General features: G+C 39.9%; 9 protein-coding genes and 1 long non-coding RNA gene across 17 annotated transcripts; 6 read left to right on the forward strand and 4 right to left on the reverse strand.

The window, feature by feature from the left end:
* The first annotated feature begins 3,345 nt into the window (after positions 1 to 3,345).
* On the forward strand, positions 3,346 to 27,976 carry LOC116333783 (vasoactive intestinal polypeptide receptor-like). Its single transcript, XM_031757041.2, has 13 exons — positions 3,346 to 3,553; positions 4,855 to 4,948; positions 5,914 to 6,027; positions 15,074 to 15,180; positions 15,256 to 15,353; positions 18,306 to 18,432; positions 22,472 to 22,625; positions 23,804 to 23,864; positions 24,310 to 24,376; positions 24,458 to 24,549; positions 24,732 to 24,861; positions 25,418 to 25,459; positions 25,576 to 27,976. Exons 1-13 carry the CDS (start codon positions 3,494 to 3,496, stop codon positions 25,765 to 25,767), a joined length of 1,338 nt encoding a protein of 445 aa, XP_031612901.1. The 5' UTR covers positions 3,346 to 3,493; the 3' UTR covers positions 25,768 to 27,976.
* Positions 27,977 to 28,046: 70 nt separating this feature from the next.
* Positions 28,047 to 33,586, reverse strand: LOC116333770 (kelch-like protein 40a). Its single transcript, XM_031757025.2, has 6 exons — positions 32,377 to 33,586; positions 32,071 to 32,231; positions 31,670 to 31,777; positions 30,998 to 31,183; positions 30,601 to 30,750; positions 28,047 to 28,481 (listed from the first exon to the last, which is right to left on the reverse strand). The coding sequence occupies exons 1-6, from the start codon at positions 33,496 to 33,498 to the stop codon at positions 28,370 to 28,372; spliced, it is 1,839 nt and encodes a 612-aa protein (XP_031612885.1). The 5' UTR covers positions 33,499 to 33,586; the 3' UTR covers positions 28,047 to 28,369.
* Positions 33,587 to 36,268: 2,682 nt separating this feature from the next.
* On the reverse strand, positions 36,269 to 45,160 carry hhatla (hedgehog acyltransferase like, a). The gene is made up of 12 exons (XM_031757022.2): positions 44,966 to 45,160; positions 43,821 to 43,948; positions 42,365 to 42,432; positions 42,153 to 42,266; positions 41,271 to 41,465; positions 40,205 to 40,414; positions 39,765 to 39,936; positions 39,329 to 39,473; positions 39,184 to 39,219; positions 38,891 to 39,092; positions 37,861 to 38,002; positions 36,269 to 37,589 (listed from the first exon to the last, which is right to left on the reverse strand). The coding sequence occupies exons 2-12, from the start codon at positions 43,924 to 43,926 to the stop codon at positions 37,447 to 37,449; spliced, it is 1,533 nt and encodes a 510-aa protein (XP_031612882.1). The 5' UTR covers positions 43,927 to 43,948; positions 44,966 to 45,160; the 3' UTR covers positions 36,269 to 37,446.
* A 788-nt stretch (positions 45,161 to 45,948) lies between these two features.
* ctdsplb (CTD (carboxy-terminal domain, RNA polymerase II, polypeptide A) small phosphatase-like b) lies at positions 45,949 to 62,164 on the forward strand. Of its 5 annotated transcripts, none has more exons than XM_039602810.1 (9): positions 45,949 to 46,745; positions 52,662 to 52,819; positions 53,033 to 53,065; positions 54,038 to 54,139; positions 54,827 to 54,883; positions 55,360 to 55,452; positions 55,952 to 56,137; positions 57,931 to 58,052; positions 61,138 to 62,164. In XM_039602810.1, exons 1-9 carry the CDS (start codon positions 46,670 to 46,672, stop codon positions 61,187 to 61,189), a joined length of 879 nt encoding a protein of 292 aa, XP_039458744.1. In that variant the 5' UTR covers positions 45,949 to 46,669; the 3' UTR covers positions 61,190 to 62,164. The 5 variants fall into 5 exon arrangements, with proteins under 5 accessions (XP_039458744.1, XP_039458746.1, XP_039458745.1 ...); XM_039602811.1 differs by lacking the exon at positions 61,138 to 62,164 and adding an exon at positions 58,136 to 61,069 and having other exon boundaries at positions 45,950 to 46,745; XM_039602812.1 differs by lacking the exon at positions 53,033 to 53,065.
* LOC116333763 (1-phosphatidylinositol 4,5-bisphosphate phosphodiesterase delta-1-like) lies at positions 61,971 to 72,049 on the reverse strand. Of its 2 annotated transcripts, none has more exons than XM_031757017.2 (15): positions 71,477 to 72,049; positions 69,535 to 69,693; positions 68,743 to 68,971; positions 67,999 to 68,128; positions 67,506 to 67,734; positions 65,596 to 65,797; positions 64,589 to 64,733; positions 64,328 to 64,480; positions 64,031 to 64,174; positions 63,797 to 63,950; positions 63,600 to 63,716; positions 63,323 to 63,501; positions 63,099 to 63,231; positions 62,869 to 63,018; positions 61,971 to 62,620 (listed from the first exon to the last, which is right to left on the reverse strand). In XM_031757017.2, the coding sequence occupies exons 1-15, from the start codon at positions 71,508 to 71,510 to the stop codon at positions 62,529 to 62,531; spliced, it is 2,250 nt and encodes a 749-aa protein (XP_031612877.1). In that variant the 5' UTR covers positions 71,511 to 72,049; the 3' UTR covers positions 61,971 to 62,528. The 2 variants fall into 2 exon arrangements, with proteins under 2 accessions (XP_031612877.1, XP_031612876.1); XM_031757016.2 differs by lacking the exon at positions 71,477 to 72,049 and adding an exon at positions 69,908 to 70,068.
* A 5,192-nt stretch (positions 72,050 to 77,241) lies between these two features.
* Positions 77,242 to 89,224, forward strand: LOC116333757 (serine/threonine-protein kinase OSR1-like). Its single transcript, XM_031757005.2, has 17 exons — positions 77,242 to 77,451; positions 78,289 to 78,401; positions 79,752 to 79,860; positions 80,771 to 80,912; positions 81,675 to 81,730; positions 81,833 to 81,942; positions 82,070 to 82,171; positions 82,387 to 82,520; positions 82,675 to 82,723; positions 82,828 to 82,893; positions 83,082 to 83,204; positions 84,118 to 84,153; positions 84,313 to 84,462; positions 84,888 to 84,990; positions 85,087 to 85,155; positions 85,815 to 85,879; positions 86,037 to 89,224. The coding sequence occupies exons 1-17, from the start codon at positions 77,382 to 77,384 to the stop codon at positions 86,109 to 86,111; spliced, it is 1,572 nt and encodes a 523-aa protein (XP_031612865.1). The 5' UTR covers positions 77,242 to 77,381; the 3' UTR covers positions 86,112 to 89,224.
* A 2,671-nt stretch (positions 89,225 to 91,895) lies between these two features.
* On the forward strand, positions 91,896 to 98,182 carry slc22a13a (solute carrier family 22 member 13a). 2 transcript variants are annotated; one of them, XM_039602742.1, is made up of 10 exons: positions 91,896 to 92,519; positions 92,602 to 92,705; positions 92,860 to 93,014; positions 94,915 to 95,083; positions 95,168 to 95,288; positions 95,607 to 95,701; positions 95,783 to 96,018; positions 96,876 to 96,984; positions 97,096 to 97,302; positions 97,384 to 98,182. In XM_039602742.1, the coding sequence occupies exons 1-10, from the start codon at positions 92,145 to 92,147 to the stop codon at positions 97,451 to 97,453; spliced, it is 1,641 nt and encodes a 546-aa protein (XP_039458676.1). In that variant the 5' UTR covers positions 91,896 to 92,144; the 3' UTR covers positions 97,454 to 98,182. The 2 variants fall into 2 exon arrangements, with proteins under 2 accessions (XP_039458676.1, XP_039458677.1); XM_039602743.1 differs by having other exon boundaries at positions 95,804 to 96,018.
* A 1,143-nt stretch (positions 98,183 to 99,325) lies between these two features.
* Positions 99,326 to 104,759, reverse strand: LOC120434196. 2 transcript variants are annotated; one of them, XR_005608979.1, is made up of 4 exons: positions 104,710 to 104,759; positions 102,082 to 102,254; positions 101,298 to 101,443; positions 99,326 to 99,692 (listed from the first exon to the last, which is right to left on the reverse strand). It is a non-coding gene; the product is annotated as an uncharacterized LOC120434196 (long non-coding RNA). The 2 variants fall into 2 exon arrangements; XR_005608980.1 differs by having other exon boundaries at positions 102,219 to 102,254; positions 104,710 to 104,743.
* On the forward strand, positions 100,669 to 110,797 carry LOC116333791 (solute carrier family 22 member 13-like). The gene is made up of 10 exons (XM_039601833.1): positions 100,669 to 101,166; positions 101,300 to 101,403; positions 105,374 to 105,528; positions 106,131 to 106,299; positions 106,381 to 106,501; positions 109,346 to 109,440; positions 109,644 to 109,858; positions 109,953 to 110,061; positions 110,181 to 110,387; positions 110,475 to 110,797. Exons 1-10 carry the CDS (start codon positions 100,738 to 100,740, stop codon positions 110,533 to 110,535), a joined length of 1,665 nt encoding a protein of 554 aa, XP_039457767.1. The 5' UTR covers positions 100,669 to 100,737; the 3' UTR covers positions 110,536 to 110,797.
* A 1,819-nt stretch (positions 110,798 to 112,616) lies between these two features.
* On the forward strand, positions 112,617 to 118,560 carry LOC120434376 (solute carrier family 22 member 13-like). The gene is made up of 11 exons (XM_039602400.1): positions 112,617 to 112,640; positions 112,751 to 113,146; positions 113,287 to 113,390; positions 113,885 to 114,039; positions 116,478 to 116,646; positions 116,729 to 116,849; positions 117,131 to 117,225; positions 117,423 to 117,637; positions 117,732 to 117,840; positions 117,957 to 118,163; positions 118,251 to 118,560. The coding sequence occupies exons 1-11, from the start codon at positions 112,617 to 112,619 to the stop codon at positions 118,309 to 118,311; spliced, it is 1,656 nt and encodes a 551-aa protein (XP_039458334.1). The 3' UTR covers positions 118,312 to 118,560.
* The last annotated feature ends 8,244 nt before the right edge of the window (positions 118,561 to 126,804 follow it).

Below are 126,804 nucleotides of genomic sequence, written 5' to 3' on the forward strand. Positions count from 1 at the left end.
CCACTTCTTGGCTTCAGTTTGCTGAATTTTACAGGATTTGATTTCTGCACAGCTCTCCTAAGGTCCAAGCATTTCAGTCAGATTGCGGTCTGGTCTTTGACTATAGCCATTGCAGCACCTAGACTGCTTTCTTTTTCAGCCAGTCTGTTGTAGACTTGCTGCTGTGCTTGAGATCTTTGTCATGTTTAATGATCCAATTTCAGCCAAGCTTTAGCTCTTGTGCAGATGTCCTCACATTTGACTCTAGAATACTTTGGTATAGAGATGAGTTGATGGTCAGCTCAAGAACTGCAAGGTTCCCAAAAGGTCAATCATCAACTTTCCACCACTGTGCTATCTTTTTAGAGAGATGAGACTTGTCCTGGCAACCATCCCAAACAAGCCACACTCTTTCAGTCTTTTTGTAATTGTGCTGTCATGAACTTTAACATTTAAGCTACTAACTGAGGCGTAGAGAGTCTGAGATGGAGCTCTTGGGTTTTTTGACATTTCTCTGACCTTGGTGTGAATTTGCTTTGAGGTTCTTGGGTAGATTAACAGCTGTCTGTTTTCACATGTGAATATTCTGTTCACTGTAGAATTAGGGACTTTAGATTGTTTGGAAGTGGCTTTATAATCCTTCCAAGGTTGATAAGCAGCAACAATTGCTTCTCTGGGATCATTGCTAATGTCTTTCTTCCTTGTCACTGCGTTAACATACACCTGAATGCTCCCGATCAACTAACTGCCAAAACTTCTTTCATAGACGTGCTCACACTTTCTGATGATTCATTAATAAAGTTCATTTGATTCATAGCGCACTCATAAACAGATTTACATTGCTTTTAGTTTCCCTGCTGCCAATCATAATTTCAACCTAATGACTCTGGTGTATCTTTATAATTACCATCACTGACTGGGTTAAATATTCAAGGTGTTAACTGACAGCTTAAGTCTGTATCAGTATTAAATGAACCTCACAGGCTGCTTGTGAGGAGTTATGTTTCAGCTTGTGTGTTAAAGCCAGCAGTTTACATAGCAATTATCTGCAATAAGCAATTCCCACTTTAATTTTGAGCAGTTGTTGCTTTCATGGCAGCAAATGAGGATTCTGATTGTCATCATATTTCACCCTGACATCACGTTTAGGTTTTACACAAGATGCTGTTGGACTGCTTGATAGCACAAACCTGTACGATGTCTCTTATTTTACATTGAGCCAACAAAAAGAAACAGAGAGCTTATGACAAAAGGTGCTTTTAATTTGCAAGACAATAGCAACAAAAGACTGCTGTCAGCATGTTTAGGAAAGTGGCAAAATGACTGCTCTAATGAAACCACTTGTCACTGCGATGACAGAGGTATTAATAATTTATCACATTTCTGACAAATGAGCTATCTGAAAAGGTTTCTGTTTAGCAACATGACTGCACACAGCTTCTGACGTAACCCAAACCTGATAAACACCAAAGGCTCAAAATCGAAAAAGCTTTCTATCGTCCCTAAAATTCCACAGGCTTTACCTATCAGAACTCAAAAGCCCCAAAATGTTGCTTTTCTTCCAGAGGAAGGTTATTCTGGCATCAATCAAAGCTTTCATAAGCCTATGTGAGTCACCTCCTGATAGTAAAACCGGACAAGTAAAGGACACACTAAAAAACACAGTGAAGCATGTGGTGCCACTGGAAGAGTCTGCACATTTAAAGTAAGGCCTTGGTCTTGGTTTTGATATCAGCAGTGAGTATTCTTCATGTTTTCACTCTGCACCGTTCATCTGCAATCCTTTGAGGACATTCAGTACAGCATGCTCTAATCACATTCACATACATATGAGCTCTATTCTTTGACTGTTTACTGAAGCTGGATCTTATCTAGGAACAGTGTGCCGGTTATGACAGGCTTCATTTCCAGGAACTAACAAAATCATTTTTATGTGTGTAAATAAAGAGGTCATCTGAATGTCTTTATGCTCTTCTGTTTGTTTTTTTAAGAAAACATGGTTCTAGTATGACCTATGATAGACCGGTGATAGTGCAGGATTGCCCCTTCCACTCATCCCACAGGACAAGCTTCAGGCCCCTGAATTGGATAAACAGGAGAAGATGGATGGATGGATGGATGGATGGATGGATGGATGGATGGATGGATGGATGGATGGATGGATGGATGGATGGATGGATGGATGGATGGATGAATGGATGGATGGGTTGATGACTCTAGCATGTCCTTAGTTGGGCTACAGATGTGACGTCACAATGCAGTGAAACTAGTGACCCATTCTATGACTGTGTCACAGTGTTGTTAGTCACCTTAATGAGAATAATTTTACTATTCATTTTTGATGGACTATCGGTTATTATCCTTTACTTTCTCAAGACTTCCACAACCAAACTCCATCAAGTTAAAAACAAGTTAATGAAAGATGCTGGTTGTGGTTGGAAACCCGCTTTCAAACATGACAACAAAGTATGGAGGCACTGGTTCTGATATGTTAATTTTTGTATTCATGCTGGGAATAATTAATGGTCATTAAAAATTAATGAAGTTACTGTAACCATGCAACATGGGTAATTGCATGCAGCTCTCTTACTTTACTAAAGTCAGAGGAAAGACTTCATGCAACACAATTTTAACTGCTGTTAAGTTTGGTCAGAGTTAGATTACAGGCTGGTGAGTCTTGTTTATTGGTCCTTACAGATCCTTTTGTGCAGCTCTGTCACTGTGACTTGTGCAGTGTGGAAAATATATACGAGTTTCAAAATGCCTGGATTCACCTGCTACAGTAGTTCTACCAGTTCCTTATCTTTGCCATCCCTCTAGCTGGCGATGTCGTAAAGGTCAGGTTAGTTAGTTTATGCTAAAAAAAAAAAAAAAAAAAAATCACGAGAGCAGAAGGAAAACATTCAGTACTATGCAAGCTGCTGTATTTTAAATTATCCATTGATGCAGTTCCTATGGGATCCCCACCTTTGACAAAATCTTCCTGCTAAATAATGACAGCCCCCGACTGCCCCCAATCTGTATGACGTAGTCTAAAATACAAAACAAAAATATAAATAAAACTAAACTACAAGTCTCTCAAAAGTCTACAGTTCTTACGTGGGATAAAGCTCTTTCTGTAAAATCCCGTTTTTACGGCAGCATTGAGAGTTCAGCCACAGTTTAAAAGTACATTTATTGTTTTCTTCATTTGAATCGACAACTACAGTAAGTTTAATCTTTTTTCTTTGTGGGCGCTAGATGTCAACGCCCTCGTGTACTGACGTTCACAGGTGATCTTTCATTGGTTACTCGTTGGCTGTTCAAGGTAAATCCTGTGTGGGAGGGGGTGGGGGAGCAGGAGGAGGAGGGGGAGGGAGACTTCAGGAGCGGAGCAGTTCACGCCGCTCAGAGCGCAAGACCGCACAAAGTCAGCCGGTGCACTCTCAGTCCTGGGACGGATTATCATTGTACTGTCACCAATTTTTTTTTCTTCCTAAAACTATTTTTTAATGGTTTATATATTTCATTGGATATGTTGGTGGGATTTTCAAATGGCATTTTCCTCCTGTTCTCCTGCGTGTTGCTGGAACCCGTGAGTACACTCCGCTTAAAAACTTGACTTTTCTCATGACCTGAGCTTGGGCTCGCTGTCAAGAGTACCACAGCTGCTTGCCTGATTTAGCAGCGTAAGCTTGACCACGTAGATCACTGCGATAAGCCAGCAAACGGGCTTAGGGCTGATACGCATGCGGTCCTCCAGAGGTGTGGATGCAGGGCGCACCGCTGTGCCCCCGTGGGCAGCTTAATTCCGTTTAGCACGTGTGGATGACGGGACCAATTCGGGTGTTTTTTTTTTCAAGGGTTTATTTTTTCTTTCTTTTTAAACCTGAATTTATGGAACAAATAATAGTTCAAGTTCAGATAGTTCTTCGCTCCAGGTTTCTCTTTTCAGCAGCAAACAAAACGGTGGTCCTTGACTGGGATCGTTATTCAGTGACATTCATGCGTTTTTATGCGCCCTTCATTGTCCTTTTATGACCAAGGTTAAGATGCATTACCAGGCGAAACAATGAACTTCCTTTCAGGACACCATGGTAACGGCCTCCTTTGTCTGCCTCTGCAGCCTCTCTGGTCCTTACCATGCTTCTCTTCAAACTGTCTAATGTAGAGAAGCATGTATGAATCATACTGGAATTTAGATAAAAACCCGTTAGAATAGAACGCCTGCACATCTTCATCTGTGCAAACTCACAGACTGTTGGGCTCTTTAGCAAATGAGCCTGACAATAAGAACGATGATTAGGCTGGTGAAAGTTTCCCTCCTCTCCAACTTGCTTAAGGCTGCACTGATTGGTTAATGACAACCTGTTGTCTGGCCATCACCATGGGTGAAGTGATGCTGCAGAGCCTGCAGGTGCAAGATAAATCATAAACTAAATGAGGAAGTCATCTGCTGTATGGAGAGAAACTGGAGTCCTATGGGTTCATTTCATGGCTAACAATAGCCACAGAATACCGACTGATTAATGCGCATAGAGAGGAGACTCATATATCCAAGTAAGAGCAGTAAATCTTCTGCTCCTGCAGATGGTCTGTATACATCCTAATGGTAAATCCTCATATTTCACACCGAATCACTTCATAATTCCCAGTACATCATGAGGAATGAGAAATATAATGGAAATCTCACGCGTCAAAGTTACAGACTCACTTTTTGAAGTTCATGAAAAAAATCTTTGCAAAAACATTTGCTTTAAACATTAGCGATTTGTCAAATGGTGCCCAAGTTTTTTTGCATGCACCTGCACCCTTTCAGTGCTGCTAACACTTTTTAAAAGGCGACCACTGGCCAAAGAGAAGTACGTAAAATACATGCAAATACTCTCTTCACAGGTGTTTGCAGTGGCCACACAGATGTGCGACATGATGAATGAAATCGATAAGGAGAGGATCATATGCGAGGCTAAGATTAAAAACAGAACAACAGGTATGTCAGATGCTTCGTATGTGTTTACCACGAGCTACTTATTCTGTCTCATCTTAATTCCCTAATGATACAAGTGAGCTCTGATTGAAGTGACACAATGAACTCCAAAGACAACAAAAGCTGTCCAAGCCTCCCGTCTGGCTTTAGATTACACCTTGCATGATTGAACACTGTTTTCCACCTAATGTCAGCCCCTTGTCACATATGCAGATTCAGTTACAGAGAAAACTGATCCTGTTTTGCATTTATAAGAAATGCTACTAACAAATGCTTTTACAGTGCAACAGTGAAGCTCACCTGATCTGTAGTTTTTTATGCTTTTGTTTTTTTGCAGCACATTATACACTATGTACATGAAGATAATTGTGTTTCACAGAGCCTCTGTGAGTGACTGAAACACTGTTGGAGGCATTATGGGACTCTGTTTCCATGCAATGCAAAAGTAATTAAACTCTCATTATGTTTTTAATTTAAATTTGCATTAGGTTTAAATGTTGTCAGATCCTCAGGGTAATGGTGCAAATGCACCCTAGTTAGGAGATTTTTCATTGTGACAAACTGTTGAGCAGGTGCGCTGTGAAAGTGGCATGAGCCGATTGTGCATCCCGGGAGGATACACACTGTGGAAAGACAGGAAGATCTGTTGAATTCAAATAACAGCGTGTAACGAAGGACACAGAGCTTTTTTATTAGTCATCGTGGCAGCATGTTAATTCGGGTCATCTGCTGTTATGGGCCCAGCATGGCTGTAATGCCAGCTGACCTAAACTCACACGTTTTGGCTGCCATGGGAACGCCAGTGCTCCGCCTTCACCTTAAACAGGCTGCTGTTTCCCACTTGAGGGGATTCATGTGTGAAACACTGTGTAAAATGTGAGCAAAATTAAGTTTCTCTCTATCTTTGGGCATGCGAGTTTAGGTAACATACTTGTTTTTGGTCCCTCTCCTTCTTTGTCTCTCTCTAGGTTGCAGTGGGATTTGGGACAAAATCACCTGCTGGCCCAGTGCTGATGTGGGAGAGGTGGTAACCATCGCTTGCCCCAGATTTCTCTTCTTTCACTCCGAGGATGTTCCTGAACGTAAGAATCAAGCTTGCAATATACGTTGCATATAGGTGTGTGTTCTAAAGAGAGTTAGAAGAGAAAAAGCGTTAGTTAGTTAATTTTACTCTCAGAAGGTTACAGTAATAAGTTAGTATTTAGTTATTTGACTAGAAAAAGTGGAAGCACATGGTAGAATCCATACATTTGTGGTGGAAAGTCACTGACACCTATTGGTAAATACATAGAGAAATTATAGAAGGTTAGCAAATGAAGGCACAGATTTATCATCCATTCAGTCCCCAGTAGCAGAATGTAGAAATAGTCTGAGGAAACTTCCCCCAGAATTGCAGGAGACCAAAATCAAGCTCAGAGGACAGAAAACATTGGTTTTACTTTCGTCATGCAAACGGAAACAGAACTCAGTATCTGCAGAATGCAGTGGTTTGCTAACATTCACTAACTTTGTGTATAACGTAGTAATATGTCAATGATCTGTACTGCAGTGGTTGATGTTACAGGGCCACAAACCAGTTGAACAATTTTGAATTTCAAAGCCTTATGTTTTGTATTTCTGGATGTTGTCAGGGTAGCCTCAGGCTAAAGAATAATTTGCCTTCATCTCATCTAGTTTACTCTAAATGTTCTCGATTGTAAACTAGTAATTTAGAATCTCCAACTAAACTACCATGTTTTGGGCTGTGGGAGGAAGCCAGAAAGTATCCTTGCAGGTACACACAGAAAGGCCCCAAGATGCTAATGGCTTTGAACTTTTGACCTCCTTTCTGTGAGAGAACAGTGCTTTCCACCCCACCACCATGGCACTATTGTTGTAACCAAGGTGTGCATATGGCTACGTTCACACTGCAGGTCTTAATGCTCAATTCCGATTTTTTGATCAAATCCGATTTTTTTGTCTGCTTGTTCACACTACACATAAAATGCGACACCAAACGCGCTCTAGTGTGAACGCTCAAAGCGGCCCGCATGCGCAAAAGAAGATGTCACACACAACTCGCTCTGTTTAGACCCAGAGCAAACAATATTGTTTGACTGATTGCCCTTAATATAAAGACTTCGGACTTTATGTTTCCCAATTTTTGCTTTAAGTTATTTTGTTATTTACATAATAATGCAAATAACCTAATAATGATCCTTTTTGCTGTTTTAGAGGAGCGGTGCTTCAAAGGATAGTTGCAGATTTCTGTCAGAATCTGCAGAAAATACAGTAAAAATAAAATGTTCACATTTCTCCAACGTGGTCTTCCCAACAGTTTCACCGGATGGCAAGAAATCGTTCGCGATGTCCTATCGGGCGCTTCTCCGGCGCTGATAATTGGCGTCCGTCTTGTGTCAGTGACGTAAAAGACGGATTTAATGCGACATGACCGTTCACACAGCAGTCGCTTTCTAAAACATCGGATATGTATCGGATTCAGGACCACATACGAAAGTGACCCAGATCGGATTTGAAAATATCGGATTTGTGCCGTTCACACTGTCATACCATGATCGGATATGGGTCGCATAGGGGCGAAAAAATCGGATTTGATGCGCTTTCGCCTGCAGTGTGAACGTAGCCAAAGAGAATCTCAGTACGCACAAATTACAGCTCTGGAAAGCTGATGGGCTAAAGCCCGGTGCCACTTCTGTCAGCTAAGAACAGGAAACTGAGACTACATTTTGCACAGGCTTGAAAAAATTGGACAACAGAAGATTGGAAAAATGTTGCCTGGTCTGATGAAGCTTTGATTTTTGCTGCAGCATTCAGACGGCAGGGTCAGAATTTGGTGTAGACAACATGCAAGTAAACAGTTCAGGCTGGTGATGGTACAGTGGAATGGAGGACATTTTTTTGGCCTGTCACAAACCTCAGATCATCTCAAACTGGTTTCTTGAACATGACAGTGAGTTCACTGTATTAAAATGGCCTCCACAGTTACTACATGTCAATCCAATACAGCTCCTTTGTAATGTAGGTGAACAGAAGATTCATGTCATGCATGAGCAGCTATGGTGTCAATATGGACCAAAATCTCTGAGGAATGTTTCCAGCATCTTGTTCAGCTTGTGCCACTGACAATTAAGGCAGTTCTGAAGGGAAAAGGGGGTCAGGCCTGGTACTAGCAAGGTGTATCTAATAAAGTGGCCTGTGAATAGTCACTTAGTTGCTAAGATGCCTTAAAGTCTCTAAAAAATAATGAATCAATCTGAGAATTTCAATGTAGTTTGGCAAACATGCCATAGTCAGGATAATAAAAACAATTTCAGTCTTAAACAGCCTATAAATGGTACATCACATGATTACTAAGCCTCGTAATGCCATTTTTCTTTTTTATGTCTGTATCCCCGAGTCTGAGATTAACCTGAAATTAAATGCCTATTCATGGAAACATGAGTTAGGCATGGGATATTAAAATGAATCAGAGAGATGCTGGCGTGCTGCTCATCTCGATCCTTTCTTAACTTCCATTTTGTTGTTATTGTTCCAAATATCCCTGCTATTGAGCCTGTGCCAGTATCATCACACTCCATATCTGAGACCAGAAATAGAAATTATGGAGTGTCCTAGTGGCTCATATTCATGATGCTATTTTGGCCCTACAATCTGTTATCTTTTCTACCGCCACATCTTGAATATCATAAATAATACAATAAAATTCAAAACAGTAGCAGGAAACAAGATAACCAACTTCCCATGCAGACACCATACACTCATTAAAGAGCCACACTGGTTATTTGTTCTTTACACGGTGAAAGCCTAACAGGGAAGTAGTGCTAATTATCTGCAAGGGAAAACACTATCCTGGGAATTTTCTGGCTGAATTGCAGCATGTCTGTACAGTAGTTCCTGGGAATATAACCCTTCGAGTTTCCTCAACATCTCCATTTGTCAATAATTACCACGTAGCGTCTCCTCAGTTAATTATGAAGTAAGAGTTGATGGAGATGTTTATTTGTAGTCGACTGGCAAAGGGGCTTTAATTTAAAATTGGAGCCTTGAGAAATGTAACAGGAACAAACAGCTATAGCTGTAAAATCCCAGGTGTGGCTCTTTATAAAGCTATGCTAATCATAAAAAAGAAGAAGTTTGCAGTGGCTAAATTGACCACGCTTTGTGTAATATTTTTTGGCGGTGACAACAAAGCTGCATGATTGAGCTGTTTGTTTTCAAAAATAATATTTTCTTGATTTATTCATGTTTGTAAAGTTGCTATTGGTCCGTTAGCTCAGCTCCTGCTGCTGATGAGACAGTGAAAATATATGAATAAACCTCTCTCTTCTATATTTTGAACATAGTGGTCAAGTTGTAGCACTAAAGGAGTCGCTACACACCGATCAGACATAACATTATGACCACCTGCCTAGTATTGTGTTGGTCCCCCTTCTGCTGCCAAAACAACCCTGAACCATCGACGTTAGCAACAGATCCTTTAAGTCCTGTAAGTTGTGAGGTGGAGCCTCCATGGATCAGACTTGTTTGTCCAGCGCATCCCAAAGATGTTAGTTTGGATTGAGATCTGGCCAAGTCAACACCTCAAACTTGTTGTGCTCCTCAGACCATTGCTGAACCATTTTTGCTGTTAGCCACAGCCATTAGGGGATACCATTTCCATGAAAGGGTGCACATGGTCTCCAACAATGCTTAGGTAGGTAGTACGTGTCAAAGTAACATCCACATGGATGGCAGGACCCAAAGTTTGCCCAAAGCATCATACTGCGTCTGCTGGCTTGCCTTCTTCCCATAGTGCATCCTGGTGCCAGGTGTTCTCCAGGTAAGCGACACACACGTACCAGTCATCCACGTGATGTAAAAGAAAGTTATTCAGTTAAGGTCACCTTGTTCCATCGCTCCATGGTCCAGTTGTGGTGCTCGCGTGGCCATTGTTGGCAGTTTACAGCAGTCAGCTATGCAGACCTACACACAACGAACTGTGATGTCTGTGTATTCTGACACCTTTCTATCATAACCAACATAAACTTTTTTGGCAGTTTGAGCTTCAGTAGGTCATCTGTTGTACCGGGCCCCACGTGCATCACTAACCCTTGGTCATCCATGACCCTGTTGCAGGTTCACCACTGTTTCTTCCTTGGACCACTTGTGAAAGAGACTAACCACTGCAGACCAGGAACACCTCAAAAGAGCTGCACTTTTGCTGCACTTTAGCTGCACCTTTGTCAAACTCACTCAAATCCTTACGATTTGAGGACAAAATGTTCTCTTGCTGCCTAATATATCCCACCTACTAACAGGAGCCATGAAGAATATATGACCAGTGTTATTCACTTTATTTGTCAGTGCTCATAATGTTATGCATGGTCAGTCTACACCAGTATTGGCCATAAACATAATATTTGAAAATCAAAATTTGATATCATGTTAGTAATACCCATAATATCCTGACTCCCCTGCTCCGAGTGCACTTCAGTCGTTAACTAAAGATGAATTTGACTAATAGCACTTTTGAATATTTTGTATAGATAGATGAATAGATGTAATAATAATATCATAAAAGTGAATTGTTTTGGTCAACAGGATCAAATAATGAAAATCAAGAGTGAACAACACATATGAATCCACCCATGTATTACCCACTTTCATAGTGGTACATAGTCAGAGTTCTGTTCTGTGTGTACTGCTTGTCTTTGGGAATGTACAGGACACTTTTCAGTACAGCGTATTTTCTACGCCCACACTTAACCCCAGGGCTCGGTTCTATAACCGGATAATGTGCGATGTCTTGCTACCATCTCCGGGTTGAACTGCAGGTTTCCTCAAGTGTTGTCCAACAGTCTGGAACAGACGTTGAGGTATGTTTGCTAATATTTGATGGGTGTGCCAAAAGTCTTACCCTGTCAGCAGCTGCATATACTGTAAATATATATATAACCCCTGACATTTAAAAAAGGTGGAGCAAAATAAACGAGCTGCCACAGGTGTAGCGCACCTGCACTCGTACTTGTTAATGAAAACGCTGCTTGTATCATATAGTCAACCTGGAAAGGAGGTCCTATAGCTGTAATAGCCAGTACTTCCGGACTATGCAGGGTACATTAGAACATTTTGTGCCATCGAGTCATTATCAGCTACATGAACAGTGAGGGGAAGAAAGGTTGTGTGGGAAGCTGTGATTTGGCCCAGATGGGAGATAGTATGATATGAGAGAGGATAGCACTCCAGGGAAAAGACAGGGGGCAGATGAAGAATCAGCGGATCTGTGGGGTTGAAGTCAGAGGAGGCATATTTCACTGACATGTCAGGAGGTTTACAGGATCAACAGCCCCCTCTGTGCAGTGTTGTGCTGCATTCATGTAGACCATATCAATTATGCAGTAAATCACCTTATCAGCACAGGTCTCTGATAGTTAAACCTGGTCTACATTCAGGTCATGAAAGAAGGACTAAATGAAGTGGTGATGAGCGGTTCAGGTATCTGTGCAAGAAAGCAGGAAAAAAATGTTTGAGTCATTGAACCACTGTGTATTTTTCCTGTTATTTAGTTGTCGAAAGCTCTTTAAGGCCTTGGCAGGTTACAGACACACGATGCATACATTCTTCTTTGTGAGCGTGTTTAACAGAATGTCATAAAGTCTAATTTAACCTCACTCCTGGGAATCGTTGCAAAAGACTGAAGGTATTGACACATCTTGGGTTATTCATTTTATAAGCCTCACACACAAAAACAAGCATTACGAAACATGGCGCCATAGAGATTCGGGGTCATAAATTTAGTTGAGACAGAGTTGCCATTCTCATGAACTCTTTACCTAGCAGATCTAACACAAACATGCAGCCATTCATCTCTTTTAATAGCGCTCACCCTCTCTACAGGCTGAGAATGACAGAGTGCCCAGCTGTCAACAGGTTCACCTACATGCTGCAATGTGAATTTGACATGAAGTTGATTTATAATAATACTATGGATCAAACATTTGGATATACTTAGATAGGATAAGGCTTTGACTATACAATACTGGCGGGAAAAGCCAAGAAGTAAAAGGAAAATAAAAATGATTATGGGGTGATGAACTTGAACACTGAAAATCCTTGCAGTCATGTTTTGGGGAATGATGAAAGCATTCTTCTGGCAATCCCTCAAACAGGCTAAATCCAGTGGTGGCATGGGCTGAAACAGCAGGGGCTTAGCTTCGCCTTTGTGTCTTGTCATGTTGTTTGAGGAAGCTAAGCCTCCATCTTCTCTGCGTTACGCTGCTCAGGTATTTGTGAGCGGACCAAATTTTGGTGCCAAATACATTCTAAGACTTGTTGTTGATTGTTGGTCATTTCCCAACTCAGTGCTGATTTGATAGCAGCTGCCGAGTGATACGATTACGCAATGTGCGGAATGTCCTACATTTGGATTTCCACAGCGGCATTCAGGACGTGGATTCATTTGTCACCAGATCACGGAGCTTCCATTCTTTACTGGTAGGAAGGGAGATGAGGAAAGAAGTATGACACAATAAGAGACTGAACAAAAAGCACAGAGCAGTCAATCCATGCTTCAGGATTAGACGCTCATGAAGGGAGGGACATGGGTTTTCAGGTCTAATTAGTACATGGATCCATTTCTAGCTTTCGTCACGCTGTAAAAATCTAAATCCTCTCTGTATCATATGCCATATATTCTGCCCTTCCATTACATATGCAACAAGTGCAGAGGACATAAATAGGACCTAAAAAGAGGCCTTTTCAATTGTTTTAGCTTTTGTTTTTTTTCACAAAACTTTGGAATAGAAACTTTCTGCTGTAATCTGCCTAGCACTGAGGTCTGACCTGTACTGTACAGAGCTCCACTTCTCTGTGCAGGGTCCTGCACTCAGCTAAGCAGATCTGTCAAAAGTATAGACATTCTGTACTTACGTCGAAGTACAGATACTAGTGTTAAAAATACTCCAGAAATAATATTAGTAGATGTGAATATAAACTTTATTCCAGTCTAAATTTGAATTCTAATAAAGGTACTCAGCTTGAATCAGGTAAGTAGAACATGAGCAGAGAAAAAGAAAGAAAATAAAACAGCTCTATTTTCTGTTGCTAATTGTAGAGGGTGGCTTTGCCTCTAAACCTTCAGCATGTGGGGAACCCTAAAATCAGTTGGCTCAGTGTGGGGAAACAAATCATAAATCACAATAATTTCTATTGGGAGCTCCAGTAGATTTTCTTAGTGTACAGGCTGTGACCAGCTGACCTGCTGCTCTTTGTGGATGTACACAACTTAATTCAACCAGATGTCAGCAGATGTTTTATGAGTTGTCTTGGCTGATTTCCATCCTCTACACTGACAGTAGCTGCTGTCTTTTTTCTAGAAGGTATAAAGCTGGTATGAAGGTGAAATTCGATGAATGACTCTCAGCATCATCAGCTTAACTTCAGATTCATCTCTGCTTTACTTTATGTAACCTAACTCTGACCATGAAACCACAGCCACTGTGCACCAGTCACACACTGTTCTTTACTTTAAACCCCTCACAGCAAACTAACCTGTTTATTCTGCAGAGGATTTTCATGCCACCTTTAAATAACACAGCGAGTCTACCTCAGTTTGTTTTGCAGCAGGTTTCACAATATGAAAAAACATAATGTCATGTGTACAGACCAGATATCTGATTTATAATCATGAGAACTTACATGTAAGCTTTAAATTTCCAGTTTATCAAACACCACCGATCAGTCCTTATCTTTAACCCCTCTTCTTCCTTTCCTGTTGTGTCTTTCTTATCTTTCTCCATCTCTGAGTGAAGTTAGCTCTTTCTTTTCTCTCCCTGTAAAATACAGGACCTTTAGCTAGCAACACACCGTGAGACAAACTGCACACAAACAGTTTATGTGTTTGCTGATGTTTGTTGAGCTGATAGAAGCGTCGGATTTGAAATTACCTGAGAATTAAAAAACATCACTTCTGTAGGGCTAACTAGATGCTGAAGTACCGCAAACATAACTTATGGACACCTGCAGTTGTTCCAGTGTTGTGCCAAAAAAGAAAAATAATAATAATAATAATAAAAAAATCAAAACACAGGCCCACTTTAACCCCTGACTATGGCCCACACGTTTGCCTCTTTCATCTGTTTTATACCACATCTCCTGGTGATTAATACACAAGCAGGACTGCCTTTCATGTGTTTCTGTTTAGGCTCAAATCAGTTTGATGTTTGGAGGCTCGCAGTGACGAAATAGTTCCCTTCAAATACTTCAAACCAAAAGTAATGACCTTGTTTTGAAAATGTCACGAGTAAAAAGTACAGATATTTGTTTAAAAATGTAGGGAGCAAAAGTAAAAAGTCAGAAAACAAGATTACTCAAGTAAACTACAGATGAAAATTCTACTTAAGTACAGTAATGAAGTATTTGCACTTCATTAGCTCCCACCGCTGTAGCTAACCTCCATTCTCCTGTAGAGCAGGGCTCTGCTGAACAGCACTTTACTCAAGATTAAAGATCTACAGATATATCTCATCTTCAGCACTTTCAATAAGAGAAACTCTCTGGCCTCCTGTACGCTACTCCGGACAACTACTGGACTCAGCTTTAACCCAAAAACTTTATCTTGCTGTAATTTCATTTACTTCATTGTTCTCCCAAGTTTGACTCTACACTTAATTTTAAAGAGTTCTATCTTTTGTTACTGCAAATCTGCGACACTATATTTTGGTCATGCAGTCATACAATTTCTTAATTGTCAGTCTAAATGCACCTTTCACCTCTGCCCTCTGTGGGCAGAACAGACCAAAATATCTCTGCTTGACTGATGGCCACCTGGTGTTTGTGTGTACAGCCTTCACATAATTAAGAAACAGATGGAAGCAAGTGCACATGGGAATTGCCTCAGCATCTCTGAGCCAGTTGGGCGACTGAGCCCCTTCAGTCATTCGTTCTGTTTCCTTTGATTATTTGGGTGTATTCCAGGGAGACATGAGTCTCAGCATGTTTTAATTAAATGCAGTGGTATGTCTGCCCTGCAGCTCTTACAGCTCCCATCTCAACAAGCACTTTATTCTACTGTTAAAGGATAGCAGGAAGAGCGGCGTAAAGTAATACGAATAATTTCCAGTGTTGTTCCTCTGTCCCTTTGCTCATTAGGTAACCTGTCAAAGACCTGCACCGCGGATGGTTGGACCTCAGTCAGCATGGACTCCTACATAGCAGACTGTGGATATAATCCCAACACCACCTTGGATAGCCATGAAGTGAGTGTGGCAACTGGAACTTTAAGTTAAATGTCCCATACCCAATGGACTGTATACTGAAACGTATTGTTACAGGAGGTATTCTTCCACGCCATCAAAGTGGGATACACCATCGGTCACAGCGTGTCGCTCATCTCTCTGACAGTCGCTATCATCATACTGTGTCTTTTCCGGTAAGGTGATTCATCATAACACTGCTTAATGTTCCCACATAAAGACAATCAAGCACCTATTAAAGCAAGAAAACCCCTTCGATCTCTCATTTCCTACCATGCTTCCTGCATTTTATTGAGGTCTTACAGTCTTTTCACAAAGCAATGTAACTGGATTAAGTGAGAGAAGTCGTCCAAATGTGGGTGGGTGCAAGCAGTCACCAAGTCAAACTGTTAGGTCGGATCACTTAGATGAGCATCTGTTATTGATTTTATGCTCTGTCCTGACCTTAAGGTCTCAAGGTCGTGGAGAAAAACGCATGTAAGTGATTGTTGGCATAGATAGTTGGCGTGGATCTTTAGAACAAGTTTAAGTGGCAAGTGTGTGTAGCGTCTAATAGACATCAGCTGGCTGTGCTTGCATTTCAGGCTGTTTGTGTGTCGCGGGCTAAACAACAAGCGCTGTGTTTACTCATTGGGTTTTTTGACATGCGATCGGGTTTGCATTCTGGAGCGGAGATGCAGGATGTGAGCAGCGCCTGCTGTTTATGTCGGGGTGCAGATGCGGCGTTCATGCAGCTGAGCGATACTTCATCTCAGCTCAACTATCCTGCTGCGTTTACGCAACTCACCCCAGGTCATCGTGTCTCGGGGAAGGTATTTGTTTGAAAGCAGGCAAAAGAGAGAATTTACATTAGTGACATTTTCTCAGCACCCCTGCTTCTCTCCCCCTACACACCGATTTGTTCTTGTTTATTTCCTTGCTCGGTGTCCCTGATAAATACAGGGAGTGCAGAATTATTAGGCAAGTTGTATTTTTGAGAAATAATTTTATTATTGAACAACAACCATGTTCTCAATGAACCCAAAAAACTCATTAATATCAAAGCTGAATGTTTTTGGAAGTAGTTTTTAGTTTGTTTTTAGTTTTAGCTATTTTAGGGGGATATCTGTGTGTGCAGGTGACTATTACTGTGCATAATTATTAGGCAACTTAACAAAAACAAATATATACCCATTTCAATTATTTATTTTTACCAGTGAAACCAATATAACATCTCCACATTCACAAATATACATTTCTGACATTCAAAAACAAAACAAAAACAAATCAGCGACCAATATAGCCACCTTTCTTTGCAAGGACACTCAAAAGCCTGCCATCCATGGATTCTGTCAGTGTTTTGATCTGTTCACCATCAACATTGCGTGCAGCAGCAACCACAGCCTCCCAGACACTGTTCAGAGAGGTGTACTGTTTTCCCTCCTTGTAAATCTCCCATTTGATGATGGACCACAGGTTCTCAATGGGGTTCAGATCAGGTGAACAAGGAGGCCATGTCATTAGTTTTCTTCTTTTATACCCTTTCTTGCCAGCCACGCTGTGGAGTACTTGGGGCGCGTGTGATGGAGCATTGTCCTGCATGAAAATCATGTTTTTCTTGAAGGATGCAGACTTCTTCCTGTACCACTGCTTGAAGAAGGTGTCTTCCAGAAACTGGCAGTAGGACTGGGAGTTGAGCTTGACTCCATCCTCAACCCGAAAAGGCCCCACAAGCTCATCTTTGATGATACCAGCCCAAACCAGTACTCCACCTCCACCTTGCTGGCGTCTGAGTCGGACTGGAGCTCTCTGCCCTTTACCAATCCAGCCACGGGCCCATCCATCTGGCCCATCAAGACTCACTCTCATTTCATCAGTCCATAAAACCTTAGAAAAATCAGTCTTGAGATATTTCTTGGCCCAGTCTTGACGTTTCAGCTTGTGTGTCTTGTTCAGTGGTGATCGTCTTTCAGCCTTTCTTACCTTGGCCATGTCTCTGAGTATTGCACACCTTGTGCTTTTGGGCACTCCAGTGATGTTGCAGCTCTGAAATATGGCCAAACTGGTGGCAAGTGGCATCTTGGCAGCTGCACGCTTGACTTTTCTCAGTTCATGGGCAGTTATTTTGCGCCTTGGTTTTTCCACACGCTTCTTGCGACCCTGTTGACTATTTTGAATGAAACTTCAATTCAATTTCAATTCAATTTTATTTATATAGCGCCAAATCACAACAAAAGTCGCCTCAAGGCGCTTTATATTGTACAATAGATCGCACAATAATAAATACAGAGAAAACCCCAACAATCATATCATATGACCCCTATGAGCAAGCACTTTGGCGACAGTGGGAAGGAAAAACTCCCTTTTAACAGGAAGAAACCTCCGGCAGAACCAGGCTCAGGGAGGGGCGGCCATCTGCTGCGACCGGTTGGGGTGAAGAAGGAAAACAAACGCTTGATTGTTCGATGATCACGCTTCAGAAGCTTTGCAATTTTAAGACTGCTGCATCCCTCTGCAAGATATATCACTATTTTTGACTTTTCTGAGCCTGTCAAGTCCTTCTTTTGACCCAAAGGAAAGGAAGTTGCCTAATAATTATGCACACCTGATATAGGGTGTTGATGTCATTAGACCACACCCCTTCTCATTACAGAGATGCACATCACCTAATATGCTTAATTGGTAGTAGGCTTTAGAGCCTATACAGCTTGGAGTAAGACAACATGCATGAAGAGGATGACGTGGACAAAATACTCTATACCTAATAATTCTGCACTCCCTGTATTATGTCACTGAAAAAACTACATCCAAAGTGGGAGACATGCAGAAATCCTTTCATGACAATTGCAGGGTTTAAATGAATTGTGACATTTAGATAGCAGCACAGCAGAGCACGGTGGTAGGAAATTACAAGGCGATAATCATGTATACTAAGTGCTTAGAATGGCTGCTGTCCTGAGCTGAAAAGCACATCTGTTTTGTGCTCCTCTGAACTAAGTCAGTGAAGTTTCTAGTGCATATTCTCTTGATACACGCTTTTTTTTCTGATGATTTCCGAGACACATGACGAGCTCATTCATTGTAACCAGTCGGGATGCATTAGGAGTACTTTGCCTGTTCATTTTCTGTGTATTTGTATTCTTCTTCAGGAAGCTGCAGTGCACAAGAAACTACATCCACATGCATCTGTTTGTGTCTTTCATACTGAAAGCTGTGACTGTTTTCATCAAGGATGTGGTTCTGTACGAAGTCGGCGAGACAGATTGCCAAGCATCTGTGAGTACGCCGTTCACCGTCCTTTCACTTCGCTGCTGAAAGCTCTGCAGGATGATTTTTCTATTATTCAACTGGTTGCGCGAATTGATTTCCCTCTCTGCCTAACTGAAGTTCGGCATCGTTGCTCAGCAGCCGCTTTCCCACTCTGACTTTAATGCTTTGTCTCAAAGTTTACTCAGCGTTCTGGGTGTAGCAGTGTTTGCCGAGGCACTTCTGCTCTGAAAGTGATGTTTCTTTTTTCATATGTGGACCAGGATGTTGTGAGAGTTCCTGTTTGCCGAACATTAAGCCTGAACTTGAACATTAAGCCTGAACTACAGAGAGCTTTGTCAATAAATCACATTCAGAGTGCTGTATTGACTTTATTACCACAAAATGCCGCAATGTCATAACCGATAAGTTAAGTATTTAGATAAGCTCCTAGATGTGGCATTGCTCCCTGTAATAAGGCTACTTTATGTGATTGATCAAGTCACCAACGTTAGTGCTGTTTTCTTGCCACTTTATTACCAGAGAGGACTGGATCAACTCACTGTAAATCACCCGCTTTACTATATCGCTAAGTGCTGTTGCTTAATGGCTGAGTTTAGACATTTCTCCTTCAGGGTACACAGGCTGTCCTGACCTAAACACAGCTGCTAAATATCTCACAGATTTCTAAACTCCTCAGTGAAAAAGCAAAAACAAAAGGAGGCGGAAAGTATAGTTTTATACCTTAAAATCACTTCTGTTTACTTGGTGTGAGGCACACTACTTAGCTTGTAAAAATACAGTTGGGGTGAAAGTGGAAAACCTCGTGCAAAATAACACAGAGAGTTGCAAGAACACACATTCCTAGTTTTAATCTAGCCCTGGAAACAAATCAAATGTTGTGTCACCAATTCATTTATGTGGGTAACAAAATATCTATAGACAGACCTGATAAAATGAAAATACGCCCTGTTTAAATTATAATGTCATTTCAGGACATTATAAAAATCTGGTCTTTAGAAGGTCTTAAAATTATGTAAATACAACCTAAGATGAAATACGAAACATGACATATTAAATACAATTTAAACCAAAATGCAAGAAGCAGTGTGTGAAAAATTAACCACACCCTTACTGTTTTCAATTAAGGAAGGAATTACATGGATAAGTAGACTGTTCAATGCTCAGAGAAACTGCAAAAAATCCAAGGGCTACATTTTAAACTCAATAGACCTCAGTTAGTGTGTTAAATGTTAAAGTTCATGACAGTATATTTAGAAAAGGCCTGAACCAGGGTTTGTAAGTATTGTCAGGAGAAAGCCTCTTTCTTTTAAAAACCAACTGTCAAGCACGGTGGAGGAAGCATTATGATTTCGGCTTGCTTTGCAGCCACAGAACCTGTGAGTCAACCATAAACTCCTCTGTATGCCAAAGTATTCTAGACTCAGATGTGAGGCCAACAGCTGAAGCCTGGCTGAAACTGGGCCATGTAACAGGATGATGATGATCCCAAGCAGAGCAACAAATCTACAACAGAATGGTGGAAAAAGAAAAGGTTTCAATAATTACAGTCCAGATCTCAACCTGACTGAAATGCACTTGTCATGGTTTGTGCTGTGTGGCAGGCAGGAAGGAGGACCCAAATGCAGGACTCACAGACGGAGGGTTAAACTTAAAGCGCAGCTTTATTCCTGGGAAAAATCTTGAATACAGAAAACAAAAAGCGAAGCATAATAACTAGAGCTAACGAACTCAGGACTCAAGGAAGTGGAAAACAAGAAACCTAAACTAGAAATCAGGAGCTATGGAGACTAGGAACACAGAGGAAACGCACAGCACTGAGGAGGTGTATGAAGGTTAACGACGTGACAACAAGCAGGGGAGGACTAAAATACACAGGGGGATCACGAGAGGATGGGAAGCAGGAAAAAAACACCGCTGGGGCAAATCAGACATAATGAGATGAGGGAAGGCGAAACCAGATACACTGACATAGGACACAGACTATGAAAATAAAACAGGAAATACGACACGTACACTCAGACACGGACTCAGAGACATGACTGACTGGGCAACAAGAGAATAAACCAGAGGGCAGAACTAAATCTAAGAACTAGAAATCACAAACCCAGAAGAACTAGAGAGCTAGAAATGCAAAACAGAAACCGAAACACTAGTGGTCATAAAGATTACTAATCCCCATCCTCTCGTGATCCTACCAGTGTATAATAAAAAAAAAAAATCAAAACACTGGGTCACCAACCCAGGACCGTGACAGCAGTGGTGGGACATTAAGAGAACTGTGCATAAATGAATGCCTGCAAACTTCAAGGAACTGAAACAATGTTGTACAGAAGAGTGGGCCAATAACGTCAACCCAGCAGGACAGAGAGTACCAAGCAATGTTACATTTGATAACAATGAAGAAGATGGAAAAATAATAGAACAACAGTATTGTTTGATAACACTGAAATGCAACTAAGTTGCAAACATATGCATTTAGTGTGTATCAAGTGTGATTGTTTATCTTAGATAAGCGAGAATGAACCTGATGTTAGTGGAACAAAAGCTCCTTGCCAGCGTCAGAGAGGCTGGTTCTGTGTAATGTCTTACACTGATAGTACTCTGTCTGTTAAATATGTTAAATATTCACATCGTTCTGAACAAGAAAACAAATCCTATAATTTTTTAGCTTGGCCCACTGGGACTAAAACTGGCCTGGCTAATTTAAAACGTCTAGTCTGTTATGTTGTCCTCATCTTTTTAAAGGTCAATGCATTTCCTCTGGATATACCTTTAAAGTGTGAATGTTTTAGGTAAAAAATACATCTCTGCAGCCTTATTTAACTTGATATGAACGACAAGTTAAGTAAATAATGCCATCAGAATTAAACCATATGTTGCTGCGGTACAATAAGGCAAATTCGACAGTAAAAAGGATTTATTTTAAACTTGATATCTAACACAAGCATCTTAGGACACTTCTGCAAACAACACTTGTTTTGGTTTTGAAACCCTGTTCAAGTGTGCATACAGCAGGTCAAAACTGAGACTTTTGGAAATGATGGTGGGTACTCCGCTCTGCCACCTGCTAAACTATGTGCTTTTAGCAATAGCTGCAATTAACAATCATTAGCTGAAAGTGCTTTATGTTGTGAGGTATGCCAGTCCTCTATGTGCAGCAGTTGGTGAGAGTGAGAAGGAAGAACTCCCTGTTAACAGTTAGACACCTCAAGGCTCCAGGGAGAGGCAGACATCTGAGGGTGAGGAGAAAGAAACAAGAGAAAAAGAGGACCATACACAGATCTTGAACAGCAAATAAAACAAAACGAAGAACTGTAAGCGACAATAAACAGAAGTTACTGTCACACGACACTGGAACTTCTTATAATGTTGTAATGTGGAAGTTGCTCATTTTCAAGTTGCTGTTGGTTCAAAGTGCTGAAGTTAGACTTCTGACTGGAACATATAACACAAGCATATTTTGCATATCTCTCTAATTTTGTTGCCTACCAAGTTCTTGACTGCCCCAGTCCCAGTTTATTTGTCAGCCCTGAAACTCTAACCCTAAGTTGCTTGCTTAGCTCAGCTGATTAACAGCTTTAGGCCGTCTTGATAGTGAGAGTGGAATTTTAGGCTTCTTCTAGTTCTGTTTAACTCAGGTTGGCTAATTCAATAACAATATTTGCCTAAAAACATTTTCCCATTTGGCATTTTAAGTTATGGAGCAGACATTGCGGGGGGTCAGTGTGGACTATGTTAAACCTACCGATCTATCAGCGGTGGTTTCTCCTAATACTGCAGCAAGGAGCTTTAAACTTGGATTTCAGTTACATTTACTGCAGATTACAGATCTAAATGGTCAAACACTGTCAGTATAATCAGCCCAACTACAAGATAGCACATGTGTATTGACCTTTAATTGTTATTTTTTGTGCCCTTGGGATCAGTATGCTAAAAACGTCCTCAAGTAACCTTTTGAATCATTTAAATGGAAATAGATTTATATATGTATCTACATTCATTTGCACATTTCTGGTAAAGCCAATAACATGTTAATGTTTTTTAGGTGGGCTGCAAGGCAGTGATGGTCTTGTTCCACTACGGGGTCATGGCCAGTTACTTCTGGCTGCTTGTGGAGGGCCTCTATCTTCATGCTTTGTTAGCTGTGTCCTTCTTCTCTGAGAGAAAGTACTTCTGGTGGTACATCCTCATTGGGTGGGGTAAGTGTTAGCTCTCATGCCAGATATTGATGAGTAGGCTTACAGGTCGTGCTCAGAATCTCATTTGCAAGGGGATCAGATGTGTCCATTTGTCTGTAGTGTCAGTGCAGCCATCAGGCAACCCGAATGCCTTCATTAGTCTTTACTACAACCACTGGATCCGTCCATCCATTACTTATATCTGCTTTATCATGGAGAGATGTATGGGGCACTGGAGCCTATTGCAGCTGGCATGAGGCAAGAGGCTGGATACATCCTGGACTGGTGGTTGGGCCTTCAAAGGGCCAAGACAGAAATCATTCACACTTTCATACTTGCAGCCAACTTAGACCCATCAGTTACCCTAACATGCATATCATGGGATTATGGGAGGGAACTGGAGTATATATTATTTTATGTAAAAGAGGTTTAATACATGCAGCTGCTTCAAAAAATACTTAACTTTCAATCTGCATATGAATGAGTTTTTCTTAGATTAGCAGCAGCAGGCGGCTGGCACCCATCCTCATTGTTATAATTCAGTCAAAGAGTCCTGCAATGCTTTTGGAAGGCAAATAGTTTTATATATGTATGGCAAACGTAACATATAAATAAATTAAATTCTTTGCCAAACTTAGAGATCAAACAAGTGAACCTGAACTGCTATATTTTAATTTCAACAGCAATATGGTCCCTGCTTTCATCAGAATTCATATATTCGTAAAAAAGGTGTTAGGTGGAACCTTTGAGGAGTTTCATCTTAATTTCAGTTAAAATCTGAAAATATTTTACCTTTTGATCCTTAATTTGCCTTTGACGTATATATTCAACAATATTTATTTTCCCTTCACAGTGAAGTAAATCTAGAAATAGGCTTGAAATGTTGTGTCTGCAAGCAGGAAAATGGAAACAAGCCTTTCCCACAGATACCCAGGATGAGTCAGTATTGGCACAGAGCACACATGAGTCGTGTTAAGAATGATAAGCATAGCTAAAAAGCAATATTGCTTCAGCTGTAAACCCATTCATAGGATTAACAGTGTACTCATGCCCAAATGTGGTACCGATAAATAAATAAGTATATAAAATAATCTATAAAATAAATCACAGAGCTGATCATTTCTCTCTGAGAAACAGAGATCATTTTAATGTTGAAATAACTTAGAGGCAATTCTGTTTGTGCTGTAATTTGTCTGCAGGGGCTCCGACCATCTTTATCTCAGCGTGGGCGATAACGAAGGCTTTTTCAGATCAACCTGGGTGAGTTCATCTTTTTAGCCTTGTTTTCTTGTTGATTAAAGTGAAGTTATCATTTGGGATGCACTGATTGTGAAAGTCTTAGCCAATACTGATGCAGATATTAGAATTACAGTTCTGTGCAAAAGTCTTGAGCCATGCCTTAATACTTTAATACTTATTGAAGCGTGCATACATACATGGAAATATAAGAAAAAAACAGAGTTTGTGTCATTGTAATGATTTTTAATATTTGGTATGAACAAACTCTTAGTCAGCTTTCATGTAATTTCTTTAAGTGGTCTTCATGAAAAGTAAAGGGACCTTCAAAGCTCCTCTTCTTTCATCCATTACAAAGATTAACAGCTGGTCTTCGGAGCTTTTTCGCTGCCTCTATTTACAGTCCAGTGATTTTTTTTATGATCTCTTATTAAGAACTTCTTGTTTGCGTTTCCTTTTTCCATGTCAGATGCTGGGAGACAATTGATGACAGCCCTTGGTGGATAATCAAAACCCCTATTTTAATCACCATACTTGTGAGTCAGTGCAGCTCTTTTTGAGTAACATTCCAATCTCAGCTTAATGCAAAATTAACCAGTCTGCTACTTTCGTGGCAGGTGAACTTTTTCCTCTTCATTTGTATCATCCGGATTTTGCGGCAGAAGATGAATTGCCCAGACATTGGAAGAAAGGAGTCCAATCAATACTCGTAGGTATTCAGTGCAAAATGTCAGCATCTTGATCATAGTGTGGGTTGCAGTCATTTCTTATCAGGTGATGCTAATTTAATTAATTTTGCTGCTCTTAGGTTTTGATTTTGGCTAAGCTCTCTAACACGGCTGAACACGAGCTTTCTCTTTACTTCTTTTTCCTCCCATCTCATGTTTTTAGGAGACTGGCTAAATCAACTCTGTTGTTGATTCCTCTCTTTGGCATAAACTACATTATTTTTGCTTTCATCCCCGATGACATTCACCCACAAGTGAGGATGGTGTTCGATCTTATTCTGGGGTCATTTCAGGTAACGTCCCAAAACTGCATTAAGTCTGCAACACTTTCCAAATGGTGCACAGAAGCAGGCAGCACTACATATAGATGAATGTGTGGATTTTATGCTTGAAATATCGCGTTTTAGACGGACCTGCTGCCACAAGTGGACATCCTTTCATTTGATTGCAAAGTTTTATGAAGATAGTTTGTCGGATGGAGCAAATGAATGGTTGGTTTTGCTGACATGTTTAACTTTGTACGCTTGAATAATGAGTTTGCTCGTTTGCTGAGTATTAAATTGAAAGTAAACTCTGAGAGAAAAGTGCAATGATGGAAGCTGTGCAATGGAAAGTATTCTCAATTTATAACCGTTGTAGTTCAGAGTGATATCCCCTGGGAACATTTCCCAGAGGATCTGGATGATAAACTTGCTGTCTGAGCCTGAAGTTGGTCGTCATTTTACCATCATTATTCATACGCAAGTATTTTGAGTGTTTCCCCAGCTGTGCGATCATACTTGTATTTCTGTGCGACAACAGCTCTTACAGGGCGGTGTGTGTGTGTGTTTTTTCCCATCTCTTCAACAGGGTTTTGTGGTTGCTGTCCTGTACTGCTTTCTAAATGGAGAGGTGGGTAAATTCTAACAAAACAAAGCTCTTTATGATAAATTAGCTAAATCCTGTGTTTCATGGCTGCTTAACGATGCTCCTCATTCTGTTTGTCTACCTCTCTGCTTGTCCTGCAGGTGCAGTCGGAGATTAAGCGTAAGTGGCGCAGGTGGATGCTGCAGAGGTTTCTGGGTGCTGATACTAAGTACCAGCAGCCCTCCATGGGCAGCAACGGCAACAACTTCAGCACCCAGATCACCATGATGACCAAATGCAGCCCCACAACACGCCGGACATCTGCGTGTCAGGAGCGCCTCTCGTCCATCTGATATCCAGTTAAAGTTACTGTCGCTCTTTGATTTAAATCCTTAGGCACTGAATGTGTGGCTCGCATACGCTGCTGCCACAGGATCGATATTGGTTACTGAGTATTTTTAGCGATTGCCTGTCAAAAATTGAGTGAGACTGAATTTTTCTTGCCAGAATTGAAAGGTAAAACCACTGTAATGAGAAGCCTTTGGTTAGGGAGGTCTGCACCAACAGTCAGGTTTCCGATATTTGTATGAAAGCCAATGTCATGTGGAAATATGTACAGATGGGCTCATACTGCATATTAGTGCTTTGTTGATATCTGGAACTGGAAAAGGCTACAGGCAAGTTATGGAAAATCGGTCCTCAGTGTAACAATAACTACAGTAACGTGCAGAGAGAAAGCTCTTCTTAACCCTCATGGACACTGAAGTGAATTCAATGTCCTCTGACCAATAACACCAGCGACAAACTGCAAGATGTTTATCAAAAGGGTGTGTGACAGAAGAGGTCTCCAACCACTAATGGCCCATGTTGCTTAAGGGAACAATGGAAGCAGCTTTAGTGACTGTGTCAGGCTGCTGTGAACCGTCAGAGGAGGAATCTAAAGCACAGGCAGTGCAGTGGAGGTTCCTAATGCTGCCTATGACAGTTTTATTCAGGGGATACTCTGCTGAATTACTGCCGGCTAACATTCCAGAGGAGAGACTGAAGCTCCTGCTTGTGAAATTCAGTTCAGATTACAGAGGCTTTTAGTTTTTGTCTGAGTGCACAGTCAGATAACAGATGGACCAGCTGTATTCCATTAATCCACAACCTACAAGACTGTAAATAAATACGCAGTAACAACAACTTACTTCCATTAACTGGATTGCATGGATAGTTTATTCCGCTGCATTTATTTTAAATGTCTTCATCTATTTTATTCCTCTAGTGAGACAAGCAGGTCAAAGTTTTCATTAGCTGTAAAATATCTTGTTACTTAGAACATGGATTGGCATGCTCACGGATCCCAGACTTTTCCCACTGGTCCCACACAATAGTCTGTATATAAAAGATGGAGGGGGCCACTGTGACATCGCCTGTGGGTTTGTGAACTCCTGTTCTGAAGCCTCAACTTTAACTGTGGCTGTTGCAATGTTGGGTTTTTGAAGCTAGAAGTGACCATATTTACACAAGGATTATTAACTAATGCAAGCAAGCTTTGCTAGCAAGTTGGATTTGTAAAACGTGTGGGTGCATAACACAGAGAGATGCATAAAAATGAATGTTAGTCATACAAATATAATAACAGGATATCATACACTGAAACTTCTTGGACTGTCAGAACTTTATGCAACAGCACAGACACGGTGTAGACGTCCACTTCAGTGACTTGAATCAGCTGAGGTGAGGCCTGGCAGAGAGTTTGTTGGCACCGACCTGCCACTCAGCTAACTATGGTCCCAATAATATATTAATACAGAGATTAGTACAATGTAAATGGGCGAGGACTTTTAGAAAAACAAAATCACCCCTTGTACATCAAAATTAGTTGAGACATTCACGTTTCCCTCAGGTTGAAGTGTAACAACATGATTACTCAGCGTTCTTCATAATCAGGTCAAAGTATTTATTTTGCCATTTAGTTCATTTGTCGCCAAATATAGGCAACACTTATAGCTTCAGCTGCCGTTTGTGTTTAGTGCTAATTGAGAGATGTGAGATTAACACGGTAAACATTTCACCTGCTGTTACGGGGAGCACGTTTACATAAATGCTAGCACCGAGCACCGCCTGCCTGGCTTTGGAGCTCACTGACAATTTATAAAGCTAAAAGACATCGCGATTGTTGGCGTCACGTTAACAATGCAGAAAAGAGTTTTGTACGCTCACATGTTCGGCATCAGATTCCGTCAGAGTCATGTTGGTGTTTATTTTAGTTCCAGTTTTGGTTCTTGTGGAGTGTGTGTGTGCTGTAAACTGAAACTGAAGTGAAGCTAACCTAAAAGTACCTCAGACAGGGAGCTAGTGATGTGGATAAAGAGTTGGTTTCTTGTGAGTTTTACAGTGATGCTCTTTAGTGCTCAGGTGTCAACTGGAAATAAGTGTTTACATTTGAAAGTACTTCCTTACTCGTGATATTTGCTTACTGTCAGTGTAAAGTTGACAATGTCTCTCTTGTGTTGCCATGTAAAGACATTATTGAACAAAATGTTTAATGAAGTTGAATAAACCATTTGCACTGTGGGGACGGCTCCAGCATTGTTCATGCTTTATAAGCGCAGCACTGAAAGCAAGATAACAATCTGATATTTTATTTCTATTAAAATGAAGCATTACAATAAACATCAAGAAATGATATTACAAAAACATGTACAAAGGAACACTTTAGCATTTTAGAAAATACATTTTTGTGCAATGTTCTAACTCGTGTCCTGCTACAGCATGTATCTGTCTCCCCCTACTGCAAAAGAGAGATTAAACTCTTTTGATGCTTATTTCATAACACTTTTTCATCTCCGGGCACCACGTTCACTCCTTACCCTGAAACATTCTCTGACCCTCAGCTAATCAATGCATCCGTTTAACACGGCGCTAAAGTTATGTCATTCACCTCATGGCGCCAACAGTTTGGTACAGTTATAACTTGGTGAGGCGCAGAGTGTTGAGACGCACTGAAAGAATAGTGGATCCCTCCGCATAGCTAATCTCACGCAGTATCCCAGTCCAGCACTTGTCCGACTCATCATATCTGTAGAGAAGATAAATAAGTCAGCTGAGTTCCCCTCATAGCATCTTAGGAAAGCATACAGTAATAACAAATGCAATCTCAATATTTTTCATCTAGACAGAATGATTAGGCCCAAAAGGAATTCTTGACAGCTGTTTATCAAATGAAGCTATTATTAACAGCACCGTAGACAGCAGCCATTATTATACCTGACAACAAATGTTTTGAAAAGATCCTAATCAACGCCTATTAGCAAGTCCAAGTCCATCAGCTTTAGATGCAAATCTTTAAAACATGTCAAAATTGTAGTTTAGGTCAAATGTTTTTATTTTAGTTCCACAAGTTCTTTGACTATTGAAAGAACATAAATGAAGGTTACTAATTATTCAGCGATTTTCCTGCTATGACTTGAAAATGGTCCATATGTGATCGTGGCTCAAGAGTTGGCAGTTCGTCTTGTAATCAGAAGGTTGCCAGTTCGAGCCCGGCTCCGACAGTCTCAGTCATTGTGTCCTTGGGCAAGACACTTCACCCGTTGCCTACTGGTGGTGGTCAGAGGGCCCGGTGGCGCCAGTGTCCGGCAGCCTCGCCTCTGTCAGTGCGCCCCAGGGTGGCTGTGGCTACAATGTAGCTTGCCATCACCAGTGTGTGAATGTGTGTGTGAATGGGTGGATGACTGAATGTGTAAAGCGCTTTGGGGTCCTTAGGGACTAGTAAAGCGCTATACAAATACAGGCCATTTACCATATGTTTGGGTAAGAACCTTAACATGATCTCTTTATCTTATTTGATGTGTGGCCTCAGATTGTGCTTTGTTGCTGAAACCTTACCTCAAGAAATGTTTAAAAACATATAAAATGGTCCAAATATTGTGATTTTGTAAAAGTAATTTCTTTGCTATAATTTACCAAAGTTACCTGGAAAATAATCCATGAATATGGATTGTGTTTAGATTTCTCCTACATCACTAAAATAATAATCTTCACTGTATGTGAAGTGTTGGTTGAAAATTGCTTTCAATTCAATTTTGTTCATTTAGCACCAAATCAAAACAGTTACCTTAATATTACCTTTATATTATATATATATAAAGCACCTTAAGGGTGCTTTATATAAAGTAAAGACTCTATAATAACACAGAGAAAACCTCATCAATCATGTCGACCCCCTGTGAGCAAGCACTCGGCGACAAGTACCAGTAATTAATCGTCCTAGTAATAAGTACAGATTATAAAAAAGATGAAGAATTTTTGAACAAATACCAGATAAGCTGTAATTGCATAGACATGTATGCTCAAAGACACAAAGAGGTTAATTTAATGAGTTACAGTGAAAGGAAATGCCTGCTAATGGTCAAATAAACTGAAATGTCCATTTTACTATTAACTGAAGTGTCTGTTAATGCTACTGAAAATACAGAAAAACAGGAGCACTGGGACGCTATAACAGCAGCGGGCTTCTCAGACTACCATAAGAATTTAACATAAACCTATTGTGCTCATTTACAACTCCAGAATATTATTCTTGTATTTTAACTTTGCATTGTTCAGAATTGTTGTATTTGTATAGGTCTTATTTATCCCATAGTGGACCTTGGTATCGCCTGTCAGTTCATCCACTATGTAAAACAAGCTCCTTCAGTGCCTTTTCCCCTGTCTGACATCAGCTGCCCCTCCTAAGCAGAGGTTTTGATCAGCAGGACATTGGGGCCTCTGTGCTTACAACCAATCAGGCTGATTGAAACTGATCAGGCCGTGCGTCTCTCGTCATCATGCAGAGTGAAGAGGAAAAAACAAAACAACAACAATTGGATTTGAGTGTTTAGAGCAGCCTGAATCCCTAGCTTTGGCTCATAAGGATTGTTTGTACATGACTTCATTATTTATACTTTGGACATGTTTAAAATAAGCCTTTGTAACAGCAGACTTTATAAACTTTAAAGTCAGTCTTTCACTCTGAAGCTCTTACAAGGAGTCTGAATAAAAGTTTACTGTTGGATGAAATAATTTAGTAAAACTCGCTCACTAAAATCCCTTCATCACCAAAATGATCATTTGTTTGTATAAAGTGATTCTCCTCCTTTTTTGTTTTGCCACTGTGGTCACCTTACGTTCAGTTGTTATGTGTAGTAGGCTCTCACCTCCAAATGTCAGTCATCTCTGTTGGGACGGGCTCCTCACTGGTTTCACTGGGCATCATGGCAAAGCCGCCCACAGCGTACAGGAACCCCCCCATTGAGATCAGATTAAGGGAACTGCGCTCCTGAGGGAACTCTGTGAACTCAGACCACCTGGAATAACAGGACAATAAAGACACAAACACACACGGGGACGTGATGGTGTTAAACAAGCTTCAATAATACTGAATGACACCCGTACCAGTACCAGTGGAGTTTTATGATCTAATGATCTCTTGTTCGTGCTCAGTGAGTCATTTTACTAATGCGGACAGATGCTTCCCCTTTTTACGAGTAGATAAAGTGGGTTATATATATATAATAAAGCGAGTCATATATATATAATAAAACATTGTCTCACTTGTTGCTGGCAATGTCGTAGACCTCCACAGAGCTGGTGAGGCCTGAGTCTGTGACTCCTGTTACCACAAAGATCTGGTCATTGTGGACGGCGATACCAAACAGAGAGCGGGCTGTTTTCAGAGGGGCCAGGTCCTTCCATTCAAACTTAGTGGGATTGTAGACACAGACTCTTCTCATGCACTTCCTACACACACACACACACACACACACACACACACACACACACACACACACACACACACACGTGCAAACAATCAGACAAAATATGCATTTTTAAATGGATTATTTGAGTTCATGCATAACTTTTATCATATATGTTCTAATCCTGTTCTAATTTGAAAGAAGTGGGCATTTCTGATGTTTTTGAATTTGTAGGAGCCAGGACTGTTTATTTATTTGTTTTTTAAGTTGGTTGGTTTTTGGTCTGAACCCCATTAAAAATAAAAAATGAAAAATTGTGCTCAGCCACCGCAGACTTTAAAAGTTCTGTTTATCCAAAGTTATACACTGAGTTACAAAATCAGCAGAACAAAAACGAATTAAATAATAATAAAATAACAATAAAATAAAACTATGAGACTGATGAATGAGGTTTAATAATGATTTTCCTTTATTTTTCTACCGACATTATCATAAAAATGTGCGTTTTTAAAGCCTGCAGTGCACTTACCTGCTTTCAGACTTTCCTCCAATGACGTAGATGAGCCCTTTGTGTGATACAGTTCCATGGCCATACACTTCATAAGGCAGGGGATCAGATTCTCCCCATTTGAAAGACCTGTGCAGATGTGCAAATGAAGAAGAACATGTACCATCATGAACAGACTCTGCAGATGATAAAGTGAGTGAGTCATGCAAACTGTGATTCTAAGAAGAAACGAGGCTTGGGAGTTGCTGTTTTGTTCCTTTTATAAGGAAAACACACTTTTCCGGACTTGAGGATTTTGAATTTTAAGGTCAAAGTTTAAACAAATTGTATTTACTATTGTATGCAATTATATTTTCAAGAGAGATGGCCATAATTTAGATACGATTTGCCATTTCCATTGCACTAGAGTATATTAAACTTACTGTCTGTCATAGATCATGACTGAGCTTAGTGCGTGCTCGCCTTCCTTCAGTTCCTTTCCTCCAACAACAAAGATGGAGTTTTCAGCTTCAGTCAGGCCAAACAGACAGCGTGGGTTGGGTTGTGGAGGCATCCCTAACCATTCTGAACTGACTGGGTCAAACTGGGGATAAAAACAGTGATGTGAGAGGAATTAAATACAAAAGAATCCAGAAATATTTTTAAAATGGCTTAAGATTTGAAAAGGAGCCATCGTCAGAGTTCAGGTTGTAAAGAGCTACAAATGGTTTTCATAAATTACACACTACCTGCAGGAAGTAGGAGCTGAATGGTTCATCTTTGTCCTCTTCATTGTAGAGAAGTCCTCCCACAACAAACACTTGGTTCTCTCTTGTCACCAGGCTGCAGTGATTCTTGGGAATTTCAGTGGATTCTGACACAACAAAGCACTCGTTTCCTGCCGGGTCATAGGCCACAGTCCCTGTGTCGCTGATCATAAGTATGAGGTCCATCTCAAACATCCCAAAACGAGGATTGTTGTTGAGTATGCCTGGCAGGTAACCTTCCTCATCATCTTCCTCATCCTCACTGCCTTCACCCTCCTTTGCCCCATCTCTCGCAGGCTTCTTCGGCTTAGGGAGCCGCCCTCTGTGAGCGTCCCTGATGAGATCCAGCTCCTTCTTGATGTCCTGGCTGAACCGGATGTACTGGTGACGCTCCACTTTTTCTTTGAAGTAATCCAAAGGTATGAGTCTGAAGCGAACACAGTGCAACAGCTCGGGCAGATCTTTGACCCGATTGGTCTCGTCATGCTTGACCCAGTCCATCAGGGATTCAAACACCTGCTCCTCCCGCTCAACATTAAGGGCGTCTGAGGTGATGATGATGGCCACCTCGCTGGGGGCTAGCTGCAGAAAGTCTTGGTCCCTGACAACAACCTGGTAGCGCTCGCAGATGAAGTCTCTCGCGGCAAGAGCAAGCTTGGGACAATCCAGAAGCAGCCCCAGTCTGAAGATAGCCAAGCAATTCCCGAGCACCAGCTTTTCTTGGAGATAGGACACACACACAGAGAAGATGGAGGGGATCTGGTACATGTTGGCAACCATGAATATATCTTGGACATTCTGTTCTGTCAGATTAATGTCAGATGTATACAAGTACCGCAGGATCATCCCCATAACCCCAGGCTCCACATTTTTGAGGACAACCTCCTTCTTCTTGCTCTCCTCCAAGTCAGACAGGAACATAGCCTTGAAGAAGGGGCTGCTAGCTGCTAGAACCAAGCGGTGGCAGGGAAACTCCTTGTCCTGGATTTTGAGGACACAATCCACAAATCTGTCATTTTCTAAGAGGTCACACAGTCCATCCTGAAGCAGTGTCTGCTGGTACATCCGAGGTTGCTCCACTGGATCTATAGTCATGGCAGCCATTTTGTTCTGTTGCCGTGTCCGGGTTGGGTTTCGTGGGCTCCCTACTTGCTCCCCACAACAGAGCAGGACTGTCAGCGCTCACAGGGTGGCTCAGTTTGCCGTGAATAGTCTCGCGTAGTTGGATGGGTTGTGGCTGCAGCTGTCTGTGGCTGTCAGCCACTACGCAAGTCAGGGGTATTTATAGACAGGACCCTCACAAAGCTGAGGAATCCAACTTGGTGGACAGGGAAGGGGACCTATCCTCTGCTTCACCGCACAGACCCCCACAAACAGCTGAATGACGGGGGCTGTTAAATCCAGAAGAACAACTCATCGAGCAGCTTCGCTGGGTCTGATCACAGCGACACTTTCACACACACACGTAATCAAATATTGATTTAATTTGTGATCACACTGGCCTTACACAGAGGCAGTTTATCATATTGTAAGTATATTAATAGAGGTATAGGAGTATATGAACAGTGCCAACTCATATCATAAAACAAATATATATGCAGAGGGAGGAAATATCCTAAGTTTTAATATTTGTTAGTTTAAAAAATTAATATGACTCGCCTGATGAGGCTTTGATGGACTGTGGGTCAACTGCTTTGTGTTCTCTTTTTTATTGTAATACCTGTACTGTGTTTTCCTAATTCTCCCCTCTGACATATCCCTTCCAGATCATCAGTCTGTAGTTGTTCCTTCAACTGAAATCTTCACAGTTCATGTATAAAAACAGTGTCAGGGTTAGTTCCAGCACATTGTGATTAAAATATTTCTCAACCTGTTCCAGCCACAATTGCAAAAAACAAGCAAAAGTTTTAATATTTCATACATCTGGTATAAATGAGGATTATTATTATCTGATATCCCACATTTTACTTATTCTATATGTATGTATGCATACATGTGCCAACATTAAGTGATTTGCAACAGCGATGTATACTAAGTGACAAACAGTACTGGCATCTAGTGGTTGAAAGCGAGTCTGAAAAATGTGACCAGTGCATCACATATATATAGAAGGTATGTATAGAACAGGGGCGGGCAATCTCAGTCCACGAGGGCCGGTGTCCCTGCAGGTTTTAGATGTGTCCTCGAACCAACACAGCTGATTTAAATGGCTAAATTACCTCCTCAACATGTCTTGAAGTTCTCCAGAGACCTGGTAATGAACTAATCATGTGATTCAGGTGTGTTTACCCAGGGTGAGATCTAAAACCTGTAGGGACACCGGCCCTCGAGGCCTGGAGTGGCCTAACCCTGTTATAGAATAAAAAGTCATGATCAGGGATGTCTAACAAAAGCCCCGGGTACCAGAGTCAGCCCAGCAAAGACTCCAATCTGAAAGGCTTTGGAAAATGTAAAGGAGGATATAAAACTATTATCTATAATTTCACAGTTTTTACAGTTTTTCTTATTGTTAAAATCCTCCCACATGACCGTCCATACCATACAAAAACAAGATTCCTGTTTTTCACCACCTACCATACAGATATGCACTGAAACATTTGTCTAGGCAATGATACCTAAACTTTTATGTAATTTAATCCATTTATCATGTTGAAAAACTGAGAAATACTGTTGTAAATGTACTTTTTTCCCTCACATTAATCCTTCCCAGGGAGTAAAAGTGTAATTGAATGATAGAAAGGGGAGTTTCACTGGTCCAAGCTCAAAGTGCGCTCTATGTGGCCCACAAGGTAAAAGAGGTTTGACATCCCCGGGCCATATAAAGGTTTACACCACTATAGCATCAGTGTATGATTTATGAACCTCAAACTCAAAACAGTTCAAAGTTTAAAATCTCTCACATAGCCTTATTCTTTGCCAAGCTTCTTCTTTTTTGTCACTATACAAATAAACTAAGACGACACATTGTAGCTGCATAGAGCTTCAGCATAGCGGACGTTTTGGGTTGCAGCAGCATTAAAAAAATAACAAAAGTTTAAGTAATCGTGTTAAATAATTCTCTGTGCCAGTAAACCTCAACATGAAGCCAACAATGCTTTTTGGGTGTCACGCTGTATTGGTTACTGATGTCACAAAACTCTAAAAGATTAGAGAAGATAACCCACATCATAATACAGCCTGGCCAAACTGGTTTCATAAAAGGGAGACACTCATCAACAAATACAAGTGAATTACTTAATTTGGCCTGGGCTATTCTAAGAGGGTATGTTTTAACCATCCTGACATGTAGTGTAGCCTGTTGGCAAAGAAGTGGTTTTGTCCCACTTTGGTCATTGTTGTTGATGTGTTTTTTCCTCTGTCCCTTTCTCTCCCTCTTCTTCTGGTAACTTTCTTCCCAACTTCTCTTTCTTTGTTTTCTTTTCTGTTCCCCAGTCTTGTCCGTTGTGATAAAAAAAAATGTAAAATCCTGATAAAATTCTAATGAAACATAACTATCAAGTGGCGCATTATAGCAAATACCGTAATGGTGGGAAAGTAAATCTGTTGGGCATTTTTTGGCCTTCAGACAACAATTGCTACACTGCCGGACAGGCCCCAAAAAAAGTTTAGCAAACATTGGATGTTTTTAATCATCCACGCTGTAACCACAAAGGAAATAGCAGAAATCAACTTTGGACAAACTGGGCCATCTGGTGGTGATGAATGGCAGTGTCTCACAAATCAGCAGGAAAGCCTTTTTCATCCATTCAAAAAAAATGAATTTGTTCAAATGTTTTAATGCAGACTGTCCTGAGCAGCTCATAGGTGCATACATATATACACAGCAATCTCACTGCAACCAAATAGCAACCAAACAAACTCACAGCAGGAGTGTCCTTTCTGGACAAAACACGACTTTATTACAAGTCAAACATTTGAAATGAACACCTTTAACGAATACCCGAAAGTGGGAAAAAGCATTGCATTGAGTTTTTTTTTTTTTTCTCTCACTCTCTCTGACTGCTGCACTGAAGACACACAGCAGGTTTTGTTGACAGGCAGCATAACACTGACCCATGTCCCCTGCTGGGCTTCTGGCCTTTCAAGTGGGGGTCTTTATTATGTGAGTGAGGGCCAAGGAGAGATGGACCAAAATGCCACACCTACAGTAATCTCCTGTGGACAGTAGTAGAGTAAGGCAGTCATTCTTTGAATGGTTTCCAGTGACTTAGCTACATTCAGTACTCAGTATCACAGGAGATCTGATACATTCAAACTAAAATACCAGTGCTTTACCTTCATATATATTTTTCTTAGTAAGAGTAAAACAATTATACTGTACATTACAATCAGCTGCAAGATATGTGGAGGACCTCCATAGCACCCTTTTTATTTTCTTTATTGCACTCCATTTATGACACCCTGATTTCAAGTTTTCTTCAAGTTTTACCCTTTTAGCTTGATTACAGATCAATAAGATTGGATCTCAACCATCTCAATGAAATAAAAAACAAAGATGGTGATAAAAAAGGAAGAAGAAATAAAAGTGAAGGCGAACAGAACCACACAGACCAAAAGTAGTTCTTCCCAACTTCTCTTTCTTTGTTTTCTTTTCTGTTCCCCAGTCTTGTCCTTTGTGATTGTAATAACCCCAAATTAAAAATCTTTAATTTGGGGTTATTACAATCACAACGGACACAGACCAAAAGTAATTCTTCCTTTACAATACTATATGTCCTTAAGTACTTTTAAACATAGTTTTAGTTCATTTTTTTTTTCTTGCAGTATTTTAAACAATCTTTAGTCCAGATCGATACAAATACTAAATGCACTCTTGGTGGGTTTGTGCCAAAGTACGTGGTGATTATCAACAGCAAGTGCACTTGCGGATTTTTCACAGTTCGAATCATTGCCTCGCTTCCGACAAACAAAAGCAAAAACACCGGCTTGTGAACAATATAGGTGCTGAATGGCTGTTAACCAGCATGGTTCTGTTACAGCTTGCAAGGCCGAGGATGGAACCACGTGAGCGCCCATTGACCATTAAGTCTGTGAAACTGTTTCTCTGCCAGGTTATTCTGCTTTTTCTTTGCCACCATCCACTGGCTTTGCTGGCTCCGGATCTTCCAGCAAGGCTTGTTGTCTCTCTCGTTCCTTCACCAGCTGCACACCACAGTAGGTCACGAGTAACACAGAGAGGGTTGACAGAGGAAAACCTAACAATAGGACAAAGAAGAAGGAGGAAGGGGGGGGGGCATGAGAACATTAAAGCACAACTTTAAAGGAAATACTGCAGATAATCCCTTGAACAAGCCCTGTCAGAGTTGTGTCACAGAATGTTTAATGTTGTGAAGAAATCAGAAGCGATGCTGAAGTCAAATGATCTGTGGAGCTTTAAGCCCCTCAAGTTTTTTCTTTTCTTGTTTTTCTGTGCTTTTGGAACTGAGAAAAAAAAAATTCATATAGCATACTGATGTTGTTCCCCACCTTTAAAAATCAGTCTCCTTCCCACCATTTTGGCAAACTCCAAACTGTTCAGGGAGAGAACGTTGTAGAGGACGATAGCCCAGAAGTTGGCCGCATTGAACAAACCGCGGATCCTGCGTGACATGGCTTCACCCATGGCACTCTAACAGAAGACACACAACAGAGCACAAAATTACAACTAACATAGAAAATGAAAAAATGTAATTCTGCTGCCATCCTGTAGACCTGTGATATGTTTGATAGATGCTTAGTCCATCTTTAAATTAGGATCTGTTTTGCTTTTCTCTTGTCTATTATATTTTTGGGGCAAATATAGTAGATCCACTTTTTTTAATAATGGCTTTTTAAATAAATAAAAATAGTTCCACACCTCAAAGTCGTGTCGCTCAGCTTACTTTTGATCCTGTTGCTCTCAGGTCAGTACTGTATTAAGGCCCTTCAAACTAAGAAATGGATCTGTGAAGTTGATAACCACCAGTTTTATTTATTAACTGCTAGTTCACTTCCCTTTATAATGTAAGGTACATTATTACAGAGAATTAGATAATAGCCCCTGAGGATCACTTGGCAGCAGTGAGAAGGAAGAACTTCCTTTTGACAGGAAGAGAACTCTGGTAGAGCCAGACTCAGGGAGCAACAGCAATCTGCCGTGACCAGTTGGGGTGTTGGGGGAAAGAGGGGAGAAACAAGAAGGGCACAGGGAGAGAAGGACCAAATACACACTATTCTGTCTCAGTCCATTTGGCAGCTTCCACAAAGTGTGATAGGGTGACTTAAAATCAGTGCTCTTAAATACCAAGAATAGACTTTCAGTGATGAAGAAGAGATTCTGTATCCAGTGACTAAATGTGATGACAAAATGTTTATAGATTCCTGTGTGTTTATGTGTCAAGATTCTACAGAATTTTTTTACCGAGTAATTTAATTTTTTCTTTAAATGTATCAGACACAAATTGTTATTCAAGGCAAGAATGTTCATCCATGTTCAAACATGCCTAGGGGCCTTACGATTTGCCTTATCGTTTCTCACCTCTATGGTAGAAAGTGGTGGAAGGGAGAAGAACTTGGCCACCCACAGCTCAAAGTTGAGACCAAAGCAGTTGAAAAAGGACCAGATATAAACCAGTTCACATGGGCCCAGCCACAGGGTGGTGATGCCAAAAGTGCAGACGGTTGCAAGAAGTTCTTTGAAGATTTGATCGTGATTTCCACCAATGTAGTCGTAAACATACCTGCACACGACACAAGGATGAGTCAAAATCATCTTGTCTATGCCGTCTTCGGTTCTTTATGCCCATGAATTTAAATCATCCATGCACTCACTTGCACAGCCAGTCATTGATGCCTCTGTCAAAGTGCCTACAAAAGACACAAAGTTTCATGAATACTTTCACACATTTTACGGTTTGGCAGAGCGAACCAGGAAACTACACTGTGGTTTCACACTGCTGATGCAAGTCACACGTACGTCTCAGCGAAGACGTAAAGCATGGTGATACACTTGGGAGGCTGAGGAGGGTCCAGGTGATCCAGCATTGCCACGGTGTTGATGACGCCGAACATTACAGCCGATTTCACCCAGTCATACACCAAGTTGGAATAAGCCAGTCCAGCTGTGAATCACATAAAAACAAATCAAAATCATTCCTAATTAGAATATATCCCACAGTTCTTTTCAGGCATTTATTTTAAGTCCTCCCTCTGAGAAAACCTCCAGTAGCAGATTAACTTGAAATGATGTCTCATTACAATTTTAGAGTATTCATTTTTTCACTGATTTTCCTTGGAAATAGTATGATTTTAGGGAATCCCAATGTTATTTCGAACCACAAAAAAGCAAATGACTGAAGCAAGAAAACTCTAAGTGTGAAAGAAAGGAAAAAGCTTTCGATTTAAATACTCACCCAGAGACCAGTCAGATAGCTTAGCGACCAGCTTCATGTCACTGGGTATCGTCAGAATGTAAAGGTAGTGGAAGAAGACATCCACCACGAGAATACCTCCCAGGTGCAGCAAGGCCTTGGTGGTGATGTTCCACATCTCCCTCTCTTTACGGATCAGCTGAGTGTTGTTTGCCTGCAGAACAAAAGCTTCCACTAAACCCACATATCACATGCTGTTGTTGGAATTATATTCCATAGAAACTTGAATATTTGATGATTACACCATTGAGAATAGCAGAGTTACAGATTTGTAACTATTTTTGGACCAATTAATTATTCACATTAATAAAATATTTAATTAAAGAATAGATGCACCTACTGTTGATTAAAAGAAAGATTGGGGTTTCTTGTTTTAAAAACACCAGTTTATCTTTATATTCCGTTTGATTTTCAATCCTCACCTGGGCATGAAACCGGTCGAATGTCATTATCGGTCCAAAGAAGAAGAATGGGAGGTAGAAGTTGTATTTCACCAGGTCTGAGAACGTGTAGTTGCCTTCCTTCTTCTCGCAGTTCTCTAAAGCAAAACTCATACAGCGCATGATGCTGAAGCCACAACCTCCATAGAACAGGATATCTTGGAGGTTGAAGGAACCAGTTACCAAGGCTTCCTGTTGTGGGGCAGTGTGGGGATAAAAGTTATTCTGAGCCTCAAACACCAGTCTGCATAAGGACGACAATAACAATCTGGCAGAAGCTGTATGCTATCAGTACTGTAATCATGTGCCCATACATTACATATTAGACCAAATACTTAATGTAATTTGTAATGTTATCGATAGTGTATCGGGATCGTTCTCCGGTTTGGTATTGCTTATAAGATCATCCACAGCTGGAACCTTTCACAGGGGTGTGGATAAAGGGGGGCCAACAACAACTGTGTGTAGCAATGTGGACACTATGATGCTACAGGGCAGTCATGTTTTCTAGTGCATGTTTAGGGAGGCTGGAGGTCTGTCTGCATTTAAATTCAACCAATTTTCAAATGGTTTTATTGGTTGTTTCTTTCTAATAAACCTCACTTATTTCCAGTGGGCTTCAATAACTGCTTCTGAGTCTGAACCACCACATTTTGGAAAATCCTGGGAACACCCCTACACACTCAGCTAAACTCCAGAAAATTTGCAGTTCAGTTTTATTTATATAGCATCAAATCACAACTGAAGTTGTCTTAAGGCGCTTTATATTGTAAGGTAAAGACCCTACAATAATACAGAGACAACCCTAACAATCAAATGAGCCCTTATGAGCAAGCACTGAGAGAAAGTGGGAAGGAAAAACTCCCTTTTAACAGGAAGCAACCTCCAGCAGAACCAGGCTCAGGGACGGGCAGAAAGAACTTCCATTACGATCATTAGTAAGAAATTTGGTGGTCGAGCACAAATGTTGTAGTATTTATTACATGCGTCGCTGGACTTTGGAAGTAGGCGAAGTTGTTAAACTCCTACTTTGCTACCATTCCCTCACCTGCCAGGAGTTAAAGGGCTCCAGCTTGATGGAGGCCAGCGTACACAAGCCTGCAGCGAAGCACATCCATTTACTTTTGAATATAGCCACGCTGTATAGTATGATGCAATGAGACAGAACCAGAGCCAAGAAAGTCCAGCCCATCGTTACCAGGACTGCCAAACCTCCATACACCCCAAAGACCAAGGATCTGTGCTGTGGATAAGAAGGAGCCGGAATTAGTCAAGATATCAGGATATAGTTCAGAATTCAGGAACACACATGAAGAGTGGTGTTAGTATAATAAGACTCATGAAACTGCAAAAAATGAAAATACCTAAGGATGGGAAGATTAAATTACAGGGCAATGAAAACAAATCTACAGTCAACATATGCACAGTTTAAATGAAATGCATGGCAAATGTTGTGAAATTCTAAGATCTTTTAATGTTACCTTACATCCATTTATAACAATCTTCATTGTAAACATGAAACAAGACAGAAAACATGTTTAAAACATGATGAACTGTTTTAAATATGTCCAAATATTCACAGCAGAGACTCAACAGATGGGAACTTGGTATCAAAGAAAGCAGCTCATGCTGTGTTGAGTCAATCTGTCAGGCCTCGAGGTTCAAATATAAGCCACCAGAAACATTTTTGTTCTGGAACAGAAAAACATCTCATTGGAAAAAAAATGGAACAAAACTACATTTAATTAATCACCTCAAGGCCTTCTGTTCACATCAGCAGAATGCAGCTTTGCATTTACTGTAATATCTTTCTTCACACTTGAGCACACACGCACACACGAATATGTATTTCATACATATTTACAGAGAAAAGCACCATGAGCCTGTACGTGTATTTATTCAAAACCCAGGAGCATTCACACCCACGCACCTTTGGAGCCACCAGGGAAAATATCTTGGCAAAGATCACATGACCAACGAGAGCAAAAAGGATATGATTGCGGAATGTCGTGAACCACATCACCCATTCGAAGTCCGCAGCATCCTGCAGCAAGGAAAAATGCATTAGGATCAAATAACAACCGCTCGCTTAACATGGCGCTGTGCAGCCGTATAGAGAATACATGAAGAAGAGGGACTTACCATTTTCCTGCCAAAATAATGCCATCCTGGTTTGACGCTTTCTTTGAAGGACTTTCTGTTTGCATTCTCTGAAAAAACGAACAAACAAAAAACCCGATAATCTCCATTTGTGCATGCTGAGGTGCTTTATCAATAATGCAAAACAGCTTTAAGTAATGGCAGGACACTGTAAAGCCTCTGTGTTGGGGAATCCAGGCTTTGAGCAGCTTTGTTTTGGGCATTTGTACATGAGCTGGTTATTCCTCTGTAAGAAAACAGTCGTGCAGGTAGTCACAGATTGAACAGCTTTGGTGTGTTCATTGGATTATTGCAAATTTAAGGGCCTGAGAGCACTTCTGGTCTATTTTATAACACCAAATATTACATAATACACTCACTGCGGTGCTTTCTATTCTGAGGTTGACATCTAGTCTCATGTAGACATAATCTTGTTGCAGGAGATTAGTTTTCTATATAACCTGAACAAAGCGCTAACACATAAATGACAAACAGAACACCAAAAACAATCGCAGTGGTGACCAAAGTTGAAGCAATCAGTGTAGCCCCCCCACCACCACCACCACCACCACAGTGTGGTGTAGGTTTTTCCAGCCAAAACTGGAGAAGCCTCAAAATGTAAAGGTCTCAAAATGTAAGGGTCATTCGGGGAAAGCCTCTTACTTCTGGGAACACAGCCAAACTACTATTGCCAGTATACAGCGCTACTGTAGCATGCAGACCTGAGTATTACAAATGACCATTTTAAGAGACAGAGACTGAAGGAAAAAAAAATATCTGGACTAAAATGATGATTGACAGCTAGACTGTATGACAGCACAGACGGTGACAGACAACACCAGTCACCCGATTACACTCAGTCCACTCAGATCAGTGTGTGAAGAGGCTGGTTGAAGCACGTCATAGTCTGAATACATGCAAACATTTGGTGTTATTTCAGGATGAAGGGTTTGGAATTAGTTGGCTCAGTGTAACTTAGTCAGAAATATCTCCATCAGGGAAATAATTAGAGAGTAAGTGGACCATTTTTTTCAAATTGTCTTCACATAATAAGAACACGCAGGAGTTCCTTGGGGGGAAGCAATCTCTTTTCATGTACTAAATGAACTTTGTTCTGCACTGTTTTAGGTTAAATGGAGCACTGTTGTAGGATGTAGGACGGTGCTTTTTGAGGCTGTTTTTAAATTGCATTGGATTTGAATTGCATTGTCACTTGGCTTTCAGTGACATTTATCAGATTATGATAAATGTCACTGACAGCTGATAGTAGGTGCATAAAAGTGTCCATTCACTCTTCAGTGAATATTAGTGGATTTCAATTAACCTCTATAAACGTTAAAGCACTGTGATATTGATTTTTTTGGACTTCCTCAGTTACAGCAACAGCCTGTGTGTGTGTGTGTGTGTGCGTGCGTGCATGCATGCACTCCGGACATCTCTTGACACGTTGTGCACTCACCACTTGAAGCTTCAAATATCCAACTGCCTGCCCATATCAAGGCCACAGCAAGTACAGCTGTGTAGAGATACAGCTCATATCTAGGGAGGGCAGTCTTGATCCCCATGGTGAATCTGTACACTTGAAGCCTAATGGGTTGAAAAGCAATCAGCCACATTATGTTAGACCTAAGTGAAGGGAAGCAGTATAAATGAACAGAAAACAAAACAAAAAAAAGGAAAAGTCTGAGAGAAATAAGATAGCAGGGTTAAAAAGTTTATTTTACTGAACCAGGTTATTCTTTGGAAATTGTTACATTGTAGTTTGCTGTGACATGTCAGTATGAAAGCATGCACTTTGACAGGTTCCTCGATAAAATGCTCAGCAGGATTAACTGGACAAAACATGAGGAGAAGCCCAGTACAACTTATTTTTAGGGTAGATGCCCTTGGCAGTGTTACCCTGTGGAAATCAGCCTGTGCCTATAGAAACTATACACCCACAAAAACGCTTCAAGTTGTTTGCAATATTTCATGGGTCAGCACAGTAATAACACAAGTTCCTGACTGGTCTGAGACAGACCAGGGTGTTTCACCGAGGTGGTATTTTACTAATAAGCTTCCAGGATCGACAGCCCAGTGACTTAAATAGGACTTCAGAGCTCTGGCTCCTCGGAATCAGCACCGTCAGCTGCGCAACCCTACCTCTCCTTCCTATTATAGTACTGTCTTGCAGTTGGTTTGCTGTACAGCAGGGCAGCTGCAGTGCTATGTGATCTGAGAGGCGCTGGGGACTCACTTCACAGAATAATTAGCCCTAACTGGAATGGCCAAGAATGGCGCACTGGAGTGGGAAAACCGTTAGTTTTCAGGTGGACAGCCCGGGTTCCTGGCTGTGTTAGTGCGTGTGCTTCATGCTCCTGTGGCGCACTTTGAGTTGAACTTAAAGGAGTTGGACAAACAAGTGTGGCATGCCAGTGCCAAGATGTAACCATGGCTATGCAGATCCCCCGCAAAGCGCCATGCATACAAATTGAGGCTTACTTTTTCAATGCTCCGTGCGCACAGAGTCGATAACACACCGGCTGTTTGTTCTGATTGTTTCCCTCCCTGGTGGTTTCCGTCATATTTATCACTTTGCATTAATAAAAGACTTGTTTTACTAACCTTATATCCGCTTTACACTGTCAGGATGAGGGCAGCAGTGTTTACAGCCAGTTCTTCAATAGACCAAAGAAATTGGGGGAAAGCAGGTGGCGGCAAAAGCAGATTTCATTTCATTCGTCTTGCGGGGGCTTTGCCGCTGCCTCTGATCACCAGCCTCTGGCAGTCAGGATGTTGCGGACTCAACGAAAGGAGGAGGAAGAGGAGGAGGAGGAGGGGGGATATATTTATCCACCACTACTGCACCGCAATGAGGGGTGGTCCACACCGTGTCCATCGGATCTTACACACAAACATGGTTTATAACGACTAGAAAAGAAAGTCAATCAGTAGCAATTAGCCTAATTGAGAGCCAATCAAAGATAGAATGGATCTGACTTGATAAATCATATGCGGATGTTAAAAGTGGAATGATTGCACGTACTGTTACAGACCAAAGTCTTTCACGTTTTCCGGCTGGATGCAACAAAGGCAGTGTTTCTACAATTTGAAAGAAATTGGGTTTTTTCTGTTTTTAAAAATAATGATCTGTACTCTGTGATATCGTCGAAGACCGCCATATTATAAAACGCATTAAATGCCTAAGGAATTTGGGGAATTTTCATATATTAGTCAGCGTCTGCGTCTTTCTATTTTTAATCACTCACAACATAAAATGTCATTTGTCAAGAAACCACCCACTCCAAATCACACAGCCCACTGCGACTGATGGGATTGAATGCATGCAGGCGCTGTTTCATAGTTAGCATTGTTGTCATTTAGACACTAGGTGTCGCTCCCGGTTTATTAAAAATAACAAGGGTGCCTGAATACCAGGGGTTTTGGATCAACGTCAAGTATTTGCTCGGTTTGTTGTTTGCCTGGGAGCGGTGTTAAATCTATAGATTAGTGTCACCATAAACGGTTCCATTAAGCATGTTCTGTTTGGGAGAGTTTCCCCCCCCCAATGCTAATAGTAAAGAGCCACAGTCCGTTGCCTGCGGACAGCAGTAATTACAGCCCAAGAAAGCCGCGTCCAGCCAGCTGCATGGTTTGAGCAATGTAGTGCGGCGAGTTTGCTGCCTGCCTGAGAGAATCCATCACAGAAACAAACCGCCCCCTCCCACTCACGGTGCCCCCGCTTCAGATGCAACTCAAAATACATAAAGCCTCCATGTTGCACAGGGAATGTAGGGCCAGCACACATGAACCGACTGCCTAAAAGTGTCTGGTAACTTTAACGCCGAACAACCTGCGGTCGTTGCATGTTTTTTTTGGACTAGAACAACCATCTGGGCTTCCAAGTGTTTTCAGCGGTGCTCCAGACACGGCCTCGCATTTTGGATAATCGGAGCTTTGCGGCTAACTCGCTAACCCTAAGCTACTTGCTAACTTCAGTTAGTTAGCAATTTCAGCGTCTTTTCTATTTATTTGTTTTTTATAGTCACGCACGCTCCTCGTGTTGCCCACAAACATAGTTGTTTGTAGCGATGGTAGTTTTCGGAAAGCCATAAATGACAGCCATTATCTGGCTTCCATTCACCACTGTGCTAGCTGGCTGGCTACCACCGCTGCCACAACCCCTTCGCCTCGGACGCTTTCCTGGCTTCGTGGGCTAGCTGGTTACCTTCATCTTAAACAGCTAGCTAACAGTAGCTAGCAAAGGAAGCAAGCGCGCTTGTACTATTGACATTGTGGGAACTAAAACAGGAATAACCAATCGTCTAAATGGACCACATGTCCATAATAACCCAAGTTTCCAACCCCAAGGAGGAGGAAATAATATCATTTAACCAGGAAAAAGGTAAGGAAAAAGTCAATTTATGGTACATAACTAATGCTAGCGGGCTCACTACTTTTCTCTGTTGACGTTAGCTTTTATTCGCACTTGCTAGCTGTTGTAGTACTTAAAGACCTCAGTTGCCTTTGTGTGAAAAGATGGAAACACGTCTTTTGTTGAAAAAGGGAAAAAAAAACTAAACTACGCAACAAGTTTATCAGAGGGGCCTTGCCCGGGTAAGTTCTCCAACTAGGATAACGTTTGTTCATTGCGTTTTCAAAATGAAGAGCGCTCCAGCGCGTTTTGTTTTTCTTTAACATTTACAAAAATTCAGTCTACATCAAATTAACGCATATTATGCAAAAGTATTTGCAATAAAACATCTGGATAGTACACTTCTCTTTATGCGTTTGGGCTACATAACTAGACCATATGATCTGACAGCTCTGACAGTTGATTCATGTATGGATCGAGTTCTTGGTGGTTTGGGTTGAGGTTAGCAAGAAGTTCCTAAGGACGAAGCTAATACGCGGACTAAAGAGAACTGTGCTGCTCGTGTTGTGCATCGATTCAGTTTTACTTCATGCACGTAGCAAACCTATCTGTGCAGCTTACGGGAAACTTATTCGGTTTGTCTGAGATGTGAACAGTTGAAACTGTTTTATCCGCGCTTATTGTTTCTCGTGAGGTTTGTGTTATGCAGTGAAATTAACCTCCAGTTTTGGGTCTTGGTATCACTTGTATCACTATGTATCACAAAAATATTCTCTCCTCTGTAATAGATGGGTTTTGTTTTTTTTGTTTTTTTTAAGTTTGTAGTGCTCCAGTGCTGCTTCAACGTGAATGACTCTTCCACAAGCCCATAGCTCCTAATATCCAGTGATTCTCATTCCTGACGCCCTTTGACACTTTCCCTATGCACCGGGTCACCCTGGTGTAGGGTGTGTATCAATATCACATCTCAAACTTCTCTTCTCAGACCATCAGTAATGTGAGAACTTGAGTCTTTGAAGCACAACAATGCATTTGCCTGTAAGCTATAAAAGTGACCCAGAGTAACTGCTGTGGATTCTGTGTCACTTGAATATACGTGGGTGTCTTGGGAGGTTATTCTTGCATGTATGCTGGAGTTTAACTCTTATGGTGGAGTTATATGGGTATATGGCAATTAAACTAATCATATGCCACTACAGTGATATAACAGTGTTAAGACAGCTTGCTGGATCGGTAAGCATATAACGTGTTTAGCAAGCCTGTTACAGATAGTTGGTCTTCTTCTGAAGACATGCACTTTACTGCACCCAGGTAGTATTTTAGTATGATTTCAGTGTGTTTGCCAACAGAGGCGTTCGAGTGCAAGCATTCACTCTGCTAGAATTCATTGTTTGCGTGTTGGGTTGCTGGATGAAATAACATAAGACTGAGTGCGAGAGTGTGCGTGTAACAAGACACAGTTGAATTACAGGATGAAATAGAGCAGTGACAAGGATGCTCACTTCTCACAATAAATAATATAATCAATATAAGGATTGTATAAGTCTTTGTCCTTTCTCCTCTTTGTTCTTAATCTGGAAAAATGGCAATTCAATTTCAGAATCTGCCAAAAAATAGGGTGCAGGTGGGTCTTCACAAGATACACGTGGGGCAAAACAGATGGCAGGACAGAAGGACTGTGCATATAAATTACAACAAACATGTGGTAACAGCAGTTGTTTTTTTTGTTTTTTTTATTTCAGTCTCTCTTCTTTTTTCTTTCCTAATTAGCAGCCAGTTTTGTGAATAGAATTCAGAGATTTACTTTGCGAAACAAAACTGTCCACATTTGGCACTTGGTCGAAGTTTATAATCACATAATTTAAAAAGTCTATAAATATTTAACAGCGTTATTTCTATACACTCTTACAGCCAGAGTTGACAGCAGGCTTCTTGGCTGCATTTTCTGATGTAAATACAAAGTCAGCCAATGATTTGATTGTCATCTATCTATTGGAGATCACCTAACATGTAACCCATGCACCCATCTGTCCTAAAGGAATTAAATAGGTAGTCTTCCAATTGCCTGAGCAGGCGCCAAACTGTCTGGGCAAAAACTGACCACCTTTGCTCTTAATGTTCCTCTGTTGGCGGTCTTACAACATGTGCCTGCCTCTCACACTGGTTTGGCTCCCAAGCAGCAGCAGCCTATATATAGACCTACAGTCTTGCTGGGAAGGGCACTAACCCCAGAGCCAAGTGTAACTACTTGTAAGATGACAATGATCATTTTCTGTGTTGTCACAGACATACTTTGAAAGGAAAAAAACAAAACAGCTCTTCATTTCCAAAAAGAGGCCATCAGAGCAGTGATTTCTGTGGGTCTTTTTCTTGAATTTGGAGTCTTGTTGATTTCAACAATTTAAACTCGCCACTCTGCTGAGATTGTTGCAATGAGACCTTATTATTTAATACGTCTGTGAGATGGATGGAGTGTCACACATGATCCATTTACTGTTATGATAAATTCCTTGCTAATATTGTTGGAAGATGTCTAAGAAGATTATTCATATGGGGTGACCTTGACTGAGCCCTCTTCTAGCCTCTTCTACTATTAAGTTCTGGGGTTTCCTGGCTATATTTGTTTAATCTCATGAACACATTGAATTTAAATGAGAAGAAGGAAGCACTCAATTCAAATATGCTACAGATTTAGCTTTAATTAAGTCCTCGATTAGCAAAAGGGGTTATAAATATTTCCCAAGCATTAAATTTCTCAAGATTAATATTTGTTTTTTAGAAAAGCACCAAAATATATGTATCTATTGGAAATTATTTATTTTTTGTACTATCTATTCAACGTTTAATAAGTTTTGGTTTCTTGTGGTTACTAATGGAATTAAAATTTAGTGGAAAAATTGCAGGAATACATTTTTTGGTTGTAGTTTAAAACACTGTCTTAATTCTTTTGGTCCCATTTAGTTCTCAGCCAGTTCCACATTTTCCAATCCATGGGATTTATAAGCCTACAAGCTTATCGGTTGCCAATGCCAGGATGTTTTTGTTTGCTTTAAAGTGGGCTGCACATTAGAAAACAGTGATAGCAAACTCACGGCAGTGGAGTATCCACATATACTCACTTAAGCTACTAAAAGACTTCATTTAGGGAATCTACTAAAAGAAGACTCGTTTCCACACTAAGAAAACTTCAATAAAGGAAAAAAAAAAAAGCAACAACAAAAAAAGACAGCACAGGACTGGGGTTGGCTTTCAATAAAGTCTTAATGGCAATGCAACAGTTTTATTACTTGAATCTAAACACAGGCTAAAAACACAGAGACAGAGCAGAAAAAAAGGTATCCACGCTACTCAGTACTGCCAGTTTGAAATTAGTCCACTGAAAGAGTTGAAAGGTGTTGTTTAGAAAAACGTCTTTTGCCGTGGAAACTTGGAGATTGCACTGCTTACAGGAGGTGGTGTGGAATTGGTTGAGCTTCTCTCTGACTAATCCTTAGTCAAATGTGTAGACTGTGTCAACAGTCACAAACCCACCCAGGAGTCGGTAGATTTTGTCACATGTGCGTTGGAAGCCTGAACTTTTTTTCATCACTCAGCTGAGAGATGCACGTAAGAAAGCAAATTATCACATTAGTCAGATCGGACATTAGGCAGTCTTTAACCTGCAGCCCCCTAGTATAATGTCCATGTGATGTCACATTGCGTCAGTGTGGGGAATAACGCAGGTAATAATTTGGAGCATTCAGTGCATGGTGCTGTCTCCTGAATATTGTATACATGCACCCATGCAGCTGTCTCGCTTATACCACACAGTATTTCCAGTACTGTCAATGTGTTTGAAGCGGACTACTGTTATGAAATGACAATTGTATAAAATGTCCACATGGGATTCTCCTGATTTAGGGTGATCAGATGGAAACAGTTTAGGAAACAACAAAAGAATCATCAGGTAGAATGAGAGGTCATGTCCCTTGGTCTGACCCTTACCTGAGCTTAGAGAAAAGTCAAACAAGACTGGGAATATTTTTGCTGTTTCCAAAATGTGTTTGTTTTTTGTTTTTCTGGAATGTGTTGTAAATAAAGGTACTTGTACTTGTGAAGTTCACCACCTCATTAGTGAACTACAGCTCTGCTTTTGCAGGTGAGTGATGTATTTGAGACACAGTTGTGCTCTGTGCCTGACTCAGTAGTCCTGTGAATTTGCTAAGGGTCTTTGTGCAGGAATCAATACCATGGCTGGTTGTAGTGATGAGTCACAGGGAGCTGACAACTGCCTCTCTGTCCCAGTTTTACAGAGCTGAAATGAAAACATAAAGCCCTGTTTAAGCAAAAAAAATAAAAGTTTTGTGCTGCTGATTATGGCCAGATAAAAACTGAGCTCAGTGTAGCCATTTTGAGTATTTTTAACTTAAGCCTGTAAAACACAGAGAACAATGCGGGCAATGTTGATTCAGAGTAATTTGAAAACTTCTGAAGAAAACATTCTTCATTTTCAAGCTGGTAATTTTCCAAACAAATTTCTAAATGTGTTTGCTGCCTTGGTATTTCGTGGTTGTTACAATGTTGTTTTCGCTGGTTTGGGTCTCTCTGGATTGAAGCATTGGGTTGTAGCAAGAAACCCACACGCTTCAGCTTTCTTAGAAGATGCAATAAATGTTTTGTTGTTGTTGTTGTTGTTTCTTTTCCTTGTCGATGGCTGCAGATTATAGTCTGCTCCACTTGGAAGAGCTTATGGCCCTGATAAGATACAACCTAGATACCCAGCAAAACATGCCCTTGCTTGAAAGGCTGTAATTAACATTACTGGAAGACAGTGATAGAGGGAAATGACAGAGAAGCTAGGGAGTGCAGAAAGTGTTTTAATGTATCTGTGACATGCTGTTAGTCAGTCAGCTTCTGATAGCTTTACTGTAAGAGCGAGCTATTAATCTGTTGTAATGCATTATGTGCTTGCTCCACATCCTCCTACATAACATGTTAAGAGATTGTTGTTGTTTTTGTGGCCTCAAGATCCTGTGATGCACAAAACTGTTTTATAGTAAAGCACTAGACAGAGATGGCAGGTTGCAGAAATATTTTGCTCCGAATGTGTACAAGCTTTAGTCAGAGGGGTTTTTTTGTTTTGTTTTATTTTTTAGATATTTACACATTTGTTTAAGGTCCATAGTACAAAGTGGCACAATATCAAGAAGCCAAAAGACATGACATAATGCTATTCACTCTTCACCGGTCTTCAGTTGCAAAAGCATTCTGGTGGGCTGGGCAGGGGGAATGGGTGGAGAGGAATGCAGCCTTGTATAGGCTCTGAGGGGTCTGAGGGCCTCCCACCTCCTCCTTCTCTGCTTCTCTTGTGCATGATCAGGCTGCTTCAGTCACTCACCTGCCAGTTGAAATGTTGCAGGGAATCAAAGGCAAGTTTTCAAAATGGCGGTAGCCACAAAAGCAAATATTAAAAAATAAAGGAGAGAGAGAAAAAAAGAGGGAAGCGTGTACACCCTCCGACTTGTCACTATTAATAAAAGCTCAGTGTCTGATTTAGGCCGCGCTTCGTGGTTCAGGAATGAGAGGCGATTTGGAATCGGAGCAGAGCATGCTCTGAACTGTCACTGAGTGTGACTGATGAGGTCACCCGGCCAGCTAAGTTATTTTCTGATCAGTGGTTCAGCCAGGCCGAGTGCACAAAACAAAACCTAATGCCATTTAATCACACTGTAAAGGTCTCGCCTATTGTTGTCATTCAGCATGGCTCACACCACTGTGGCCACTTAGGAAAATTTGTGGCAAACACATGGCCGTTTTATTAAAACAGGATCTACACCCCGGCATGCAAATATTCAGATGTAAAGGGTGCACAGTTTCATCCTGCTGCGTTTTTATCATAGAATGTCAGTTTGCATATCTTCTTGTTCAGCCTCTATTCTTCCACCCCCTTCCTGTTATTTTTGCCAGCGTCCCAGTCAAACAGCAGCCTAAAGAAGCAGAGGAGCCGAGGGATCTTCAGCACGTTTTTCTGCTGCTTCCGCAACTACAATGTGGACTCTCCAGCCACCAACACCAATGCCAGCTGCCCGCCTCCACCTGTTGAGGAGAACGGATCGCCTCCCAAGGTGAGCTGTTCCACCACTAAACTGTTGCTTGTTGTCCTTTTGAGGACTCTAGAAATATCAGTTTGCAGGTCTTTTCCATCTGTTGTAAACTGTCTGTTTTTGTGAGTAGTATTTTCTCTTTGTGCTATCTCTGTCAATGTGTCGTTGTTTTTGGGGGGGTTTTCTCCTTTGTTTTACTTCCTACCCCTCACCCTGTTTTTGTATGTGTTGTAGTGTGACCAGGTCGAGGTCATCCCTGTCCCTAGTGTATGTATTGCCTTTTTTTTTTTCCTTTTCCTTTGCATGCAGGGTGAGTGGGCTGGTGGCACATCCTGTCTGTGTGGGCTCCACTGCTCCTCAGAGAGCTCTAGCTCTGCTACCGTACCGCAGTTCACTCTCAGCCGATCGTAGCACTGTCTGGCTGTGTAGAAGGTGTACGTGCACCTTTGGGTTTTAATGTCTCAGTGCTTCATCTGCATTAGTGACACTTTGTGGTTTGTATGCTTTCAGAAACACTGTAACACTAACCAGCTAACATTTTTAAGTGCAAACCTGTTTCTGTTAATTGCCTCAGGAGCTTCTACGCAAGGCATTAAACCATTTATTGTGCTACTTATCTATGCAGTTTAGTAATATTGAGAGTGAGAATTAACATTAGCTCATAGTCTTTCAGTTTGGCTACTCAACTATAGACTTAAAGTAATTAATCCTGTCACTCAAGGAAGGACTGAGATGTGATTTGGTGATCTGCGACCCATCCAAGGAAAAGTTGGTGAGAATAACCAACAGTGATTCGATATAATTTCATTCTAAAAGAGCATCCAGTCAATTCCAGCACTGAGCCATAGTTCTCACTTCACTTCACACTCTCATATAGTGTACTGGCATTTCCAAACTTAACACAGTTAAGTTTGATTGATCCCAGCAAAATTAGGATGGCTTTACAGCAGCAGCCAGCTTTATGCATGATACAGATTTGTGAAATTTAACTTGACCTAATAAAGATGTAAAGAGACGAAAGGGTTTTGTTTGTTTGTTTGTTTTGGCTTGAATTCTGTAGTGTCACTGATCTCAGTTGGTTTTTCAAAAAACTACCTCCTCTAACATGGTTTTGGCTTTTTGTTGGCTTAAACCTTACTTAATGCAAAGTGTACAGCATTCATTTTCTCTCTTTGGCTCTGCCTGTCCTTCTCTCTCATGTACTGCTCTCTGACATTATCTGACTTGTCCTCCCTATAGCCGCCAGCCAAATACCTCCTACCAGAGATGAAAATATCTGATTATGGCAAAAAGTGTGTGGTGATTGACTTGGATGAAACACTTGTCCACAGTTCATTTAAGGTAAGGAGGGGCTAAAACTTAGTTTATGGTTTACTGTTGAAATTCTGCACAGTATAACTACTTTTACTACCAGGTTTAACTAAAAGCCAATATTAGGTTTGCCTATATTTCTGCAAACCATTGTTTAGTTTATGTCTTGCAGTGAGAGAAGTATACATTGTCATTATTTCCAAAGTTCAGCTAATGATACACAGGAAGTTGAAGCTGTCTGAATCCATGACATCACTGTGTACACAAAAGAACGAGATGAGCAGGTGGCAGGGGATGTGAGCGAGCATAATATTACAGTACTGATTGTGGCTTATAATGGGTACATGATTGTAGCAGGAAAATACAGACAACCAGGCTGTGTTGGCAACCATCTCCATTCGATACAACATATTTTTGTTGCACTGAAGAATAACTTCTGTGCACTTTTTATTCTTTTTTTTTAATCTCCAAAATGTCCACTTCTGTATGAGGTCAAATGTCTTCTTCTGTCTTAAATTACTACAGAGGCTAAAGGAGGGCAGTGATGATAGAGGTTGTTTTAGCAAAACATACTTTTTTTTTTTTTTTTTTTTTTTTTTTTTTTTTTTTTTGCCCTCAGAGATTAGACAGTCTGCAAATTGAGTTTGTGTTAACAGTACGACCTCTGGGGGTCAGTTGGGGTAGTACAACATAAGTAATTGTATTTTCTTCCCACAGCCTATCAGCAACGCTGATTTCATTGTCCCAGTAGAGATCGATGGTACAGTTCATCAGGTATTGTAGATTTCTTTAAAAACTAATGAATTGTATTGAAGTTTGTCTCTTTAATAGGGTGGATTCCATTTGGTTCTGATGTGAAGATCCTGAAGAAAAGGCTGTTATCCAGTTCAAGTAATCCAGGATAGGCTGTGTGTATCCTGGATGGCCTATTCGTGATTACTTGCACTGGGTGGCAGCCACTGTGCGAAGGGGATGTGGGGGGCATCTAAAGTTATGTGACATAGTAAACAGTCTGATCATTTGAATAATTCCAGAAATGAGTAGCAGGAAGTATTTTGTAGCAATCCTGAAGTTTTCTCATATATTTTCTTATAAATGGCACTGTTCACCTAAATTGTCCTCAGTACAGATAATGTATTTGTAGTGTTTAACACTCCTGTCACACCACGGTTTGTTTTGTTGTTGTTGTTGTTGTTGTTGTGTTGTTTTGTTTTTAAACCTGGTCTTAAAAGCGATGATCTATCTTACAGGTGTATGTGCTGAAAAGACCACACGTGGATGAGTTTCTTCAAAAGATGGGAGAACTATTTGAATGTGTGCTCTTCACAGCCAGTCTTGCCAAGGTATGTTCAAATGTGGACGTGTTTTCTGTTTTGATGTGTTTTGGTTACAAGCCAGTGGTACCTGTGGAACTGTGAACATCGTTAATTTTCTGCTTTCTGAATTTTACATCTCCGTTATTATGCTCTGCATCTGTCCCTTCGTCATGTTAGCCAGTAATGCATGGGTAAGTGTAATGAATGAGGCAAAAGAAACTGTGCTGTGGGAATAATTCCTCTCTAGAAACAGATATTCCTTAAAAGCTAGAATGCGCTTTTCTGTGTCATAGCATAGTGGCACCTTCCCTGTTAATCAAGTGCTGTTATGAGGGACACCATGCTTTGCTTCCTTTTGGAAACCTAGTGTAGCATTTGGCTTTTGTGGGTTGTTTTTGTTTCTAGTTGAAACGTGATTATAAAGATGTGATGTATATTGTCCCAACATTCACAAGTCATATTAGTTTTATTTTATTCCTTGTTTTAATAACAGTTTCCTTTTCCTCTGTTTGTTTTGCTTGGACAGTATGCAGACCCTGTGGCAGACCTGCTAGACCAGTGGGGCGTGTTTCGAGCGCGGCTCTTCAGAGAATCCTGTGTTTTTCACCGAGGCAACTACGTCAAAGATCTCAGCCGGCTGGGGCGAGAGCTCCGCAATGTTATCATTGTTGATAATTCACCCGCTTCTTACATTTTCCATCCAGAAAATGCTGTAAGTTCCCAATCCTCCAATATATTTGTTACATTCAGTGCTACATCTGTTAGACTCTGAATTTTTCTTGCCACAAAGCAGCCTTCTGTTGCATGCTGAATATGATGATGGGAAACAACAGAAGTTAGAAAGAGGAGAAAAAAAAAAAGGCAGATTCCTTCAGCTGCTCTTTGCTGCAGAAGCTGAGTTGCTCTGCGGTTCTTGAAAATATCCCAGCAGTGATCTTTTGGATTTAAATAAGCCTCATACTTGTCCAGGACAGTTTTTTCTTTTTTGTTCTTTAGAATCTCGTGTAATCTTAGCAGTGTGCTTTGAAACACCACCGTGCTGGAATAATCCTCTTCTGTCAAGCTTCTGCATTTTGTATTTGGTGTAGCCTCAGGCATTCGCAGTGCCGCCTATTAAATGTCATTTTTGTCTTTGTCTGCCCAACACCTTTTGCCCTCATGCTGCTTCTCATCATCACACTCCCACCTCTGGTTTTCACTGTCTCTGGTGATCCTGGCCATTTTTACACCAGATACATTTCACTGAGCCAGACGTGACCGTCTTAAGCCTTTTGATTTTATTTTCTTCCCGAAGCCCTTTCATAGAGGCTGACATTATGCAATGCTCTTTACACTGTCTGAGCTGTCAATCTGCCACAGACATTCTAATTTCTGTAGATGACCTCTGTGCCAAGTGTGAAGCATTTCCTCTTCTGTTCTTCTGAGCTGTATCTGTAGGTATTTCACTGCCTGTGTCTGTGAAGGTTCTCAGTCATCCAGGTCATCGTAATCAAAGGAATTTGCAAAGAAAAGCGTCTGAAGTCCAGACGCTTTTCTTTGCAAATTCCTTTGACTTCACTGCCTGTGGCATCATTTTAGGTGGATGGCCTCTGCAGCCTTTCTTAACAGCACTATGGCTATGTCCACACGTACATGGGTATTTTTGAAAACGGAGATTTTCCGTTTTCGTTTTTTTTTTTTTTTTAAATCCGTCCACAAGCAAAAACCAAAAACGAAGGAAAACGCTGCCAGGAACATGCCAAAGCAGCAGGTGGCGATATATTCCTAACCGTGTAGAAATGTTGGCCAATCAGAAGTCTAGAAGCCTGGGTGGGAAAGAGTAAACAAAGATGGCGCATAGAAGCAGAACTGAGACCGAAAACGCCGTTTACGTGTGGACGAAATGTGCAAACGCACAGAAAAATCTGCGTTTTCAAAAAATACCCGGGCACGTGGACGTAGCCTATGACTCTTTGTGTTCCTCCTGATTTCTGCAGCAGCTGTGTTTTGGACTCATGCTGAGTTGGTCACTGATCTTCCCCACCAGTTTCCAGCTTTGTCTCACCATCACATTTCCCCTGGCTGTGAGGCAGGGCAGAAACTAAGAAAGTTCTTGTGCTCTTAGATCATTTTATAACAATGTTCATACAGTGTTTTTGTTTGTTTGTTTGTTTGTTTTTAATTATCTCAACTTAGTTTTGTGTTTCTGACTTCTGTGTCAGTGATTAGTTTCTGTTTTAAAATACTTGCTTCTCGTCTTTAAAATAATCATGTTATTGAGCGGTGACATAATTTCTTTGGTTTCTTGTGGTATTTATCAATCAAGATCAGAATAATTTATTAAGAGCACTAGAGTTCATTTTCTCCAGTAGTGTACTTTTCCTAATTTGGACAAACGTGTCTGCATTTTTATGCTGTAATTGTAGTTTTTTAGTTTTCCTGTTGATCTGATGTCATGTTTGAGCACAGTAGTCATTCAGCTCTACATCTGAAGGCTAACTTTCAGTGGTTTATGCCTCTCCTCAGGTCCCAGTTCAGTCCTGGTTTGACGATATGAATGACACAGAACTCCTGGACCTGCTGCCTTTCTTTGAGGGACTCAGCAAAGAAGAAGAGGTTTATGGAGTCCTGCAGAATCTAAGGAGCAGGTAGCAGGACAGCCCACACTACCGCCTGTGCCCACCAGTCTCCTGTATTGATCTCTGTCCCTTTCTACGACCGTATCTCTCAGACTCAGGCAGATCCTCCCACACGCCCCCTAAGGGGACGCCTTGGAGTCTCACTGTGGAAAACTTCATCATAACCCTGTCTCTGATCTCATCTCCTGGCGACCGGCTGCCTTCTGAGTGCCATCAGAAAAACAAAAACATTTAATATCCCAGGAGCACTGTGTCTCACAAAAATAATAAAAACCACACCAGAAAGTATGTAGAGTGTCCTAAGCTGATAATATCAGGGACAAAATACTAAGAGGAACGAACTTTAATCTTTATTTTCAAATCAACCAAGTTTTACTATTTGGTGAAGTGCTTATTTTAAACGCAAGGAAAAAAGAAGAAGAAAAAAAGCCCACACAAAAAACAACTTTTTGTCTGAGACTTCTTTTGTGGTACCACACAAAAGTCTGAAAAGATTTTGTCCTCATATTGTTGCTATGCAGGCAATTTCTGGTAGTAGAAAGGACTGTGATTCTCTTTTCTTACTGAATGAAGTGCCTTGTGTGACTGTTGTTTATATGGGGAGATATTTTGTACATGGCATATTTCCAGAGTACTCTGGTCTTTTCACATACAGATATGCTTTAAAGTGGACACACAAATATCTTTATATGAAAGTTTGAATTCACTATTTTGTTTTTTTTGGTCATCAAACGCTGGGCAGTTGTCTCATAGTATTCTTCTGTTTTCCCAGTACGCTTGTGCCATTATATAGATGTGACTTTGTTTCTTTCGGCTTTCATTATAAGTAGAAGTAGTTGATTTTGTTTTAGGAAACGGAGGATGTATGCAGTTGCGACACTCACGCCCCACCTGCAGCAAGTCCAGTAGTTCTTTGCGTTTGATAATTTGATCTGAAAGCTCGGGTAAAAATGTGCCATTTCCTTGTCTTTTTTTTTTTTTAAATAATTTGCCAAATAAGAAACTTTTCCTTTTTTTTTTTTTTTTTTTTTTTTTTTTTTAAACAGGCTTCATATCCGTACCAGGGTTGAGCTACAACTGTTAGTCTATTAGTTGTAAGAATAACATGATAGGTTTTATTATTTTGACAAATAGATGTCAAATTTGTTTATGTTTTAATATTACAAGATCAGATGGCTAGCTTTTAATCACTTAAAAAAAAAAAAAAAAAAAATCTTTGTGTGTGTGCATGCACACAAGTGGTGCAGCTTCACCCTTAGAGGGCGGAACTTCCTCTGAAATTGTACACATTTGCAAAGGTGTTCTTTAAGTTGTTTAAACTGGTCCAGGATCTTACAGCAAATGGGTCGAGTGCCATGTTTTCAGTTTTTCCATGTCATCAGTGTCTTTACAGAATAGAGTTGAGTGTCAGAGTCTGGACAGTGTTTAAATCACACCATTCCCCTCATGTACAGTGGTGGCCTGCCCTTGTCCAGCCCTGATAATTTAAAAAAAAAAAAAAAAATCAAGTGGAAATGCCACCTGTGGTGTTTATTTTCCCAGATTCCTTTTTATCCCTTCCTTTTTTAAACTGCTCTTCACCTCAGTGCCTACATTTGAGAGGAGCCCAGCAAACCGAATGCTGCAACATTAGCTTCCATGGCAATAACCGCTTTTATTTTGGAGGGGGAGGGTGGTTTGGGCACTTGGGTTAGAGCACTTGAATAAATTATCTAGTGAGGGTTTGTTAAAGTAAGAGCACTCTAACATTCATTGTCCACATGAGTGGATCCAGAAACTGGACATCCATGTAATATTTAGATCTATTAGTTTTTTGTTTTTTGTTTTGGTCTGGTGACATTCATGTGTTGCAGTGCTGAAAGAACTTGAATTTTGATTGGTTTATCTCAGAAACAGTAGCCAAACATTATGTTAACTGTGTTGCTATAGTAAGCAACTCCTGTTGTGGAGCAAAAGGATGCCTTCTAAGCCTGCAGATGGGTGCTCAGTCCGGGCCAGTCCAGACAGCCCCCTCCTCCAAAAACAATGTTTGGGTCCAGCTCTAAATGAAACACTACTGGGGCACTGCATTAGGACTGTGAAGAACCTCATCATGGGATTAATGCCTTACTGCCTTTGGAGGCACAAAGCAATGTTTCTTCATGAATTCCAAGGTTACACCTCCATGTTTTAGCATCATCTCTCTAGTATTTTCTTATGGAGTGCAAAAACTGATCAGCCATATATGTAGAGCATATTTGGCTCTGGTGGGTTGTGTAACAGTAAAATGGAGCATGTGAAAAGCTCTATGGTGCCATCTAGGGATTGTTTGCCTCCAACAAACCTTTACTGCTTGGTTTGTGGGTCATGGGGTTTATATTTAAGAGACACTAATAATTTCCAACTTTTTTCCCCACCCCCAGTTAAAAGGCTGCTGCTCCTTCAGACATTTTCATTCTTTTCGCATAAGCATTTGTGTTGCGAGTGTGCAGCTCACGATGGTTTCAGTGCAATGTTTTTGTTTTTAAATAAGGAGCGTTTGGTCGACTCTTCTCAACCTCTCAATGATGACCTTTCTCTGAAAATGTTGTTTGTATCATTGTGATATATTTTTCTACCTACATGTTGTCAGTATTTGGGTTTGAAAAGTTGCATATTACCCATTATATCCAGCTTTTTGTTCCTATATCCTTTCAGATCGGTATTGTCCCGCTCTCTTGCCTTTGGTTAAAAAAAAAATAAGTCAGGTCTCGTCCCACCTATTGGGACGATTGTGAGCGTGTGTGTGTGTGTGTGTGTGTGTGTGTGTGTGTGTGTGTGTTCGTTCATGTGCGCTGCCTTTCACTTTTCCTTTTGTCAATTCACTCATAATCACACATTCTTCACTTTGTATTAAGTTAACACCAAAGTTCTAAAACACTTGAGTTTATTTTTTTTTTAAATCAATTTCCTCACTTTGCTTTTTTTTCCTACTTTGGCAGCATGTCATTCTGAGCATCACTTTCTCCCCCTTTATTTTCTTTAATAAATGGCTTCATTGAAACAAATTTGTCATGTCTTCTTTTTTTTTCTTCCCCTGCCCCCATCACACATCTGATGTGGTTCATGAATTAAGGCCAAAGATCTTCACTTCAGTCTGGCGTGACTGCGGTTTCCACCGTCTCTGATGTACCTGATATGGTATGTTTACTGAAAGTTGAGAGAGAATGTCACCGTTTTCTGTCTTTTACAGTCAACCTGATTTATTTTTACCATTCCTTTCAGACATGTCACAATAAAAGCACATTTTTTGGAGGATTGTTGCCTGTCTTCTGTCATCAGACTAAACAGAAACAGATGGTGTTAATGAGCTGGCAGCGGTGGGTTCATGTTTTCTTATAACAAGCTGAAAAATGGCAACGACGCAATTAACCTTTGGGCTCTGCTAACCTTGTTTAGGTACTGTAGGGTGGATATTTAGAGCTTTGTGACTAACAAAACTGCCAGTTTGGCAACAACCAAACGCTCCTGTGAAGCTGATCACGGTGGAAAGGATAGCTGTCTGTTGGAAGAAGTCCTGCAATGCATTTTTGTACAAACTATTTTTGAGCAACTTTACATAATTAAGATGTAAAATAACTCCTAAAGGTTTTCATTCAACAGGAGCTCTTCATTTGTGTGCATCGTTGCTGTGACTGTTTACATAGGGTGTATCCAAAGTTCACAAGGTAATTTCATTCTAGGGAAAGGCAGATGTGGCTCACTGCAAACTGGTTTCTAGTATTGTTTGTATAAAATCAAGTAGTTCATAAAGATATTTCAGCCGGAGACAGGTATATACAGGTATCGTCGCTGTTGCACATTCGAGGGATTGGGCAGATTTATAAGCACTATAATGCTGCATCATTCATTGTGGCTCTGCTGGCTGAGGACCGTTAAGTCATGGATGAATGCAGTGCTTGATGATGATTGTGTTTAACATTTTTATGTGTTCATATTGATTTACAAAAAGAAGTAAAGTCAAGATGTTACATGAGAAATAATCATACTGGATGACTAAAATTACTGATGAAAACAAAGCGCGTCGCTTTCACATCAGCCTGTGCTTCTCTAAAAGTCATAAAATTGTCATTTGGATGAAAAGTTAAAAAAAAAAAAAAAAACATTAAACAGACTAAAAATAAGGGACAAAAGCAGTCTAAAAAGTTTCATCCTATTGCAAACTGAAGTCGGTATGTAGTGAGTGCTGCTTGTACAAATTCAATTTGTAAAAGTGAAGTGTCATATATATGGAGTGTTATAAAGTCTAGGAAGCCCTAGTATGTGTGTGTGTACCCACCTCCCAATACAACCAACATCCAGCTGCAAATCAGAATCTCTAGACTGAAGAGAGGAAAAAAGTCGCAATTCGACTTTGACTAGAATTAAAGCAATAAGTTAATTATGAGCTAAAACTGTGAAGCAGAAAAGGAAAAATAAAATTTTAAAACATGGCTGTAGAAAGGAGGTCCTAAAGTTGGAGACTTCTTATTCGGCATCCATGACCATAATGTGTACAAAAAGTCCAGCTGAGGGGAGGAGGTTTCCGTTCTTATTGAACAGCGGCACGTGTCTGTATCCTGTGTGGGAGCACAAAGGGGCTGCGGTCAGTGATGGCACGGGACAACATGAAGTGCTCTTTGTGGAGCGGATGAATTGGGTTCTCTGTCACACCACAGAGAAGGGACACTTCCCCATCTCTGTTTTCACACTTCATAAATGAATAACTGACTGACTATCAGTGGTTTCACAACACTGGCTTATAGTAAGGAGAAAAAAAAGGACTTGACAAATACAGTAAAAATCCTCTGACAGCTGCTGAACTCACCCATTTTCAAGCTGTTGAAGGGAAGCGTGTACTGCCCGACAAAGTCATTATCAGAAATGGAGTCATAGTCTTCAATGCTGAAGCGGACCAATGCTAGTTCCGGCACATACACGTCAAACTGGAAGTTCTCATTCCAGGAAGGGTTCAAGCCTTCAAAACAGAAAATTTTATATTGTCTTGATTCATTGCGGACACATTAAAATAAAACCAAGGACGTGAACGTGAGGTACCGTTGTTATCAAAAGGTTTGGTCTCTTTCTCTGCGACGTCAGCTGGCACTCCATAGATTTCCACTTTAACCAGCGGGTCTACTATGGAAGACTTCTTCTGGCTCACTTTGGGAAGCTGCTGGGCTGATATGACCTATTGGCAGGTGAAGAATGATCTCGACTTTAAACGGGACTCAAAGGAAATCAAATAACTCCAGTGTGTGTCTGCACAATGAAGACCTCACCATGACATGCAGGGTCTTGTGCTTCAGCCAGTCTCCTCGGGTCAGGGTGATGGGGTCAAAATCTGTGGCTACGTCCCTCATGAAGGCTGGTTTCAGGATGTAGCCGCTTTTGCCATTAACCAGGAATCTGCCCTGGTTCACATCCATGTCTGTACAGGGAGTCTGGAAGTTTAAGGCCACTTAAAAAAACAAAACAAAAAGAGAATAAAGTGAACATGAGCTCTTGGCCACTGCTGTATAATTATCAGTGTTTGTTATTTCCTCTTTTAGCCATTACCAATTTGGCAGCCAGCGTTCCACAGAGGCACTGGGTTGTAGTTTGAGGAGTCGGTCCTGGAGCCGGCTGGATAGATGCGACTAAACTTTTCCACATTGTGGCGCACGTAGGCGTTCGCTGTGGGAGGAGGGGACACAAGATTTATTGACAGTGCTTAATCAAAGTTTGTGAGTTCCTGATAGTTTCTCTTCCTTTACCCGACTCCTCTGCCAGCTTCATGGCCTTCCCCTCCTTGAAGGATGCCATTTCATAGAAGCTCAGGTTTTTTTGGGCATCTTCGAAGCTGTTGAAGTGGACGCTCTTAAAGTAGATGACCATGTCGGACAGCTCCTTCGCTAGCTTCAGCTTTTTCTTTCAAATATTGTGCAGAATTTAAGGGTGAGTAAACATCACGTGTGTGGTAATGTGCTTATTTTCATGGGCTCGACTACCTTTGTACTCTTCTCCTTTTGCGCATCCTCATCATTCGACTCTTCCTCCTCCGTCACATCGTTGTCATCTGCAGCTGCCTCAGCGAAAGTGTCTTCCAGTTTGTTTAAACGTTTCCCTTTGATCAGGAACTTCCCCTTTAGCTCCTGAGGGACGGTACATGCACACACACACACACACACACACACACACACACACACACACACACACACACACACACACACACACACACACCATTTATCTCCTATGATCGGTTCAGCCTTGACAATCCTGATGAAACTAGTGAAACGGATACTAACCTCAGGAGATGGGAAATTTGTGGGCATGCCATCACTCAGAGGAGAGGTGATGAGTGCACTGCCAAGGATGGAGCTCATGTGGCGGGCCATGACTTCCTGCTGTTCCACGCTGCAGTGGTTCTCCAAGGAGAGAATCACTGGATATTGGGATGTCTGAGGAAAAGCAGGCAACCCCCCCCCCAAAACAAACACATATACAAATAAGTGTGTTGCTGGATGTTGAGTGGAAACATGCTGGATACCAACAGATGCTAAACATACCTTGAAGGCATGCTCACTGATGGCTTTGATCACATCTTTAAAGAGGATCTTGGAGGTGAGAGTGTAGCCGTGGTAGATCACGGGCTCATTATCCGGTCCGTCCCAGCAGTCCAGCTCCACACAGCGGCAGCCTTTCTGCAGAGCCCTGAGAGTGTTGGAGTGAGCATTAGTGACCAAATATGTTGTTTAAACTAACAGTTCAATCAGTGAAACGGCGCAACGTGGCGAGAGATGGTTACAAGAAACTATTTAAAAATCCAAGTTGTAATGAATTGGTCTCAGTGATTCAAGAACTGACAGATTATATGGCACATAAACACATACTACCCTCACTGCCCGCTTAGCACAATTAACCAAGATGTTAAAGGACATCATCATTTTTAGTCTTTGACTCTAGTAGAGTAACTTTGCATGACTTGCAGTTCAAAATGAGCTTTTTTTGTCTTAAATGAAACAAGCCATTTTAGTTCCCTTCCCCTTCCGTTTAAGGTAACTTTCTTCTGACTGGCTGCCCCTCACAAATGCAGGATTTGAACAGAAGGTGTGTGGGGCATTTGGAAGACCCCCTCTCTAAGACAGATATATATCAACAGATCAGATCTTTGTTCTCGTTATTTTAAGTGTTGGCCATGTTTAATGCTGAGCTTCCACCATTGTAATAACAACTACAGAACTAAAAAACAAGAACAAGTATGAAAGGTCCCATTTAAAGTCAGTAAAAGTGACAGACTTCCTACTGACAAAAACAGTGCTGCTGTCTTTTCATCCCTATTTCATGTTAGTGACTGCACTGTGAGTTAATGTTTTGGGTTGTTTGTTTTGATGGTGCAGCTGAGTGCTCCCACCAGTTATTTTTTAACTGATCTGGGGTTGAATAATGAGATTACATCTCTGTGGTTCCTTTGCACACAGATAGGAAGATGACCAAAGATCCAAGTTTGGATAAATAACTAGCCAAAAACTTTCATCAAGGACAAATTACTGAATCTCAGGATGGAAAGTGTTACCTAATGTACGCCTCTGTGCTGCTGGGGCCTTTGAGCTGATCCTCCATGAGGTAGGTGTTGTGAGAGGAGGAGATGAAGTAGTGGTTGAGGGGCTGGCTCATATCCTGGTACACGTCCTTGTGGTCTGGATTCAGAATCATGGCATCTGGGTGATTCAGGTACATGAGGAAGCCATCTTTGGACAGCAGCTTCTTCTCTTTGGCTGAAAAGACAAATACACACAAAATGCAGCAGATCAGTCTACAGTGCATTAAAAAAAAAACAACAACAAGAGTTCAGTCATTTATCTGTGGACAAAGTCCATGAGACTCTCTTAATCCCCGAGACATCTTGGACAGAAAGAAGTGCAATTTCAATAATAGATCTGAGTTTTTCTACATGATAAAGAAATGCTGTTGTAAAAAAAGAAACATTTGTCAGCAGGACTCTTAAACTGTAAGAAATAACTGTAAAATTAAAAAATAAGTTCTGGTAGCACATCGGCCAGACTGTTCTACAGCGGAGTCAAAAAACAACAAGATTTCTGTTGCTTCATTGTTTGTGGATTAGTTAATTCATTTACTCCAGTATGAATGGTTGAGGTCTCTATCATTAGGAGAAACTATACTAACAACAAAATACAGTTCACATTTTCCAAAGCCATCCACTGGGCTGTCATTGGTGTCTTTACTGGGCCAATTCAGGCTCTCGGACCTTATGTTTGGCACACTTGTTTTAGGATGTTCCTGCAGGTGTGAGACCAGCCTGAGAAAATTATATTTCCCTTGTAAATATTTCATACTGAGGTCGAAGGTAAGACTACCTTATTGAGAAGGATGCAGACTCAACTGAATGAAGGTTACTTCTGTTTATATAGTGGCTACAATCCAGGTTTGACATTACATGAAACTGTTGCTTAGATGCATATTCACACTTCCTGTTCCTAAACCAGCTTTGAAGAAGAACACTTCTGGAAATCCAAAATCTGTACAATTACTACGTAGTAGTAGTCATGTGACCAAAGTCTGAAATTTATGATTGCAATCTCACAGCATGATTGCTGCTATAGCTACATCTACTGGGAATGCAGATATGAAGGTATGAAGCAGTGATACACTGACACTCATGAAAAAGACAAAACAAACCCAGATAGCAAAAATGAAATGTTTGAAATTTCAACAAAGAAGAAAATCTAGTCCTCCAGCTGTGGGGAACATACCAAGGAAGCCAAAGCTTTGAAAGAAGCAGAGGAACATACATCGTAGCATCTCTTTCAACAGCCACTATCCATGTTCAGTCTTTATCCATCAAAGTTTGTGCATATTCCAAGTTTATTATATTGGAAGCCACATGGACTTGGGGTGGCTGTAGCTCAGGTGGTAGAGCAGGCAGGTAACCGGAAGGTTGGCGGTTCAATCCCAGGCTCCAACAGTCTACATGCCTTGGGCAAGATACTAACCCCATGTTGCCCCCATGAGCGCAACCCCATTTTGCTGTCCGATGCATTCATCGGCGTGTGAACGTGTATGAATGTTAGACAGTAAGCACTAAACAGTTCAGAAAAAGCGCTTGTGTGAATGGGTGTGATTGGGTTAATGAATTAGTTGTATAAAGCGCTTTGAGTGCTCAGATAGAGTAGAAAAGTGCTATATAAGAACCAGTCCATTTACCATTTACCACGGACTAACTTAAAAGATCACGAAAAGGTCGCAGTGTGCTGGAGCCTTAGACTCGGGCTGCCATAGACTGCAATTCCAGAGGAACAGAACGCAGAATAATACACAGCTGGAAACCACGAGCTTGAAAACACAGTGGTTTTTAACCCTGGTAACCATTAGGCCATTCACGGGATACAGCTCACTGATTTTTAAAAGACGAAAACCAGCAGAGCTGCAGTCCTGAAAAGACCTGAAAGAGGGCCGTGTACTGACCGTTTTCATCTGGCTCATACATCTCGATGATTCTGTGCGCATCAGCCAGCGTTGCTTTCTCCCTCTGTTCTTTCATCAGGAAATCCACCAGGTTCTGAGCGCTCATAAAGCCAGTGGTTTTGGCGTACTCCCCATAGATAACATCAATTTCGTCCCGTTGGGTCAAGAGATCATAAAAGTGTTTGATCTCCTCTCCTGTCAGGGTTCCAGACTTTGACTTGTCACATTTCTGCATTGGGGGAAAGTAACACAAAGATTAGTCAACATTTTAAGTTGAAAATAATGCACTATAAAACTATTAAAAGCTGGATTTGCTATTAATGATAAAGAAAAAAAATATGTGGGCTAAAATATCAAGTTAGCACTGATTTCGTCTTGGAGCACTTCATTAGAGCTTCAATGGGTTACTACAGCTTAGCTGGGAAGGCTCCAAGAATATGCATTAAAACATTTTCTGCCATTAGGAAACGTTAAGAAGTTCTGAGGAAATAACCTTGAAAAGCATTTCCATGTATTCATCATCCACTTCGATGTTGATCAGATGCAGGAAACTCTTGACCTCTGACGGGCTCAGGTTATCGTCTTTGTTCTTGTCTGCTTTCCTCAAGCAGCTTAAGATCCAGCTGGAAGGTTTGTGATTTAAGGTGGAGATAAACAGGTACCTGTCCAACTGAATGTGACTTATTTACTTATACCACCTTTGTTTAGCTAAGCTCAGGATAGATTAAAGAGGACCTGGAGTGCTTTTGTCCTTTTTTCTGTCATATATGCTGTTATAGTGGTGGATGAGATGCTCATATTACACATGGCCACAGTTTTAAATAATGAATCAGAATATGTGAAATAATCTCTGAGCACTCTAAACACTCAGTTTCTGAAAATTTGTTTTCCCACGGCTCTGTTGGACAGCCAAACAAGAAGAAAAAAGACGGCACACATGGAAGGTGGCCTTAAAGGGAGCGGCGCTAAAACGGCTTCAAACTTACACGCCCCACGGCCCAGCACAAAATAAATAAGGGTTATATTAAACTATCAATAAGGCAAAGTCATTCTAGTGGAGCCAAAAGGTGAAAATAAGGTGCAGGAAATGAGTACAAGAGATTCCTTTTAAATCTTATTCGATAGGTGATGACCAATGAAGTCTTAATAACAGGTTATTAACAAACAGCCACCTGTTTGAGCTCCATTTACTTCAGCTTGCTCACAGTACAGCTTCTACTGTCGTGTAAAAGGATACTGCTCTGTCTTCTGCTTTTGACTCAGGTTGTTTAGGTTGGAGACCACTTTCTGCATGCTTTTAACCCACTGCTTTGCCTCCTCCTCCGAGCTGGCGATGAGGTCCAGGTTCTTGCGGCGGCTCTTGAAAATGATGGAGAAGCAGCGGTCCTCCACCTGCTCCTCCGTGTTCTTCTTCAAGCCCTCCGACTGACGGCCCATTTGCACCGCCGAGATGTCATCAAGCGAAACTGAAGACAGAACGAATGTTATTCAACATTCATTTATTTAAAAAAATCCACTTCCTGTCATTCAAATATGTAGCATGTGGCACACTGCTGAAAAGCAACACATTATCTTCAAGCACACGCACAAGCCTGATGTTTGCAATTTCCCCTGCCTCCCACTGAAGTCAGTAATGAGCGGAGACGTTGGATGTACATGACTACATGACAGCAGTTTCTGGGTGTCATACAAGCAGAAAATACAATAAGAGCCATTTCTAACCACTCCCAATACTCAACTATCACTATCTGCCTATAAAACAAATCACTATCTCTACAAACACACCCACATTGCTATCAGGAGCAACCCAGATGTGTATGATAATACCAAGGACTTTGTGTAGCTTTGTGATCAATCCAATCCTTATATAATCCACAAAGTTTTGGTTGTGGTGGGAGTGGAACCCCAAAGGTGTTTGCTAATGCAAAGTAATAAAAAGTGTAAAGAGACGACGTGAGATTAGACAGATGTGTGCCAAGGGTTTGCCCGTCTCACACACATTCTGCTGGGAAGCTAGGGCGGCACTCACAGGTATCGTTTTTCTTGAAGGTCTTCTTGGATTCGCGCCACATGGTCTTGCAGTCCTCCTGGAGCCTGAAGTAACGCGTCTTCTTCCAGCTTGGGGAGAGGACCTTCAGGAGGTCTCCCCCCTTCAGGAGAAACTGGAGGTCGGGATCACCCTCCAAACCTGAGGAAGGAGGGAACAGAAGACCACTTTAGAGAAACTGCAGGAAAAGTGCAAACGCTCAGAAATCCCAAGCAGGCCATCATTAGAAAGTCATAAAAGTTCATGGCTTTGCAAACACACGCGCACACAAAAGGTTTTACGCTGTGACAACAACGTAGTAGCAGTCTGACCCTGGATAACATTTTGGTTTCGTCCGTTTGGCAGCGCAGCCTACCTAGGAGCTTTACGTTCGTTTGTATCACTTTCTGGCCCCTGGCATACTGGAGTAACTCCTCAGACCTGCTTTTCTCGGGTTCTTTTCGTATGCACGACATGGTGCTGCCCGGAGCTGCCAACACTGTCTGTGTTCACAAGGGACCGTGTGGAGAAGGGCGTGTACCATCCCCACTCAAAGTTCACTCAGCTCCGTCACGTCCCCTTGAGTTTACAGTCAGCTGACAGCTTGCCCGTGCAGGAACACTGCCGCGGAAAAGGAAGCGACTCCAGACTCGTCTGTTTGAACATTGCTCCTGTGTTCATTTTTCAGGATTTGATCAGCATTCCCATACTCACTGTTAACTTCAGATGTTTTAGTTAGCGTAAATTACCTGCTAGCAGATAATAGTAGTGCTAGCAAATAAAAGCAGCCACAAGGCATAATTAGCGTGAAATGCCTCGCATACGTTAGTTTGGAAAAGATTTGACGTGGAGCCAAGAGGGTGGAAATTCCATCAAATTATGGCGATTGGAATCTAAGTTAACTGGTGAGTTTAAAAACTGGGACTTTGAGTAGAGGAGTGGTGTCAAACATGCGGCTCCGGGACAAAAAAAGGCATCATTAATGACTGATGTATTTCAATAATACACACTGCCTTTCATTTTATGGTGCTGTTGGAGGGTTTAAAGTACTTCCATACAATTAAAAGGAAAATTTTGATTGGTGTTGGTCAGAACCACCCGAGGCTCAAACGGGACTGTATGTGATGCATATTTCTTGTGAAATTGCAGCGCTTCTATTGCTTCTCCCTGAGGTGGTCTGTGGCTTGCTGCTAGGAAGCTGTAAATAGGCTGAGATTTTTTTTTTTTTTTTTTTTTGTTAAGCTGAACTAATAGGAGGCTTATAATATCAGAGTCCAAGAATATAACATCATCATTATTATTACTACAAACATAAGTTTGATACCTGCGCTGGAGCCTGGCTACAGTTGACTTCTGCATTAGTTATCTTATGGGCTCCATCTAGTGGTGACAAGACGGTACTGCTAAGCGCCGTGATTTAACTCCACATTACTAAACTTCTCATTATTAAAAATACAATAAAATCAGCAAACAGGCCTGCGATTACAGGACAACAAGCGGAGTGAGTCATGCGATAAGATTAATATTTCCTCGTCCCTAGCCTCTATAGTGGGATGTGGAAGGCTGATTTGACTCTACAAGCAGTACGTGCACCGCCTTAGTTTGGTAACATTTGAGCTTGCAGCAAGGTGAAACCGAGCTGAATGAAAGGTGCCACACCTTTTTGAGTGTTTAAATGCACACAGGTGATTGTCTTGGAATTTTTCACTCGATTAAGCGGCAAAAAAACAAATAAAAATAAGAGTAAAATAAATATACATAGGACCGATATATTTTAACGCAGAAAATTAGATTTTTAAATGTAAGGAATAAAAACCACTTTCCTTTGCTGACATGTAATCTTTGCCTTAGGGGTTATCGGATTTGGAAAACAGTGGAAGTTGGCCAAATCCAAGAAAGGCACAGTATATTTTAACTTGGTGACTTAATCCGAGATGCATCCTACCTTTAAGTTTATTTTCGATCCCGTTCGTTTCCATCTCGTCTTGAGTTCACTCCGCTTTACGCAGCCCGATCTTCCCCTCACTTCATGCAGCTTCTCGTGAAAAGTTGCCGCTTCTTTCTTCCATATGCACAAGACACAAACCCGTTTTTGTTGCTGTTGTTGGTTTATTTTTGTTTTTTATAAGGAGGCTTCTGACAAGTTTGGGTACAAGGCGAGCGAACGCGGGCACACGCGTGGGTTTCTCCTGGCAGTCTGAACGGTGTCAGTGACTCCCGCAGGCTTCAACACCGGTTTGACGAGCCTGCCATTCAAGCCGCTGTGCTGATGTCACAGCAAGTTACACCTTTAGGTGAGCTTCTGCCATCCTGGATCGATGGGACTGGGTAGCGTAACCTTGTAGCCAGCATGCAGAGCATACGTCGTTATTACCTGAAAGTTTTCCGCGCACCTGCAGCCAAAAATGGGGGAAACAATCCCGCATACTTTTCTAATTCTGTTGTATGTACACAAGACTCAAGCTACCACTCCCTGAGCCTCAGAGTCTATTCCTCACCAAAAGATAATTCTGCATGTGAATAAACAGGGAGGGGTCGTTCATTTGAGAAGCATGCAAGCTTAGATAACCCATGGAAACATAATCAACTTCTGCTAAAGCCTTTTGCAGTGTTTTTTTTCTTTTTTTATGGACACCTGTTCCTCTTTTGAAACTCCACCAAGGGGCTGAATAGCAAATTTGGCTAACTGCCACTACATAGCCTAGTTTTCTTTTCTTTTCTTTTTTTAACTGTGACTTTAAGCATATTCGTTGCACTGAACGGGGCAGATAAAGTTTTCACCCTTTTCTCTTCATGCACAGCTTTCCTTTGGAGAGATAAAAGCCCTGCAACCACTGGTGTGCTGGGGCTCTTGTGGCTCTCAGCACTTCCCTTTCAGGCCTGGCTTAGACTCAACGCACTGTCAGCATTAGGATGAGTGAGCTTTCATGCACCATCACAAGGGGAGGGGATGACCACCTCCAAAATCTACGCAGGGAGCGGGGGTCGGGAAAACAGGCGGTGTGGGGAGGGGGGACAAGACTAAAAATAAAAAATTAAATAAATAAATAACCTTGACTAGATTTGTAGAGGTCAAGATTTATGGTTACTAATGAACTCCACACTGCTATTACTGTAAAAGACAAGACAGTGAGTTCTTTAGCTCAGCATTTACTTTAATATTTAACTTAAGTCATTGCATCAAAGGTGGGCGAAAAAGTACCAAGTGTAAAACCAAGCAAAATGAAACTTTCCAAGAAAATCACTTTAACCAGATAATGAAAATCAACAAAAAAACAAAACCCAACGAAAACAAACTAAGCAGATATCATGAGGCTTCTTTCATTGGTACAAGCTGTCTCTGCTTAGTGTCTGCGCTTGCAAAACAAGCAGGAACAGGCCCAGCTGTTTCCTCACATACCATTGATACCATCCAAAGTTTTGCTTTTCCCCAAAACACCCCCGTGCAGTACGGGTGCTGCTTTACTCACAGACCGTGCAATGCCCAGTGTTACCAGAGGACATAGTCAGCAGCAGGAATCCAGACAGGAAACAATTTGTAAGAAAGAAAGAAAGAATGACAGAACTACAGAAAGAGATGTTTGTCTAATGTTTTACCTGCAGTGCATAGTTTAAAAGTCACCTTTATCTGTTTACAGTTCCACAGCACAGCACACAGTACACCTGGTTCTCATTATCGCTGCAGTGTTTCAACATATGAATGTTATAAACGACTAAATACCTCAAACAGGTTGTCTTTTAAACCCTGTCTATGGTATGTTTGGGGTTCAGTATTGGCCATTAAATTATACAGCTACATAAGAACTGTAATTAATTTAAAATATTTTACTTCAACTTTATTCCAAGAAGGTTTTAGACCAAAATTATACATTGTTGAATCAACATTTAACATGTGGAATTTTACAAAGATAACCCATTGATGTCAACTGAACAACCCTGCTTTTTGCAAATCACTTTAACTGAATGCCACCTGGCCACTCATTACACCATTATTTAATTGTGGCATTTACAAAAACATGCCTCTGGAATGTCGCTGAAACCCAACGCATGATAAAATGTCTAAAATGCCTGCATCCTTTTTCTAATCACTTTGACGTGAGCTTGGTGGAAAACATCACGAGGTCAAGGAAAGGTGTGAAGGGGAATTAATAAGGACTTAGAAAAGGAGACCTCTGTAAGAGAAAATCTGACTCTGAATGTCAAACAGTCTTCCCTCATTTATAAAATTCTCTTCTTCTTTGGAAACCTTCAACTCAAATTTGAAAACCAACCTATTTTCAAAGGCCTTTGGATCTCTTTGAAACCACGTTTATTCAGTCTTAGTTATTTTGGTCTTTTATCTAACTTGATGACATATGCATGTGTGTATATATACATGTATTCATGTCCTGTGTGTGTGTGTGTGTATATATACATATATGCATGTATATATATGTACATATATACTTGTATATAAGAGTTTGCTTGTGTGTATACATATGGATGTTTTGTAATGTTTTTTACCTCATGTAGCTTAATTCTTTCTTTTATTTGATTACATTGTGCCTCTGTAAACGTGCCATACAAATAAAGCTGACTTGACTTGACTTGAATGTGAGCTATGTTTAAACTACAATATCGAGACAATGGACTACAAAATGTGCGTCTTACTTCAACCTAGTGTGCTCTTACTGTTTTGTTCAAAGCAGGTCAAATTACACTGCAAAAACCCACCTCCTTAATACTAGAAAAATACACTTATTTTTGGTGAAGATTTGCTTAAAACAAGTGAAATTATCTGCCCATGGGGTAAGTGTTTTTTTCTTAATAAGATTTCTTGAAATAAGAACAATATCTAGATTTAAATAAAGCTAAAAATAAGCCTTTTACACTTATTCCAGGCAACAAATCAGAACAATTGAAACTTAAAATAACCACTTATTGTAGGCCACAAATAAAAATAATAAAGCTAAAAATAAGTCTTTTACACTTATTCCAGGCAACCAATCATGGCTTGAAACCTAAAAATAAGCTTTAACCACTTGTTCTAAGTAAAATGTTGAAGAAATTAAATCTGAAAATAGGCATAAAACACTTATTCTAACGAACAAATCAAGGCAAATAATCTAAAAACTAGTACATTAAATCATTTTAAAGATATTTCTTCTTTTTAAATTAAGCTAAACACTACTTTAAGATTATATTGCTGATTAAGGACAAAACAAAACTGAAACAGAGCTAAGTGTCCATCTTTATTTGTCCACTTTAACAATAACCTGCAGATAATAAAGATACAATTGAACAGTACAGGTCCAACATTATGAGTTTGTTTAAGTGGTTTCAACATTTCAACAACCTTAGAGGTTTCGCCATTGCCCCATTAAAACTGACGAGTGACATAGGAAGACCACAAAGATTCAAATTTCTTCCGAATGACACCAAATACCACAAAACTTGTCTGGGTGAGTAAATGAACATTTTCCATTTTAGAAATAAGACCCAGATTGAAAAAACAAAAAACAAAACAGAAGTTTTTGCCATTCTTATTGTACAGTGTTGTAGAGAAAAATCCCTTTATCCAGTTTATTTTGGATTTAATTGAAATTGTTAAAATACTTTTTGCCCCAGTTGTGTCTTTACAAACTGTGTCCAAACTAAAAAAAATGATAGAAGATCATCTTAAACAATTCAGGCAACTGTTCCCAGAAAAAAATGTAATCCCAAAGCAACATTACATGCTGCATCTTCCTCTCAAATTATTGCCCTGGGACCTGTAATACGTCATATGTGCATGAGATTCGAGTCTAAACACAGTTTTTTAAACAATGGTCATCCAAATTAAACTTTAAGAATGTGTGCAAGTCTCTTGTAAACCACAATCAGCTGCTGGAGTGTTGTCAAAGTGAAGCAGGAACTGAGCATCCGATATTTGTAAATGAGAAAGAACTAGGTCCTATATCAGAGGTTTCTAATATGGACCATTTGCAATCAAAGGTTGTAGATTTTTTGGGGATTGAAGATGCTATACATCATGCCGTTAGAGTAAAGTGGCTTATTTTACATGGAAACAAATACATCTGTGACAGGTCTCTTATACTCATTTCAGCAAATGGTTTAAACCCTATCTTTGGACTTGTAAAAACATTTTTTTATTGTTAATAGTGTACTTATTGTTTTGAATACCAGGTGTATGAAACTTGGGTTTCAACAAAGACTTTCTTGCCTATGAAATTGCAATTCCCAACCTTGCCCAAGCAACTGAACTGACTGATGTTGAAAACCTACTTGATTTTACGTCATATTACCCAGTCAATTTCAGAAACAGTGTCTATGTTATGACAAAATATAACCTTGAAGATGTCCTTTCTTTAAAAACCTGAAATAAATACCTTCCAATGAGTGACTTTCTTATTTCAAGGAAAAAGGTGAATGTTTCTTATTTTGAGATAATTTTTGTTTTACACTCTATCTAAAAGCTATTTTGCTTGAAATAAATGTAAAATGGTTCATTTTAGATATACAGACTAAATAAGAAAAAAAGTAATATATACTTGAAACAAGTTTAATCATCTAACACATGAGACTGGAAACTACCTTGTAATGTTCAAAACAAGATGGACAAGATAATCTGGCTAAATTTAAGACAATAAATCTTGTCAAGCTACAAGGAATTTGCAGTGTAAGAACAAAGATGTAGTCAATAAAATGGAATAAATCCTATTATTATTAATTTACTGCTAGAGAGATAAGCCAGAGGAACTCATTGTCTCCTCCCTATTTAGGATATCTATGAACTGAAGTTAAAAGAGGCATTATAATCCTATAAGGTTGGCAATACACCAATAGACATTCGTAAAACGTTAATACAATAATAATCTGAATTTACATGGCTTATATAAATCATTTTTCCCCCTCCAGTTGTGTAATACTTTACCTGTGAGCTGTTATTGAAAATTAAAAATATAGCAGGTTATAGAAATGGAAACAGCACATACAGTTAACTGTTGTCATTAACAGAATGGTGCTTCTGTTTAAATTATGAGATGGGATTATCTTCTCACCAAGGTTCAATGGTATGCTAAACACTTTTTTGGTGTTGTTTTTAAATTACTTAAAGAAGATATGTAAAGTCGTTCTACAAGTAACAGCTTAAATTTATTTGAGTCATTTGTGATATTATTGTGTTTTGGCAGGTTTATTCAATGGCTTTTTGCTGAGTCAGTTCGGCGTTTTAGAAAAAAACACCGTCAGTTTCTTAGGAGTTATTAGCACAGTTGGGTGGAACAACTTGATACAACTTTTTAAAGTAAAAAAAAAACTATTTTTACTGCACTGTATTTCATTGAAGTAACATAAATTACTCAAATAACCTAAAAAAAACAAAACAAAACAAAATACACCCTATGTCCTGCTATTTATCACGACCTAATCACGACAATGGGAGTGAGTTATCTTCACTATAATTAATTAAACATTCCCCTCATTAGCACCCCCTGCCGCCCATACCTGAAAACTATTCTAAATGTGCGGGTAAAATTGAAAGAAAGAAATATAATATCCGTAGGCATACTAAACCCATTTTCATTTAAAATCTTTTTAAGAAAACTATACCCTTTGCCTTTGTTTAACTTAAAGTCCTTAAAGTTTTATAGCTTGACCCACTCAAGATGGCGCCTTCTTCGTCCCTCCTCTCTCTTCATACGTCACGCCATTCGTCAGTCGCGCGTAAAGTTGTGTTGACAGGAGCGGCGGCAGGAGTTGTCAGCGGAGCAGTAGCAAGCTTCATCGAACCCGAATGGAGTAATCACAAAGCTAACAGGCGTCTCTTTTTTTAATTCAGAAGCTCTGTTTATACCATTTAGACCACGACCATGGCAGATGACCAGTCCTCTCAGCCCTGGTCCATCGACAAGGATGACTATGAACTCAATGAGGTGATAGGTGAGAAGCTTAGCTTGCTAATGTTAGCATTGTAGCGTTCCCTGGCTTACACTGTCGTCGGCTGTCAGCTGCTATTAGCCAAGTAGCATTGAATGTCTGCAGCTAGCAGAAGTCCAATTACGACCCATAGCTACAATGCGGCAACGCTAACAGCTCAGAAGTTTTCCCGTAGAAGGGCAAACTGATTAACTGTCCCTGCTAGCAGGAGGCATAAAGTAAGGTTGCATTCCTGCCATACGGCACGAAGCTAAACGGCTAGCTAAAGCAGTTTAGCTTTAAGTACGTCCAGGTTCGTCCGTTGTTAGAATGGGTGGTGCTCTTTTGCCCAAGGTGTGATATGGCATGTAGTGAACCAGTCATACTTTACACAAGTTCAAATAACTGGAACATGACTTTGATCAGAAGACTTGGGCTCATTTTCACAACGCTGCTGAATTTGGGTTGATCCTGCTTCTTATAGTTAATGACTTTATTCAAGGGTTTTATTGGCATGCCAATGCATGTATTCACATGAGGTGAAACTAAATTTGAACTCAGGTCCCGGGTAAGAACAAGAATAAGAACACACAAAGATTAAGAACATATTTACAGTGTGACTTAAGTATAAATAAGAAAATGATTAAAAAAATTCCAAAAAAGTGTGCAGTGGTGGAGCTTTCTTATGTCTGTTAGAGAGCAACAAAGACTACAGTCTACAGAGAGAGACTAGTCTCCAGTGTGAGAAACATGTCTTTACTTTGTACTTGTAAGACCCAGTACAGCGGTCATATGCTAAATGAGTATCAGAGACCGCTCCACAATGGGATAGCTGAACTATTTTATTATTGGTCTCTTCAGGAAGTGGAGCCACTGCAGTTGTCCAGGCAGCTTACTGCAAGCCGAGAAAGGAGAAGGTGGCCATCAAACGCATCAACCTGGAAAAGTGTCAGACTAGCATGGATGAGCTTCTGGTAAGAAACTACAGCGGAAGGTAGTGCAGAAATTCATGTTTGTGTTTTGCTGAGAGTGTTTCTGATCAAGGCCACATGAAATACTTCACACAGAAGTTATTAAATGGTTGAGTTTGTGGGGGGGAAAACCCCCCAAAATAAATGACATTAAGACAGACTAAGTGTGGATAAGTATGTTCCTCTGCAACAGTGTTTTCTCTAGTATGCACTTACACATATTTACTGTTGATGGAGATGCTCAGATGAGATTAGTTTCCTACACACAAGTTATAACTTTCCCGATGACATGATATTTAACATGAACTATGGAAAATAAACATTAAGAGTAAAACGTTACATAGTTATACTCTATCGTGCGCCCTCTGTGAGATGTGTGTGTGTGTTTGGTTTTTACTTTTATACACTCTTCTCACCCACTGGTTTACCAAAAAAGAGATTGATTAAGCAGTTAGCTGAAAAAAGGTTGGAAAACAGGTAATAATGTGTGTGTGTGTGTGTGTGTGTGTGTGTGTGTGTGTGTAAATATGTGTATATATATATGAAATAAAATTCTTTTTAAACATAAATGGCCTTTACATTTTCTTTGAGAGGAGGAATAATAGACAAAAATAATCAGTGAAAGTTAGCTTTAGTTTAATCCTGTGAATTCAATACCTCATAAGTCAATATACTTAATAACAATAGTGCAAACTCCAGTAAAAGCCATTATTGCCATGTAACAGGTTTGCTTTTTGGATTAATCACTTACCTGAAAGTAAGAATTCATCCAGGATCTTAAATAGACTCTAAACATGTTATCAGCTGGATCTGTCACACATTATACATCTAAGGAGCTTTTCCAACCACTTTAAAGTGTTTTAGAGTGTTTATTTTGTTGAACTTAAAGATCATAATCATGAGATATCCCCAGTCGATTAATTCTTCTTAAGGATCATCATAGCAGTGTATGCTCTCTGCTGTAAATATTTCATTTCATTTCACTATCTTCAAGAACTTCCTACTCCGTTCTTATATAATGCCAAGCTCCTGAATCCTCTTATCTCTAAATGCTGTGTTAAAAATGTCTTTACTTGGTGGCTTTGTAATAATGTTGAAGCTGAAGTTTTCAGGTTTTGCTTTTTTTTAATAGGGGAGTTTTTGTCTTTGAGGAAGAGCACACATTAAGCTGTTGCATTTCGATCTTACTTGGAGCCAGCTCTTATTAAATATTCAAAAAGATCAAATCCTGTGACTGAGATCGAGTTTGTCTTTTTAAGTTCAACATAAAGCTTCAGTTAGTGCTTGGCTTCATAGGCCACAGTCGATGCTTCCTGGGTGACCTTTTATCCCACGTTTTTCTTCTGTGTGCAGAAAGAGATTCAGGCTATGAGCCAGTGCCACCATCCAAACATCGTGTCTTATTATACCTCCTTTGTGGTGAAGGATGAGCTGTGGCTGGTGATGAAGCTGCTCAGTGGTGGTAAGTGCTGTTACGCTGATGAAACCTGTTTCTAATTTGACCTGCTCTTGGCTAACCTGTCTTCTTGTATTACTAAGAAGCTCAAGTTTGAACTTGGAATGAATGTTGAGATTAACTTCCCACAAAACCAGTTCTTGAGCTTTATATTATGGGCTTCTTTAATTTCACTATAATTTCTGTGAGAACACACTTCACACTGTGATATATCCACTACTGATTGCCTGTATAATAATTAAGTAGTCTGGATTTTTGCATTTACTGATTTAACACTCGCTGTTTAAACCTTAATGTGTTCTGCATCTTTTCTGCAGAACACATGCTCCATCATTTAGCATAGAGAGGGAGATTGTAGCTATGTTATACCAGACTGTGTTGATAGTAATGGTGAGTCAGTCTTTGTGCAGACCTGCTGTCGGTCTTATTTTGCTCATACAATCATTTTCTAAAATATGTGCTTCTGTGTGGAGTCTAAAACCAGCTTTAACCGACTGATTGATGGTTTCCCCATCGAGGTTACGCCCTCTTTTGTACAAGTTCATAATTTCATATTCCACTATGTTGTCAGGGAATTTACTGTCTACAGTTTTTGCCACTGCTGTCTTTTGCATATGTAAATGTTTGCACATCTATTCCACCAAGTGGCAACAAATGTGCCACTACTTCATTCCACTGGTTGTTGTGCATGTTGCTGCTGTACTCTGCGGGGTTCTGGCAGGTTGTATTTTGTTTAGTTTGGGAACAGGGCACAGCTGCGGGGTTTGTTTACAGTATAAGCCTTCGGTTGAATTCCACTTGATGTTCTTTTAACCAACTGCCATCTTGGAAACTCTCTCCATGTGCTGCGAGCATGTCTTGTGACAAGCCTCTGCCTGTCTTTCTCTCTTCCTTACGCTCACTCGCTCTTTCTCAGGCTCGGTGCTGGACATCATCAAGCACATCATCTCTCGCGGTGAGCATAAGACCGGTGTGTTGGATGAGGCCTGTATCGCCACCATTCTGAAAGAAGTCTTGGAGGGGCTCGAGTACCTCCACAAAAACGGGCAGATTCATCGGTAGGTTGTGCTGATTTATCGCGCAGCAGCTTTGTGATTACTGTACACAGTGTTTGCACTCTCTGTAGCTCACATGTCCCATCGTACACTGCCGTCTCAACTCAGTCAGGCTCTGGGCCTTTCATCTCTGCATATGAGTGTGCGGTTTGAACTAGACCTCACTCCTTCAATATTTAATACAGTGAAGCTGCATAATTGAGGAGGTTTGTTTTACATAAAAGTTCCTCCCAGAACACTGTGGATCACCAGTGAAAAGAAAGGGCTCTATATCCTCTATGCCTGGTTGTGTGACAACTGTACTTGTTGTAAATTAACAGTCCCATTTACAAAAAAAATAATGTCAAAGGAGCATTCACAGCAATCTATTATGTATTTAATTAGATAAATCTAATAATAATAATGAGAGATTAGATTGTCTGATATTTTAAGAGTGAATGATTATTCAGTCACATTAGATCTTTAATGTGACTGAACCGCATGTGAGTAGACAAAAGAATGGCAGCGGAGAGGCTGGGCTCAGGGTGACCCATTCAAGTTGTTTGCGCATATTTCCACTCGGTGTAAACCATACAAACAGAAATCAGGTGGATTAAAATGAAACTGATCAAAGGTGAAGCTTTATCATGTTTCTGTGGAATAGTAAAATATATTCGGAGTGTTATTTATTCCTGGAGCCGAGCCACATCTGTGTCGGAGGAGAGCCACTCTTTGTGGCCTTCTAATTGTAGCCTGTGATTTAATCCTCCTTTGCTTCATGCACAGTGATCTAAAGGCTGGAAATATTCTTCTCGGGGATGATGGCTCTGTGCAGATAGCTGGTAAAGTGTTTCTGCTTTGTCTGCATTTACTGTGGTTTGTGGCACTTGAGGCAGTTTTTCATCATCTCCTATTTGTTGTGTTTCATGCACTCAAAACACCAGACTTTGGTGTGAGTTCCTTTCTAGCAACAGGTGGAGACATGACGAGGAACAAGGTTCGGAAGACGTTTGTGGGGACGCCGTGCTGGATGGCCCCAGAAGTCATGGAGCAGGTATAAGCCTCGCTTGCTTTATCCCTGTTCTTCCTCTCTCTCTCCAGTTTCTCTGTAGTGCTTCAAGCTTGGATATAAAAGGACAACTCGAGCACTTTGATCACTCGGCTCTGTTTTCGATCTGCAGGTCCGTGGCTATGACTTCAAAGCTGACATCTGGAGTTTTGGGATAACTGCTATTGAACTGGCGACTGGGGCAGCACCATATCACAAATACCCACCAATGAAGGTAAATATGTGCACGAGTTTAAAGTGATCCAAACAGCTTCTTTGTTCCACGGTAAAAAGCTCAAAGCTCAGACCATTTATAGTGTGGAGAGGTTTGATTCTGTGTAAACTGCAGGACTGTATTTGTGATTTAACAACGTTTAACATCACCATTGTAAGGATATCTTCACTTTTTAGTCTGTCCACCAGCTCAGGCTGATCTCTGCCTGTCTGTAGGTGCTGATGCTGACTTTGCAAAACGACCCTCCCTGCCTGGAGACGGGTATTACAGATAAGGAAATGGTGAAGAAGTACGGAAAATCGTTCAGGAAGATGCTCTCTCTGTGTTTACAGAAAGATCCTGAAAAAAGGTTACTCTGCAAAACCTTCTTTCTTTTCTTTTCTTTTCTTTTTTTTTTTTTTGAGCAAAGTTCCAGACCCAATTTGTGCTGATTTTTCTGCTTATTAGATTCCCCTGTTGCTGAACAAATATAATGAAGAGCCTTGTGTTTCTTTCCTATTTAGGCCAACTGCTGCTGAGTTGCTGAAGCACAAATTCTTCACAAAAGCCAAGGTGAGCCATGCATCACTGATATAAAAATAAGCTGAAAATATTGCTGCAGGTTTCAAAGAGAGTATTTATAGATCCTGTAAGAAATGGTTGCCTTTGTGTTCCAGAACAATGAGTTCCTACATGAGAAGCTCCTGTATAAGGGTCCAACAATAACAGAGCGATCTAAAAAGGTACATAATTTACTCATGCACTGAATCCATGCTCACCAGTATTTCTGTGCATTGCTCTTATCAAGACAAGGTGTGCTGTCTCGTCCAGGGTGTGTCCCAGTTTTCCTAACGCTCTGCCTAATGATTGCTGGGAAATTCCTAGAGAGGACGAATGAGTCACTGTTACTTGTCTTCACTGCGCTGTGTAGGTGCGTCGTGTGCCTGGCTCAAGCGGGCGTCTCCATAAAACGGAGGATGGTGGCTGGGAGTGGAGCGATGACGAGCTGGATGAGGAGAGCGAGGAGGGCAAAGCTGCTGTAGCAGCTCTGCGGGTAAGACCCTGCATGCCTGCGCCATCTGATAGTCCAGGTTATTTTATATGGTTGCTATTTCTCAGTGCACAGCGTCCTTTGGCCAGCAGATGGTGCTGCTCTACTGTTAGTTTGAGCATATGTTTAGCCCAGCAGGAGTGCAGTGCTAGTGAGCCCCTCTGCTTATTGTCACTTTAATTCATGTTTAGGTTAGACCTCAGAAACTTTGGATTTCAGAACTTTGTCCGACCTAAGAATAGCGGGGGTTTTCTTAGTCCATAGTGTTCCAACTTCCAGCAAGTAAAGATGCAATTAGTGTATAGAACTGTAGTTTGTGTTGGGGTTCATGTTTTTTAATCTGAGTGATTGTGATTTTTACCCCCCAAAAATGACAAGTTAAAAAAAAATAAAATAAAAGAGGAGCTGGAATTATAATTGGCATGTCACAATTCATGCTGAATATATCCGTGGGTCATTTTTGGATTCAAGGAATTTCATCTCTTCTCATCTGTGGACATTTGAAGCTACCTGAAACACTGAGCTGCACCTGATTGGGCCAGCACTTCTATATTTCATTACAATGTTCTTGTATTCAAAACTAAGTAGTAAGCCACTCATGCAGTCTGTCTTCATTTTAGATCAACAGCAGTTAGTTAAAAAGCTTTTTGAGACTTTCCATTCATGCTGAGTTGGGTCAGATTTCTGTTATTTGCATAACGTAATGTCAACTTTAACTTTTTGCAGTTGAAGCAGTTCAGCTCTCAATGTGACACACTCAGACATTAAAACACTAGCACCTGCTCAGATCACCTGTTTAAATTATTTTCCACTATACTGTTGTCTGGGTGTGGGATTCAATTGGTGCATACATCGGGGGGCTTAAGGGAGAATTGCATGTGTTTAATCCTGATAATCTGTCATGTCCGTTCTGCAGTCACCAAGAGTGAAGGATGGGCCCCAGAATATGGAGGTAAGTCCTCTGGTAGTGGACACGACCTGCAAATCTTGATTTATTGTAATGCTTTTATAGAGCAATCGGCATGACTGTCTTATGCCCCCCCCCCCCCCCATTTGATTTGCATTTATGTAAAACTGACTACTGATTAATTTTGAAATTGGTATCTCGTAGCTTTTCCCACCAGCAGATGGCTCCAGTGCACATCTGCAGCCGCCTGGCGTGGCACATGAGAGATCTGCGAATACAGGTCCAACAGGAGAAGACGTGGCACCACAGGCTCCCGCTCAGACAGCGAGCCCTTCACACGGGCCTGCTGTTCAGGTAACAGTCACCCAGAAAGTTACACTCAGAGCTTTTGGGAAATGACAAATGAATTTTTGGTGGCGTATTTGTGGGGAAGGCATCCACAACAGTACTCGTTCATGAAGTAATTACACTTAAATTATCAAGAATAAGTTCCCGGATAGCATAGTTTGCTTTGTTTCCCTCACCCCTGCTGTTTTTGATATTTTCACTGGTATGTTGCTTTGTGACCGTAAATCCCATTTTGTTTGGCATTACATGCGTTTTAAAGATACGCAGTGGAGTTTTCTCCAGACCAACGCATTTTAAGCGCAGTTTTGGATGGGGAATTGTGGTCACCCTGCTGTGCGAGTGATGTGGACACCCAAGCTTGTGAATGCGATAACTCGAGAACAAAGACATGTGTTCCCAAACATAAGTCCTTTACTATTGTCCTTCGATAGGATCCAGCTGCCTCGTCCAGCGTTCCCATCAGTCTCGTCCTGAGACTGAGGAATTCCAAGAAGGAGCTCAATGACATCAGATTTGAGTTCATGCCTGGCAGAGGTAGAAATGTTCACAAAGCTCTTTCTTCTCTCTCATGCTATTCCACTTCAGTCTCTTAACTCTGTTTTTGGTTTATCTTTTCACTCGTGTCCTCAGACTCTGCTGATGGAGTTTCTCAGGAGTTGGTCTCAGCTGGTCTGGTTGATGGAAGGGACTTAGTCATTGGTGAGTACGACAGAGAGCCCTACATGTTGTGATGTTATTGCTGTTGCTAAAATAATATTTCAATAATTCTGATTGTTTTGCATTTAATTCCTTAAATTCTTTCTTTAAACACGGTATCAAGTCTTGCAATTGACCTAAGTGCTTTAATGCTCATCAGTATTGTAAAGCTTCTTGCAGCCTCAGTGTTGAGTTCTCAGTTTAGATGTTGGGCATCGCAGCAGCTGGATGCAAAGTTCACAGTGCAGAATGCAAATCTGTTGAGTTTTTTCATATTGTTCCAGATCGGTTGCTCACATAGTTTTAGATCTTTTCAATAAAATCAACATTTAGGAAACAATCTAACTACTTCCATTATTCACAAACGCCGTTAACATTTATAGGGTGTCTGTCTTTATGCTTGTCATCGTTGTCATCTGCTCACAACTTCATAGGCTTCTATTACACATCCAAATTAAATTGTGAATGCTGGTTCCGGCGACCCACGTGTGTTTCCTTCGATGCAGCAGAATGATGTGTATGATGTCTTTGCTGTTCCTTTGCACACGTGGGTAAAAGACATTAGCCACATCCTTAAGGAAAATCTGAGCTGAGCAATAAGGTCTGCAGTGTGAATGTAGCCTTAGTCTGCTCACAGCTTTCTAACTTTCCTGTCTTTACAGTTGCTGCCAATTTGCAAAAGATTGTTGATGATCCACACAGTAACAAAAATGTGACCTTTAAACTGGTGAGCACACAAACTGAGTTATTTATGAAGTAATGCTGTGACTTTCTGGTACAAATGTGTCACATATTCATTGATTATCACAGTTTTTATGGGGTCAGTGTTTCTTCTCAAATATTTAGTAACAACAGTTAGTGATTTTTTATTTTTATTTTTCCAGGCGTCTGGAGTGGAAGAGTCTGAAATTCCCGATGATATTAAACTCATTGGATTTGCGCAGCTCAGTATCAGTTAAGTCTAACCAGAGCCAGATACAAAGGACAGAAATAAATGGTATGGCACAGCTGCATTGTAGTCAATTCCAAAAACCACTTCTGCCAAAGGGAGGAGGGGGAGGAAATGATGAAGAGAAGGAGGCATAAGCCTGGTAGGAGTGTAACACTACTGCAGCATGCATGAGGACCACATTGAGGGGGTTCAGTTCATCACAGGAGTCACACTTGAAAAGTTTACAGTGCGCTTATACGAGGGGGAAGAGATGCAATCAGATATCAGTTCCTAATTTCTTTGTTTCCATTCTTTGTCTTCATACACAAGCACAATCCAAGCCGTCTCCTGCCAGTACTGGAAACGATTGCCTTTTATTGTTTTATAAAAAACAAACAAACAATTAACTGTGCCACAAAACTCTGAAGTGTCGTGCCACCTTTGTGTGGCACTTTATGATACATTGAAATTAAAAATCAAGTTCAGCCTTAGTTACTTTAGACTTTACCAGTGTAACTGGTGGAAGTTTGTGTACTCTGTGTATTTCACATGTACGCCTAAGAAAATCCCCGTAATATCGATACAGATATCTGTCGTAGCATAGGGTTTTGTTTTTTTTTTTGTTTGTTTTTGAAAGTCCATAAATTCCGTTGAACTTTTACCTGTTATGTCAAAAAGGGTCCAGCAGTGTGATCAGTTCTTTCCTCCGCAGTATCTGTGGTGGTTTTGTCAAAACGTAACCAAGGATTTTAAGCTCTAACTGCACTGCTTAAATCAGCTGTAGCCCCTCTGTCCCACACCACCTCTCACAGTACCACACTCGGTCAGTTGGCATTTATCCCAGGGTATTAAAGACACATTGTTTTCACAGGTTGAGGGAATGCCTGATGTTCTTGTACTATGCAATAGCTGTTTTCTTTTTTCACGGTATGTGGTCACTGGTTACTAATCATTTCATTTATGTTGGATACATTTTCGTTCTTTTTTTCGTACCTCATAAGGAGTTCATAACGAGTCAACCAGCCAAACTGACATCGCTAAGAGCCCATTGTAAGATTTAACATATCCACAGACACGGGTAATGACTGCTTTGTTTTTTTTATTTCCCTTTAAGATATCATCGAATCTCACAGTAGCTGATTTAACAGCTCTTACAAATCCCAGATGCTGGTTTTGAGTGCTGATGAACTTCTGTAAAGGTGCGCATACTCAAAAAGTGAACATCTTCCAAAGTGAAATACAGCTTAGAAGGGGAAGAAAGCTAGCCATTCAGATAGCTATTGGCTTATTTGCCTCCACCCCAGTACAATGGAGATGAATGGGATTCTGCTTTCAAGCACTGATTGATGGCATTGCTGCTTCATCAGTGGCTGGCATGAAATTTACTACATGTATATTCTTATATATTCTGTACACACTCGTGGTCCTCAAAGTTTTTATTTTCTTGGTCAAATGTTTTGGCATCATCTCGATTGGCACGAGAGTTTACAAAGCAGCTGCTTGGCATTCTTGTTTTGTTTAAATGATCTCAGACCACTATTACATTGGATTGTCACTAAATTTGGCACAGGTATTAAGGACTCCTTGGCCGCTCTGCTCCTGGTCTTTTCCTCTTGTTTCATTATCTGGTCCAAGTTTCAGTTTGTCTGGTACTTAATGTTTTAACACGAACACTCATCACAAACACACTGAGAAGGTGAGCATGGTTGATACACTTGTTAAAAACATGTTAGAATGTGGGATAAAGGTGTCACCATAATACTGGTAATGTTTTAATAATACACAATTGTGATGTAAATAATTGCAGCTTTGCTCAGTTATTTTGCAGATTCTTTATACTTCCCTACACTCGTATTTTGAGTCTTACTCATTTGCCAAAACACAATAAATCAATGACAGCATTATCTTGGTTTGTTTTTGGTTTTTGGTTTTTTCCCCAAAATTCTTTGGCCAGCGTGTTTATTGTTACAGCCTTGCTAGCTGTGAGCATGACTTGAATTGAACAAACTTCACTAAGTCACTCGTGTTTAGGGGCAGCAGGAATACGGACAAATTTTATCAAAAGCTCTACAAAAAAACCAAAAAACAAACCAAAAAACCTGACCGCCACCAAAAATATTCCCAACACTGGATATAGCAACCTTTTAAAAAATCATTGGAAACTTTTGTCGTCACTGGGCAAGTTGTTTCTGTACTGTAGTGTCTTTGCTTTATGAACACCAAGTCACTCATTACTCCCAGTGTAGCTCTGTGGTGGTTTTGTACCATGTGCAGAGGGCTGTGACACAGCTCTTAGTGCAAGGACTGATGTAAATGGTGTATGTTAACATTTTGTAACTGTACATATGATGGCAACTTCACGCACTGTCGCACAAACATGAGGTTTGTATGTAATGATGTCGTTGCATTGATTGTTGAAGTGTATATGTCAGATTAAAGGAACATATTACTTGTAAATATTGATTAAAGGCAAACAGATTGAGACTCATCATGTTCAGTACGCAGAATTCAGTTTGTTTTGTAGTGTTTTCCACTGTTGGCCTTTGCCGGAGCATCACTAATCATGTGTGGATTATTCCATTGGTTCATATGTTAACATGCAGATTTTTTTAAAATTACATTGGGCTTGAAATCACACTCTGCTTTGATGTCATGATATGTAGTGTTTCCTCACGGAAGCCAGTTACAGGCTGATTGATAGATAATTTTAACTAGACGATGAGTGGCACAGGTTACCCTTCCCTCTGTTTGTATGTGTGATTTGGTCATTAAATGGTTGCTTATCAAAGACTTTCTAAACATCTTCCTTATAGTTTACTTTAAAAAAAAGTCATTCTGCCTCTTATGAGGCCACTTGATGATTAGTATTATTTTTAATCAATTGATTGGCAAGTACGTATGAACTTCTTGTTTTACAGATCAATACCTATATTTTTAAAAAAAATATACGCTTAATCATAAAATGTGTACATCCACCCATGCTTAGTTTGAAGAGTATTTGTGATGAGATGCAATGGTGATTTACCAGTTTGATACATTGTCAGTAAAATTTCAGCACATGCAAGCTGATTGTTGTTTTTGTTTTGTTTTTGTTTTTTATTTTATTTTAGTTGTTGAATAAAGTCACATGATGGTATTCAATGAGCGTTAATGCTTTTATTTAAAGTGTCCTGCCTTTTAGTAGCACTAGGTTTTCATGCAGTCACACCCACCAAAATAGAACTGTTAACAATGAGTGGGGGGAGGGGATGAGTTCCTACACCCCTGTTTCACACACCAACTTAGACATTGCCATGTTATACTATGTTTCATATAATGTAATGACTGAAACAATACTAATAAAATGATTGAGTAAACATAAACACATGAACGAGAGGAGCCTAGAGAGAATATATAGCGCACATCTTGGAAAAGCAAAATGTGATTGGCACAAGATCAGATTGCCATCAGATCATGATTCTGATTGGAAAAGCTCCCAGCATTTTATTATTATTATTATTTTTTTAAGTAAAATGAAATGTTCTTTCTTTCCAGCTTTGATCTTTTTGCTTGTTTGTTTTGTTCAATTTTTTGAATGTGAAAGCTGGTCTCCTCCAAAGCTTACTCCTTTTGGTTACATGAAGTTTCGTATTGTAGTTTTCATTTTATCCAGTCAGATCCAGAGTCAGTGCAGCACAGACTGGATCTTGAGTGCGGGTCGTAACCTGACCACAGAGGAGCAGCTCAACGTGTTCCTCAATGTGAGGATGGGACCTTCAGCAGGTGTTCTATCTTTTTCACATTTTATTATCTCTTCGGTGCATTTCCCACATGCAGCAGCTTGTCACCAGTTCAAAACCTTTAGACACGATAAATGGAAGTAGAAATGAAACAAAAATATTAAACAGTGCTAAATTTAATTTTAAAAATATCTGTAGAAAGTAATTATTAGTTGATCCATATTCACACAAAACAAAGAATGAGTTAAGTGTGTTCTTCTGATTCCCTTATCAATGCAAAACATCATGATGGTTTCAGGATTTTGTGTTCCCATGTTTTAATCATATAAAGAGACCAGTAGTGAATAAAAAGAAAAAATATAATAATGGTACACTTTTGTCATAGGAGTATGACTGAAAACAGCCAAAAAAAACAACTAGTTAAAATTCTGTTTTGTTGTTTTTGTTTGTTTTTAGGTGTTTTTGTCGTTTCTAACTTGGAACTGGAAAAAATTTGAACACTTAAGAGTTTAATAAATAATTTTTGAATGATTGATTAATGACTGCAGCTGTTTGTAGAAACTGGTCCCATGAAGAAATGAATAAAAATCATTCATTACCCAGAGAAACTACAATCGGTACCAGTGTCCCGCTGTCCTGAGGTAGCAGCCGTTTCCTAATAGTAAAAAGAGTGTTGGTAGATAAGTGGCTCAGAGGGATGCCAGTCGAAGACCGATAAATGTGCTCAGTAGGTGTTATCCCACCTTTTTTTTAATCAATTAATTTCTTTATACGAAAGTTTGATACCCAAAGCAAGTGCAAATCAAATGTTCATTTAAAAATCATCAAAAATGTCTGCATGTAATGGGTTTTCCTCCTTAAAATATTTTCAGTTTTAGAAATGTGAGTTACCTCCAGGAGCCCTTTGACAGCTTCTTATCAGGTGGTAAACAAGCCAATAATACTTTAAATGGGCTGTCTATATTTATCATGGAAGTTACACATTTACATGTGGACTGACGTGATCTGCTGAGTTTTATATTCAGCAGTTTTCTCTGTATTTTAAATGTGCTGTTAGCTGCATGGGGGGGTTCCTTCTTTCTATAAAAGAAGTGTGTCCTAGATTTTTCCCAGGGTTTGGAACAATGGCTGAAGTTTGATTTATTTCAACTGATCCATCTGAGTGTTCCTCAAACAGCACTTCAAAGGAAGGATAAAACTCAAGGAAGTGTGATCTGTTGTATAGATTAATGCCCCTAAAATGTGTTTGCATTTAATTGCTAGCAACAGTGCAAGGTCCTCCTTTTTGAACATGTCATAACTTTTTAAATAGTTTTAGGTCCTCAGATTGATTTTTTACAGGTTCACATAAAAATGCCAGGTTTTGATTTGCTCTACGTATATGTACCCTAGAATAAAAACCAGACAGTCACATGTATATACTGTAGTCATGCATGCATTGATCTGTTATCTATATGACTGGTCTCTTATCTTTTACGTCTGTGTTGTGTGCCTTGGTATACCTTGACCCATGTTTAGACTGGATCTGTTTCTGTATCTTTAGCTTCTTCTGTTGTTTTCTACATCAAATTAAAAGGAAGGACAGTCAAAAGAGATGGAGATACGACTGAAAAAGACAAAAAAATGCATTTTAAAAAGAAGAAAGGGAAGCATATAGAAACTTTTATTGCTCAATGTGGTCTTTTGAATGTTTCTGCAGACCATGGCATGATAAGACCATTTTATTATCGAGTGTACAATAACTTTTACAGCATCTCCACCTTACATAACACATCTGCTTGTTTTGTTATGTAAGAGCACTGGGTCAGATTTTATAAGAAGGAATATTATAAAACTTAGAGGATGATCTATTAAGCTATCTACAAGGTGTCTTACTGTAAGTTATATACTGCACTGTCACTTATGTTTCTAACATCGTAGGTTCTTTCCCTACAATATACAGCACCTTGAAGCGACTATTGTTGTGAATTGGCTCTATATACATAAATTTGAATGGAATTGAATTGGATTGTTGGAAATAGCAAATTAAACTGAATTAAGGCGTCGGGATTAGGTCTGTTATTGAAATTTGCCACATTGCTGAAGCTCTTGTAATTGCTGAAGGTTTTTGGTGAGCACACACTGAGGTAACTAATTAAACAAAGTGAAATGAACAAAAGGCTCATGTCAGGTTAAACTATCATCTCCATCAGTGAGAGGAGTTTTCTCTATAAAATGAAATGTCTGGTGAAATGCTGTCTCATCCTTCCTGAAATACATGATCCGGGGTTTAAACATTAATAGGCACCGTTTAAAGGGCGGCGGCGGCCAGCATCTCTAAAGTGAAAGAAGGTGCCCTGAAAATGGCTGATTTCGGGGAGATTCTGCGGAGTATCGGGGAGTTTGGGTTATTTCAGAAGATCACCCTTTTTGCTCTCAGCTTCCCTAATATTATTCTGCCTTTCCACTTTGCCAGTGTACTTTTTATCCAGTCAGATCCAGACAGACGCTGCAACACAGACTGGATACTCAATGCTGCTCCTAACCTGACCATAGAGGAGCAGCTCAACCTGACCGTGCCTCGGGAAGACGATGGGACCTTCAGCAGATGTCGGATGTTCGTCCCAGTGGACTGGGACATCGGTGCCATCAGGGAGTACGGGCTCAATGAGACTACAAGGTGCCAGAGTGGATGGGTGTATGGGAACATGCTGTATGAAGCCACCATAGTCACTGATGTAGGTCTTGGTCTTTTATAATGTAAATAATGTGAACTTTTATGAATGAATGTCAGTAATATGGGTTATTTTTCTCCCCCAGTTTGATCTAGTCTGTGACCGGGCTAGTTTGTTGGAGACAGCACAAACTGTCCTAATGGCCGGTATCCTTGTTGGCTGTCTCTTATTTGGACCTTTTGCAGAATCGTAAGTCAATACTTGTAGTGTTAACATTTGGATTTTTTTTTTTTCTTAAGTTTGGTGCATTTGTTATATTTTCGTCACTTAATGTGAAACATCAACTAAATATTTAATTTGTCCAGAGGAACCAAAGTGACTTAAGGGATCTTATCTGTTCCAGGTTTGGTCGAAAAAGAGCGTCTCAAATCCCAGCTGTTGTAATGGTGATATTTACTGTCACAACTGGATTATCTCCTAACTTCTACTTTTATCTGGCATCCCAGTTCGTGGCGGGGATTTGCTATGGGGGATATCGACTTAATGGTGTTATCCTGGGTAAAGTATTATCCCTTCTTATCGTACAAACAGGTATATAAGTCTGAATTTATATTGAAACTCACAGACTTATATCTTAGCTGTTGTTTGATAGCAATACATGTTTAAGAAAAAAAATATTTATAATGCTTATATTCAGTATGAAAAGGTTATGTCATAACAGGTAGTTGAGAAGCTCCCTGGTTGCAAAGCACCAGGTTTGGAAGCAATTTGAGTTGGTAATTGTCTTAAATATGTGTAAATTAAACGTTGTTATCAGTGCATATTATAAAAGTAGTATACGATAACAGATAAAAACATTTTTCCTCGCTAAAAATTGAAACACAAAATTTGCTGACTTCTGATTAATTTTGGGGAGGTCTTCATTGTTACTGCGCACAGTGAAAGTGAAACCTTGAAAGAAAAGAAACCATATTGAGTAATAGATCATATGAAAGGGCATAGAGAGAGTTGTACACCACTCTTTTTATTTTTTCAATATAGCACCCAACAATGTCACAATGATGCCAGTTTACAAAAATCCCATACTGCAGGAATATGTATTAAAATCTCAAGTTTTTACAGCCTGTAAAAACCATATGTTTCAGTCAGTTCTGCTCCAATAATATTGATAAAGATAATAAAATACACTTCAAGGTCATAGGTCAAAGGTCAGGGTCATACAAATTAGGAAGAAGCTTCAGCTTCCATTTGATCATCTCCAAACTTTCAAGTAATATATTAGTCATTGGGGGACATAGGTGCAGTCAACATTTCTCTTGTGCAATAACTGAATGTTTTTTATCTTTTTATTTAAAAAAAAAAAGTATCACTGACTTTATATTTATTAATTTATTATACCTCCCTCTTTTTAAACTGTACTGATGTTTTTTATACATCTTTATGTGAGCTTGCAATGTAATGTCGTTCTGCATTGCTTCTTTGAGGTAGTGCTGAATGACAACAGGTAAATCTTGAATCTTGATAAGTACTTTTTTTTAGCCCTTTAAAACATTTTTTTTCCAATACAACATTACATGACTTATATATATATATATATATATATATATATGTGTGTATATATATATATGTGTATATATATATATATATATATATATATATATACACACATGAGATGGGAGACTATTATAATAAAACAGGAAGTAAGACCTAGACACACAGCTAGATTCAGACTAAGACGTGAACTTGACATTAGGACTGGAGATGAGCAGACATGACAGACTGGGGAGACAAAGGCACAGGAAGAGAGAAAACATAAGGAACATAAGGCTACAAATGTATAACTACACATTACAGGGAACACAGCCAGCTATGGAGACAGAACACATAGAAACCAGACAGACACGGGTGCATGACCAGGGACACTGGAAGGATAGCAAAACAAAGGGCCGACAAGAACAGAACTATAAATAACAAACTGAGAGGCATTGGAAAATAACGTAGGTAGGAATTAGAACCTAATTATCTTATACTTTTAAAGAAATAAATACATCTATAAGAAAACTCAAAAACAGGGTCAAAGACCAAGTACCATGACAACTGCAGTAGATTTCCATCTCACCAATGCTAACATCAGCATAAAACATCAAAGTTTTAGTATAGCCCTTAACCTTCGGATGGAGTAGTGTTGTTTATCATCTATAGCATTTAAGCATCAAGCAAATGGTTGTAAGGCTTACACAATCAGCTGTATGTTTCTTATATGGTCCTGTTTTATCGGTTTGAAAGTTGTTTTCTGACTTGAGTTCTATAGTACTGGTAATAATTTTTTATTCATTCTTTTTTCAATTAATGATTTTTTAAAAACATTGTTTGACAGCATTTTACCTTTTGTCAGTATTCAGGGCTTTGTAATTCCTGTCAGCATTGTCTTTTGACCTTTTAAAAAAAAATGTTATAGCCACTGAATGGATCGGGGTGTCCAATCGATCATGGGGGGCATGTGTGACTCAGCTATGTGGTGCAGTTGGACAGTGCATACTCGCTGGAATGATCTACTTTGTACGAAACTGGAGACTGGCTCAGCTGATCATGGCAGCTCCACTTGCATTGGTTGCTATTTACATATGGTGTGCATTAACTCTCTCTATTACGCCATCCCTTATGACTGGTACATTTGAATTTATTAAGTGCCACTGGCCTGTTTTGGACAGGTTTATCCCGGAGTCAGCCAGGTGGTTGCTGGGCACTGGAAGAACAACGGAGGCTAAACAGCTAATGAAAAAAGCTGCAGCCATCAACAAGCGCATGGTTCCAAACTATCTGCTGGACCAGGTACCCTTCACAACATTCACTTCCCTTTGTATCGAGGCTTGAAAGGAATATTACATGTAGCAATAATAAAAGCTGCTATGTAATAAAATATTAGCAGTATAATGAGCAAATGATGGGTAATGGACTCTAATAAAGTAAGCCTACTAGAACCACAAGGACACCGTGTCAACTTCTGAGGCCAAAGTTGCATTAGAAAGATTATAATTTAATGGACTGTGATGCAGTAAGTCAGACTTACATTTGTAAGGCTGTAGGATTAAATGATTGCTAACATGAGCAATGTTAGCATGATGTTGTGTTCACCCCTGTGCATTACAGATTATTGTGAAAGACCCTGAGAAAAAGGGAGGCATAATAACTCTTATCCGATCAGCTGTGCTTAGGAAATATTTCTTTACCATAATATTGGCATGGTAAGTTATATTTTACAATACACCTATCTTCTCTACTGAGCCTTTAAGTGTAAGATCAAGATGTGCAATTTGTATTTGAAGTCCATCTCTGTCTTTCCCCAGGTTCTCACTGAATGTTGCCTACTTCTGCCTTTCATTCAGTGTGGGAAAACTTGGCTTGAACATCTTCGTGACGCAGGCAATATTTGGCCTGTCTGAAATACCAGCTCATATTCTGAGCATCTGGCTGCTGGAAGCAGTGGGAAGAAAACCATCTCTCATGGCAACACTTCTAATTGGAGGATTGTTGTGTCTCTTAATGCTAGCGGTTCCTCAAGGTAGAGCTCCTCAGATGTATTCACTCAGGACTGTTATTTTGTTGGTTTGTTTGGTCTGTCCCGACTCCGCTCAGATCAGCTGGCTGTTGTGTTTGCTGCTTACAAAGCACCTGAATTGCCAAAAAGGAAGTTGCAGGTTGCTCTCTGGTGGACAGTCTATGAAATGTCAATATTCCCTGCAAATACCCCTAAACCACAACATGGCAGAAGGGTGTTTCTTGTGTCTTTTCTTTACTTGTTTAATTTTCACTCACTGGTTGTGTTTAAATGCTGATATCTATAAATCAGCTCATAGCTAATAATACTGGCCCATCAATACATAGGCCGAGCTATATGTATTTGTTTTCCTCTGATATTGTCTGTTTTTAGATGGCAGTCCCATTCAGTCAACTCACAATACTAAACACTAAAGGGCTTCTAGCTGTCATAGCAAAATACAGGTGTAACTTTGCAAGTAACAAAAGTCATCTGTTAAACCAAAGTGGGTCTCTGTAGTAAAGCCTAAACTAAAATCTGCTAAGGGAGGTGAAACTCCTGCACCAACACACAGACCTGATAAAATGGAAATAATGAAACAGCTATCGTGGAGATCCAGTCTAGAATCTTTGGAAGATCACTGAGTGCAAACTTACAGCTGTGGAAACCCAATACAGTTACAAAACTGTGAAAGAGATGGGGGACAAGTGAATTTCTAAGTCACAGATTCCAAGAAATGGGCCTGGACCCTTTCTGCTGATTTACAGACAAGCCTGTGGGTTCTTAAATTTCTCTAAAATTATTATGTGAATGATGAAGGAAATATTAATTAGCTGCTCCTGAAAGCAGTAAAAACTTAATGGCGTGTCAATCTGTTTCAGGTAATGCTGTTGCTGTTACTGCGTTAGCAACCTGTGGACGTTTTCTCACTAACTGGGCAGGCTCCGTATGCAATGTGTATGTTCAGGAGCTGTTTCCAACATCTTTTCGGTGAGCTGAGTCTCTCTCTCTCTCTCTCTCTCTCTCTCCATGCCACTGCAGCCATAATGTTAGTGTGGATCTCAAACTCTGTAGTCCTTAAAATATACATTCTTGTTTCAGACAAACAGCTTCTGGTTTGGGTTCCATTGTGAGCCGAGCTGGTGGTCTGATGTCTCCACCAGTCAACATGTTGGCCGTCTACCACTGGTCCATACCAATCATAGTCTACAGCAGCCTTACACTAATCAGTGGAGCTCTTGCCTTCTTGCTTCCTGAGACCAGAAGAAAAGAGCTTCCCGATTCAACCGATGAAGCTGAAGCCAATGGGTAATTAAGCTGCAAGCGAGGCGGCAAAATCTTCGAACAATTTCTATAGTTTTAACCTCTCTGTTTTCCTTTTCCCTGCAGGAAGAAGACTATGGAGAGGAACCAAAGTGGATCAAACTTACCTCCACAAAGCAAATCAACTAAGCTGTAATCTGAATATTTCAGTTGCTTCCTGTTTTGTTGCAGCATACAACAAACACACAAGCTGGCAAACACTTGATTGAAAACTTGATTTTAAGAGGGTAAAGTTTTAGTCTCTCTTGATAGTGTTACTGTTTTTCTCATATACCTTAGCAGCAATAACTTGAAGTAATCATTTTCTGTATGGCTTTATTATGTATGCCCACTCTTCTTAACATCATTGCTTCATAGGCCAGAACAGCATTTCTGTCAAGTTCAAGTCTAAACTTTGACTTGACTGTGAGACCCAACTTTAGACAAGGTTTTGCTGCAGACAGACGGCCTCACATTTGACTCTAGAATATTTTGGTATAGAGAAGACTCAAGGCTTGCAAGGTGCCTGCAAGTTCCTACAAATCTGCAGATCAAGCCCAAATCATCACCCCTCCACCAACGTGGCTGAAAATTGTGCTGATATGCTGTTTTTGGTTTTCACAAAACATGGTGCTGAGCATTACGGTCAAACATCTCCACTTTGGTCTCACCTGTCCAAAGGACATTGTTTTAGAAGTTTTGTGGTTTGTTCAGATGTCTTTTGTTTTTACTTAATTATTAATTGAATAAGCAATTAAGCAATGGCTTTATATCTTCTACTTTAGACTGAATTCTTTATTTCATTCTCAAATCCTTTTATGTTGAACAGTAACAACTTGATTAAATAAAGAGACAAACAGATATAGAAATAAATGTATAAAATACATTTCAGTATTCATTTTTTCTCAAGTTTCATCTAGTCCTTTTACTGAATTTAAAAAAAAAAAATTCTAGCACAACTACAACCCATACTCATAAAAATACTTTTAGTAATGACACTTTACTGGCCCAAGTGCCCCTTCTAACATAAGGCTGGATGGAAAGGAAGTGTCTGGATTTCATTAAGTTTAATGACGATGCTTCACCTCTCATCCAGGAGGCTTCTTCAGTTCAAAAACAAAATTAAGAGGTTTGTTCTCCTGTGTTAATGTCAGAGGTCTGAGGAGAATGGTCAAACTGCTTTGAGCTGGAAGGAAGCGAACAATAACTCGAATATCCATTTATTACAAACAAGGTATACAGAAGAGCATCTCTGAATATATAACACATTACATCTTCAAGAAGATCACACAGTACAGTACAGAGTACAATTTGAATTGAAAATGACTGGAAAATGATGTCTACATTGTTGAGACATGCAGACATTCAGATAATAGGATCAGAATTTAATGTAAACAGTATTAAGGCATGGATCCATCCTGTGTGTACCACATAAAATCAGTAGACTTCAAGTCACACTCTCCAGCCACTTTATGAGGAACAGGTTACTAGTACCAGGTTGGACCACCTTGCCTTCAGACACTTTTAATTCTTGATGGCACTGATTCAACAAGGACACATTCCACTGATATATATAACAGCATACATTTCAGTTTTGTGACATGGCACATTATCTTGCTGGAAGCTGCTATCAGAAACTGGGTACACTATGGTCATAAAGGGATGGACCAACCTCTATGCTGAAAATATAGTCACTTACTTCTCCTCACCATTCTAATTCTGATTTGAACTTTAGCAGCTCGTCTTTGCCATGGTTACATGTCTAAATGTATTGAGTTGTTGCCATGTGATTGGCTGATTTGACATTTGTGTTTACAATCAGCTGGGTAGGTGTACCTACTCTACACGTAGAAGACAAATAGATAGATAGTGATCTGTCATTTCTTGGGAGTAATAGCCATACATACTATCGAAAACTACAATTTGAATATGGCCATTACACATTTAAATGTAGGTTTTGCAGATGTATTCCTGTATAAATTGGCTGTAGTAACAGCTGCAGTGGAGCAGTGTATACAACTTGAGTATACCTTAAGTGTGCTAACACGGCATAAAGTGAACAATCCTTTAGTTTCACCTTAGTCACAGTTTTATTCACTGACCTCTTCAGTGTTCACACATACGTTATAAACTGTATGATCATTCCTGATTACATGCAAACGCTCTTTATTACATTACAAACAACACCTCTTCAAAATCACATTCTGAACCAGAGCATTACTCTTTCTCTGCTTTTTGGGGTCAGCTTTTTTACAGGAGTGAGGAGAAAGAGCAGAGCTTCCCCAGATTAAAGACCAGCACCCAGTGAATGCTTAAGCCTTTATTTACTTTATAATTTTTGCCTTCCTTCACTGTTTTACTGTGTTCTCAGTCTTTTGCAGCTAGTACGGTGTCTCCTATAACACACACAAAGTAATTGTGATACATGTTATACATTAATTATGTCAAGCAGTCATCATATATTTTTTATTGAGTTTATTCCCTCTAAAGATGCACGTTGGGATTCATTCCCTTGATCACACTGCACTAAATTCTCATTACAGACACAAACACGTCTGTGTGAGGAGGCTTAGGGGGGCTGTGTCTTTTGTAGCTAATGCATGAACGTAGATTTCCTAAAATAAAACTGGAAAATGCACATTAGGCCCTGAACCCATATAAGAAGTAAAGGGGAAAAAGCATGTTTTCACCTCTAGTTAGGTGTGTTGACAGAGGTCAGCTTCAGTGTTTTGGATAGATTTAAGCAGAAAGGTCTGACTCTTGTGGTTCAAACTTTGTACTGCTGGTTTGAGTGAAACTTCGATCTGTTAACTTAAAAAATTTAAATAAACTGCAAATGAGGGAACCACTTTATCACTCCGCTCTGTTCAATGCTTACTACTAACTCAGAGATGCTCCAACGCTTACCACCCATCCGATGTGGACACCGGATCAGCTGGAGGCGCAATCACAGATTGCAGCGGTCCCAGATCAGCTGTACACACTGGAACACTTTCCCATGTTGCTTGTCTTGTGTTTATTGTGCTATGGTGTGTTGATATCTGTGCATTCCTGTATTATCCTTTTGTGTTACACATTTCGATGTTTTTTTTTTTCCCTTGCTACCTAGCCGGACCTGTCTCCCCAATGTGATGTTTGTGTATTGTATGTACCGTCGGCAAGGTCTGTCATCTCGGTTGTGGGCAAAAGTACTGCAACTGACAAATAAAGGCTATCTCATCTCTCATCTCATCATCATCTCTTTAGCCTGATGATTTTAGATTTAAAGCAGCAGATTTAAAATCAGAAATTGTGTTTATGTGTGTGCGTAATGACTTTTGAAAGAACCCTGAATGTGGTGACATGACAGTAGTTCAGTATGTTCAGGTAAGAACAATTTAAATAATGAGCTCTGTGTGCTAAAAAGATAACATAGCTAGGTTAAACATTAACAGTCACTGTATGAGTCTGCGCTGCAGCTCTTTTGTTTTTCAGACCTTCACCATCAAGCTCAAAATGACAGACTTTGGAGAGATTCTAAGGAACATTGGGGAATTTGGATTATTCCAGAAGATCACGCTCATTGCACTTTGCTTTCCAAACTTTGTTCAGACTTTTCTCTTTGCCAGTTTTGTTTTCATCCAATCAGATCCAGACAGACACTGCAACACAGACTGGATCCTCAGTGCTGCTCCTAACCTGACCTCAGAGGAGCAGCTCAACCTGACCGTGCCTCGGGAGGAGGATGGGACCTTCAGCAAGTGTGAGATGTTTGTCCCAGTGAACTGGGACATTGATACTATCAGAGAGTACGGACTCAATGAGACCACAGGGTGCCAGGATGGATGGGTGTATGGGAACATGCTCTACAAAGCCACCATAGTCACTGATGTAAGTGAAATTTGTTGTTCAGCAGATCACTCACCTCCATGAAACATTACATTAATTAGTTTTTTTGTTTGTTTTATTATCATTATTTATTTTATTTTATTTTATTTTATTTTATTTTTACAAATACTTACAGTTTGATCTAGTGTGTGGCCAGGCCAGCTTGGTGGAAGTGATTCAAGCAATGTTCATGGCTGGAGTTCTTGTTGGTTCCCTCATGTTTGGACCTTTTGCTGAATCGTAAGTGTGCTCCTTGCAGTAGTTCATTGTTCCCTTTGCACTGAAATACAGAAATACGGTAGCTTTTTATGAAAAGGCAAGCGAATACAGTCCCTCCACTCCAATACACACACAAATGAAAACATCTTCCTCCATTACTTTGCAACTTCACAAGCTCAGTTGTATCAGATTAAAACATATTGTTTGCACTACCAGTCTACACTGTACATGAACATCTTTACCTTTCTGCACTCCTTCCTGGTTGTAAAAACGTAAAATATTAATACTTCTACAGTTAAATAAATATCTGCTATATTACCAAAAATAATTTACTATTAGCTGAAAAAGATGAGTGGCTGAGAAATGTTTCAAACCATTCGTTTAGGAAAAGAAGCAAATCTTGAAAATACCTCAGTACACATAAAACTTTATTACTGTAAAATTGTGCATAAAGTATCACAAGTACAAATAATTATTCATATTTATTCTACAGAAAACTACATTAAATGGATGAGTTTAAAAACACAGGCCTTTTCAAAAAAAAGTATGTTTAACTTTTCCACGCTCTGTATTCTCTACATCACATGTGTTGGTCACGTTAGCAAACAGAAACTCATCTGTTACAATGATAAAGCACTGAAGCTCATTTACTTGGTAATGCTTACTATGTTTCCATACAAAGTGTAAATTGTAATTGACCTCAAAGCAGTAAAAGCAGAGCCAGCAGGAGCTTGCCTCGCATGCTGGTTTTTCATCAGGTTACTGTCAGACCAGCTGTTTATCCACATTGCACATGTGCATAGCACCAGAAAAAAGGGAGGAGCCTGTCACCTTACCAAGCTGAAGTCATGGTTAATGGAAGCCAGACGCAGCTGTAAAGCAGAGAGAGACACAGTTTCTATCAGTAGTAAACAAGCAGAGCTTGACAATAGGCAACTGCAGCCACAAGATGGCAGTAATTTAAATGATGGATACAAACAGTTGAAGAGCTTTATGACAAGCACTGTCATAAAGCTCCTCAACTGTTTGCATCCATCATGTCTGAGATGAAAGGAGAGCGATTGCTTTACTTTGGTACATTTTATTTATGTCTATTTTTAGGACAAGGTGAGCTTGCCTTGTTTGTCCTGACAGTACATCACTGCTTTAATATAATTTTACACTGAATGAATAACTACTCTATTGTCTTATGTTAATACATTAATGCAGTCCGTTAAAATGCCGCTTCCCTGCATATATATCAAAACTGCAAATACAATCATGTAAATAAGTTTGAGGGGACTCTGTGCAGTTCTGTGTACGCCCGATGATTCAGCAGCCTGCAGAACCATCTCGAGGAGATAACTTGAAGAAACGTCTGTGTAGGTTTCCAGCCATCCAGCTCATAGTAACCTAGTAATCATAGTGACCTATTTATTTTTATTGTGGCTGGGTTTAAAGTGCACTGGGATTTACTGAGATGTCGTGCTTATAGAAGATTCTTTTGAGTTTCTCAAGAAGTGCACATCCCAGTGTACTTCAGACCCAGCCACACACTCAGACAAAAACTGGTTCATCCCAAGGACAAAACTCCCAAACACAAACTAAACAACATAGTGTGTGCTGTGCAGTGCAGCCAGGAGTGCTCAGACCTCTATGTTGTAAAAACCACAGAGCCACTTCATAAACCCATGGCACAACATGGAAGAGCCACCTCTACTGGACAAAACTGAGCTGTACATCTGCACCTAAAGGACCAAGACAGATGGTTTGAAAGAGGAGTGAAAGAAGCCATCTATGTCCACTGTGAATGATCATCTTTGAACAGAGGGGGTGGCTTACAACACCAATTCTCTGCTACCTACAATCCAGTTTTGAGATCCCTTCCCAGGCGCCTTAATGCCCACTCAAATCTTGCGTCAGTTGATCTCAATCATGATAGGATGAGGCAAGGTCTCACGATGAGTTTCATCCAAAACCTCTGCTGATAACGACCCACCCTCTTTTTTTACACCTCGGCTCATTTGATGAGGCATGTGAGCAATAGTGGGTCAATGACCCCCTTAATTGACAACTTCCACTAGGGCCTAAAATCTGGGACTCTCCACCATTCACTCTTGGAACTAAAGAAGCTTCTAAGAAGAGAGATCAAATGTCAGGTTGATGGCTTGACTGGGCCATTGCAACACCTTGATTCTTTTCTTTTTCAGTCATTCTGTTGTAGATTTGCTTCTGTGCTTGGGATCACTGTTGTGTTGCTGTTGGACAGCTGTTGCCCTCCCATTTGACTCAAGAATACTTTGGTATAGAGAAAAGTTCATGGTTGTATCAATCATTGCAAGATGGCCAAATGCTGTGGCTACAAAACAATCATCGTCACTCCTCCCCCGCTGTGCTTGACAGTTGGTACAAGGTGTTTGTGCATGATCTGCTGTGTCCTTTGTTTTTTTTGCCTTCATTTCAAAGTTTTGCAGTCAACGGTAGACAGGATAGTTTTTTCAAGTTTACAAATATATTTACAAATATAACTTTGTAAATATAAGACGTTTATCTCTTGGCAACCCTTCCAAACAAAACATATTTTTTCTAATTGTGCTGCTCTGGTTCCACACTGACGTGTTTTTTTTCCCTTCATTCAGCTACAGTTTAAGTAATTTAATGTTTTATTCTGTGTGTTTTTTGTGTAATTTATTTGTTTGTTTTTATATATTACATGTTTCTGTTGTTTGCATGCTTTTATTCTGAAAAAGGTAGTCACTCGTGACCCACGCCTCTCCAATTAAAGGAATGTCTTGTATCCCTACAGGCCAGTAAAAAACTTGAGATGTGGCCAGCAGTGTTGGTCAAGTTACTTGAAAAAAGTAATCAGTTACTAATTACTGATTACTTCCCCCAAAAAGTAATCCCGTTACTTTACTGATTACTTATTTTCAAAAGTAATTAATTACTTAGTTACTTAGTTACTTTTTAAAAACACGATTTACAACCTGAATAGGTAATGAAGTGATAGATCTTTCAGCCCAATTCTACTTTTTCTGCATAATCCATCATACAAAATGTAATCAAATGGAAACGTCTCTTTTTAAAACTTTAAACTTTAAATCTTTTAACTTTATGCATCAAGCAAAAACTTAATTATATGCAACATTCTCTGACTGGAAGAAATTTGTTTAACATTTAAACCTATTTTCTGCACATTCCAGCACATAAAATATTTTTTTGTGTTTACACTCACTCTTTCAAATAGATGCAAGTAAAACACAGCAGAAAATAAATAAAATCAAAGACTAGCGGTCCTGTTGCTCTATTTTCACCTGTAAAGCACGACTGGGGTAGGCGGAGGCTTACCCTGGTGCAGGTGTGCTGCAGCGGTCAGTGGAAGAATCCGCGAGTTTCTCTGTGAATTTCACATTACGTCGTAGTACACTCGGTGCTTGCTTGGAAGTTTAGGGTTTTTTTTCGCTGTACAAAGTTGTCTTCCCACGCACAACGGACACTAATGTTTTTGTCACTTTTAATGGAATCAAACTCAAAATAAGGTCAGTACTTCCACGCTTTAAACGCTGCATGCTACACTCTGTCCCGCACTCGATATATTATGATCTGCACACAGCTGTTGTCACGAACGTCGCACTCGCTTACGTCACTGTCATGAGACGTTCCCTCAAAAAATCACGGTTTTAGTAACGCAGTAACGCAGCGTTCCTACGTGAAAGTAACGGTAATCTAATTACCGTTTTTGCAATAGTAATCCCTTACATTACTCGATACTTGAAAAAAGTAATCAGATTACAGTAACGCGTTACAAGTAACGCGTTACTGCCCATCTTTGGTGGCCAGTACAGGGAGAGACTCCAATAGGACTGCACAGAGTCCTGTGAAAAACTATTTTTACATATTGTGTTTCTGTCATCTCTTTAATGGCACAATATTAACCAGCAGCTCCTCTGATTTAGTATGCTTATCATAACAGAAGCTAATGTATCACTGTGTGTTTCTCTTGGTGTTTCAGGTTCGGCCGCAAACGAGCAACTCAGATTCCAGCAGTTCTGTTATCTGTATTCACCGTGACAACAGCTCTCTGTCCCAACGTCTACTTATATTTAGTATCTCTGTTTTTGGTGGGATTTGGAGCTGGAGGATATCGAGTCAACAGCATCATACTGTGTATGAAGAGTACACTAACTTTGTACAAACTTTGCAACTAACAATCATTTTAACTGTAAAATAATCTGCCAGTTGTTCTCTCAATGGCTACGATGATGTTCTTGTAATGTTTTATAGGTCCAACAAGGCTGTACTGATCTGATATTTTCCATTTACACTTTCTACTTCCACCTCTTCCCATTTATTATTCTTATTGTTACTTTTATTTTACTGTTGCCTTTGTGACCGTTTTACATATTTACATTTACATAAGAGACAAAAGATCATCAGTTTCTAAACATAAAGAGGATGGACAAAGGACAAAGACACATTTGTGTATTTTTGTGTCCATCTTTCTACAGTGAGTTTTGTCTTCAACTAAAAACATTTGGGTTGTTGTTGGTTGGTTTGGGTCATTATCCATTCACACTGTGATGTTCTGTCTGATTGGGTGTAAAATAGTAATAGAAAAATATATGTACAGTCAGCCTAGATATTTATAGCAGCTCATGTGCAATGTGAGTTTTTACTTCATTTTTGTTGTTATGTATTTATTTTGTTCCTTTTTAGCTGATGTCTTAATCTAAAATAAACAAACAATTAACATATTTTCCTTATTGCAGCCACTGAATGGATTGGGATGTCCAAAAGATCATGGGGAGCTTGTGTGTCTCAGCTGTTTAGTGCAATTGGAGAGTGCGTCCTCGCTGGTATGATCTATGGCATCCGAAACTGGAGACTGGCTCAGCTGATCACAGCAGTTCCGCTTGCAGTTCTTATGATCTACATATGGTGTGCATTTCACTCTATTTATTGAGCCATTTATAAATTTCAAAATGTCTGTTTGTTTGAAGTGCCATTTTTTTCTATCAGGTTTATTCCAGAGTCAGCCAGGTGGCTGTTAAGCAGAGGCAGAAAAGAAGAAGCCAAACAGCTGATTGTCAAAGCAGCAGCCATTAACAAACACCCTGTGTCAGAGTCTCTTCTGGACAAGGTAGTGAATCACATTCAACAGGGGAGGAGTTTTCAAGAACATCGATGGCACCTGTAAAATACCTGAAAATAAGTGTGTTATATTCAGAGATGGGCAGTAATGGGTTACTGTAATCTGATTACTTTTTCAAGTAATGAGTAAAGTAAGGGATTTCTATTGCAAAAAAAGTAATTAGATTTTTGTTACTTTCCCCTAAGCACGCTGTGTTACTGCGTTACTAAACAGTGATTTTATTTGTGAGAGTGTCTCATGACAATGACGTACGAGCGTGCGATGTCCGTTGCAGCAACAGACGTGTAGATCAACAATGCGGGATAGAGTACGACCGTGCAGCGTTTAAAGCGTGGAAGTACTGACATTACTTTGAGTTTCATTCCATAAAAACTGACAAAAACATTAGCGACTTCGGTACACTCTGCGTGGGAAGAAAACTTCTTTCTATAGTGAAAAGTTAAACTTCAAATCTGTGCAAGCACCAAGCAACTGCCACGGGAATGTGAAATTCACAGAGAAATCCCCAGATCCCTCCACTGACATGACCGCTGCAGCACCGGGCGAACCTCCACCTGTTATGTGACGGCTGTGTGCAGGCAGGAAAAGGACCCAAAGTGCAGACTCCGGAGACAAACGTGAACTCAAAAAACAGCTTTAATGCTGAACTCAAAGTAACAAACTTCCAAAGTGCAAAAATAAACTCAGGCAAGCAGACAGAAACACACAGCATAGTAAACGATAGCTAAGAGTAGATCGCGACACAGACCAAAGAGAACACAGGGCTTAAATACACAGAGGGAGCAATCAGGAAATGGGAGACAGGAGGGAAACACAGCTGGGGCAAATCAGGGCTAACGAGACAAGGGAAGCAAAACCAGATACACTAACATGAAACACGGACTTTCAAAGTAAAACAAGAAACATAACACAGAGACGCGAACTTAACAAGGGGATACAGCCGACAGGGGAGACAGCAACTATAGAACACAGAGACATAAACCATAAAACAGAACTCTAAGAAAGAAACCAAAGACTAGAAATGATAAATAATATAATAAACTCAAAACCTCTGGGTCGAGCCTCACTCCTGCTAACAGGTGAAAATAGATTCAAGAACGACAGGACTTAGTGCTGCTGAATCTTTGATTTTATTTATTTTTTGCTGTGTTTTACTTGCATCTATTTGAAAGAGTGAGTGTAAAGACAAACAATTATTTCATTTTACATGCTGGAAATAGGTTTAAAAGTTAAACAATTTCTTCAAGTCAAAGACGGTTGCATATAGTTTAAGTTTTGCTTGATGCAATGTGCATAAAGTTAAAAGATTAAAACTAATAAAACAAGTTTTAAAAAGATAATTTTTTAATTTGATTCCATTTTTTTTATGATGGATGATGCAGAAAAAGTAGAACTGGGACAACAGGTCTATTGCTTTATAATGTATTCAGGTTGTGTATCATGTTTTTAACAAGTAACTAAGTAATAGAGTAACTAATTACTTTTGAAAATAAGTAATCAGTAAAGTAACGGAATTACTTTCTTGGAGAAGTAGTCAGTAATTGTAACTAATTACTATTTTCAAGTAACTTGACCAACACTGGTTATATTTGGTACCATGCCTGGTATTCTTTTAATTATTTTTCAATAAAGTTTGCAAATGCTTTCTTATAATGGATTTTTATGCCCGTTTTCATCAAGATGGCAATAACCTGTGACTACTAAAGAGTCAGTCCTCCACTATTACTCATGCAAATGGTGGTGGTGGTGGTGAGGGGGTGTCTAAAGGTTTTGTCCTTTGCTTAAGCTCTGCCTTTGCCCCTCCACCCAGTGACATTAAGCTGCCCCTGGTGTTTTTGGCGTAATGTTGCTAATCAAATAAACAAATTAAGTAAGCAAAGTAGAGTCATGAGTAGAGAAGACATTATGTTCATTATTCAACATATTCATGACAAGAGATATGGACTTAGGCAACACAGTGAGTCTGTATGTTCTGCTCATGTCTGTTTGACTTCCTCCCACAGTCTAAAGACATGCATGTTAGGGTAATTGCTGACTCTAAATTTGCCGAAGGTGTAAACGGTGTTACGACCCGGCTCGAAATGACTGTAACCAGAGCGGGATGTCACGCGACTTCCCACGCCCAAACAGACACAGCCACAGCATTGGACTTTTAACAATAATTTATTCACACTAATGGCACAATGGGGGAGTGTATACCTTCGGGGTGAGCCAAGGCCAACACAACAAACAAAACTCAACCTAGGTTTCGGTTCCCCTCTGACCTGTTCATGGAAAAGAAAACAAAGAAATAACACAGACTGACCTCACTGGTCTACAAACACAGGAGAAAAGAAGGTATCCCAAATTAATCGGCAGCTCACCCCTACTTAGTCCGCACCTCACACACATGCCCGACTTTTTAACTAAGAGACTATAGCTGCGGCCGCTCCGTCTGGAACAAAGGCAGGTGCATGGGAAGTCTGCCACACATCCCCCGCGCAGCTCTTCAGACGCCCTTTTGTAGTTCACGTCCACCACAGGAACCAGCCACATCAGGCCGTTCATTAGGTCCACCAATCACAGCCGAGCCCCTACACAGGTGAATTTACATACACATATCAAGAAACAGACAAACAGCACACGTAACAACGGTGTTGATGTCAATGGGTGAGGCCTAGAATGTTGACCTGTTCAAGGTGTATCATTTTTTTACATTTGGTTTTTTTTGTGCTAAATTTGCTAAAAGAAATTCTACCTTGATTCAAAGTGATACCACTGGAGGCATAACAAATCTCTATTATTATCAATAATATTAAAATGGTGTTACGATAAACATTATGTCTCCCACAGATTGAAGTGAATAACACTGTGAATAACGAAGGAATAAAAATCATCTTCAGATCATCACTGCTGACCAGATATTTCTTTATTATAATACTATCATGGTAAGTTCAACATCTATAGTGAGGTTAATACATTAAAGGGAAATATTTCGATGCAAAAACATGTTGCTGTTTTTAAATCGTAAGATTTTGAATTTTGAATTTGATGTGTTGATGATTAAATGGCCATTCATAAATGTGTTATAAATGGTTCATGATACAGGAATTTTGTGTCTGATTAAATATGTTTTTCACCTGTTTTAAAGGTTTTCAGTGAATCTTTCCATCTACAGTTTGTACTTAGATATGGAAAGCTTTGGTTTGAGCATCTTTGTAACCCAACTGCTTTATGGTGTTTTTGAAGTACCATCTGTTTTACTCTCCATGTGGCTGCTGAATATTTTTGGGAGGAAAATATTATTCATAGCAACCCTTCTGATCGGAGGAGTCTCTTCCATTCTTATCCTCGCTGTTCCTGATGGTAAATGCTTTGTTACATCGCAAAATGCATTTTTAATTGTCTGCTTATCATGTTTATGTTCACTTTTATTAATTATTTATTTCCTTTGTGCCAGGTTACGCCATTGCTGTCACATCTTTAGCTGTTGCGTCTCGTTTTTTCTTGATATGGGCTGGCTCTATTTGTATGGTCTTTATGCAGGAGTTGTTTCCAACATCAGTTAGGTAAGCAGTCACAGTTTTTATTCATGTTTGTGAACAATACCCTGACTTGTGTGAAAAGAACACTCGGGGGGGGGGAAAAGACCAAATTAGTGAGTATACCATTTGTCCTCCTGTTTCAGACAAACAGCCACAGCTTTAGGATCCATATCAGCAAGACTAGGTGGATTGCTGGCTCCACTGCTGAACTTGTTGGCCACGTACCACTGGGTCATACCCATCACAGTCTTCAGCTGCCTTACATTGATAGGTGGATTTCTCGGCTTCTTGCTTCCCGAAACCAAAAGAAAAGAGCTTCCTGAGACGGCTGAAGAGGCTGAGCTCAATGGGTATCAGTGTTTAACTACTGCAGCATCTCAAACATGTTATTTTGTCAGTGATCGTTTTTTCATCTGTTTCTGTGTTATATCTTTCAGACAAGTTAGTCCCACAAGAAGAACAACTACCAGTCCACATTCGTATTCAACCAAGATGTAGATGTTTGTATACTGATTTCATCTTTACAAATATGTGATGTATTTAAATGAACCACAACCTCAGTCATCATGTACTATAGACGTCCCTGGTTCTGGACTCAGGGTCTGAAGATACATCTGAGGAGACTACAGTCTTATTAAGTTAGCATTTTGTTAACACTTTGGTTTTTAGTGTAACTTTGGCTAACTTTCTGCAGTACAAAGAACCAACTGTAATAATAAATGTAATAAAATAATAATGAATGAAAAAATAAACACTATTCCCATTACTTGTTTCCCATTAACTGCTGCAGCATCACATTCTGAAAGCAACCCTGCTGTTATTCTATCATGTGTTTAACTTTGTGAAGAGTGAATCTTAATCCAAACTATGATCTTTTCATAAATGTCACCAAGTAGTTTGTGTGCATAATTATAATTATAATAATCATTCTCACCATTAGAAACTGTTTTGGGTGATTATTTTGAAATGTTGTGCAAACACACGAACAGTGAAAAGACGTGAGTGAGCAACAATCACTCATCGCTCACTGCATGATGGGCAGGTCCCAGCAACCTAGCCCTACTGCAGCATAGCTAAGGGAAGCCTCAGGGTCACCTGGTTCAGCCCTAACTATGAGCTGTATCAAAAAGGAACGTTTTAATGCTAAGTAGAGAGGGTGTCTGTCTCCTGAATTCAAACTGGGAGCTGGTTCCACAGAATAGCGGCCTGAAAGCTAAAGGCTCTGCCTCCCATTCTACTTTAAAATGTCCTAGGAGCCATAAGTAGGCCAGTAGTATGAGGGATGAGTGCTCTATTAGAGTGTTATGGTAGTATGAGGTCTTTAAGATTACTAAAAACCTTGTATATATATTCGATTCTTTAGTCCCTGTCGGTATTCTCACTGCTCACTGCAGCACTTTGTTTCCCGATACCAACTGATTGGCTTTTTAGGAGACTCTGACAACTTACTGATATAAGTTACTTCTAGTCCAGCCTAGAAGTAATAAACTAAGTTTTCATCATCACTCTTAGATGATTATTTTATTTTTTTAGTATTTATGTTTTATACAAACTTTTTCAATCCAAACAACAGAGGGAGAATTTTTATTTTTATACTTTAAGACTGAATACATAAATAAAGTTCTGGCACTAAAAGTTACCTGTGTAATTTATCTATTTTTTTCTTTTTATAGACTATTTCAAGGCAACCTGTTATGTTTAATTTGTCAAATTAATAACCTTTTCTGTATTTTGTCATATTGTCAAATCTATCGTTATCATGAGAATACTCTGAAATATCTTGATATCATGTTTGTCCCATATCATCCATCCCTAATGTGATATATAGCCCATTTGCCAATGTGTCTTAACAAGAAGCTGAGTAGGCGTACGTAATAAAGTGGTCATTGAGTGTATATGTCCTGCATATTATGCAAGACTGAAAAACGATTGAGTTCTGAATCTTTTAATTGGGTATAAATCAGTCACTTTTTTGGGAGTGATATCCACACATACTGTAGAAACACCTCCGTTAGAAACACATCCATTACACATTTAAATGTCTGTTTTGCAAATGTATTCCTGGATAAACTGAGCGTGTTGATAGCTGCTATTAAGCAATGTATACAACTGGAGTATATACCTTGAGTGTGCTAACACTGCAAAAAAGCGAACCATTTTTTAGTTTCACCTTAGTTACATTTTTACTCATTAATCTCTTCAGTATTCAGACATAAGTTATAAACTGTATGATCTTTCTTGATTGCAAGCAAACATTGTTACATCATCTCTTTTGAGCTGGAGCATTACTTGTGTCTCTTTCTCTGCTTTTTTGTGGCAGCTTTTTTGATTACACACCACTAAGAGACTTAGCTCTGTTTACTGCTTATTGCAGACTCAGATATTCTGCAGCCTAATGAACTTATATTTACAGCAGTAGACTTGAAATCAACAATAGGTTGGGTTTATATGTGTGTGTGTGTGTGTGTGTGTGATGACTTTTGAAACAGCACTAAAAGAAATGATCAGACTGTAGGCATAAAGATAAGCGATAAGAGAGTTTTTACACAGTCGTACAGAGGATATATGAATGTGCTGACATGACAGTAGTTCAGTATGTTCAGGTAAGAACAATTAAAATAAAGGGTCCTATGTGTGCTAAAAAGATAACATAGCTAGGTTAAACATTAACAGTCACTGTATGAGTCTGCGCTGCAGCTCTTTTGTTTTTCAGACCTTCACCATCAAGCTCAAAATGACAGACTTTGGAGAGATTCTAAGGAACATTGGGGAATTTGGATTATTCCAGAAGATCACTCTCATTGCACTTTGCTTTCCAAACTTTGTTCAGACTTTTCTCTTTGCCAGTTTTGTTTTCATCCAATCAGATCCAGACAGACACTGCAACACAGACTGGATCCTCAGTGCTGCTCCTAACCTGACCTCAGAGGAGCAGCTCAACCTGACCGTGCCTCGGGAGGAGGATGGGACCTTTAGCAAGTGTGAGATGTTTGTCCCAGTGAACTGGGACATTGATACTATCAGAGAGTACGGACTCAATGAGACCACAGGGTGCCAGGATGGATGGGTGTATGGGAACATGCTCTACAAAGCCACCATAGTCACTGATGTAAGTGAAATTTGTTGTTCAGTAGATCACTCACCTCCATGAAACATTACATTAATTATTTTGTTTGTTTGTTCTATCATTATTATTATTATTATTATCATTATTTTATTATTATTATTATTTTTTACAAATACTCATAGTTTGATCTAGTGTGTGGCCGGGCCAGCTTGGTGGAAGTGATTCAAGCAATGTTCATGGCTGGAGTTCTTGTTGGTTCTCTCGTATTTGGACCTTTTGCTGAATCGTAAGTGTGCTCCTTGCAGTAGTTCATTGCTCCAAAATACAGAAATACTTTAGGAGAAATACCAGAATAATACGTCGGGTTCTGTGTCGGGATCGTAGCTGAAAAAACTAGCTTTACTTTGTTGTCTGGGTCAACTTTACCAGCGAGAGACAGAGAGAGGCGTTGAAAGGCTGCTCCAATGGAAATTATTGTTTCAGAGAAAAATACGAACACAGTGTACAATCGAGTCTTAATAGCTTACTTACAACTGGGATACACTGCCAATGAGGCTGCCAATGAGGCGAAAGGACTGCCGTGTAATCTCTTTATTCCAACAAAGTAACTGTATTCTGAATACCACCTTTTTAAACGGTAACTGTAACAGAATACAGTTACTCATATTTTGTATTTTAAATACGTAACGGCGGGACATGTATTCCGTTACTCCCCAACACTGCTTGTGATTTGCATAACAGAAGCTAATGTATCACTGTATGTTTCTCTTGGTGTTTCAGGTTCGGCCGCAAACGAGCAACTCAGGTTTCAGCAGTTCTGTTATCTGTATTCACCGTGACAACAGCTCTCTGTCCCAACGTCTACTTATATTTAGTATCTCTGTTTTTGGTGGGATTTGGAGCTGGAGGATATCGAGTCAACAGCATCATACTGTGTATGAAGATAATACTAACTTTTTACATATTCTGGACAAGGCTACAACTAACAATCATTTTAACTGTAAAATAATCTGCCAGTTGTTCTCTCAATGGCTACGATGATGTTCTTGTAATGTTTTATAGGTCCAACAAGGCTGTACTGATCTGATATTTTCCATTTACACTTTCTACTTCCACCTCTTCCCATTTATTATTCTTATTGTTACTTTTATTTTACTGTTGCCTTTGTGACCGTTTTACATATTTACATTTACATAAGAGACAAAAGATCATCAGTTTCTAAACATAAAGAGGATGGACAAAGGACAAAGACACATTTGTGTATTTTTGCGTCCATCTTTCTACAGTGAGTTTTGTCTTCAACTAAAAACATTTGGGTTGTTGTTGGTTGGTTTGGGTCATTATCAGTGTTGGGTAAGTTACTTTAAATTAGTAACTTAGTTACATTACTAGTTACTTCTCTAAAAAAGTAACTCAGTTACTTCAAGTTACTCGTTACTTTCAAAGTAACTAGTTACTAGGGAAAGTAACTTTGGTTTTACTCAGAATTCTCTTGTTAATGTGTTGCTTCCGTAACTGGATACCCAGCCAGACTGCCAGTCTTCTAGCTTGCTTACTTGCCACAAGTGCACTGTGCCACCTACCAACAGAAAGGAAAAAATAATGTGCACATTTCCACGAGAGAAATCCCACGCCTGGACCGTCGTTGACCGCCGCCATGATTCTAGCCTGCTTTTTACATCCAACACAAAAACTGCAGTCGTGGTGCTTTTGATTGTACTCAGAACTTGGAAATTCTGCCTTCTGAATAGGAAGATGTAGGTAACACCAGACTGCAGATGAGCTGCATCCAGGGCTGGACTGGGACAAAAAAAAATCGTCCCGGCATTTTGACTAGAGACCGCCCACCATTATAGGAAAAATCATAAAGCCTTTGAATGAAAATAAACACTGTTGTGACAGTGATGTACACTGTTCTGATGGTATATATGTATCAATCTATCAATTGTTTGTTGTAAGACTCAGATAATTATTTTTTTTTAAAGCTAGACATTTTAAATGAGAATAATAAAGAAAAGTATTTCCTTGTCCCCCCCTTTCCCTGTTAATGCCCTACCTGCCCCCCTGGCAACACTTTGCTAGATCCGCCCCTGCACAGTTACCAGCTGTCAGCTACTTAGAAAAGGATCCTGGTGTTATTTGTCTCTCAGAAACAGCTCATAACTTCCCTTCAACTCATTCATGTCACCTAAAAGGTAAACCTGTTTCTCCATCACCTGTTCAGCTCTGATGATTCAGTAAGGACATCTCCTGGTTTCATCTGCATGTTTCCCTCTCACCACATATCCAAACCGACATCATGACCAGCAGCTTTACAGCTGTGGCTCCAGCAAACATCAGCTGATACTAGAAATTAATATTAAATAAATTCTAACAACAGCTGATCAAGCTTAAACGTGCTGCTGTTGTTTAACGCGACATCCGCTGGTTTCCTCTTTCTGGCGCAAAGTGGACGATAAATAAACAAGAGAGAAAAGCCGATCAGCTGATCACTGATCAGTTTTGTGATTGAAGTAGAAACAGGAGAGGAGAGAATGAGAGAAGAAGAGGCAGCTGTGCAGCTTCAGCTTTGTGTCTTTTTCATTGTAGCTGAAGTCCGGGACAAACTGTGTTCCTTTTCACCTCAGTACTAAACGCGTAATATTTTCTCTGAATACCAGACGATTCTGTTTTTAGGGGACGGTTGGCAACTCTAATAATTAACCGTATGAACAAAATAAAGTTCAACATCAGTAACATAGCACCCACCCAGCTGTATAGAAACTCCGTCATGCTAGCTAGCACGCAGTACGAAAATGTCAGCATACCGAAAATAAACTCCACCTAAACTTGGTTTATATCTGACTCCGATAGACTGCAGGTCATAACTTCTTACCTGAAGTTCAGTTCACCTGACACGCGGACCGGCGGCCGCTCGGTCTCTCCTCTTGCCTCCTTTTCCTTCATCCACCTGCTGGCCTCCACCACTTGCTAATGTTATTGAATCTGTGGAAGCTCCGCGATATCCACCACACGAAGTAACGAGTAACGAGCCTATCTAAATCCCAGTAACGAGTAACGCGTTCCTGGTTTTGGCATAATAACTAGTTACCGTGCTCGTTACCACAATAATAACGTAGTTACTGTAACGCGTTACTTAATAACGCGTTAGTCCCAACACTGGTCATTATCCATTCACACTGTGATGTTCTGTCTGATTGGGTGTAAAATAGTAATAGAAAAATATATGTACAGTCAGCCTAGATATTTATAGCAGCTCATGTGCAATGTGAGTTTTTACTTCATTTTTGTTGTTATGTATTTATTTTGTTCCTTTTTAGCTGATGTCTTAATCTAAAATAAACAAACAATTAACATATTTTCCTTATTGCAGCCACTGAATGGATTGGGATGTCCAAAAGATCATGGGGAGCTTGTGTGACTCAGCTGTTTAGTGCAATTGGAGAGTGCGTCCTCGCTGGTATGATCTATGGCATCCGAAACTGGAGACTGGTTCAGCTGATCACAGCAGTTCCGCTTGCAGTTCTTATGATCTACATATGGTGTGCATTTCACTCTATTTATTGAGCCATTTATAAATTTCAAAATGACTGTTTGTTTGAAGTGCCATTTTTTTTCTATTAGGTTTATTCCAGAGTCAGCCAGGTGGCTGTTAAGCAGAGGCAGAAAAGAAGAAGCCAAACAGCTGATTGTCAAAGCAGCAGCCATTAACAAACACCCTGTGTCAGAGTCTCTTCTGGACAAGGTAGTGAATCACATTCAACAGGGGAGGAGTTTTCAAGAACATCGATGGCACCTGTAAAATACCTGTTTATTTGTTATGTTTACTGTTCAACATATTCATGACAAGAGATGTATCTATGTATTAGCCCTGCAATAGAATGGGGACCTGCTCAGGGTGTCTCTCGCTGTATGTAATGGCAACCCTGAAGTGGAACTGGAAAAAACTAGACTGATGGATTCATTTCAAGTCATTTTTCTTAATTTGCTATGATGGTGTTACAGCAACCGTTACTTCTCCCACAGATTGAAGTGAATAACACTGTGAATAACGGAGGAATAAAAATCATCTTCAGATCATCACTGCTGACCAGATATTTCTTTATTATAATACTATCATGGTAAGTTCAACATCTATAGTGAGGTTAATACATTAAAAGGGAAATATGTTAATACAAAAACATGTTGCTGTTTTTAAATGGTAAGATTGGCAATTTGATGTGTTGATGATTAAATGGCCATTCATAAATGTGTTATAAATGGTTCATGATACAGGAATTTTGTGTCTGATTAAATGTGTTTCTCCTCTCTTTTAAAGGTTTTCAGTGAATCTTTCCATCTACAGTTTGTACTTAGATATGGAAAGCTTTGGTTTGAGCATCTTTGTAACCCAACTGCTTTATGGTGTTTTTGAAGTACCATCTGTTTTACTCTCCATGTGGCTGCTGGATATTTTTGGGAGGAAAATATTATTCATATCAACCCTTCTGATCGGAGGAGTCTCTTCCATTCTTATCCTCGCTGTTCCTGATGGTAAATACTTTGTTACATCGCAAAATGCATTTTTAATTGTCTGCTTATCATGTTTATGTTCACTTTTATTAATTATTTATTTCCTTTGTGCCAGGTTACGCCATTGCTGTCACATCTTTAGCTGTTGCGTCTCGTTTTTTCTTGATATGGGCTGGCTCTATTTGTATGGTCTTTATGCAGGAGTTGTTTCCAACATCAGTTAGGTAAGCAGTCACAGTTTTTATTCATGTTTGTGAACAATACCCTGACTTGTGTGAAAAGAACACTCGGGGGGGAAAAGACCAAATTAGTGAGTATACCATTTGTCCTCCTGTTTCAGACAAACAGCCACAGCTTTAGGATCCATATCAGCAAGACTAGGTGGATTGCTGGCTCCACTGCTGAACTTGTTGGCCACGTACCACTGGGTCATACCCATCACAGTCTTCAGCTGCCTTACGTTGATAGGTGGATTTCTCGGCTTCTTGCTTCCCGAAACCAAAAGAAAAGAGCTTCCTGAGACGGCTGAAGAGGCTGAGCTCAATGGGTATCAGTGTTTAACTACTGCAGCATCTCAAACATGTTATTTTGTCAGTGATCGTTTTTTCATCTGTTTCTGTGTTATATCTTTCAGACAAGTTAGTCCCACAAGAAGAACAACTACCAGTCCACATTCGTATTCAACCAAGATGTAGATGTTTGTATACTGATTTCATCTTTACAAATATGTGATGTATTTAAATGAACCACAACCTCAGTCATCATGTACTATAGACGTCCCTGGTTCTGGACTCAGGGTCTGAAGATACATCTGAGGAGACTACAGTCTTATTAAGTTAGCATTTTGTTAACACTTTGGTTTTTAGTGTAACTTTGGCTAACTTTCTGCAGTACAAAGAACCAACTGTAATAATAAGTGATTAAATAAACACTGTTTCCATCACCTTTTTCCCATTAACTGCTGCAATCAATTTCTTTTTTCCCCTGTAGAGGAATCCTATTGTGATGTAGTATAAATCATTGTATTCCATACAGAATTGTGAGCCCTTACTCTACAATTAACTGCCTATAGGTGCAACCCGACTAATTCTGACATGTTTTTAAAAATATATATATTTACATCGTTAACTGGATTTAATTACACTTAATTTAAATAGTGAACAATAGAATCTTGCCACAACTATCCCCACTTACCCCTCTTTTAATATTTGCTCTGACCCCTGCTTCTTTAAAAATAACATTTCCTATGAGTATACACTGTATCTCTCTGATTTCAAATACAGTTTGGAAAGAGATTAATTTGGGCTTTATATCGTACCCTTCATGAGGTCCTAAACATTTGTTTGGATATAATTTAATATGAATTTATTAGTTTTAAGAAATTAATAAAGCCTTTAAAATTTTAACAAGGTTAGTCATTACAAGTAGTGTGTCAGCATTTTGAGTTAATTGTTTTATTTGCGAATTCTTATGTTACATTGAAAGAATGTTAAGTTTTAGTATTATTATCAGTTTGCCTTGAGTTTTAAGTCTAGTTTAGGTTATTCTGTCTTCTTAGTTATGAGTCTTTTCCTGTTCACTATATGGTCTTGTCCTCAGTGTCTTCCTTTCAGTTATGCCTGTGTTTAAGTCTCCCTTATCAGTTCGTTCTGTTTAGTCTGCGTGTGTTAGTCTGTCGTATTTCATGTCTGTGTTTCCTATGTTATCATGCTTCTGTCATGTCTGTGTCCTGTTATGTTTCCTGTTTTATTTTGAAGGAGTCTTATATGTTCATTGTTTTAGTTTCATTTTCCGTGTGGTGTCATGATGTTCATTTGTGTCAGCTGTCAGCATTTGTGTTAGTCTACGTATTGTCATTCAGTCTTTGTCAGGATGTCTGTTTTCCTCATCTTGTTGTGTGTCCTGCGCTCCATAGTATCACTGTATCATAGTAATCATATTTGTTCCACAGTCACTTCTTTGCTTAGTTAGTTATTTTCCCAGTCTAGGTTTTAGTTTAGTTTGTCACCCAGTTCACCTTGCTTTATGTTGGATTCATGTTTTTCAGCCTAAATAAAACGGCCCGCCTTTTGTTAACCCCAGTTTTGCCTGCTTCAGTGTCCGCCCTTGGGTCCACCTCTCACACTCCATACAGTCTGCTCGTGACATAGTGATTTTTATAATTTCTTTAATAGTCTCAGTTTTTAATTTATCAACAATTTATTCAACACTTCACTGCATCTGAATATCAAATTAAACTAAATGTAAAGCTTTTTAACAATAAAACTAAAAATACCATAAAATCTTAATCCAAACCATGACCATAAATGTCACCAAGTAGTCTACATACATAATAATGCTCACCATTAGAAACTTTTTGGGTGTTATAGTTTTAAAGTTTGGCACAACTGCGATCATTTTCGTGTTGTCTTTCATGCTACATTCAAGTTAGACCCTCTTATTCCTACATTCAACTGGTAATTCTTTAGTTTGATCATTATTTGAAGAAATAAATTATAGCACTTTTATCTACCACTCTTACTCATAAAAATACCTTTGGTAATGATAAGTTACCAGCTTTACAACTGACTGACTATGCAGAAACATGTTGTGCAGAAACCGGATACAAAAAGGCTGGACAGGCAAAATCTGAAAACAGTTTTTCGTCTAGTCTTTGCTCATGACCAGTTGAAAAAGTTTAAAGTACAGTGAATGTATTATGATGTTGGATATGACCAGGTTTGTACAATGTGTATCTCATAAAATCAGTAAGGACTTCAAGTCAGTGTATATTTTACATACTCGTACTTTCAAACTTTATGAGGCACAACTTGCTAGTACCACGTTGGACCTCCTTTTGCCTTCAGAAGAGTTTTAATTCTTTATTGCATTGATTTAACAAAGTGCTGGAAACATTTCTCTGAGATACTGGGCCACTGAAGTGATCTGTGTTTTGCAACACGGCACATCATCCTGCTGGAGGCAACCATTAGAAACTGGGTACAATATGGTCATAAAGGGATGGCCAAAGTCAGCAACAAAACTCAAGTAGGCTAGGTGTTTAAATGATGCCCAGCTGGTACAAAGGGCCAAGTGTGCTAACAAAATATCCCCCGCACCATTTTACCACCATCACCAACCTAAACTGTTGACACAAACAGGATGGATCCATCCCTTTATGTTGTTTACAGCCAATTCTGACCCTACCATCTGAATGTCACTGCAAATCAAGACTAATCAGACCAGGCAACAATTTTTAAATCTCTTTCCAATTAAACTGTAGTGACATCTGGTGTGGTCTTCAGCTGCTGTGGCAAATCTGCTTCAAAGTATGACATGTTGTGCATTCAAAGACACTCTTCTGCATACTTTGGTTGTGGTCATTTGATATTTTGTGGCCTTCCTCTCTGGCCATTCTCCTCCGATCTCTGACATTAACGCAGCTATTCCTGTCACAGGATATCTTCCCGTCTTTTTAACGTCTTCTGCAAACCCTACAGATGTGCTATGTGGGGAAATTAAATAAATCAGTAGTTTCTGAAATACTCAGACCAGCCTCTCTGGCACCAACAACCATCCAAAATGCAAGAAAGCAGTGCTACATACTTGTTTAATATGCAGACTGAGGCACATATCCTGGTCAAAAACAGTAACAAAAGGTTTCATTTCGTGGATAAAGTTACTTTATTCTAACCCAATGGCAACAGTTATAACCAGTGAACAACATATTCTATCACTGTCACCTGCAAAGAACAGACCAATTTCCACCCTGTATAGGCTAATTAATGACATCTGTCCCACGTCTTTTGAGGAAATAAGAAGGCGATGGGAACCGGACATAAGTTCAGCAATTAGTGATGTCTCGTGGGAGGCCATCCTTAGATGTATACCTGGATACTCAATTTGTGCATGTCATGGTTTGATACAGTTGATAGGAGTCTTAAGAGCTCACCTTACCAATGGAAAGCTGGCAGCTATGTATTCTTATGTAGACCCCTCTTGCCCTCAGTGTAAAAGCCTACCCCCAGATTTCATACATATGTTCTGGTCGTGCCCTGCACTTTCCACTTTTGGGGGAGACATTTTCACTGTATATACAAAAATCTTTAGGAAGAAAATCCCCATGAGTGCTAGTTTTGGAATTACTCCTTCGGTTTGCCTTTTATCAAGTGATGCCCGTGATGCTATTGCCTGTCTTAGCTAATTATAGGCCAATCTCCAACCTTCCTTTCATATCAAAAATCCTTGAAAGAGTAGTTGTCAAACAGCTAACTGATCATCTGCAGAGGAATGGCTTATTTGAAGCGTTTCAGTCAGGTTTCAGAGCTCAGCACAGCACAGAAACAGCTTTAGTGAAGGTTACAAATGATCTTCTTATGGCCTCTGACAGTGGACTCATCTCTGTGCTTGTCCTGCTAGACCTCAGTGCAGCGTTCGATACTGTTGACCATAATATCCTATTAGAGCGATTAGAACATGCTGTAGGTATTACAGGTACTGCACTGCAGTGGTTTGTATCATATCTATCTAATAGACTCCAATTTGTACATGTAAATGGAGAGTCCTCTTCAGACACTAAGGTCAATTATGGTGTTCCACAGGGTTCAGTGCTAGGACCAATTCTATTTACATTATACATGCTTCCCTTAGGCAGCATCATTAGAAGACATAGCATAAATTTTCACTGCTATGCAGATGACACGCAGCTCTATCTATCCATGAAGCCAGGTAACACACACCAATTAGTTAAACTGCAGGAATGTCTTAAAGACATAAAGACCTGGATGGCCGCTAACTTTCTGCTTCTTAATTCAGATAAAACTGAGGTTATTGTACTCGGCCCTGAAAATCATAGAAATATGGTATCTAAGCAGATTCTTACTCTGGATGGCATTACCTTGGCCTCCAGTAATGCTGTGAGGAACCTTGAGTCATTTTTGACCAGGACATGTCCTTTAACGCACATATTAAACAAATATGTAAGACTGCTTTCTTCCATTTGCGCAACATCTCTAAAATTAGAAATATCCTGTCTCAGAGTGATGCTGAAAAACTAGTTCATGCATTTATTACTTCCAGGCTGGACTACTGTAATTCTTTATTATCAGGATGTCCTAAAAACTCGCTGAAAAGCCTTCAGCTAATCCAAAATGCTGCAGCAAGAGTCCTGACAGGGACTAGAAAAGAGAAACATATTTCTCCTGTTTTGGCTTCCTTCATTGGCTTCCTGTTAAATCCAGAATTGAATTCAAAATCCTGCTCCTCACATACAAGGTCTTAAATAATCAGGCCCCATCTTATCTTAATGACCTTGTAGTACCATATCACCCCATTAGAGCACTTCACTCTTGCACTGCAGGCCTACTTGTTGTTCCTAGAATATTTAAAAGTAGAATGGGAGGCAGAGCCTTTAGTTTTCAGGCCCCTCTTCTGTGGAACCAGCTTCCAGTTTGGATTCGGGAGACAGACACTATCTCTACTTTCAAGATTAGGCTTTAAACTTTCCTTTTGCTAAAGCATATAGTTAGGGCTGGACCAGGTGACCCTGAATCCTCCCTTAGTTATGCTGCAATAGACGTGAGGCTGCCGGGGATTCCCATGATGCATTGAGTTTTTCCTTCCAGTCACCTTTCTCACTCACTATGTGCTAATAGACCTCTCTGCATCGAATCATATCTGTTATTAATCTCTGTCTCTCTTCCACAGCATGTCTTTATCCTGTTTTTTTCTTCTTTCACCCCAACCGGTCGCAGCAGATGGCCCCGCCCTCCCTGAGCCTGGTTCTGCCGGAGGTTTCTTCCTGTTAAAAGGAGTTTTTCCTTCCCACTGTCGCCAAAGTGCTTGCTCATAGGGGGTCATATGATTGTTGGGTTTTCTCTGTATTTATTATTGTGCTATCTACTGTACAATATAAAGCGCCTTGAGGCAACTTTTGTTGTGATTTGGCGCTATATAAATAAAATTGAATTGAATTGAATTGAATTCAGGAATTGATTGTGGACTTTAGGAGGACTAGGAAAACCTTGACTCCTGTTTCAATCCAGGGGGTCAATGTGGACATTGTGGAGGACTATAAATACCTTGAAGTACACATAGACAATAAACTGGACTGGGTAAAAAAAAACACTACTGCACTCTACAGGACGGGCCACAGTCGTCTCTATTTTCTGAGGCGGCTGAGGTCTTTCAACATCTGTCGGACAATGCTCAGGATTTTTTACGAGTCTGTTGTGGCCAGTGCTATCCTCTATGCTGTTGCATGCTGGGGCAGCAGGTTGAGGGTCGCAGATGCCAACAGACTCATTAAACTCATCCGCAAGGCCAGTAATGTTGTGGGGATTGAGCTGGACCTAAGGGTGGTGTCTGAGAGGTGGATTTTGTCCAAGACAAGTACAATGCTGGATAATACCTCCCACCCACTCCATGACGTGCTGGCTAGTCACAGGAGCACGTTCAGTGAGAGACTGAGATTACCAAAAGGCACCACTAAACGACACAGGAAATCATTCCTGCCCGTGGCCATCTCCCTGTACAACTCCTCCATCGAATACACTGTAAACACTGCAATAGTTACACCCTTTTGCACACATGCTACAGCAAAATAACAAATGATAAAGTTTATAGGTTAGAGTTTAATGTCAATCATATATATTTCACCTCTGTAATATTCTTGATATTTATAATTGAGCAATTTGTATATATTAGTGCTATTTCTTAAATTTGTAAACTTTGTAATATGTTGTATTATTTTAGTAGTTTAGTCTGTCACTGTCTTGGAACTGTAACCCACATAATTATCTTAGGGATTATTAAAGTATTCTGATTCTGATTCCCTACCCTCATTAATTGGAAATGGCAATCTCCACCAAGCTTTACTAGATGGATTAGGGAATCAATGTATTTCTTAAAATTGGAAAAAATAAGATTTACTTTGAAAAGAACTACACAGCAATTTTTAGAGACCTGGAAACCATTTCTGAATTATGTTGAGGAACCACAAATACCTCTAGATGAGTGAACTGCTGATCAAGTTTAACTGTCATATTTTCAGTGTAATATAGGGGTACATAGGGGTAATTTGTCAATTTTCTTTTTCCCTTTGTTTAATTATTATTATCATATATATATCTTTTTTATTATTGTATTCATTTAATTTGGGGGATTTTTTGTTATTTATTTTATCTGTATTATTATTATTACTCTATCTCTGTATATCCTCATTGCCTATTAGTCCCTTAACGGATAGTTGTATCCTTTATGTTTTCTTACTAGTCTGGGGACACTCAACTGTAAAATCTCTGTTTATTATTAAATAAAAACCTGAAGAAAATGAAACGGCACCATGATTCCCCACAGTGTTACTGGAGGTCAAGGTTGCTTTTTAACTACAAGCTATGCTTTTCAATAATACTTCAAAACATGTACAATAGAACTTGAGATAAAAACAAAGGTTGGCGATTAGCCTATAATTAGCTAAGACAGCTGGGGCTGACATGGCTATTTAAGTAATGGTTTAAATAATGACACCCTCAGGACCTGTGGTATATAGCCCATTTGCCACTGTGTGAGTTGCAAATGGGCTATATACCACAAGAAGCTGAGTAGGCGTACGTAATAAAGTGGTCATTGAGTGTATATGTCCTGCATATTATGCAAGACTGAAAAACGATTGAGTTCTGAATCTTTTAATTGGGTATAAATCAGTCACTTTTTTGGGAGTGATATCCACACATACTGTAGAAACACCTCTGTTAGAAACACATCCATTACACATTTAAATGTCTGTTTTGCAAATGTATTCCTGGATAAACTGAGCGTGTTGATAGCTGCTATTAAGCAATGTATACAACTGGAGTATATACCTTGAGTGTGCTAACACTGCAAAAAAGCGAATCATTTTTTAGTTCCACCTTAGTTACATTTTTACTCATTGATCTCTTCAGTGTTCAGACATAAGTTATAAACTGTATGATCTTTCTTGATTGCAGGCACATATTATTACATCATCTCTTTTGAGCTGGAGAATTACTTGTCTCTCTTTTTCTGTTTTTTTTGTGTCAGCTTTTTATAGGAGCAGAGAGGAAAAGCAGAGCTTCATGTTCAATCCTTTATTTGTGTTCAGATTTTTGCCTTCCTTCACAGTTTCACTGTTCTCACTCTTTTTCAGCTCTAGCTTCAGTACTTAGTCCACTTCCTATGCTCTACTCCCAACTCTTATTTGTCACCAACTTAATAATAAATAACTTTATATTTATTATTTTTACATTTATATTTAAGGCTTTCCTGCATTCTGTTTGTATCTGCCCTTGATTTCATTAGCTCTGTATTTCCTAAAACACACACAAAGCAGCAGTGATACATTTTATACATTAACTATGCCCAGCAATCATTTTATATGCTTTTTTGTTATTGTTGTTTTTGTTATTGAGTTTATTGCCCTGCAAAGCTGCACTTTAGGACTCTTAATGTGACCCACCACTAAGAGACTTAGCTCTGTTTACTGCTTATTACTGACAAAGAGATTCTGCAGCCTAATGAACTTATATTTAAAGCAGCAGACTTGAAATCAACAATAGGTTGGGTTTATATATATGTGTGTGTGTGTGTGTGTGTTTTTGTGTGTGTGTGTGATGACTTTTGAAACAGCACTGAAAGAAATGATCAGACTGTAGGCATAAAGATAAGAGAGTTTTTACATAGTTGTATAGAGGATGAATAAATGTGCTGACATTACAGTAGTTCAGTAGTTACTGAAACATGGGGTGTAGCTTTTCACAGGACTGCCCGTGAAAAGCTCTATTTTTACATGATTGCATTACTGTTATCTCTTTAATGGCACAACATTAACCAGCAGCTCTTGTGATCGGTGTTGGGAAGGTTACTTTTAAAATGTATTCCACTACAGATTACAGAATACATGCCCCAAAATTTATTTTGTAACATATTCCGTTACGTTACTCAATGAGAGTAACGTATTCTGAATACTTTGGATTACTTAATATATTATCAAGCTTTTTACAACTACATGAATGTTCGATTGCTGTGTGATTTATTACTATTACTGAAGGTTATTCGCCATACCAATACCAACTAGATTTTTAAATCTTAATATAAAATGAGTAACAGTAGCTGAACATTAGGTAAGGCTGCACTTTTTGCAGCGATCTTGCATAGAAAACTATTCTGTGCATATATAAAACAGGTCCGCG

This window comes from Oreochromis aureus, linkage group 18 (genome assembly GCF_013358895.1).
Source record: "Oreochromis aureus strain Israel breed Guangdong linkage group 18, ZZ_aureus, whole genome shotgun sequence".
In the NCBI taxonomy this organism is placed as follows: domain Eukaryota; kingdom Metazoa; phylum Chordata; class Actinopteri; order Cichliformes; family Cichlidae; genus Oreochromis; species Oreochromis aureus.

Bases quoted from the DNA above. Each gene is read 5' to 3' on its own strand.
- LOC116333783 (XM_031757041.2), top strand. From the start codon at position 3,494: ATGTTGGTGGGATTTTCAAATGGCATTTTCCTCCTGTTCTCCTGCGTG. The intron at 18,433-22,471 runs GTGAGTACGCCG...AATGTTTTTTAG, and splicing joins AGACAGATTGCCAAGCATCT to GTGGGCTGCAAGGCAGTGAT. The intron at 22,626-23,803 runs GTAAGTGTTAGC...ATTTGTCTGCAG, and splicing joins GTACATCCTCATTGGGTGGG to GGGCTCCGACCATCTTTATC.
- LOC116333770 (XM_031757025.2), bottom strand. From the start codon at position 33,498: ATGGCTGCCATGACTATAGATCCAGTGGAGCAACCTCGGATGTACCAG. The intron at 32,232-32,376 runs GTAGTGTGTAAT...TTTTATCCCCAG, and splicing joins TCAGCTCCTACTTCCTGCAG to TTTGACCCAGTCAGTTCAGA. The intron at 30,751-30,997 runs GTGAGACAATGT...CTGTTATTCCAG, and splicing joins TACGACATTGCCAGCAACAA to GTGGTCTGAGTTCACAGAGT.
- hhatla (XM_031757022.2), bottom strand. From the start codon at position 43,926: ATGGGGATCAAGACTGCCCTCCCTAGATATGAGCTGTATCTCTACACA. The intron at 39,220-39,328 runs GTACGTGTGACT...TGTCTTTTGTAG, and splicing joins CTTTACGTCTTCGCTGAGAC to GCACTTTGACAGAGGCATCA. The intron at 37,590-37,860 runs GTGGGGAACAAC...TCCTATTGTTAG, and splicing joins AAGGAGACTGATTTTTAAAG to GTTTTCCTCTGTCAACCCTC.
- ctdsplb (XM_039602810.1), top strand. From the start codon at position 46,670: ATGGACCACATGTCCATAATAACCCAAGTTTCCAACCCCAAGGAGGAG. The intron at 46,746-52,661 runs GTAAGGAAAAAG...TATTTTTGCCAG, and splicing joins ATCATTTAACCAGGAAAAAG to CGTCCCAGTCAAACAGCAGC. The intron at 54,140-54,826 runs GTAAGGAGGGGC...TTCTTCCCACAG, and splicing joins TTGTCCACAGTTCATTTAAG to CCTATCAGCAACGCTGATTT.
- LOC116333763 (XM_031757016.2), bottom strand. From the start codon at position 70,007: ATGTCGTGCATACGAAAAGAACCCGAGAAAAGCAGGTCTGAGGAGTTA. The intron at 68,972-69,534 runs GTGAGTGCCGCC...TTCTGTCTTCAG, and splicing joins CTTCAAGAAAAACGATACCT to TTTCGCTTGATGACATCTCG. The intron at 67,735-67,998 runs GTTATTTCCTCA...CCCCCAATGCAG, and splicing joins ACATGGAAATGCTTTTCAAG to AAATGTGACAAGTCAAAGTC.
- LOC116333757 (XM_031757005.2), top strand. From the start codon at position 77,382: ATGGCAGATGACCAGTCCTCTCAGCCCTGGTCCATCGACAAGGATGAC. The intron at 81,731-81,832 runs GTAAAGTGTTTC...TCAAAACACCAG, and splicing joins TGGCTCTGTGCAGATAGCTG to ACTTTGGTGTGAGTTCCTTT. The intron at 81,943-82,069 runs GTATAAGCCTCG...TTCGATCTGCAG, and splicing joins CCCCAGAAGTCATGGAGCAG to GTCCGTGGCTATGACTTCAA.
- slc22a13a (XM_039602742.1), top strand. From the start codon at position 92,145: ATGGCTGATTTCGGGGAGATTCTGCGGAGTATCGGGGAGTTTGGGTTA. The intron at 92,706-92,859 runs GTAAGTCAATAC...TATCTGTTCCAG, and splicing joins TTTGGACCTTTTGCAGAATC to GTTTGGTCGAAAAAGAGCGT. The intron at 96,019-96,875 runs GTAGAGCTCCTC...AATCTGTTTCAG, and splicing joins AATGCTAGCGGTTCCTCAAG to GTAATGCTGTTGCTGTTACT.
- LOC116333791 (XM_039601833.1), top strand. From the start codon at position 100,738: ATGAGTCTGCGCTGCAGCTCTTTTGTTTTTCAGACCTTCACCATCAAG. The intron at 105,529-106,130 runs GTATGAAGAGTA...TCCTTATTGCAG, and splicing joins AGTCAACAGCATCATACTGT to CCACTGAATGGATTGGGATG. The intron at 110,388-110,474 runs GTATCAGTGTTT...TATATCTTTCAG, and splicing joins GAAGAGGCTGAGCTCAATGG to ACAAGTTAGTCCCACAAGAA.
- LOC120434376 (XM_039602400.1), top strand. From the start codon at position 112,617: ATGACAGTAGTTCAGTATGTTCAG. The intron at 116,850-117,130 runs GTAGTGAATCAC...CTTCTCCCACAG, and splicing joins CAGAGTCTCTTCTGGACAAG to ATTGAAGTGAATAACACTGT. The intron at 117,638-117,731 runs GTAAATACTTTG...CCTTTGTGCCAG, and splicing joins TATCCTCGCTGTTCCTGATG to GTTACGCCATTGCTGTCACA.